The 144,179-nt window shown below is 39.0% G+C and overlaps 1 protein-coding gene across 1 annotated transcript; it reads right to left on the bottom strand.

Annotated features, from left to right (window-relative positions):
• Positions 1-30,583: 30,583 nt before the first annotated feature.
• epsilonCOP (coatomer subunit epsilon) lies at positions 30,584-126,781 on the bottom strand. Its single transcript, XM_067137973.2, has 6 exons — positions 126,626-126,781; positions 118,009-118,172; positions 98,019-98,171; positions 83,994-84,129; positions 47,094-47,318; positions 30,584-30,938 (listed from the first exon to the last, which is right to left on the bottom strand). The coding sequence occupies exons 1-6, from the start codon at positions 126,725-126,727 to the stop codon at positions 30,816-30,818; spliced, it is 903 nt and encodes a 300-aa protein (XP_066994074.2). The 5' UTR covers positions 126,728-126,781; the 3' UTR covers positions 30,584-30,815.
• Between the last annotated feature and the right edge of the window lie 17,398 nt (positions 126,782-144,179).

Here is a 144,179-nt window from a genome sequence, read left to right as displayed (position 1 = left end):
GCTTATGAGAATTATGTATTTTTATTGGCAACTTGAGTAAACGTAGGGTCCTCTGTATATATTTTACGTCATATGATTTTGCAAGAGAAGTTTAATTGAGTGATATTTCCTGCAGATAGAAATCTTCATGGACTTAATCATTTCTGAACCGAGCATGTTTGTCATGTCAGTGCAGGTCTTTTGCCTCATACCTGGCTGCTCAGTCTCATAAAACCCATGAGTTTATTATTTTATTTGAGCTTGTCAATGTAATATTTAGTATCATGATTTCGATACGTACAGTACATGGGAATGGGTTAAAGGAAGTAGTATTCTTAGCCAGAAATGTTCTATGGTCTGGTGATGCCCTCGCAAAAAGTACCGGTATGTAATTCTTGTGAGTATGTGAGTGCATGTCACGGAATACAGGTTAAGTCTTCCAAGCCGGCGCTAGTCTGTGTGACAATTACGGGAGTATTTCATTTGTAGAGATACTGTGATGGACTCGGAGGCAGTATTGAGTCTTCGAAAGGAATTAATGTATGGTGTACGACTACACTGAGGATGATATTTCTAGAGAATATATTTATGTGCTTACATATTCTTCGACTTGTGCAAAATGTCCAGGTTTCTATTGTTGGTTCTCAGCATAACCTAAGCCACCGACTAGAGCAGACGTGTTGTGTGGAGGGTCCCGGTAGAAGGAGAGGGGAGCGCAGGAGTGGAGTGCAGGAAAGAAGTGAAGTGTGTTTAGAAGATGATTGGAGCGGAGCAATACAGGGCTATCATAGGAAGATGGCAGGGAAGAAGGAAGCTAGAATTCGTGAAATTAGGAGGGTGTAAAACCGAAATGGGAAAGAAGGGAGAGATGATGCTCATAGCGGCGGTGATTATTGTAATGCTATGGATCGGGGGAGTTGAAATGAACCCCGGTCCGACTGCCAGTGGAAACATGAGTTGGGAAGACGTTGCAATGATCAAGAGGGTAGTTAGAGAGGTGGTTGAAGAAGTCTGCCCATTCGAGCAACTCAAGAATATGATACAGGAGCAAACGAGGGAGTTCGACAGAATGAAGAAATGGTTTCGGGAAAAGACAGAAGACACAACATCCCAAGTGAGGAACAATGCTGAATAAGTTGCACAACTGAGAAAAAAGATAGGACAATTAGAAGAGGAAACGCTGAAACTTAAAGCAGAATTGGAAGCCAGTACACAATATAGGAGAAGGAAATGCCTGTTTATATATTGTGTGCCTGAGGAGAAGAGAGAGGACAAAGTGCTTACAATTTTCAAAGTGGTGGGCTTAATTCAAGGGAGAATGAAAATTAATTTTAGCTAAGTTGACATAGATGATGTGGAGAGAATAGGGATAGTTAAAGGCAACAGGCCTATTAAGGTTCAACTGTTTTCCACGTTGATGGCCGATATTGTGGTTGGAAATGCGGGTAACATTCAGAGGGAGAAAATATGGATCAGGAGAGATATGGGAAGTGAAGGGATAAGGAAATATAAAATTCTCAAAAAACATATGATACGAGCTAGACATCAAGGATTGAGAGCATTCATAAGGGAACAGGAACTAATAGTGCCAAACGGCTATTGGAGTAGAATTTGGACTGTGAAAAAATTAATGGATCTAGAAGAGAAGTTGAGACAAGAGGAAGTAACGGGGAGTAGTATGGTGAATAGCTTGGAAGTAAGACAAGTTGAAGACAGCAGTGTTGGAGAAGGCGGAGAAGGTGATAAGGAAAAGTCAAAGAGTAACAGTAAGATGAATGAGGAAAGGCACGGAGAGGTGCAAAGTGAAAGCATGATCATAAGCAGAGATAAGGAAGGAGCAGTGGATAAGGGGTTAGATTAAGAAGGGCCAGAGGTACAGCTATTGAGACAGCCAAAGAAGAGGAAAGTCAGAGAAGTGAATACAGGGAAGAAATGGAGGCACAGAGTAAAAGAGAATGGGAAGAGGCAGCCCGTAAGAAGCTAGAGCAGAATATGACCAGAGATAGAAGAGCTTAAGAGATATGTGGGGAATGATAAGCAAGGACGAGGGCACCGTAACAAGAAGTAAAAACGTTAAAAAGTAAATAAGGGAATAATGGTGAAGACAGGGTGGAAGCATAAAGAGTGACAGAGGTGTTTTTCAAGTTAGTTATGTAAAAGTATGTTATTTATGGAACGCAGTGTCTCTAACTATCACAGTTGATATTTTGAAATGCATAGTGAGTGGTATAATGATATTAATAGTAAAATGTGTCATGGAATTGGTGTAATCATGGTCAAGATGTATTGAAAAATCTGTAGATAATGAGTTAGAAGAGATATTACTTGTGTAAAAATGTATGGTTTATGGAATGCAGTGTGTTTAGCCATCACAATTGCTATATTGAAATGTATTGCGAGTGTTGAAATTATATTGAGGTGGAATTAGTGTATTGAATATAATGGTAATTGATAGATACTGAAATGTATAAGGAGGCCGAATTGGAGTGTGGAGTGGAAGTTTTATTTATAGTTTAGATGGAATAAACTTAATGGTGATGGCGGTACGTTTATAGTACAATAGGTACAGTGAATTAAGGGAGTTAGTTGTAATTGGTAGGTAGTGTTTAATTATTATAGTAGTTGTAACGGAAATGTACAAGGAGGTATAACTGGAGTATTGAGTTGGAGCTTTAAGTAGAACGGTGTGTAGAAGGAAGTAGATACAATGGAGGTGAGGATATATTTAGTACTTGGTTCAAAAGTTAGAGAAGATGAAAATGAATGATTTCAGAGATACTTCGTGGTTTGTGTTGGTATGGTGAAATTATTGGTGAAAAAATATTACGTGGTAATGGTAAGAGAGAGGTTCAGAATGAGATGGAATTGATGGTAAATGGTAGAAGCGTCTGTTTTTTGCATTTGATGGTCAAGGTTGTTTTGGAGGTGTGATTAGGGTGAGAGAGAGGATGTGAAGGAGGTGTAGTAGATGGTACATGGTGGTAGATGATTGTGAACTTAATGGAGAAGTGAGTTTCGGAGGTATATTTATAGTTATGGTAAATTTAATTGTTTAGTGTGGGGGTTGATCTGAGTAATTTTGTTTCGCAGAGTATTTAGTTGAAGAGTTGGAAATGTTGGCTTGTTTCCTTATTGTGTAATTGAGTAGGGAGTTGGAGCTCTAAGTAGTTCAGTGCATGTGTCGTAAAATAGGAGGACAGCTCAGCAGATTTAGTAAGTGTTGTGAATACATTAAGGAATTTGTGCACTCAGCGGGAAACGTGATCTTGACAGGGTTCGCTAGGAATGGCAATGTATTGTTAGACTAGCTTACCCAGGCAGAGTAAATCTGGGACAAGATATATGTTACATAACATTAGCAGGTGCGTAACTTTTCCAAGTTAGCTGGTCATCACCGGCCTCCAAACAGCAGTTTGCACTGCTGGGTGGAGCGATGTCAATTATCCTTTTAGGTCATAATTTCCCATAGTCTCGTGAACTTCTTCGCGAGTCCTGGCATTCACTATTTGTCTGGTCAGCATCAGAATCATGCACGCGGTGGGCATCGCCTGGCGGTCCCATCCTGTTGCGGTCTCAGGTCTCGCCGGGCGGTGGTCACTGCGTAAGGGTACCATTATACTTATTATAGTTTATTCAGTAGAGTTATCCTACTCACGGGGCCAACGGCTCACCAGTAGTGTGTAGACCTTGGCCATCAGATGTCAATCTCTATAGGATGTCAGTTTGTATTTTGTTTTGTTGCTTAGGTTATAAGGGATTTGAACTCTGTATTGGGCTTAGGCCTGTTTGGTTCAATAAATCCTAGTTATTGATAATTATTGTTGGTTCTAAAGGAAATGTTAACGTTCTGCTTCTTGAATATGTTCGTGACTCTATGAATATTGCAGTTGAAAGTGAAGGTTCTGTCGTGTCGCTGACACGGTGCCACCCGCAATCAGTACTCAGAGAGCGAACGGTTCGATCTAAAATTGAACCGCGACCTCACAATACAGGGAGTGAGGTAGAAATAAGAATTATAGAGTCAAGAATAGGGAATACAAACCCAAAGTGTCAAGGTAAAATAATTGTACAAAGAAATAAATTTAAGACATATATTGGGAACATTAAGGCGATGCAGATTTGAAAAGCAGAAACCAACCAGACATGATGAAACACTTGAAATTACACAGGATGTTTGTAACTCCCTTATCACAATGTGTACATGATCAAAGGACAACGAGGCGAAGCTTAGAGAGCGCACGTAACCTGGAGAGTTTCCGCTCTCCAGGCTTCTGGAACAATTAAAAGATTATAAGTTCACCAAGGAAGGGATATTACTGACCAATAGGAAAACGACAAATCAGAATCACGAGGAGCTCGAAGTCATCGGGGCATGGTAATTTCGAGAACACCGAGATGACTTAAGGAGGAGCCAAAAGATTAGGAAGGCAGTTGGGTAGTGAGTTTTTGGTAGTCAGCAGGGTCGGAAACAGAAGTCGGGAGCAAGGGAAGTCCAGTAGGACAGTAAGCCGGTCAGGTCAAGAACGAGCTCGAAGTCAGAATTACTAGAAACTGGTAATAAGGATTCTTGGGCAGTGTGCCGGGAAATCATCTCTACTTGGATGATAGAGTTTTAGATAGAGAAAACACTTGAGCGGAATAGTAAAGCCGCAAGCACAAAAGGAAACCCTTCAGGTAGCAACAAGCGACCAGGGAACCGTATAAGTAATTGGGCAATGATCCGATACTCATAAACGTCTACGGCAATTAAAGACATTATTTAAGGGAAGTGGCTGTAAAAGACTTTGGCTGTTCATTTGCCGACAAGTGAAGGTCTCTGGAGGAGCCCACTTGATAGTTCTACTTTATATGGAAGTAGTTCAAGGGGAAGCATCGCTTTACAGACGAAGAGTATCCACACTATAAACTCGTGCGGGGACAAAAAGTGTGCGAGTACCGGATAGTTGGGAAGAGGTAACCACGGAGGCAGTAGATCAAGTACATCCAATAAGATCAGCACTAAGGGAGTCACACAGACAGACGCTAATAGAAATATCAGAACTGCATCTTCTTAGGAAATGGTGAAGGAAATCAGTGAAGTTAGTGAGTGTTCGAGTGCATAAGTGAACGTATTACTTGAAGAGAGAAAACATCGTGAAGACATCTTTCTTCCGGAAGATAAGTATCAACTAGTTTAACAAGAGTACTGACAAGGAACCATAGACTTCTTAGCTAGCTCCAAAGTGTAAAGGATAGGAAGTTCCCTAACATCAAGACAAAACTTACCAGTTGTATAAAGTTGTAAATAATTGTATAGTCATGTACAGTGTTTTCAACAGCATTTCAGTATAGCTGATTTGGCATTAAGCCACCTTTATCTGGTCACTGTAGAGCTTTAAGTGCATTTAGTCCCCAGCCTGCCATATTCGTAGGATACGACAGGTTGAGAAAATTTTAGACTTAATTGTTTCTTTGATCAAATTAGATTTTGGGCGGTGTTTGAACTGGTTTATTACATGTTCTATAAATATCCTATTGTAACCGCTGTGAAATGCGATATTACGTACTGGTATAGTATCTAACGCTTTGTTAAGGTCCGATTTCAACATAGGAACATTAAATGCACGGTACACTAAGCTGTTGTAGGTGGCGCGTTTACGGTTAAGGGGGTATACAGAATCTTGTTTAATTGTTGTCGCAGTGTGCGTGGGTTTCCTGTAAATTTTATACTTGAAAGAAAGCGGAAGCCTGGTGATAGTTAAATCTAAGAAATTAATGGCATTACTAACTTCATATTCTAGTGTGAATTTGATGCTCGCGTCAATACCATTAAGATATGTTAAAGTAGTAGCTGCATCAGTAAAACCTAAGAATCGATCAATCTTTCAGATAACACACAATACGCTTGCATATTACCCCTACCGCTGTCTACGCCCTCCCGACTACACTTCCTCCTCTACTGCGCCCTCCCTCCTCCAACCTAGTATACTCCGCCCCTCCCCGCTCTCTGCGGCGGCCTGCTGCCTGTAAGATCAGTCTGCTAGTTCCTCTTCAACATTACCACCACCAAATTGTCACTCGAGGTGAGTCTTTTATCTATAATATTTTTGCCCCCGTTTCTTCATTCATAACACTAATTTGCGAATTATTATTTTTCTTGTAGGTCCGTCTCGGATTGAGAACATTCCAGATCAACACCTCTAATAACAAATCTGTTCTACAAGATCTATTCCGCTGTTACGACCATATATCTTAGCACGAAGTTCGAACCCAGTGTTTTACACAATCACGCAGCTTACATTTCTTCGAGAAACTACCTTCTATCAAGAACCTTGGTTGCTTTCATATCTGCCTATTAACACTAAAATATGGCTACAATACTTACGGACATATAATTGAATCAAACCTGTTTTAATGGACTCAATTATTTCATAATATAAGGAATGCCCTGTCATTTGTAGCTATACACCATATTACTGGTGAATGATAGACATAATAAGTCATATTTTATTTATAAAGGACATAAGAGTATTTTTAATCATTCATTTTGGATTTAAGTTTGTCAAATTCAAGCCGAGTGCTTTATACAATTACGCAAATTATATTTCCCTGAGGAACTACCGTCTATCAAGAACCTTAGTTGCTTTCATATCAGCCTATTAATACTAAATTTGGCTACAATACCTACAAACTCATAATTTAATTAAGCTGTTTAATGAACACAAACAATGGCATTTGTACATACTACTAGTGATTGATAACAAGCTGCAAGATCGGAGCTCGAGGCACAATCCCTAAATTTCTTGCACAGCTATGGGATTCTCTCGGTCTCAGCCGGACACGACTTCACGACATCGCTATCGCCGCAATACGAGGTTCAGTGACCATACTCCGCAATCATCTATATAACATCTGAAGAACCGTATTGCAAATTTATTCCTGAGCCTTTTGGTGAATCTTCTACCTGGCACACTAGCAAAGTCAACAGTAACTTAGAAGACAAAATACTGTGTAGTCGACATACTTTGTCCTTGTGGCAGCCTCCGCATGGGGGAAGTTGTAATAATAATAATAATAATTAAATCAATCACTCAAATTTTAGTCTGTCAATTTATTTTTAATTAAATGATTGTTAAGATGTAAACCTGATAATGTAAATGCTCAATGACTATCATGTAACACTTGTAAATAGCATTTTTCAGCGCAGGCACTATTTCTCGCGAGAAATTTCGAGAGATCTCGAGAGCGTTGTCCCCGCATTATGTGGCGATCAGCGTTTCGTAGGCCTACAGGTAGCCGGAACTGCGCCTTCTCCATTCCGCAAATACGTGTCAACAAACGACTAGGGCGTTCATTTCTTTCATTTCTATCGAGGTCTATTTTGATGCAGTATAACATAATGACAAAGGATAGGCATTCTGGCATTGTATGCACAAACGTATAGGCTAAGAACAGAAACTGACGGCTTCTGTAGGTACACCTACCTGGATACTAGAAGCGTGCATTATTCGAACTCGAGACGAGGCAAAATGCGACTTGATGCATATGCAACCACCATTACGCATGAGTGAAATGTGTAATCTACAATGCCTGAGTTTGCCAAAATTATTTCGACAGGTAGGTGTACATCGTTATCAGACCCCACATTCAATATCATACTACTACTGCTTGTGTTTACCAATATTTTGGTGACCGAGGAAATAATTCCTTAATATATTATAGAGTATTCGCGTCATAATTAAGTACTTCGGTATATGACGGTGCAATGTGTAATTGTACGCGACAACCTGAGGACGGTGTCCGAAACGCAATTTAAGTCGTGGATGTCGGTTGGTTTAAAGAAATGCCACATAGCATAGGCCGCTGTGTTGGTTGTTCAAAAGAAGTAAAATACGTCAGCAGAAATACTTCTGGCATGATCCGGCACTTAAGAACACATAATATCCCTGAAAGTAGCGATGGGCAGTCTGAGACGGGGTCTCGTGATTTCTTGAGACTAGCGCAGGAACTATTCCTCGCAAGAAATGTCGAGAGATCTCGAGACCGTTGTCCCCGCATTGTATAGCAAGCAGCGTGTCGTAGGCTCACGGGTAGGCGGAGCTGAATGTTGTTTGTGTGGAGTGGAGGAGTAGCCAACCACAAGCGTTCTCCATTCCGTAAATGCATGTCAGCAAGCGACTAGGCCGTTCATTTCTACGGAGGTCTATTATAAAGGATACACCTACTGGAATTGTATGCAGCGGTAAGTACATGAATGAGTAGGCTAAGTACAGAAACTGGTGGCTACTGTACGTCCTCCACCGTTATCACTATATGTATCAGATCAGACATTTAATATCCATTTGAGTAGTGCTTGTATGCACCGACATAAGGGTGACGAAGGAAAGAATTCCTTACAATATTACAGAGTATTCGCTATATAATCAGACACTTCGGCATACGACTGTGCAATGTGCAATTGGTCTAATTGTACGTGATACGTTTCAGACGATGTCCGAAACGCAACGTAAGTCGTGGACATGGGATTATTTTGAAGAGACGCCAAATAGCACAGTCCGCTGTGTTGTTTGTTCCAAAGAACTGAAATACGTCAGCAGAAATACTTCTGGCATGATCCGTCACTAAAAAACACATAACATCTCATCACGGGCATCATCACAGAGAACACCTCCTGCCCGGTCTGCATCACAAGAAGCTACACTGTCAACAACTGCGAAGTATCCAGGTATGTGCACATCCTATCTACAGTTATTAACAAATTATACAGGGTTATTCAGCTAAAACGTCCACCTCAAATAACTCGTGAATCGTTTAAGATATTGACATTCTGTTTTCACATTTGTTTATTTGAACCTGCAGTACTTCTCCAGGTTGTCAATATCTACTGATCTGTGGGATTTTGTTATTTAACTGCTTATTTCTTTGACGTAGACTTGAACGTGCGGTCGTTAAGAATTCAGCGCTGTGACTATCTTGAAAATCGGAGTAATACTTCTCGAGAAAGTAGAATGTCTTCAAACTTGTTTCATTTGCTAGTTGTGGGCTTTCCCATTCGACTGAATCACGAACGACTGGTAGCGGGCGAGAAGTCGCGCTACGTATAACACATGAGCTGTTGACGTGCAGTTTGCCTTCACCTTCTTTTGATAACTAGGCATTCCCTCGACTGTGCCCGTAAATACTCTATGATAAATTGTATGCTTTAACGCCTTTCATACTGTCATAGGTAACAGGTGAATGAAAAAGGAATATGCGATGGCATCTGAGAGAAATGAAAATATACAGCCTCTTTTCCAGCCATTGACCGGGTCAGGAATGGGATGAATGAAGCCCCTATCTTGCGACGAGGATAGGATTTGTGCCGGCTACCGAAGCATGTCGCACTCCTCTGGGGCAATGATTAATGGCAGACAGATGAAATGAAAAGATATTGAAGTGTGTTGCTGGAATGAAAGATAACAGGGAAAACCGAAGTACCCGGAGTACCCTGTCCCGCCTCCACTTTGTCCAGCACAAATCACATATGGAGTGACCGGGATCTGAACCACGGAACCCAGCGGTGGGAGGCCGACGCGCTGCCGCCTAAGCGACAGAGGCTTCCGGCTTCTGAGAGAGAATATCATTATCCTGAAGTAGCATTACAAAATACAGAACTGAAGGAGCTGGCTAGCTTGAGCTGGCCATACGGTTAGGGTCGAGCAGCTGTGAGCTTGCATCCGGGAGATAGTGGGTTCGAGCCCCACTGTCGGCAGCCCTGAAGGTGGTTTCCCTTAATTAAGGTCACGGCCGCTTCCTTCCCACTCCGAGCCTTTCCTATCCCATCGTCGCCATAAGACCTATCTGTGTCGGTGCGACGTAAAACAAATTGTAAATTATTACAAAATAGTTTGTTGGTAGTGTATGTGCGAGGTCATAGCGACTCTGTTGTTATTGTGAGTCATGTAAGAGTTCCTATAGCCCAATTAAATGTTTTCAGTAAAATACTGTAATTGCATGTCAGTGGCGCCTCATAATCGTAGGTGAGCAGCTGTAGTGTTGTGCTGTACGCAGTACCAGTGGTATGCTGCAGGCAGGGGCGTTCCCACGAAGGGGACTAAATCCCTTTCCATAGGGCCAGTTGGCCGTGCGGTTAGGGGCGCGTGGTTGTGGGCCTGCATCCGGGAGATAGTGGGTTCGAGCCCCACTGTCGGCAGCCCTGAAGGTGGTTTCCCTTAATTAAGGTCACGGCCGCTTCCTTCCCACTCCGAGCCTTTCCTATCCCATCGTCGCCATAAGACCTATCTGTGTCGGTGCGACGTAAAACAAATTGTAAATTATTACAAAATAGTTTGTTGGTAGTGTATGTGCGCGGTCATAGCGACTCTGTTGTTATTGTGAGTCATGTAAGAGTTCCTATAGCCCAATTAAATGTTTTCAGTAAAATACTGTAATTGCATGTCAGTGGCGCCTCATAATCGTGTAGGTGAGCAGCTGTAGTGTTGTGCTGTACGCAGTACCGGTGGTATGCTGCAGGCAGGGGCGTTCCCACGAAGGGGACTAAATCCCTTTCCATCGGGCCAGTTGGCCGTGCGGTTAGGGGCGCGTGGCTGTGGACCTGCATCCGAGAGACAGTGGGTTCGAACCCCAACTAGACAAATGCGGGGGCTGTACCTAAATTAAGGCCACGGCCGCTTCTTCCCCACACCTTGCCCTCTCCGATCCCATCGTCGCCGTACGACCTATCTTTGTCGGTGCGACGTAAAGCAAATTGAAAAAAATCCCTTTCCAGGATCTGATTTATATCCAGTTTGTTAACTCTATAGTACTTTATAGAAAATAACTGTAATCAGTGAAAGCATGTTTCCTACATTTAGGTACACAAATATTTATGTGCTCAAGTATATGATCTGAAGCCCGTCCTGAATGTGCCCCTGGCTGCTGTATGTCATGTAGATATAGGCGTATGGAGTGGAAGACATAACAAAATATTGACCGTTTGTTGTATTTTGTTTGTTTATTCAGAGCATAACCAGCGACAGCAACAGCTCGATGCAGCATTGGTGCGGATGGTGACAAAGGATTTCCAACCCCTTTCCATCGTCAAAGATTCTGGATTCCGTAATTTGTAACACTTATAGATCCGAAGTATAACATTCCGAGTAGGAAGAAATTAAAAGGACTTGTTGAAGAAGCGTACGAACAGGTAGAGAAACATGTTCGTAATGAAGAAGCTGCCGCAGCACATGTTTCTTTGACCACCGACATATGGACATCGATGAACTGTGAATCGTACATGACCGTAACAAATCACTACATCGACAACGAATGGGCTATGCAGAGTCTATCGCTCGAAACATTTCGATTTCCCCAGAGACACGCGGCGTTGAATATTAGTGAAGCACTGGATACTGTAATTACAGAGTGGGGGATAGCTGGAAAAGTAGTATCAATTGTTACGGACAATGCTGCCAACATGACAGCTGCTATGCAATTGGTCCTTAGAGGAAGTGAGGGTGTGCAACACGGATCATGCATGGCGCACACGCTCAATGTAGCTATAAAGTAAGCTGTTGTGAGCAATGACGTGTTATCAGTCGTACGGCAAAAAGCGCGAAAAATAGTCTCATACTTTAAGTCCAGCTGCACTGTTAAGGAGAAACTAACGGACACACAAAAGCAACTTGAAAACCCTTAACACAAGCTCATTCAGGAGGCGGAAACACGTTGGAATAGTACGTTTCATATGTTCAGGAGGCTGCAGGAGCAAAAGGAGTGCATTGCAGCCTGTCTGACAGCTCTCCGTGCAGGAATTGAATGTCTGTCGCAAGAAGAATGGCATGTTCTAGATGAAGCCCTCCAACGATTACAGCCATTTGAACAAATTACCACAGAAATGTCAACGGAACAGAATATTTCGATATCGGAAGTTATATTTATCAACAGGCAACTTCGTTTGGCGCTGTCAAGTGGAGGCTGGAAAACAGAGGCAGCGCGGCAATTCGAGAGCGACTAGCGGGAATCCGTAAGTATAAAGCTAGGTGACCCTAAAAGCAATCTCCTGTTCGCCACCGCGACCATTCTCGACCCTAGTTTCAAAACGTTGCCATTTACGGACGAACATCATGCGACAAGCGCAGTGGAGTATTTGACGACACAGTGTACGGCTTTACTTACCAATACATCAAGGCATGTATCAGATACCACAACCAGTGAGCAATGCACACCATCATCATCCGACGTATTTTCAGTATGGGCATCATATGATGCCGTAGTAGCAGTAAGAAACAGAAGCCATAACGCTGCAGCCGATGCTGCTGTAGAGATGCAGCGTTACCTTGGTGAAGCCCATGTTCAGCGAACAGACAATCCTCTACAATACTGGCGCTGCAGCGAGAGCCGATATTCAACATTGTGTGTTTTAGCCAGAAAACATCTCTCCATACCGGCTACATCCGTTCCGAGTGAATGGATTTTTTCCAAGACTGGTTTTCTGATTAATAAACACAGAAATAAGTTGCATGGGAAACTCGTAGGTAAACTTATATTTTTGAATAAGAATTATGGGGCTGAGACGGTATAATCAACTTGCATTGTGATGAAGCAGCCCACATTATTGTTACTAATTAATTATTATTTCCAAAGAGCAGTTTGGTCACACAATTTATTGCAGATGTTTGGAGTATACGCAGCACAAATTCATAAGTACCGGTAGTTATCAATTAAATTAATGAGAAAAGTTATTTACATTAGGAGGTATATTTTACAGTACATGTTATTGTAGTATTCTAACACAAAGAATATTGTTGTGTGGTCTCGTGTAGCCGAGTAAAGTAATAAATAATGCTTTCGTACCCAATATTCCTCAACATAAAACTAAGTTGACCGCAATACTCTTATTCAAGTTTATTCTAATGTAGTGATTTATGTAGGAAAAATCTTGAATTATAGAGGTCGTCTTAATGCCAAATTACGTCATGACTAGAGGCCGGATATGAAGGTACAGTAGTAATGATACTCGTGATTTATTTGTGTTTTATACCAAGCGTTGTATGGTACGGCGGCATTCAGTTTAGCCTCAGTTCTTACGTCATAAGTTCTTAAACATTTATCATGGTTTACTGTATGATGAATAACGATTCATAACTTAGGCAGTTAACAAAAAGTGTCGGCACACAATGACTACTTATGATATACTATCAAGTTTAAACTCGTACTTACTGGGACGCCGCATAGATCTCAGCACAGGAGAATCGGTCTCGAGAGCAAACTCGGGCATTTTAGATTACACGTTCGACTCACGCGTAATGATGGTTGCATATGCACCAAGACACATCTTGCCCCGTCTAAGTTCGAGTAAAAGGGCCCATAGACGTGCAATATTATTGCGCAAAATGGATTGTACAATATATTGTTAGCTGCCTATAGACGTACAATATTATTGCACAAAAATCGAGTTTGTGCAATAAATAAAATCGTGTGAAGATAATATTGATAGTTGTGCAATATATTGCGCAAAGCGGTCATAGACGTACAATATGCATTGCAATATATAGTCAGTCCATGCCGGTATTTTATTTGGTGATTATATTGAGTGACACTGATCTTTGTTGCGTTTTGATCGCCGTGGGCGTAAGTGCCAAAAAGAAGCAGAAACGGAAAAGAAGCACAAGGACCAAACAGTGGTTTCTAGACAAAGAAAAGCACACTCATGAAAATTTACTCAATGAACTGAGAAAATGGGAACCAAATGATTTTCGAAACTTTCTGCGCATGAATGGTGAATTGTATGATGAACTCCTCGCTTTGCTCTTAACGTCCCACAGAGCCGGAAGGCCATGGTACACTTTTTCTCCTCCTTTTTGCCTGCCATCACGAAACCTTCTCCAACGCTTGTTGATACCAGCTGGCGGTAGGACGGGATATTGCACAACATGGCCAACACAGCACAGTATTTTGCGATTTGCGCAATATATTTCAAACTTTCTTGATTTTGTACAATATATAATATTGCACGTCTATGGGCCCCTTAATGCACGCCTCTAGTATAGTACGCGAACTTTTTCTTGATCCCTGAGCTCCATAGTGCTGAATGGCAACTTGGGATCAAGAAAAGGTTCGCGTACTATACATCCTATCTACTGGAGAGTTATTCACAAATTATGCAGTTATTCAGCTAAGATGTCACATCAAATGAGTTGTGAACGGTTTAAGATACCGACATTTTGTGTTCACTTTCGTTTATGGGTACATAGTTGAATATGCACGACTTTTCCAGGCTTTCCATAACATTTGTCGCACACGCGTTTCCATACGAGAACATTATTTCCCGCAATAACTGCTTATGATATACTATCAAGTTTACAGTCGTACTTACTGGGACGTCGCATAGATCGCAGCACAGGAGAATCGGTCTCGAGAGCAATCCTGTCGAAAGAATTGGAGCATACTCGGGCATTTTAGATTACACGTTCCACTCATGTGTAGTGGTGGTTGCATATCTAGCAAAACACATTGTTCCCCGTCTCAAATTCGAATAATGCACGCATCTAGTATCCAAGTAGGTGTATATTCTATCTACAGTTATTCACAAATTATACAGGGCTGTTCAGCTAAGATGTCCACCTCAAATAAGTCGTGAACAGTTTAAGATACTGATATTCTAGTTTCACTTTCGTTAATGGTATTAAGGGGCTCACTGTTCAACACGCAGTACTTTCCCAGACTTTTAATACAATTTATCGGCACACACGTCTCCATATGAATGGAGAACTGCTGATGATATACTATCAAGCTTACACTCGTAGTTACTGGGACGATGCACAGCTCGCAGTACAGTAGAATCGGTCTCGAGATTCTCGAGACCTGTGACGTCAGTCTCGAGAGTCTCGAGCGAGAGCGTTGCCCATCACTAGTATAAGGGTCATATGTTAATGTAATTTCGTATGTCTTTTTTGAAATTCCCTAGGATGATGATGGCAATCACTTTGCCGAAACCGGTACCATGAGAATAAATAAATGAATATGTGATGACTATACCTCGGATTTTTAGGTGGTAATAGGTTAGAATGCAAAGTAATTTGGTGTGTAGGAAGTGTCATGCAACCCGTTGTACCATAATGTAGGAAGAGTAGAATGAATTCGAGGAGTTCTATGGGCCTTACCCCTAATATCTATGCAAATCTCATAGCATAACCGTTGTACAGTGTAGGCTATACTTGTTACTTGCTTCAGTAAGTTTGCATTCTAACCTATCAGTACCTAATAATCCGGACTCTAGTGATGACTAGGGAGCGGATTTTTATGTAATTACATATTTTTTGCCAAGTTTTAACGCAAGTTACATAGTTCATTATTCCTATTGTGCATCCCCAAGTGTAAAAACTTAATCTTATTTCACATAAAAATACATATTTTCACATTTTTAAAATGTAAATACATATGTTAAGAAAATCTATAATAAGCACATAAATCGGCAATATTTGTTAATCAGTAAAATTTAAAATGCTTCTGTGTTATAAAATAAAGTTCATATTTTTATTTTACGATTACGGTATTGTTTTTGACAGTGTATTTAACATCATGCATCTGAATGTTTTGGCTATTTACAGACTTCACTCCAGAAGTTCTAAAACTTGCTGGTCACTGGGAACGTCGTTACACTTAGACAGCGATTTGATTTGCTGCACAAGATGTTTCCTTGGATGATGTCATTCCAACTCGCTTTTATGAGTCAACGAAAGGCAATCACGGAAAGATAAGGTGACGTAATACCGTTACGACATGGGAGACTGTGGAAAGAATATTTCCCCACCATTAGGTAGTGGGATTTCATCACTCCTAAGAGTAACGTTAATTGTTCGGGTCCATATATCAATCCCGTAGTCGTGTGATTTTGTATGGATTTCGAAAAAATATCTCCTTCAGTGTCCGCTGCTGTTCTTTTCATTGAAACAGTGATTCGCCGTAAATGCGTGTGTCGTTACCTGCAAAAAAAATGCCAAAAGAGAAGTCGAGTACAAGGTCATGTCTTCAACAATATATATATATATGCTATTTGTTTTACGTCGCACCGACACAGACAGGTCTTATGATGACGATGGGATAGGAAAGGCCTAGGAATGGGAAGGTAGCGGCCGTGGCCTTAATTTGCCTGGTGTGAAAATGGGAAACCACGGAAAATCATCTTCAGGGCTGCCGACAGTGAGGTTCGAACCCACTATCTCCCGCATGCAAGCTCACAGCTCAACAATATGTAGTGGAATTTAAAAGCATTTTCACTACCGATGGAAAAGTATTATTTTGCCAACCGTGTGGTAAAACAGTAAATGCAGATCAACGTTCTCAAGTAATCCAGCATTTGTCTGGAAATAAGCATACTGCGGCTGCTTCGCGTGTGCGTTCGCGACAATTACTAATAGCTGAACCAGCTACTTCAAATGCAGGCCCATCTAAATATTCCCAGTAATATTTAGATGTGTGCAGAGCATTTGTTTGCATCGACATTCCTCTTGGAAAAATAAATAATCTGGGACTTAGAAATTTCCTAACAAAGTACATTAATTTTGAGCCTCCAGACGAAGCCACATTAAGGAAAAACTATCTCCCAAAATGTTACGAAGAAACTTTACAGAGAATTCGGGCAGTATGTGATAGCGAAAAACTGTCTGTGAGCATTGACAAAACCACTGATTCAAGTGGCAGAAAAGTAGGAAATGTTGTAGTTGGTGTGTTGAAGAATGACAAAACTGCTTTTGAACATTCTTATTTGCTAGCGTGCAAAGAAATGCTTGCTGCAAACCATGTCACTGTAGCAGGGTTATTCAATGAAGCCATGCACTTACTTTGGCCAAAGGGTACAAGATAGACGTGTATTGCTTTTCCTTACTGATAGTGCAGCTTACATGAAAAAGGCAGCCGAAGCCTATCTGTGAGCTTTCCAAAAATGATGCACGTAACTTGCGTTGTTCATGCTCTACACAGGTTATGTGAAACTGTGCGGGCTCAGTATCCTCAAGTCGATCAATTAGTGTCTACTGGCAAAAAAGTCTTCGTAAAAGCACCCTCAAGAATCGATCTGTTTAAAGAGAAAAACCCGGATCATGCGCTTCCTCCTCTGCCTATTGTTACGCGTTGGGGTACCTGGCTTAGCGCTGTGGTATACTACGCAGACAATTTCAAAAGTTTTGCATCCGTTGTGAATGCACTAGATAAAAACGACGCGTCGTCAATTGAGATTTTTCAAGAGATAGTGAAAGACAGCTCTTTGAAAAATGATTTGGCGTTTATACCGGCCAATCTAAGCTTCTTGTGTAAAACTATACACATACTTGAAAAATCCACTAACCTGTTGTCCGAAAGTGTAGGAAGTGCGCGCTGTTGAAAATAAATTAGATACACTCCCGGCTTCGCAGGTACAGGGACTGTTAAAGGTCAAATATCAAAATTTGTTTAGGAAAAACAGAGGATTTCAAACAATGTGCCAAATTTCTAATGTATTAGAGGGTGCTCATGTTAGCGAAATTGATGGCGTTAGTGTTGGTGACATTCCTCTCTTTAACTATGCACGTCTGACTTCCTGTGATGTGGAGCGATCGTTTTCGCAGTATAAGGCGTTCTTTAGACATAATCGGAACGCATTTGTGATGGACAATTTGGAGATGACCTTTGTTGTTCACTACAATTATGAGACTACTTCAGCAACTAATATTCCAGCGTGTAATGGGTGACTACGAACTGGTACCATTTTTTCAAAGATGATAGGTTGCTTTTGCCATATTTAAACAAAACATTACCTTTTTTAAAAAAATTACCATTTATAATATCTACTCTGGCATATCATAATATCATTAATATACCATACTGCACGTTTCTATACACAGACACCAATCTGCCTTAAGGAGCACGTTCGGTAGCACCATATTCTAATACAAAACGCTATACTTATTTACTTCTTGAGCGCGAGTAGTTATGTGATATTTAAAGGAAAATTTTAATTTGTTATCACATATTTTAACGTTTTTCAGCACATTAAAAATAGTTTTCACATTTTTAGCACATACAAATCCGCTCCCTAGTGATGACTTAATAATCTCTCACATAATTTAGTATTGAATAGGTGGATCGTAATACAGTATCTTGGTTCATTACTTCGTGAATTTCTATGAACATAAATTCAGGATCGCGGTTTCCGGTTGAAGCAGACGTATGAATTATCTTGCTCTTTAAATTTGTCCAACAAAACAAAGCCGCTCCTCCATCCCGTTGATGATCCCAGTCGTGGCAATGAATATAGTACCCTTCCAGTGTTACCATGCTAGAAGAGATGGATTTTCAGAGCCAACTTTTGCTTACAGTGACAACATGTATTTCACTCCCTTCAAAAATATTTTACAGTTCTTCTAGATGAACTACACAACAAACTGGCTATTTATATGGGCACAACATAGAGCCCATGGAAAAGCCTCTTCATTATCTAATATTCTACTAGAAGAACACGGAGCACGGACAAAGGGGTGTAGGGTCAGTGGGGAGAGGAAGAGGTGGGCTATTATTGTCTGGGCCCATGTCATTACTGGAAGGAGAGTAAGGCACTGACATTCCTAGCTCAGGCACAAAGAGAGAGTAAATATCACGTGACTTACCTGGATTTCCTGGTACATGCGACAGTCAGCTGATTCACACAAACACACCGTCTCACTCACACACTTCAAACTAATACACATAAAAATGTTTACTGATAGTTCAGCAATGTCTTGACGATTGTTTTCATCACACCGTCTGGTAAGGGCATTCAGTTCTGCTTTGTTGAGCACGTCCTTTCTGGTGGCAGTCAAGGATTCTATGGTGAGTAGCCAAGTTCCTTTCAGCTTCCTTTTGGCTCTCCAGACTAGGTTGCATTGGTGATATCTCAAAAACTTTATAATAATAGGCTTATTACCAGCTGCCACATCAGCAGTAGACCTGCGTTGGCGACCTAGCCTGTGGCGCCGATCCACAGTGTCCATATTGAGTTCTATAGAGATTGCTAAAGCCTTCTCACACACATTCTCATCCAGGCTTTCACTCACTCCATGAAGTAGGTGGCAGTTTTGCATACTATACTGGGATATCTCGTCGATCTGTTCCTACCAAGGCAGATCCATAAAAACGTAATATTGAATTTATGCAATATAGGAGTCATGATCTATTCCAAGATACCATGATATTTCATTTCTATAAAATTAATTGCTCATTTGAGGAGTTTTACGTTCTTATAGAGGAATGATAATAGTATGAGATTAAAGTATGCCACATAGTTGTCATGAAAGAAGAAATTTAGCCATAATAATAAACTCGGAGCATAAAAATTAATACAATTTCATTACAAGTAAATTTGGAAGTTAAAAGGAATCACTGATTATTAACCCGCCAGTGGTTGCTAGGATGAAAGTAACGCGAGTGGCCGCACGTTGAGCAAAATGCTCATGATATGATATGACGTGTTTACATAATAAATACCAAACGATTTCAAGCGTAAAGGTAATAGCACATTAAATAAACATAAGAATAAATCAAAAATGGTTACAAAGAACACTAAAAATTACAAATAAAATTATAAATAAGAATAAATCTCAAATGGTTATAACCGTATCTGGCAAAAACAATTCCCCGCTTTCTAAAATAGTTTGTGAGTCTCTCGCATAGCCCTTTATACAAGGAGGATTAGTCACTATATTTGCAGCACAAGTACACGAGCGTGGATTTCTCCTGGGTGGGTGTCTGCCCCACTTTGTCACCTTATCTTTCCCTACATAAACATTGTCACTAAACATGACATTCTCATTTACCTCCAACATAGGTTGTTTGGGGCCGATGACCCTCGATGTTAGGCCCCTTAAAACAACAAGCATCATCATCATCAACGCAGGTTGTTCACCAGCTACAGATTGTTCTCCAGGTACAGTTTCATCAGCAAGTTCTTCTGTCTCGTACTGTTCAGTATCTGTGTCCACTTTCACATCTCCACGTCATGGGAGATGGGCAGCGTCATAAAGTAAGGGATTGCCTGGTGGGGTGATGTACAGTGGGGACTGCGTGTGCCCCGTGACCGATTCGGTAGCTGTGAAGGCCCAGCAGGAAACCTGAAAAGTGGCGGCTAATGGGGCTATGGTGAAGATGCTGCTGCCTTATAGTATGTGGGGTTGGTTCTCCAAAGGCTAAGGGGAGAAAACCGTGATTAAAAACTACCCGTCCTCCGGAAGAGGTTGGACGTAGGGCTGACACCCCGCTCTGTAAAAAAGGTCAAGTTGCGAAACTTCAACGAAATAAGTTGACGAAAGAGACAGAGTTGGCGTGAAAAAGGACAATGATAATCGACCATCAGTGCATGAAAGAAAGAAAAGAAATATAAAGCGTAAGTCAGATTTATATATTGGAACCTGGAATGTGAGATCTTTTTATCGCCCAGGAGCCCTGAAGGTGCTGTTGAATCAAACAACGAAGCTGAAGCAGAGTAGCATAGCTCTACAGAAGGTGGACCGGAAGTGGAATTCGAGAAAAGCGAGAAGCTAGTATATTCTATAACTGTAGCGAGGAGGAGCATGAGTTCGGCACAGGATTTGTGGTGTACCACCAGCTAAGGCACGCTGTAATTGGGTTTACACCTGTTAGTCCAAGAATGTCAGTAATCAGGATAAAGAGTAAATTCTTTAATTACTCCATAATTAATGCCCATGCACCAACAGAAGAATCTGAGGAAGGAGAGAAAGAATTGTTCTATGAACTTTTGGAAAGAACATATGATGGTTGCCCAGGACATAACATTAAAATAGCTGCTGGTGATCTAAATTCTTAGGTGGGAAGGGAACAGATATATAAGCCAACAACTGGTTCCCACAGCAAACATACTGTAAGTAATGATAATGGAACGAGACTTATATTATTTGCAGCATCTAGAAATATGGTTGTGGGCTCCTCATTGTTCCCACACAAAGACATACATAAAGGAACGTGGACATCGTCGGATGGAAAAATAGTTAACCGATTGATCATGTGTTGATAGATGCAAGGCACAAATCAGATCTCTTGGATGTGAGGAGTCTCAGATACCCAAATATAGACTCAGACCACTTCCTGGTACGTGCGCGAATTAGGGCTAGGATCTCCAGTGCATTCAGAGGAACCCGAATCAACATACCAAAATACAATATAACAGCTCTAGAATCATCTGAAGTTAAAAAGCAATACCAGAAGAGGATAGTACAGATCCTTGAAAATACTGAAGAATGCAACGACATTGAGTATCAGTGGGAAATGATTAAAAATGCAGTGCAGACGTCAGCAAACGAAACACTGGGAATTGAAACAATATATAAAAGATCTCCTTGGTTTGACACTGAGTGTGAAATAGCAACAGAAGAGAAGAACATGGCATACAGAAGGACATTACAATCAAATTGTACAAGAAGAATGAAGGAAGTCTATAAAGAAAATCTGAGGATTGAAAAGAAGATCCATCAGAGGAAAAAGAGAGAGTGGATGAAGGCAAATATCAAAGAAATGGAGCTTCTGAGAAATCAAAATGAGGTGAGGAAATTTTACAGAGAGGTAAATGCTGCACGGAAACCCTTCCGTGGCAAAACTAGCCTGATAAAGGATGGAACAGGAAAAATTGTTAGCAAGGGGAAAGAGAGATGTGAAAGATGGAGGTGACATTTTGATAGACTTCTGAATTTCAGAATAACAAGACACTCAATTGATGCGCAAAGAGAAAATGACCCTGATGAAACTATAGGTCCACCAACTTTAGAAGAGGTGATAACTGCCATGAAGAAATTGAAGAATAACAAGGCAATAGGAAGGGATTATATCCCAGCGGAACTGGTCAAGCAAGGTGGCAATGAACCGGAATGGACTTTCCTAAAAATAGCTACTTCAGTATGGGATAAGGAGAAAATGCCTCAGCAATGAGAAGAAGGAATTATATGAGTATGTCCTATATATAAGAAAGGGCATCACCTTGAGTGTGATAGTTATAGAGGAATCACGCTACTTAACTTGGGATATAAAGTATTCTCGAACATTCTATTTGACCGTCTTCTCCCAATTGTTCAGAGAGAGAGACTGGGATTCATCAGTGTGGATTTACCCCAGGAAAGTCCACTATAGATCAGATTTTCACCTTAAGGAAAATTTTAGAGAAGACAAGTGAATTTGGGATTGGCACGCATCACCTCTTCATTAATTACAAAGGAGTGCATGACAGTATAGACAAGAGAGCAATTGTACCATGCTATGACTGAACTGGGAATTAATGGAAAATTGGTAAGGCTGGTGAGAATGACAATGAAAGAGACACAAAGTAGTAAAACAACGGGAGGAATGATGTCTGAGACATTAAATATTCAAAATGGGGTACGGCAGGGAGACGCACTGGCATGTCTCCTTTTTAATGTTGCCTTGGAGAAGGTGATGAGAGATGCAAACCTCCTGAATAGGGGAACAATTTTCTATAGATCAGTGTAGATACTTGCTTATGCCGATGATATAGATATAATGGCAAGAACTCGAAAGGCAATGGAAGAAACATTCATCGCCCTTGAACAGGCCAGTAGGAAAACAGGACTAAACATCAACCAGCAGAGAACCAAATATATGGCTGCTGGGAAAGCACATAAGGAGAACATGCCACCATCAATAACCATGGGCAATTACACCTTTGAGAGAGTTGAGTAGTTTAAACATCTGGGATCGACAGTCACCTACTCAAATGATACCTCTCATGAAATTAAACGGAGATTAATAGCAGCCAACAGAGAATATCTTGCTCTAACAAGGCTTCTCTTCTCAAGGCTCTTGACCTGTACCACTAAATTAACCATCTATAAAACACTTATAAGACCTGTGCTTACATATGCCTCAGAAACTTGGCCATTAACAGCAAAAGATACTGGAATGCTAGATGCCTTTGAAAGAAAGATACTTCGAAGAATCATCGACCCAGTCTGTGAAAGAGGAACATGGATGAGGAGGTACAATCATGAATTGCAAAACATTTATAAAGACCTACCTATTAGAAGAATAGTGAAATCAGCCAGATTGAGGTGGGCCGGGCATGTAGCACGGATGAGTGATACGGAAGTATCTAAAAAGATATTAAATGGAAATCCAGGGGGACAGAGGGACGAGGTTGACAGAGAACCAGATGGATGGATGGATGGGGTTACTGAAAATCTTCAGGAAATGGACTATAAGAATTGGAAAGTTTTAGTGTTGGATCCAGATAAATGGCAGAAGATTGTTGAAGAGGCCAAGGTTTATAATGAACTGTAGAACCATAGAAGCAGAAGAAGTGTCCACTTTCACAGTCCGAGTCACTGTATTCGCCCTCGAATTGATCACTAGGAATTTCATCAAACCAAGCTAAAATATCACGACTTGAAGCCATCGTCAGGCACTAATTACACAACACATTTATACAATAAGTTTCAACTATGAAACAACAATAGCAAAACTATAACACACACAGAAATTAGCGCCAACGTGACTGGTTGTGTGTGAAGCAAAATGCACACTATTGACGCTCACTGATAATTCCTCCCTCCCTGTCTCTTCTCAACATGACAGATGTGCACTTCAGTGCATCCATCCTTCCCTCAAAACTGCTGTGCGAAGGTACATCAGGGCTCAAGTTTGAAACTACATGCTGAATAAAAGAGCAGATGATTTGCATTTTGCTCATATAGCGACCACTGGCGGGTTAAAGTTTGATTTTAACACGTGGCATATTATGGTTATATTGAGAAGTAATTGTTTGTGATTTAATATGTTTTTTTTTTTGCGTCGCACCGACACAGATAGGTCTTACGGCGACGATGGGAGAGGAAAGGGCTAGGAGTGGGAAGGAAGCGGCCGTGGCCTTAATTAAGGTACAGCCCCAGCATTTGCCTGGTGTGAAAATGGGAAACCACGGAAAACCATTTTCAGGGCTGCCGACAGTGGGGTTCGAACCTACTATCTCCCGAATACTGGATACTGGCCGCACTTAAGCGACTGCAGCCATCAAGCTCGGTTTAATATGGTATACGGTATTGTTTGACATTCTTGATTGATAACTGATTTGTATATACATCATTGATTTGAATTATTGGTAACCAATCTTACGAGTTTGTTGGGAAAATTTAAATATCTTTATGTAATAATAATAATAACAACAATAATAATCGCATGGCCTCAGCAACCATGTGCAGACATTTTCATTCGATGCCATCTGGCAATCTGCTTGTCAATTTTGATGTTCTGTTTTACTCTAGGCCTACTCTTCAGTGTCTACGGCCGAGTTATAATGAATTTTGTAGGGTAAAAAACAAATGTATCACCAGAGATCTTTTACATGCCGACATTGTACGACATGGAGTGTCAAATGGACATTTTTCCACTCTTAAAAAAATCACACAGCCTATGCTGGGTTTGAACCACTATCTGGGAATCCAGAAGCTGGCACTCTACCACTGATCCACAGAGGCAATTATATTATCAATGTAATATGTTAATTCAATTTTGATATCCATCAACATATCTCAATTTTCTTATAAATAATCTCAAATTCTTTCTAGATATTTGGAGTAGATTACACAATTCCTCAAATTAAGTTTTAACATAGCCATTTAAGAGTAGCCCTTTCCAGAAGCGACATTAGATCGTAATTCCATAATCCTTGTTTCCCTTCACTCCCCTGAAATTATCTCATACTTCAAAGACTGAGTAAAGTCATGGTGAGCGAATGTCAAAGCCACATTTGGAAGGATAACAGTCGTACAACCAAGAGACTACGATGAACTGGTGCAATAAATAAACTTTCCTATGTTTTTAAATAATTATTTAAAACATACAGCGATATCTTTAGTGTGGTAAGAGTTTTTAAATTTTATTTTATACCTTCCCAAATTTTGATTTAAAACAATATCAATTTATACACTGAACCATAAAACTGAATTGTATGACTATTTAATGATTCACAACTATGACACGTTTAAGAAATATGCTAAGATTTAACAGTGTGTCATAACTATTCCATACAGAATAAAACTACAGTAGGACCCCTATTTAACGCTTTTAGAGGGACCTGATTTTTTAAACCTTAAATGGGGGTTTACCTTAAATCCAGGTTTCAGTAGAAAGCACACCTATTCCAGTGATCTTTGCCTGTATTAACATAAACTGTAACATCATACATTATTTACACAGTGACAGCAATAAAACAGGGAGATATCTACCCTACACACTGTACTGTAGTTACAGTTTGTGCTTCATTTTGACAGATTTTTGTTGGTGAATGCCGAACCGCTTCCGTTTAAGGTCGTTCTTATAACGTTATATATGATTTTCCATAAAAGTCGGGAATGATACCAAACTCGCACAAAAACACATTAAAATCTGTATGAAACAGCAATCCGTTTGTTTAAACATTTTCGCTGATGTTTTTCAAGCAGCGGGTTATTCATTAGCACATATTTTCTAATTCCAATAATTTGAACACGAATATTCATTTTTCATTCTTTTTAATTGTAACAGAATCACTCCAAAGGCCTGTGGCAAACATTTCCATTTTCTTACTTCAAACGGCATCACCTAACCTAGGTTTACCATGCACGTATTGTGAAAACAAATTCCAAACTCTCTGTAGAATAATAATAATAATTTCGTGTGGCTATTTCTAGCCGAGTGCAGCCCTTGTAAGGCAGACCCTCCGATGAGGGTGGGCGGCATCTGCCATTTGTAGGTAACTGCGTGTTATTGTGGTGGAGGATAGTGTTATGTGTGGTGTGTGAGTTGTAGGGATGTTGGGGACAGCACGAACACCCAGCCCCCGGGCCACGGGAATTAACCAATTAAGGTTAAAATCCCCGACCCTGCCGGGAATCGAACCCGGGACCCTCTGAACCGAAGGCCAGTACGCTGACCATTCAGCCAACGAGTCGGACTCTGTAGAATAATGATAACATGTTCACTATAAATTTACACGAGTACAGCCTTTCTGAAATTTAACAAGGTGTGAAAGTATATAACCTAACCTCTGAAATTATGCACACCGCTGTATCTTGAGGAGGAGGAGAAGAAGAAGAAGAAGAAGTATCACATTATTTTATTTCAGTACACACAATTAAAATTAAGCAATCGTTTACTACAGCCTTTCATCCTGAGGAGTTGACAACTGCTGGCATTGCACTTATTGCAAAAACATATTATCCTGATGTTTGTTTACACGAGTCAGAGACTCGGACTTGTGCAAAGAGAATGACTGGAGTTGTAAGGAGACCTCAGGCTCGCTCAAAATCGACTTGCTCAAGCATAGTGAAGAATCGATACGGAAGATGACCGATTGCATTCAATATCAATGCTGGCATAGAGTCATCAGTAGGGCTTGGAGGTTTAAGAAAAGTCATATTTTTTCTTTGCCTCTATTTTCTTGCCTGATTTGATGTTGGTGCAAATCAGGTGATTATCATCACAATTAAGTGATTTTTATTTGTCATATAAATGCATGTTTTGGCTATTTTTGGTCATAAGCTCATATTTTGAGCTATTTTTGTAGAAAAGTCATATTTGTCATATTTTGGCGGTTTAACGACAGCTGTAGCTGTGCAAAATCATCTTCAACTTACCAAATGCTAACTAGTGTTCACAAAACTGCTTCTCAGTATCACATCTGCAGTTAAATACAAGTGGAATACCCTTTGAATCAAATAAAGGTCATAGACTTCACTGCACATTTTACCCCACCCGCTGTACTCGGCAACAGGGTCTCCCAGGTAGAGACAGAAATAATCCTGAGGAAACCATCCCAGCAGTGAGCTAATTACTTCTCGCAATCACTCACTTGTCTTTGTTCAGATATTAGAACCTCAACGTCCTTTCACTTATATATATAAAATTTATTTATTTCTAGTTTTCTCGTATTTCAATCCACCAATGCAGAGCGCAAACATATTTTGACTTTTACAATGTGTGATCTGATAATCTTAGCGAACGTACTACTTTAGAGATATGTATTTACAAATGTTTGATAAGTGAATCAAGGACATATAGACTGTGAATAACTCATAAACATGTATATCCAGAAAATTAATATGTAAGTAAGGATAAGAATATTTAGTTAACAAATATGTATCAAAGGGATTGCCGTTTAAATTTATAATTTATTTTTAAATGGCCATATTTAGATTAATCATTTTTGGGTCATATTTAGTAATTTTTACATCATATTTCCATACTTTTGAAGTCATATCTTGTCACCTTTGAGGTCATATTTAGTCACTATCAAGGTCATATTTGCTTGCTTATTTGGGCTATATTTTGGTCTTAAACATCCGAGCCCTAGTCATCAGTATTTGGTAGAGTGTATGAATATTGATAACGGATACAAAATAATGCGTCCGAATTTGCCCGTAATAACGGATGAATCAGTAAAAAGTAAAAGGGTTCTCATTGTAACCGAAGGATATTGCATAGATTAATAGAGGAATTTTCGAAGGTTATAACATCATTGTCATTAAAATGGGGTTTCTCTTCTGCTACAGCAGCCGGGGTTGGATGTGAATTTGAGTCCGACATCTCATTTTAGCCCTAAGTGCCCGAGCTCTAATTTCGTCTTCTGCCTTGAATCATTCTTAGCAAGCTTATGAAGTCTTCTTCATAGGTTCTTAATGTCCCATAACCAAAACGAATAGAAATAAATATTTCAGAGTTTTAACATTTCCTTAACGCTAAATGCAGGTTTTGCCCTATTGTGAATTACGTTAAATCAAATATAAAATAGCATTACTCTTATGGAATAATTTTCGGGACTGGAAATTTCTTCCGTTAAATGCAGGTTTACGTTAAATCGATGTCACGCAAAATGAGGGTTATAGTGTATACTATTTTTTTGCTTGTTCCTTGTATATACTTTTCCAAAGTTAATCTCAACTTCGATTGTTTTGGTGTTTGTGTTTAGTGCTCATAATCTATTGAATCAACATACCTCACAGATTCTAAATCCATAGAGCAAGTAAACTGATATGTAATTTTCAATAACATGTTTGCTATTTCGTGTCATTTCATTAAACACATTTAATGTATTAACCAAGGTGCACTAATTAAATATTTTTTCTTTACTTTACAAAACAAATATGAGATTCTTAAATTTCAATTGAGAAAAGACTAGATGGCCTGCAAAGCAGCATCCCCACATCAGTAATCATATGAAGCATGCTACAGGCTATAAGACAGTGAGAATCGATGAAAAGAAGTGGCGTAACTATAGGGTGGTTAGACTAGCAAACGTCCAAAGGCACAACAACCAAAGATGCCCACTCGGTATAGTAATTATCTTTACATCTCTCTTGTTACAAGCCATCCTTAGATTATATACAACAATTACATCACTGTATTAATTTCTATGAAATATGTGCCAGTTCTACAGGGTGGCGCACGAATAGTTGACACATTTGAAAAGCAAATATAAAATGCAACTTATGTGCTATGTTGTTAAAATTTCGCGCACACCTTCCCTGTTTCATGGAAATATCTGTAGAGGTGACACTGCTGCTTTGTCTCCAAATTCCTGCATTCCAGTGAGCTTTCTGCCATGACCGACCACAGCCGACTTTCCGTTCAGCAGCGCGCCAAAACAGTTATCGTTTAATGCGAATCAAAAAGTATTACGGCGACACAAAAAATATTTCGAGCTGTATTTCAGACTAGGTGGGTACCAGCAAGGAATAACACCCTTCGCTTATACAGAAACTTTGAACAACAAGGCAGTGTGCTGGGAGAAAAGCGACCACGTGCACCAGGAGTTCGGTCTCCTGAAAACATCGCTGCGCTGAGGGTCGCCATGCAGCACAGCCCACACAAGTCAACACGGGGGGCTTCATGAGAAAGTGGAATATTGCACCATTCAGTTCAAAATGTCTGTGGTACACAAGCTAACAGATCTTCACAGGCAGAAGCGTTTGCAGTACGCCTAATGGACTAAAGATAAAGATGAAGTACTGTTCAACGCTTGGTTCTCTAACGAAGCCTGTTTTCATCTCAAAGGGGCAGTTAATAAATGAAATGTGCGGTTTTGGGCTACAGAAAACCAGACTTTATTCACGGAAAAACACGTATGGGGAAAAAGTGAGTCTGTGGGTAGCTCTGTCATGTCATGGGTTAATTGCACCATTTTTCTCCAGTCACTCACTTAATGCACAGTGATACAAGGACATGCTGGAGAATGAATTCATGCCTCAAATTCTCGCTGTACCTATTCATACGCAGTGGTTTATGCAAGATGGTGCAAGACCTCACACAGCTAACGATGTTCTTGAGTTTTTGAGGGGAGTATGTGTTGATCGTGTAATGTCTCGTCACCCACAGTACAACAATTATGGCGGATTCTTCTGGCCTCCTTAAAGACCAGATTTAAATCCTTGTGATTTCTTTTTATGGGGCTATTTGATAGAAAAACTCATCGCTTTAAGACCTCAAAGCCGCATGGAAATGCGTGCTCAGTTTGTGCTGCTCTCCAGTGAAATTCATGAAGACCTGTACCGCAAAGTAGTCAGAAACATGCGTACTCGTCTCGAAGAGGTTATCCGCCAAAGTGGAGGCCACATTGAACATGTGATATCGTGAAATGTATTTCCAGGGTCCAAGCTGCCTGTGTCTAAAATTTCATTAGTGTTCTGTGAAAAATAAAGTTGATATTCTAAACTTAAATGTGTCAACTATTCGTGCGCCACCCTGTATGTTAAAACTGGATCATATTTCAGACTAACTGCAGTACCAGTCGTTGACGGGACACTCATATAGAATGTACAAAGTCATCAAACTCCCCGGCTACTTTCCGCCAATAGTCAGGCATGCTGTTTTACTCGGGACACAGGAGAAGAAGAGACAAATGGCATCACAACAATGGTCTGTGTAATGTTATTGTTGATTAGTTTTATGAGCGTTCAATATTATAGGCCTCACATTTAGTCTTCTTCTGACTCTGTGACATTCAGGCATCTGATGTCCTTCCGTTTTTCATGACTCCCTCTTATTCTTCACGTGATTGTTCCTTTACAGGTTTCTTCCCCAGATTTTTTACTATCATCCTCACAAGTTTCCTTGTGATATGGACCGATGACGACGTGGTTTTACATCTTAAGACAATCATGACAAAAACCACTGCCAGTTAACACGACTGAACAATATTTCCACGTTGGCAATGCTCAGTGTTGATATGGACTAAGCAACAAAAGCCTAAATTCATTAATTCTCTTATCATAGTCGGTACAGAAAAATGTATGATATAAATGATTGGAAACTGTATTTCTATAACTATTGTTCTGTAGTACTTTTCGATAGGACTAACGCTTTAAAAATTAAACTTTAAGCACATTCCGCTAACTTACCATTTCATCCAGCACGAATAAAATTATTTATACCTAGACTGTAGTGCTTTATTCCCTAACTTTATATACCATACGGCAGAATAAACAAGATCTCTGTTGGGTGATCTATGAATGAGCTTCACTGAATGTTTTGGTTAGACACCAAATGCAGTTAGTAAAAGTGTGGGTGCAACTGTATAACACAACTAGAATAACATACTTAAAATATTTTATTAATTTTCAGACATATTTCTCTTGGGAAAATGTAACTTGTACCATAATATTGCTTTTAATTGGACATGAAATTCCAGATAAAGAAACAGAACCTAGGACCTAGGAGGTCCTAGCAGGTAACACCTTGAGACTGAATTGAACATTAGAAGGCTGTGTCAACAAAACCTCTCAGAAGATAATCAATTGATAGATAGCACTGGCTTAATTCAGAACATTATAGTTAAATATATATTAATATTTTACACATATACACAATTTTGAAGTTCACGCTGACGGAGCATACTGTCGAACTAAACGATCAAATTCTGCTTCTTTCTGTTTGTAATCCTTGACAAACTCATGTTCTGTGTGACAATCCATCAACTGACTAAGGAAACGGTTTGAAACCTGCGGAAAAAAGAAGAAGAAATTAATATTGATTTTAAAAGCTTACAGAAATGCACGAAACTGCCATTCAGTAGAACATTTCTAAACATAAAAGTTATGAAAATTCCTTCCATAAAAGTCAAAATGAAATTCAGGTAAGATAATTTAAATTCTTGCATTTTCAGTGACAAGACAGAATGAGAATTCTTTCTAGCTGGTCAAACACAATTTATGATATGAATGAAAAGTTAAGACACAAGGAGTGAAACAGAAACATTATACACAGATTGACATGTTGAGTCCAATAATGTTGGTACCTACAGATTCCTCAAATTATATCAGGTCAAAATAAAAATCAGTTTAAAATACAACATTACTATGTACAGATGTGTTTCCAGATTATAAATTTGTAGTGGTACTGAAAAATAAAATGAGACTTATATACTAACCTTAAATCAACTTAAGATTTAAAACAGGGATGAATTTATACCACTGATCTCTATACATGGATCGCTGATGGCAGGTCTCTGCTGCAGGAGAAAGTACGCCAAGTTGAGCGCGCGGTTCGCCATGTTGGCGTACCCAACCTAGAGCTCTCCTTATGGGGAAGCAATGATAATATAGTCAATTTTAAGTCTCAATTAATGGCGCATTGGAATAATTAAAAATATAGAGACATGTTCACTCAAAGCCTAAGGACATTAGGATCACTGACACGTCATTCCGAGGTCACTAAATCTCCGAGATAGCAATAAACATGAGTGTATAATAACGGCCGACAAATATTAACTTAGATGCTGAATACATGCAATTAGCGATCGGTAACGCAATACGAGTGAAAACCAGTTTTTGGAAACATTGCTGTAAATTGTATACATATATGCCACGAAATTATGCATTCTTAAAATGATGTACCTATAAACGTAGCTCACTATACAGGCCTAGATTCGACATATCGTCATCGGTGCTTGATAATGAATTTCTGTTTCCTGTTTCCATGAAATAACGCGCATATTATCAAATTAAGGTATCACTGAAGCAAATGTACACATTTATAAAACCAGCAAATATTCAAAACTTGTCAATATATCACATTACCTGCAGCTTAATTTCCTATTACATACCTCTTTAATTAAATTCAGCTAGCAAAGCGATATTGATAGTCATCATCAGAAATATGTAACACCAGTTAAAAGAGTCCCAAATACCACGAATAGTATAACGGGATATCCCCAAACACCCACCACACTTTCCCTTCTCCCACCACTCCAGTGTCTGAAACCCATAATTATTACTGATGTAAATAAGGTCTAGAATTCCTCCAGACTTCATTTTCTAAGATTGTTATAAGGTCACGTCAATTATTTCATCGAAACTGTCAGTTTAATTATGAGAAATAAAAAAAAAAAATAAGTAAATCTTTACTTGCAGTTAACGTTCAGTAAAATTGAAAACAGTTGGCTGTACATCACTTCTAAGGTGTACAATTTGTCCATTTCTAATAATAATAATAATAATAATAATAATAATAATAATAATAATGTTATTTGTTTTACGTCCCACTAACTACTTTTTAAGGTCTTCGGAGACGTCGAGGTGCCGGAATTTAGTCCCGCAGGAGTTCTTTTACGTGCCAGTAAATCTACCGACACGGGGCTGTCGTATTTGAGCACCTTCAAATACCACCGGACTGAGCCAGGATCGAACCTGCCAAGTTGGGGTTAGAAGGCCAGCGCCTTAACCGTCTGAGCCACTCAGCCCAGCTTGTCCATTTCTATCAAAACAGTCTTCCTCTAAGTGATCCGAGCAGAAAACAGCTGTTTTAGAAGGCTCCCACTTCTCCCGCCTGATACTCCTAATCGATGATCTTAGATGTTCGGGTCTCGAGAAAGGAAACCTACAAAAATTAATTGCCATTTTTCTCCCGGAATATGTGAAATAAGATACAATAAACCTAAAACTCAAAACACTACCCTAGGAAGATTCTTATGTACAGTATAAAACTCCCCGATGAAATGATTTCTCCTTCTGCTGATCGGTTCTGTTTGTACATCCATAAGCTGAACACTGCGGTATGTTAATACCCCGTAGAATGTTTCTTCATTCATATTTCAGATAAACACATACATATTTAAATTGAATCTTGTAATCCACAAGTATACTACGAGGCAACGAACCTAAATTCATAAAATACACTACTATTTACTTTGCAATAACACAGCACAGAACACTCGTGGAACTACAATCAAGAGGCCTGGCGTCACGAAACTAAGCATAAACAAAGCAAGCGCACCCCCTCGTGGTCTATTGCACCGTACGCTCGCTGCCATCTTAGTACGCCAGTCATCTTCTATTCGGCTTACTGCTACCCAAGCTACCAGCCATCCAGGTATAGAGATCAGTGATTTATACCGATACCAAATTGAGTTAAATTAGAAAATACATTATTCTCCAAGATCAATACTAAAACATTAACAACAATACAGGAATTAAAAATAGTATTACATACAATATATCATTACAGACTGTTATGCCTTTCGGCATTCAGTCTGCAATCCTCCAAATTAACTAAGCGCCTCCGCGATCCTCTATTTGCAACTAGATCTATAGCCTCACTTAAATCCACAGTTCTTATCTTTCAAACATTAAAAACCAAATCTAACCATTGTGAAGTTCCCCCTCTGCTTATCTTACCCTCCATGGTCAAGTTCATTAGTTTCCTAGGTAATCTATCCTCAACCATTCTCTCCACCAGTTCCCACCATCTAAGAAAGTTTATATGCACAGCTCCATCTACAGAGTTCATTCCTAACTTGGCCTTTATCCCCTCCTTCCAAGTATCCTCCTGCCAATGTTCCCACCTGTTTGTACAAGCAATCATTCTTACTACTTTCATGTATTTTACCTCCAACTTCTGAATGAGACATCCTGAGTCCACTCAGCATTCACTCCCTTACAGCAAAGATGGTATGAAAACAGATCAAGGTTAAGATAATTTCATCTGAAAGCTCACCTCTTTCTTATAGAACACCACTAATTACAATTTCAAGCTCACTGCATTAACTTGGCTACATCTTAATTCTGTTTCACTTACTATACTACCCTCTTTGGATAATACACATCCTAGGTAATTGCAATGATCTACCTGTTTCAGTTTTGTATTCCCTATCTGACATCTATTCTCTTAGGTTTCTCCCCAACTGATATCACTTTATACACTGCTGTGGAAAACTTAAGGATGAAAGTAACTTCCACATCTTGTGTCACTGCCAAGTAACATAGGTCAATGAAACTTGAACCATACAGGTACAGTATGGTACGGTAGGCAACTGAAAGGAATATGCAATGAGACAAACAGAAATGGCGAGTAAGTCACTGCAACTCATGACGGTCCCCTGGACATCACGAAAGAAGAGACATCATTCTTAAAAGGATGTGTGATCACCATGGACAGCGATGCATGCTCTGCAACATGTTCCTATACTGGCCACAAGATTGGTAAGGAATTCTTGTGGTAGGGCGTTCCATTCCTCCACTAGTGCAATCGACAACTGCTGGATGATCGTTGGTGCATGTGGACGTGCTGCAATATGCCTGCCCAACATGTCCCACACATGCTCGATGGGATTTAAGTCGGGGGAACGGGCAGGCCAGTCCATTCGTCGAATATCCTCTCATTCCAAGAGCTCCTCGACCTGGGCTGTTTGATGCAGCCATGCATTGTCATCCATAAAAATGAAGTCAGCGCTGAATGCACGCCTGAAAAGATGCATATTGCGGCAGGAGTACACTGTCACAATAACGTTGACCAGCGAGTGTACCCCATGCAACATTATGCTTCCCCACACCACAACATTTGGATCACCAAAATGATCATGTTCAACAATATTCCTGAGTGCATTACATGTTCCCACTTCTCGCCAGATAAGGTACGACTAGAATCACTACTCAGACTGAATCTGCTCTCATATGAGAAGACCACGCGACCCCACTCCTCGTCGCTCCACACCTGATGCTCTTATCACCAGTGCAAATGGTGCTGCCGATGTGCGGGTGTCAATGGAACACAACTTAATGGTCGTCGGGCAAACAGACCACCCCCATGCAGTTGCTGTGCCACTGCGGAGCGTGAGATTGGGTGCCTTGCAGTTCTGTTATATGTAGCTGCAATTGCACCCGCTGTTTGGCGTCTCTTCTTGCCAGCTGCACAATGTAGTGGTCATCTCCTGCTGTAGTTGACCGCAGTCGACCCCCCTCCTCTCATCTGGGCAGCAGTGCCTGTGGTACGGAATGTTCTGCATGCGCGTGAAACAATGCTGTGAGCAATACCTGCTGTAGTTGACCATAGTCGACCCCCTCCTCTCATCTGGGCAGCAGTGCCTGTGGTACGGAATGTTCTGCATGCGCGTGAAACAATGCTGTGAACAATACCAAACTCCTGGGCTACACTCGACGACTTCGTCCTTCTTCCAGTTTCCCGATGAATCTTCCCTGTGTGAAGTCATCCAAATGTTGTCTCAGGGCCATGTTGTAATGAATAACCCCACCACAGTGCAACTGTAACAGCTCGACGATTGATTCACACCGTCTTGTCCCGTTACTTCAACTGCCTCGTTTTGTGGGGCCAGACCCATTTGGCGCTAAAGTTGTGCTGACCTCACGCCAGGTTTCTATGCACGTGTGGGAGACCTCTGGCAACATATTACCGCACTTTCATTCATTTCCACCAAGTAGTTGATACGTTATGTTGCTTTATCTATCTCGTCCTTAAGTTTTGCACAACAGTGTACTTTTGGTAATGGTAATTTTCATATCACACTCCCTCTTATAAAGAAGGTTATTTGAAGAAAATTGGAATAAATAGGAAAGTCATGCATTGTGACCTGTTTACTACTTGTGGCAGACAGGTGTAAACATCTAAGATAAAATTCTAAAAGAAATTTATCTTAGATACATAAAGTCAATACGGAACCGGTATGAAGTTTGTTACTTGTATTAGGTGTAAACATGACTGATTAAGAAAAGGTCTGCATTGATGAAACACCAAGATCTAACATAATATAGCAATAGTAATTAATGTAGCATTCTTTGTGATATGCTTGCTGTGAGATAGCCAAGTTGAGTTTTGATTAAATAGAAGTTTTGTATGGAAAATGAATAATACAGGTTAAATAAAATATGCATGTAAAATAATGTACAAAATTAATAAGCATGAATAACTCGATTTACTTAAAGCTTATTATTAAAATTATAAAATCCTTTTAATAACAACCACCTACTCAATACAATATATTACTCATTGAATTATAAAATAATCATGAGGTGTCTTAAATAAAGGAACATGTTTCGTTCGACATAGCGATTATCATCAGCCTTAATTTACAAAGATTAGGTCAGAGCCCTGAGCTGAATGATAAAAATTGTTAAAAGAGCGACAATGCCATAATAAAAAGTAAAATGATAACATTAGACTTAAAATTGTAACAATAGGTACAGATTAACAGCAAGTATTTGTAGAGGAATACTTTGAACGATGGTAGTCTATAAAGTTAAAACAAACATGAGGTTGTTAAAGTAAAAAGATATAGATATAGTGGATCTTAAAATATATGTCAATGCGTGAAGCGTGGATTAATTATTGACTATGGAGTTCTTAAATTGAGCAAAACAAAAGTTGAAATAGAGTTTATTGAATAGTACGAGTCAAACTGAGTCAGTTAAAAGGCGCATGGCGACGAAACTAAGGTTGAAATGACGTGAACTTCAGTAGTTAGGAATTCTGTAGGAGAGCCAACACAATGCCAGAAGGAAATACAAGTTGAACTAGTCCGTATTTACACGCTAGCAGTAAAATTAATCTTATACAACATAGGACACCAATGTGGACTCGTTAAAAAGTAACTATAAACTTGAAAGTAGGGAGAGTTCCAGCAAACCAGAGATGGATGGAGCAGATTATGGCACAATTGGAGTTAAAAATCTGGAATGAAAGAAAAGGGAGGAAAAATAAAGTTATGTTATAATGAAAAAAAAAAAAGAAAAGAAAAGAAAAAAAGAAGAAGAAGAAGGAGGCTTGCCCTTGGGACTAGTGTGAGGTGTTCGCTAACGTGGGCTGCGCGAATCAAACTGGCGAGTAACCTTATTGCTGCTTCTAGTGTTGTATGTATGTATACGTAGAGGCGGGCAGTGAGTCATGTGAGGAGGAGGGGTGACCGATTCCTTAGGCGGGTCGGGTATTCGTGGAGGGGGTGTCGCATGAGAGGGCAGTAGAGTAGTAGTTGTTGTATTATTAACAGTTGTATAATTAAAGATTCTCGTAAAGTTATTATTATTTATATTGAAAAGAGAGAGTAGTTCTGGAATTTTCTCGATTATTGGACTTTTAATTTCTGAAGTATCATTTAAATTTTGATGTCCGTTAAAATGCTGGTCTAGGAATACGTAAATGTTCTCAAACTCTGTCATAAGTTTACTTTTATTGACGTATTTCAAGATTTGAAGGTCTTTTTCAATTGTAGTAAAACTGTGGCCAGTCTCTTCCATATGGGTGCTCATGGCGGAATACTTTTTATGTTTCGAAGAGTTGTAGTGTTCAAGGTATCTGGTCAAAAAGCTACGTCCAGTCTCTCCGATGTAGGAGAATCCACAATGGGTGCATTTAAGCCTATAGATACCAGAGTTCGAGAATTTATTGTGATTAATGTTAACTATATTTGAATTGAAGAATATATTACGGTACGTATATTGGGTTCTATAAGCGATATTAATATCGTATTTCTTTAGAGGGTTAGTAACTTGAAATAGGCCTGGATTTTTTTCATTATAACATAACTTTATTTTTCCTCCCTTTTCTTTCATTCCAGTTTTTTAACTCCAATTGTGCCATAATCTGCTCCATCCATCTCTTGGTTTGCTGGAACTCTCCCTACTTTCAAGTTTATAGTTACTTTTTAACGAGTCCACATTGGTGTCCTACGTTGTATAAGATTAATTTTACTGCTAGCGTGTAAATACGGACTAGTTCAACCTGTATTTCCTTCTGGCATTGTGTTGGCTCTCCTACAGAATTCCTAACTACTGAAGTTCACGTCATTTCAACCTTAGTTTCGTCGCCATGCGCCTTTTAACTGACTCAGTTTGACTCGTACTAATCAAACTCTATTTCAACTTTTGTTTTGCTCAATTTAAGAACTCCATAGTCAATAATTAATCCACGCTTCACGCACTGACATATATTTTAAGATCCACTATATCTATATCTTTTTACTTTAACAACCTCATGTTTGTTTTAACTTTATAGACTACCATCGTTCAAAGTATTCCTCTACAAATACTTGCTGTTAATTTGTACCTATTGTTACAATTTTAAGTCTAATGTTATCATTTTACTTTTTATTATGGCATTGTCGCTCTTTTAACAATTTTTATAATTCAGCTCAGGGCCCTGACTTAATCTTTGTAAATTAAGGCTGATGATGTTCGCTATGTCGAACGAAACATGTTCCTTTATTGAAGACACCTCATGATTATTTTATAATTTAATGAGTAATATATTGTATTGAGTAGGTGGTTGTTATTAAAAGGATTTTATAATTTTAATATATTGTCCTCAATACGGTTCTATTATGAGATTAATTACATGTTACTTAAAGCTGTCATAAGTTTCGTTCTGGATCTGTATTGACAAACTGATCACAATCAAAGGTATTCAATAAAATTAATTTAATGTTTCTATGTTTTATTAATAATGGTACTAGTTTCGACCTCTTTTGCTTAGGTCATCTTCAGCCATGTATACCAAAATGGAAATAATATCAAGGCAAAAACAGTTACCAAATATAAAACCAAAATTTGCAAGTCTTAAATTTGTTGTTGAAGAAACATGTTCAGAAGCACATTAAGTCTTAACCCGATGAGTGCTACGCCTGCCTATACACGGGCTGACGTGGCCGGTCCAGCACAGCTACACCCATCTACAGACGGTCCACGAGAACTCAAAATAATATTGAACTTAAGTGTAGGATTGTCCATTTGAATTTAGATGAAGAACCAACATTTTTAAACAATTTAAGTTAATAACCCCACTGATACATTAAAAATTGAGGCTCCTACAAACTTTTTTACATACGAATGAAAAACTCAGCACTGAGGTACTAAATAGTCAACTGCTAACTCGGCACTTAAAAGGTTAACCAGGCTGATGTTGATCAGTTAATGCATAAAAGGGGGCTTGTGTCACAACTTATGTCCCCATATTAGAATGACTAGAATCTTAATTCATGAGAGAGAGAGAGAGAGAGAGAGAGAGTGTGTGTGTGAAAACAATACAGTTAAAAAAAAAGGGAAAGAAACACATTCAACTTACTATCTATAACTGTGCTAAAATTGTGGTGATTGTCTTTGTATTTTCTTCTTTATTCTTGGTTTGTCTTGAGGTCAGTTGATCAAACATATATATGAGAGCGCTTAAATTAAAACAAGGTGTTCCTTGGTGAATAGGTGATATACATTTATAAGTTACTGTATAAGGCTGCGGGGACATTTACAACTTGATTCTGTGGGCCTCCTGGTCCAATGAAGGGATCCGTCTGTCAGTGATTCAGTATGGAGTAAATGTCCTCAAGTGCTCAGCATCTGGTGTATAAGCGGCATGAAAGCTGACGCCAAACTGGCCAGAAGGCCCACAAATTCATACAAGGGCAGGCGAATGAGCAGGAGCATAAATTTCTTTTTGAGTAAAAGAATGGAACAAAAGAAAAAGCAGTAGATTCTACAGTTTTTAACAGAACATCTGGTAAGATTTTCTCACAGATAAAATCTTACTACAGGGCTTCATTTTTTAACACTTGACCTATGACAGAGCCTTTTCCTTCTCTACTGCCCGGCGCATGATAGCACCGGTTCTGTCCTTGAAAGCCAGTCTGGCGCCTGCGATAGTGAGTGTTCAATCAAAGGTCGAAGCCCTAGATTGTTCATTTACAAAGATGCTTTCATTACAACAGCACATCTTCGTGAATGAAACATACTTTAAATACGAATAGCTCATCAGGTGCGTGCTGAATTTGTTCAGAACTTGCTTGGTGAAGTGCCACCTTCGAGAACAGCCATTCACAATACTTACTGGCTCAGTAGAACATAAGAAATGCAAGTGCAAACAAACAGTTTTAACAGGGGAAAGCTAGATGAAATTCATGCAAATCTTTAACAATTGCCGAATAAATCTCTCCTGAAATTAGCACAACAAGTAGGGGTTTCATTTTTTCTGCGCATAAAGCAACAAATACCAATATAAATGGTCCGTCATTGGACATTATAAATTTTCCAGCTACCTCATTCCTGGTTGCCAGCATTTCGCCCCCGTTGTGCTAAGTTGGGTTCATCAGTTGGTACATAGCACACACACCAAGACACATGGTAAATTTTAAAAACCTGAGGGAACGCAAGTATGAAGAAGGGAGCACCCACAACTCACTTTCATTGATTTCAATATGTCGCACACAGCAATGTAAACCTCAACAAAGAAGTATAATATAAACTAGCATGTTTTTCAGCATTGATATAGACTGAGAATGACCTAGATATCTGTAAACAGATTACTAAATCTCTTATTCTAATGAACATGACGTCCCCACATATTTGCGGCCCAACACTTTGAATCATCTCATAAAACCGTTGAACATAGTTTTTACGTATGGAACATCTTGAGGTAGATAACCAGTAAAAATACAAGTTATTTTCAAAGTACCACATCACCTAAGGAGTCGGAATGAATCAGGTGCAGGCTACATGACGACTGACTTGAGGTCAGGGGAAAGCTTAGGCTGTGGATAGGCGAGATAGGAGTAGCCAATGAGAGAGTTTTATTTGAACGGCCACATGACCCAATGATGTACACATCGTCCACTCCTGACGTACTGACAATCTGATACAACTGATTTTAACCACATGATTTACAATCGTAAGTTCTAGAAGTAAACCTGAAAATTGTAACAGAATATATTACATTCCTTCCTCCTTAAGATCTTGACTACAACAGATCAGGCCAATGTAGTATCGTACGCATTCATTAGAAAACACAGAAAACACACCAATATATACTAAATACAATAAGTGATTATGTAACTAAATGTTTGTGTATGATTCATAAACAACCAAACAATTTGAAAAATCAAATCAAATTAACATACTATCATGCTATACAATACTATACAATACAAAAGAGTGACCTACTCTGAATTGAACCTTACAATAGGTTTCCTGTCTCGAACTGGATAGCGTCTAGTTGCGACAGGTGACGTAACAGTTAGCTGTGAGGGTTGCAGAGATCATCTGCTAGCTGCAACTGGACTATGACGGGGTGGTGATACAGGTTGTGATGGAGGAGCCGGGGAGCGAGAAGTAGGAGAACTGTGTTGGCACTCAGAGGCTGGTGTCAGCAGAGGAGTAGTCAGTGAGGGAGAGTCAACTAACTGTGACGTCCCTTGCTGTAAAGGATTAGCCCTACAGCAGTCAGTGCTAAAAATAACTGGCCTTGACTATAACCCTATTAGCTGGTCTATATGTCTTTTCCAAGTCAACGCAGACTCGAGTTGAATTAAATACGTAACTGGGCCTAGTCTATGTATAACGCTACCTTCTACCCACTTATCTCTTCCTCTGTAGTCTTTAGCTAATACCGGTTGTCCAATAGTTAATTGCCTAGTGTAACTGCCTCCTGCATTAGTTATTTGTTCGTCCTGTTTATTTGCTACAGCTTTTTGAAAATTAGGTTTGATCAAATCCAACTTAGTTCTCAAAGGGCGATTGAACATTAGCTTAGCAGGAGTTTCATTAGTACATGCTATGTACAGTGTTACGATAAGCTATTAAAAATCTACTCAAAGCTAAATTTACATCTTCATTTTCAAAAATTGCACATTTTAAACGGTTTTTTAACAGTTTTAACTACATTCTCAGCCTGCCCGTTAGAAGCAGGATGGTATGGTGCTATCAGCATTTGCCTTATCCCGTTTTGGTTCAAAAATCAAGAAAATTCTTCAGAGGAAAAGGGAGGGCCATTATCACTAACAATGAGTTCGGGAAGACCAAATCTACAGAACATAGGATGCAATTTCTCAATGACTTGCTTAGCTGAAGTTGAGTTAACTGTTTCAATTTCCAACCATTTGCTATGAGCGTCCATTACAATTAAATATAGTTTTCCTTTAAAAGGTCCTAAAAAATCTATGTGAATTCTTTGCCATACATTGGGTGGAAATTCCCATACATGAAGTGTACTTCTATTAGGACTTTCTCGCTGGGCAAGACACGCTGAACAACTGCTGGCTACAGCCTCGATGTCCTTATCAATTGAAGGCCACCATAAGTACGATCTAGCTAATGATTTCATTTTAACTACCCCAAGGTGTCCACTGTGTAATTCATTTAACAAGGACTTTCTCAAGGACCCTGGAATTACGAGTCTGTAGCCCCACATCAAAATTCCTTATTCTAAAGTTAGCTCAGCTTGCCTTTTAACAAAGTTGCTTAAAGTTGGATCTGGCGTAGTAGGCCATCCGTACAACACATAGCCTAGGATTTTATTTAACTCCTGGTCTTTTGGGGTCTCAATACGTATACTGTTAAAGTTTATGGGAACATCAGATTCCATTATGCATTGTAAATAACTACCTACATACTCTAAACTAACATCAACGTCCTCAAAATGATTGGCTGATAAAGGTAGCCTAGATAAGCCATCTGCATTGCTATGGCACTGAGATTTAACATACTGAATGTCATAGTCATAACCTGACAAAAACAATGCCATATCTGGCAACTTTTAAAAAGATAAATCCAGAAGATCCTAAAGCAGAATGGGTTTTTTTAACAACACGGGAATACGCTGCAAAGTCTTGAGACATAGCGGAAAAGGACGGCAAGGAGGGAGATTACGAACAATACTAATACAAGTAAAATATATGTCATGATCACCCTGATATTAAATACTTACACAATGTTACATCTTGATGAGGGCTCATGTGTTTTCACTTAACACTGGGAACACTTTTCCACGATCGTATAAAACAAGAAAATTAAGCGGAATAGGTCTCCCTAAAAGACTGATAATATCGTTTCTTAGTTGAACTCATTACGAACACCACTAAAATATACTAAATTCGTCACACAATTCCACAAGTGTCAAAACTACCGCCAATGTTACTCACACCCACACATGAAGCCTCTCAGCTACTACGAAGCATGACGCAGTTACTAAAGTTGTTATGTATAATTTCACAGCCTGCTACTTTTCATTGGCCTTCTGACTCCGACTTGCAGGTTCTATCTTGGCTTAGTCTGGTGGTATTTGAAGGTGTTCAAATACGTCAGCCTCATGTTGGTAGATTTACTGGCACATAAAAGAACTCCTGTGGGACTGATCAGTCAGTCAGTCAGTCACTACTGATCTGCATTTAGGGCAGTCGCCCAGGTGGCAAATTCCCTATCTGTTGTTTTCCTAGCCTTTTCTTAAATGATTGCAAAGAAATTGGAAATTTATTGAGCATCTCCCTTGGTAAGTTATTCCAATCCCTAACTCCCCTTCCTATAAACGAATATTTGCCCCAATTTGTCCTATTGAATTCCAACTTTATCTTCATATTGTGATCTTTCCTACTTTTAAAGACACCATCCAAACTTATTTGTCTACTGATGTCTTCCCACGCCATCTCTCCACTGACAGCTTGGAACATACCACTTATACCAATAACAACATTGCTGCGTGGAAATTGCCGTGCTGTAAACTTCTGGAGTCTTGGTGTGGTGTGGTAGGCCAAGGACACTGCATCCTTGTCAGTTGCTTCCAGCGATATTGCCAGCTGTTCCGCCTTCTGGAATGTGAGGTTCTCCTTCGACAGCAGTCATTTCTTGATGGATTCATCACGGATGCCACTGACTAATCTGTCCCGAAAATAATCAGGAAGTTTGTCTTCGAACTCGCAATACTTGGATAACTGTTTTAGTTGAACAATAAAATCTGACACAGTCTCGTGTTGCAATTGATCTCGCCTGCTGAATTTATATCGTTCAACTATAAATGAAGGTTTAGGATGGAGATGGTCTTGGACAATTTTAACAATGGTATCAAAGGGTTTGTCAGAAGGTTTATCAGGGGTGATTAAATCTTTCAGTAAATTGTAGATTTTAACACCGATCACTGTTAGGAATGTACTAACCGTTTTAGCATTCGGAATATCATTGCACTGTACGTAAAGTTCAAAGCATTCCACGTGGGTTGACAAAGTTTCTTCCGAACTGTCAAATGGTCCAATATTACCAGTTAAAGACATTGCGTGATATAATTGAGCTAAAGTTGCAAAGGCGGCGAAAAAACTGTTGTCTAAAGGCATGGAGCGAAAGGCACACTCGATATTACGTTGCTTCAGAAGGAGGCCCAATACAACGGACCGTACTATGTTGCGTCATTCACTGAGAGAATACACGAGAAATTTTTGTTGCCATGACGAAGCACTGGCACTCGCTGCAATGTGCAATGTGATGACTTTTACATCGTCGTCAATTTTTACGTATGGAACATCTTGAGGTAGATAACCAGTAAAAATACAAGTTATTTTCAAAGTACCACATCACCTAAGGAGTCGGAATGAATCAGGTGCAGGCTACATGACGACTGACTTGAGGTCAGGGGAAAGCTTAGGCTATGGATAGGCGAGATAGGAGTAGCCAATGAGAGAGCTTTATTTGAACGGCCACATGACCCAATGACGTACACATCGTCCTCTCCTTACGTACTGACAATCTGACACAACTGATTTTAACCACATGATTTACAATCGTAAGTTCTAGAAATAAACCTGAAAATTGTAACAGAATATATTACAATAGTGTTGGCATTTAACATTAGATATCCAACACTGACACCAGAATGTCAGCGATTCTTCATAAACTCTAAGAACTGTATTCAATTTCATCCTCAACAAATATATTTTTTGAAATATGTAGAAATCATGGGGCCAGGATAAAAGCCCTTTAACCCCAAGACTGTACCATATGTATATATCTTAACGTTAAGTATTTTTTGGAATAGTGGCATTCACTAACGTGTTTTTCAGCACTGATATAGACTGAGAATAAGCTATGTATCTGTAAACAGGTTAATGAACCTCTTATTCTAATGAACAAGGGGTCCCTGCATATTTGCGGCCCGACAATGAACTTTGAAACATCCCATAAAACCGTTGGACATAGTGTTGGCATTTAACATAGATATTCGAACTTGACACCAGAATATCAATGATTCTTGAAAAACTAAGAATAGTATCCAATTTCAACCTCAGCAAATATAATTTTTGAAATATGTAGAAATCATGGGGCCAAGGTAAAAGCCCTCTAACCCCCAAAACTGTACCATATGTATATATCTTAAAGTTAAGTATTTTTTTGAAGAGTGGCATTCATGTTTATTTTAATGGCATTCTTGTTTAATTTCAATTTTAGTCGTATTTATTCTGTACATTTGCTATTAAGCAGGTTCTTCAACAGCTGAAGATGACTATTTACAGGTCGAAACCGGTACTATTCTTTTATGTAAATAATATTGACACTATGTAAAATAAAGTATTGATTAGGTGGAGAACTCATCCTTAATACTTGTATGCTTGAACTATCAATACAGACTATGAAGCTAATAGTCACTTTTAATATCCAATACTGATGTGCTTCACAGCATATTGAAACCTTCCTCAGTGATAGATTTGGAAATGATTTTTGACATGAGATTCCCTAAAAATGGTAACACACACTTAGGGATTGGTCAATCCTCATATGGATGTCAAAAAGAAAAAATATATGCATCAAGATTTTAGTAAATACAAACCCAATATGAGACAAAACATTTCCAAATTGTTAAATTTGTACCATAGTTCAGCCAAATATTTACAGATGGCACACCTGACTCTATATTTCAAAGGTATTTAAATAGATGGAACAGATGTTAAAGGAACTAGACAAGGTCAGCAAGGAAACTGGCCTATCCATGAATCCAAGAGAAACAAAGCTGTTGACCAATACAACAGCAGAACCCATACACGTAGACAGTAAACCATTGGAGTACGTACAGGCCTACACATACCTGGGCCAGAACATATCAATCCACGACAATATGGAGAAAGAAATTGAAAGAAGAATTGGTCATGCATGGAAAAATTTCTGGTCCCTGAAATTCATTTTAAGGGACAAATCCCTAAAGCTAAGAAAGCTAAGTATGAAGACCGCAGTCCTGGAGGTGTGTACTACCAGTAATGCTTTATGGATGCCAAACCTGGTCATTAACTTCGAAGCAAAGAAAAACGCTGCAAACAGGCCAACGCAGGATGGAAAGGAAAATCCTCAACATCACACTGATAGAATGAGGAACGAGGAGATACGCAGAAGGACCGGTATAAGAGATGCACTCAACATAGCGAACAGACTGAAGTGGAAATGGGGAGGTCACATAGCAAGAATGGAGCACAAGAGGTGGACACACAGACTAACATTGTGGGATCCTAGAATTGGCAAGAGAAACGTAGGAAGGCAGAGGATCTGATGGGCTGATTCGTTCAAGAAAATGGCTGGTGCACAGTGGACAAGGAGAGCAAGAGACAGAGAAGAATGGAAGACCCTTGAAGAATTCCTCTAAGTGTATAAATGTAAATTAAAATTTTGTATGTGCTTAGATATATGAACAAGAATACGTAGCAGACAAGATGTATAGGATAAAAATGTATGTGTCACTAACAGGCAAGGAAAGTGCAGCACATGATGCTTTCACACTCTTTAGGACTGCTCACCTAACGAGTTTATCCGAGCGAAGTACTGCTTAGCAGGAGGCCATTTCCCTTAAGGGATTTCGAAGGCTAGATTTAGATTTAGATATATATCATACTATAACCAAACAAGGAAATACCTCTCCTCAAAAATAGTCATTTTGGGAATTGGGAGTTTTTCATACTGAGTGTTGCAATTGAAGATCCAAGAAACAAATAGACAAATAGGAAGGATCTGTGGACTCACAGAGAGATAAGATCAAAGATAATGGTTTTTTTTAAACTGTCACAGCAAAGAAGCCAAAACTGTCATCAAACCCTGTTATTTTGCTTAGTTATGGAAAGCAAACAATAATTAACTAGTACTAACCTCAGGAGGTTTCCCTGTGTGCTGTGAGAGAACAATCATGTTAATGAGAGTATCAGGATAATTACTATCTTTATCCATAGCCTCTTGAAGAGCCGACTCAGCTTCTTCATATTTTGCCTGACCTATAAAGCAGGTGGCTTGACCATTTAACAGTAAAGGAGTACTGCTGTATTTGTCACACATTTCTTGGAAAATATAGTAAGCATCCTGGAGTTTCTCTCCACCCTAGAACAAAAAGATAAATTTCAATTTCACTTAAAAATATAAAATAATATATGAAGGGTCAGAAGTTGAATCAAACTTGAATAAATTAACACCAGATATACAAAACGACATCAGATTTGAAGTTAAAAAGAAGCTCCCGGCTTTCGTAAGGGAAATAAACAAAAGTTCTAATCCCACTCTCATAACAGAAATAATGACACTAAAAACAAAACTAAAGAAAAATAATGTAGTTGTTACCAAAGCAGACAAAGGTGAAACCACAGTCCTCTTAAATAAAAATAACTATATTGAAAAAACAGAAGAATTCTTTTCAGACAAAACCTACACTGTCGTAAACCAGGATCCCATAAATAAGATTCAAAGGAATCTAAAAATTATCCTCAAGAATTCTACTTTTTTATTTAATGAACAAGAACACCAAAAAATGATAAATATGAATCCAAAGTTACCAACAGCTAGGGCATTGCCCAAATTACATAAACCCAACGTACCCATACGTCCTATAATAAACAGTAGAAATAGTCCCACGTATAAAACATCCAAATTTATACACTATTTCCTCAAAAGACATTACAAATTTAACAACGAATCAACAATCAAAAATTCAATAGAATTTTGTAATAAACTAGGAAAATTCAATTTACAACCACAACATAAAATGGTTTCATTCGACGTAACCAACATGTATCCAAATATACCGGTTAAAGAAACCATCAATATCATCAAACACAATCTCCTTACATACAGTAAATTAAGTAGATGTGAAATAGATGAATTCGTAAACCTACTGAAATTTGTATTAAACAATAATTACTTCACATTTAATAAAAAGATTTACCATCAAACATGCCTAGCAATGGGAGACCCCACATCGGGCATACTGGCAGACATATATATGGATCATTTGGAGCAAAACAAAATAAACACAAAAATAAATGGACTTTGCCTTTGGATCAGGTAAGTAGACGACACTTTTGTCATAATAGATAGCCAAAAAAATGATAGTGAAACAATCCTAAGTTTCTTAAATAATATTGACCCAAATATAAAATTCACGAAAGAAGATGAAACTAACAACTCAATAAACTTCCTGGATATTAATGTAACACGAATAAGAGATAGTTTCGAATTTCAAATATTTAGAAAACCATCATACGCTCCTCTAACGATAAAAAATGATTCTCTTCACCCAAAATCACATAAACCAGCGGCTTTTTACAGTTTAGTTTATAGAGCTTTCAAAATCCCCCTTTCAGAGAGTAACTTAGAAAAGGAACTCAATTTTATAAAAGATCTGGCCTCAATTAATGGATATAAAATAAATATAGTCAATCGGATCATCAATAAAGTAAAACAAAAGTTAGTAACTAATCTTACTCCCAAAAAAACTAAGCAGTCCAAATTCGCAACATTTACATTCACCAATCCAGCCATTTTTCAAATAACTAATCCTATCAAAAAACAAGATGTGAATGTAGCATTCAAAACACAAAATACAAACAGAAACATTTTTTTCAACCACAATAGTATAAATTCCAACAAGAACCCTTATCTAAGTTCTGGCATCTATAGATTAACATGTGTAGAATGTAAATGTTCATATGTTGGCCAAACTGGCTGTAACTTTCTCACAAGGTACTTAGAACACGTTAATGCTACAAAGCACAACGAACATTCTGCGATGAGTGCTCACATGAGAGAGTCAGGCCACCAATTTACAACCATTGAGAAAGACCTAAAAATTATAAAGAAGATAGAAAAAGGTAAACTAATGACAGAATTAGAAAATATTTATATCCACTTAGACCAGTATTTCAATAAGGAAAAAAATTTAAATGACGAAATTGAAATAAGAAATCCGTTACTCGAACAATTACCGAAACTCTTAGACGCTTAATCTAGAAAAAAGTAATTTTGCCAAAATTTTCATTCCCAAAACAACTAATAATCATCCAACATTAAAGAACTCAACCCCTCCCTGCGCTCCTACTAGACATTCCCCTTCCAAAACCACACCCACAAACATTTCTCCTCCTACCCCTACTCCCTCCCCTCAACCCCCACCACCTCACTCTTACAACACAAGGAGTAGACACACAACAGACAGTCACCACATAACCTCGGACAACACCAAACCGACAAACAGCAATTGGAGGGGTAAGTGAAGTTTCTAGAAGCACACTCTTAACTAGCAACACAAATTCCGATTACTTACAAGATTCCTTTTCTTGTTACAGACATTCAACAAGATAAACCAAGCAGCAGCTTTCAATACAAACGTTGATTTATGTCCTTTTCAATCATCCTTATCAAATCCATTAGTTCAACGGTCATTGACATCTATAAGAACATATCTTTTCAACAGCATTCGCCGAGGTCACATGACAACAAGCATTTAAATTTCTTGAAGACCAACATTTATCCTGTTATAAGTTCAATCATCAAATTGACGATAAATTTGAATCTTTATAGACTCTTATCCATAAGGGATAAATAACTTTTTTACCAGATCTCATTGCTAATGAAAATCCTCAAATTTAACTCCTAAGATTGATCTTCACGTCTTTCTAAGTTTTTGGACATGATATACCGTATATATTATTTATTTTATATTTTAGTACTCTCTCTTCCATAATTTTAATGTATCTTCCTATTAAGCACATGTAATTAAGCCATGTATACAAAGATTTTATATTTTATGATTTTCTAATAGAATAAGTTTTAAGTTTGTCAAAAATGTTCTAATAGTTCTTAAGTATTTATTTAAGTAAATAACAATTATTTGAGATTCAGATTTGGCTGATGATGCTCTATAAGGGAGCGAAACATGTCCCATATATAACTTTTTAACTAATGAAGTTATTTTAAATGTAACAACATTATAATGTATTGAACAGGTGGATTCATAATAAAACTTTATTATTGTATATAAGTGGTATGTTCCGAGCTGTCAGCGGAGAGATGGCGTGGAATGACATTAGTAGACGAATAAGTTTGAATGGCGTTTATAAAAGTAGGAAAGATCACAATATGAAGATAAAGTTGGAATTCAAGAGGACAAACTGGGGCAAATATTCATTTTATAGGAAGGGGAGTTAGGGATTGGAATAACTTACCAAGGGAGATGTTCAATAAATTTCCAATTTCTTTGAAATCATTTCGGAAAAGGCTAGGAAAGCAACAGATAGGGAATCTGCCACCTGGACGACTGCCCTAAATGCAGATCAGTTTTGATTGAACTGTTGACCAGTGCCTGGAGGAAATGACTCCAGTGCTGGGGAAAGACTGTCCACATCGAACAACAATTTTCCGCTGGTACAAAGAGTTCCAGGGGGGAAATTTTGGGGTTGAAGACGATCCTCGTTCTGGGCGACCGTCTGAATCAGTGACTGAGGAAAACATTGACGTTGTGAGGAAAATGTTGCAGCAAGAGAGGCGGTTGACACATCGGCAGGTAGAAGAGACCCTCCACATCCCTGCACCAGATATTCATTCAATTCTACATGACCATCTCCATGTTAGGAAGGTTTGTTCCCTTTAGGTGCCCCATTCACTTTCAGAGGAACAAAGGGCACATCGAGTGAAATGGTGCTGAAAATAGCTAAAACAGTTTGAACATGGGACTTCGCGTAACGCCAATAGCATTGTTACAGGTGACGAAACTTGAATTTATTATTACGACGTCCCAACAAAATCCCAGAACAAGGTGTGGCTGTTTGAAGATGAGGGTACTCCTGTGACTGTGCGAAAGTCAAGGTCAGTGAAGAAAAGGATGATTGCAGTATTCTTCACTAAATGGGGCATCCTGACTCGGGCTGTGCTAGAAACACAAAGGACAGTTACTGCGAAGTGGTACAGTGAGACTTGTCTGCTTCAGGTCATCCAGGCTCTCAAGCAGCTCCGTCCAAGGTCACGGATCAACACTTGGCTCTTGCATCATGACAATGCTCCAGCACAACGTGCTAATGTAACAATGGATTTTCTTGCCAGATCAGGGTTGACTGTACTTGATCACCCTCCATAGAGTCCTGATCTTGCCACCATGTGACTTCACACTCTTCCGAGAAGAGAAGATGAAGCTGAAAGGGCGGCATTTTGCATCCCACGAGGAGCTTTTGACAGCATGGGATCAAGAGTGTGAAAATGTAACCGAAGAAAAGTGGCAGAGTTGGTTCAGTAACTGGTTTCGACGTATGGAGAAGTGTATTGAGTGTGGTGGAAATTATTTTGAAAAAGACTAAAGTGTTCACTCACATTGCAAAACTTTCCTAGTGCCCTTTGTATTGAAAATGTGGAACCTAAAATATACCTCATTTTACTGTAATTCTCAGTTCAATACAGACCAATTATGAAATTCTTACCTTTTAAAGCAGTTCACTGAACACAATTTTTCAGATGAGTAAAAACATTTTCTGCAAAGATCTGATTTAATTACACTGTGAGAAACTTAATTTTAATTTTATATCATGTTACATGTTATAAAACTCTAAACAAACAATTTTTAAAAGCAAATACACTTCGCTTATATAAAGGTGTCTGATTGGCCTTGTCGTCAGTGGGCATTTTGCCTGGTACATAAACTTTAAAAAATCTGCCCAAACTTAGATTTCTTGTTTACAGTAAATCACTATGAAAGGAGATGGTTTTCACACCTCCCTCTGGAACCTTGATGTAGGACGTTTGTTTAATGAGACTCATATCACAGTCGCATTCTAAATAACTATGACCCCTGATAGTAAAGATAACTTTAACACTGTCAAATCATTTCTATTTCGTCACTTAATAATGCAGATAATGCAGTCACGGCATAATTTTTGTTCTGTACAGTACAACTATCGCAGAATGTTGCTAGGTTATAAACAATTATAGGCAGAATTAAAGTCACAAAATGGTCAATCACCGAGCATTCTTCATCAGCTCCCTTTTTCAGCTACACTTTCATTTCAGGTGTAAAGCACAGATTTTTGATCAGAGAAAACATGAATGTTAATTATACAAAATTTGTCGCTTGTAATAAATATTAATTGTAGTGATGTTGGGAAAATGTAAATTTTTTTGGGAATCCATAGTAATGGCTTCCATGTCATGAGTCTTCATAGTTTTCCTTTTGTACATTGATTTCATTTTGTAGAATTTAGTACTTTTACGTAAATGAAGCTTTTCCTCAATTAACAATTTAAGTCTCTTTCAAGGTTAATCTTTTCCTTCTTAGTTGCAATAGCAATAGATTGTTCAAAGGCAGCTTTCTTTGACTTGTTAATAATGTTATTCGCTTTACGTTCCACTAACTAATTTTTACAGTTTTCGTAGATGCCGAGGTGCCAGAATTATGTCCTGCAAGAATTCTTTTACGTGCCAGTAAATCTACCGAAACGAGACTGTTGTATTTGAGCACCTTCAAATACCACCGGACTGAGCCAGGATCAAACCTGCCAAGAGGGATCAGAAAGCCAGCGCCTCAACCATCGGAGCCATGAGTCACACGTACTACACATATCCTTAAGAGGGTAGCCAAATGATAAATTATACTCTTGATTAAATATGTCCCTTAACGAGACATAGGACATTTTGTTGTTCAGATTTAAGTCTTGGTAAAAGCCTATGATTCTCTAATTGTTTGAATTCTACAAGAAGTGAATAGAAATAAAGGCCTTTAAACAGAAAGGTACATCAAGAAAAGTGTCACTGGTTTTAACTCCCATCCTTGCCTCATCGCGTGGGCTTTCTTCTCCTATGCCTTTATACAGGCAAAACTGTAATAAGGCCTGCCAGTCGGCATTTTGTACATCATATGATTATTATTATTATTATTATTCATCTCTCGTCTAATGGAACATTTTCAAAACATTTTAACCTATGACACTTGCAATCATCATCCGTAGTATGACCATTTAACCTATCTTCTTCATCACATCCCTCATACGGCCATACCTTTTCCCTTCTCATTAAAATTTGACTCCTAAGAGAAAATGTTATTTTCTACCTTTCAATACACTGTTGAGAAACACTTTACACTATTAATAAATAATGAAACAACACTTTTTATAACACCAGAAAGTTTCATTTCCTGTTGGACCTCATCAGCTGGCTAACAAATAAATATGAAAAAATGTGGGAAAATATGATCTATAAAAGAGATGGTGTCTTGTGAAATATAAAAATGAATTAAAATGTAGCACAATGATTTTAAAAAGTCCACTTGTGAGCCTTAATGCTGAATATACACTACATTATTATAAAATATTATTACAAATTGTAACACGACCATTTAAAAATCCACTTGTGAGTCTTGATACCAAAAACACACTGTGTTGTTACATATGTAAAACCGGGCGAGATGGCCGTGCAGTTAGGAGTGCGCATCTGTGAGCTCGCATCTGGGAGACAGTGGGTTCGAACCCCACTGTCCGCAGCCCTGAAGATGGTTTTCCGTGGCTTCCCATTTTTACACCAGGCAAATGCTGGGGCTGTATCTTGATTAAAGCCACGGCTGTTTCCTTCCCATTCCCAGGCCTTTCCTGTCCCATTGTCGCCATAAGACCTATCTGTGCCGGTACAACGTAAAGCAACTAGCAAAACAAAAACAAAAATTACATATGTAAAAATGAAGTCATCTTGTTGTAACATTATTCTCATGTTCAAAGATATTGTTATGGTTTTGTTGGTGAAATGGACCAGTATGCAAGTTAATTACAGGAAGTCCTCTTGTTTCATCTGTGGTGGACTCTTATTTAACACAGGACGGAGCTTATTTGGTAAAATGTCTAACATGGAAAAATCACTTGTTAAGATTGACTCGTCCACTACCACATTCATTGGACCAAAACAGTTTTTCTGATATGCACGTTGTGACAGATCATTGTTCCCCCTTATACTATTTCTTCCTTCCTTTATTACAGAGGACTGAAATCATTTTTTCCCCAGGTGTTGGATTTGGTTGAAAAAGTCGGTATTGAGCTATTAAAAAAAAAAAAAAAAAAGAAAGAAAGAAAGAAAAGAACTTATTCGATTTTTTGACTGAAAGACTTCTTCCCCCTGACCTTTCATACATTTTCAAGAATACCTAATAGTATCTATGACAGTTCAACATGCTAACATTTGCCAAGTTTTCACTGGAGTGCCAGAATGCTATTTCATTTATTACTGCTTAATAAATTTAAAGATATTACACTGCCACATTTAAATGCTTATACATGACATTGACCTGAATAGCATTTTAAACCTGAATACTTTGGTTTAGACTCATCATCCAGACAAACATTCCATTAGTGCAGTGGTTCTCAACCTCCCTTCTTTTTTCATAGCACACTATACTTTGTAGCAAGTTCCCACAGCACACTAAAGAGCAAGTTGGCAATAACGTAGGAGACTTAATCCCGTGTGCGCACAGTTTGCCTTCAGCAGTTGATTGTTTGTACGCTTGGAATCCCCTTACTTTCTTACTAGTAATTTGCAACCTGATCCTAAATGTTTATACTTTCACCATGTTGTTTGGTAATTAACATGCAAAACACACAACTGTACTTTAGTAGTTTACATTTCCTACTATCAATTATAAGAATACTGTTATGAATTCATTTCATTTGACCATGCTGTGCAGTTTATATATACTGATTGATGGTTGTTGTTTAAAGGGGCCAAACATCTAGGTCATCGGCCCCTAATGGGACGAGATGACACGAAATGAAATGACAAATTAAAAACCCAAAATCTCCACTGACCACAATTCAAAACGTGAGGACGAAGAATGAATGGATGGATATGAAGTTAAAACGATCAGTGGAACCGACCCAAGGTGCCTCACATGCACAGAAGCTGGCGTAAAACAATAGTATTACTGACCAAGGGACTGCTTCTATAGCACGATACTGAATCGACGATGCTCGTAGTCGAAAGGAGTCCAAAATCCAAGTTATCGGCCCCTCATAATGGTACTTATCGCTAGAAAAGTAGAACCATGGTATTTGTCATGTTGCGGAACTAATCAAGAGTAGCGTAGACTCACGGTATTCCATACATTATGATACTACTCACAGGGAATGAAATTCGCACATGTATTACAGACCTACTGTGTTTCGCACATTATGGCGCCCTTGACAGGCACCGCAAACCTATGATGTTCATCACAGAAGTGCACTAACCACAGGGACTCGTACTATCCCGTGGTGTTCCACATATAGTGGGTACTAATCATAGGCAAGCCAGAATCATGGGTTTCGTCATCCCATGGTGTTGCTCATGCAGTGCTACTAATCACAGGTACTGTAAAAGCCGCCGCGCTCTTGTTTTTTACTAATCACAAACCCATGTGGTACCTAACATACTGGAAGTACACGCAAGGAAAAGCAACCCATGGTGTTCCCCACATGGTGGTACTAATCACAAGGAGTTCTAATATAATCATCCCTTGGTCGCCCCTTTTAGTTACCTCTTAGGACAGGCAGGGGTACCGTGGATGTATTCTTCGTCTGCGTCCCCCACCCACATGGGGTTGTGTGTTTGGTCCGCGAGAGGTATTTTATTTCCCTCAAGTCCGCCGGCGAGCCGGTTAGGACCCCCCTATCCGCCACCTGGGACACGCCACGTGGGAGTATCACCTCCCCCCCTGCTATGCCAGCGTAGTAGGTTTGTGGACTTTATATATATTAAGCTTTTAATTTTCTTTTATTTTGGATCAACAGCATTGTGCATCTGTCTCTTGTATTTAGTTTTTCTAGATTTACTATGTCATACTCTTATTTCAACATTTTTTTTTTTTTTAATCTTTGTTCTCCAATCCAGCATTATTATTGTAAATGGTTAAGTAGGGTAACAGAGGGCCTGTTGCACTTTGGGAAGAGTGCTTCAATCACACATTAAATCTTCAGACAGATGATTGGGCCAAGGAAATAGTAAGTGACAAAAGAATGGAGCCATTCATCATCAGTGTGAATTACGACTCTACAGATAGTGAGATGAGTAAAGACATTGACTAAGAAATCGTAGACTGCCTTGAAGCTAGAAACTGATTCTAATACATTGTAATTTAATGTAAACTTATCCTTTAAAGTACTTCTTTTTCTATATTACACAATCCAATATGTAGTATTCAAATATTTTAATTTGCAGTACAGTGGAACCTTGGATTGCAAGCATAATTCGTTCCGGCAACATGCTTGTAATTCAAAGCGCTCGTATATCAAAGCAAGTTTTCCCATAAGAAACAATTGAAACGCGGATGATTCGTCCGCAACACAAAAATATTTATTCGTATTCCATTTTTAAAACAAAATAATATATAGCGTAAAACAAATTAAAGTACACTTTTCCTTACAACAGAATCATTGTTGGTGTGAGGGAGACGAGAGATGACATGAGAAGAGTTCCTGTGTAGCACATATTTCACTAACAGAATCACTGCTATCTGTTGGCTCACTGGAATTGTTTTCTTTTCGTGCAACATTAAAGAGGAACCTGTCCAATTTCTGTTGCTTTTGTCTCTTTTTCAGGATTTAACGAAAATGTGACATTGTATTGTCATTGAACTGATTCATCGCTCGCACTGCTACAGCATTATTCGGATGGTGTTTTTCTACAAAATTTTGCACCTTTTCCCATATTTTGCACCTCCCCCGAATCTCAGTTGAACTGAGAGATTCCATTGACTTTTCCTCTTTCTCTTCCCCGGATGAGATCTCCATAACCTCCTCCTATTGTTCGCGATGCAGGTCCGTCTGTTTGTTGGTGGTCTGTTCCTGGCTATGTTCTTCCACCAGCTCTTGAATGCCCACGTCATTCACCTCCAGTCCCATAATCTTCCGTAAGGACACAATTTCATCGACAATCTGCGGCTCACTGTCACCAACAATCCCCTCAAAGTCACGTCCAAGAACACGGTCAGACCATAGCTTTCTGCAAGCGGAAGTGAGAGTTCTCTTAGTGACTCCATCCCAGGCTTTATCGATGATCTTCAGGCAGTTCGCGATGGGGAAATGATTTCTCCCAAAATATCAGAGGGCAAGGTTTGTTTCTTCGGTCACTTCGAAGCATCTCTGAAACAGTGCTTTAGTGTATAGCTTCTTGAAGTTCGAAATTACTTGCTGATCCATAGCCTGGAGTAGTATTGGGAGGAAAGAACTTAACCTTAACGAACTTGAATTCCTCCAATGGTTGCCTAGTTGTACTTCCTCTTAAAACAATAATCACCACCACCACCAGTAAGTCGTCCTCAAGGCCTGGAGGATGAGCAGGAGCATTGTCCATAACCAGCAAGACTTTGAGCGGCAGATTATTTTCTGAAAGGTATATCTTCACTACAGGACCAAAGAACTCGTTCATCCATTCAACAAAAGAAAAGGGGGAGGGAAAAACGTAGGCGCACGTGACGCTCATATTGCGGCACCTCACTCGCTTATCAAGTTACAATTTATTTAAAATGTTTGCTCATCTTACAAAACACTCGTAGATCAAGTTACTCGCATTCCGAGGTTTCACTGTATATTGTAAACCATAAACAAATATCTTAATAAAACCAATACAAATTAGTATGTAATCCGAAAGTACTTACGATGACCTGTATCCCGCGCTGGCACACGCGACCCGAATGACCTCAGTAAGTGACATTTATATGACTGCTTTCTGAGCCATTTTCTGAGAAAACTAAAAGACCCACTTTACAATGGCGAAAAATGAAAGTATCCTCCTATTCAATACATCATATATTCCGTCATTAGACGGAGTAAACAAGTTCAGACATGTTTCGGCTCGTTTGAGCCATCTTCAGTGAAAAAATTAGGGGGGTTGGAATAATTATTTACATAATATGAGTTGAAAAAATGCTAAAAAACATAATGAAAGCGTAAATGAAAAAACAAACAAAAGAGAGCCTAGACGGAAACAAAATAGCACAAATATACAATATTTACATCAATATGCAGAGCAAAACAACTTATTGCGACAAAATTCAGTGAAACAGGTGTTAATTTGAAATAATAATTGATACTAAAAACTGCGTTAACCTAAGAAACAAGGGAATGAGAAAACAAATGATGCAGATGGAAATGAATAATAGTAGCACATGGTGGGGTTGTGGACCTCATAGTTTACAAATTATTAGTTTATAAAAACGACAAAACAGTTTGAAATCGCTGTCAAAATCCTAGTGGAAACCCATCACATCAAAATGGTCAGGAGGAGAGCGGGAGCAAACATTTTGAGAGAAACCAAGCCTGAATTAACCTGCAGGCGAAAAGCCTGTGATAAGGAGAAAAAACACCTTAAATTTAAGGCTTCAGAAATAGCAGCATTCTTAATATCTTCTCAATCTAGCGGTCCCTTTCTTCATTATTGTTTCATAATAATAACTAAAAGACCCATACAAATATTCTCAGATAAAAAATGTAAGTCAGACGATTTTCTACATTTTTCCCGCAGACAAAATTTGATTGGCTCGAGAAACAAAAACGTGGCCACTCACTGAAATTTTCAAAACGAATCTTAATTTACTTATTCACGTTTACCTTCTTAATAATTATTTAATAATATTTTTATTTGCTTTACATCCCACTAACTACTTTTACAGTTTTTGGAGCCGCCGAGGTGCTGGAATGGAGTCCCGCGGACCGATTCAGAAGTCAAAACATCCAACTTAAATGAAAAAGACAAAGATGTCTCAAGTTAGATTTCACCAAACTACAAACTCAGACACAAGCACACGTGTACCATCACAACCTATCAGGTGCTCTTTTGAGCCTCAGTATTACCTGGGGTAATAATATGGTGGCATAAAGACGACCCACCCTATGTGATTAAACGAATTCACATAGACACCCTTCCTTATAACAAGGAATACCAGGACTATAATAAAAATACAAAGGACAGAGAAATGATAGAATACACAATGGAAAAGTGTGACAGTTAATAAAGAAGAAATTTCAATCAACGCAGAGGATCCCATACCCATTATGGTCAATCTACGGAACAGCAACATGACAAGCACTGATAACACACTGCTGCCAAGAGGAATTCTGCACAACTTAGGATAGTACTATCTCACAGTTTGTTTAAGAAGGTGAACAGTAACACGTTAATAGATAAACAGGGAAAACGGGCAAGGAAAACTGAGTGAGTTAAGGGGAAATCATCCAAGCTTAATGAATTTTCAAGTATATGAGCTAATCACATTCCACGCCTTACACATCTGTTAAAATTAGAAAAGACAACGTCCCATACCAGACAACAGCAAATGAAAAAACATGACAGCAGCCAGAATACACCATGAATCATTCACTGTTCTAACAAGCCTAACACAGTGAACATGTGCCTGGTGTGAAAATGGAAACCACGGGAAACCATCTTCAGGGCTGCCAACAGTGGGGTTCAAACCTACTATCTCCTGAATGCAAGCTGATAGCCACATGACCCAAACCGTGCAGCCATTTGCTCGGTAATATATAAATTCAGGTCATGTTTTGCTCAATTTAACTCCTATTCTTGTTTTTGATATCACGTCATTAATAGGTACTTGTGACAAACACAGCCTTTTAGGGGCTATTAGATTGTGTTTCCAATGCAGACATAAGAATACTACCCAATGTTGCACCAACCCATGAGCAAATGTGCAAAAGAAACCCACAATGGTTAGGATAATATGTAGTGCAAGGTGAAGTAAAAGTTATTTCAATGATGGGTCACACACTGAGAGGTGTTCTAAACAATAATGGCCCAACATCCCACACAACATGAAGAGCAAAATATTCTACACCAAAACCACATCAACACCAGTACGATTGGAAAACCACTGATGAATAATCAAATAGACTGGATGAAAGTTCTAACAATAATGGCAATACGTTTATAGTACAAACTTCTGCAACAGTTTCTGAACTGAAAATTATATTTTCAGCATAACTAAGTCTTGGAAAATATGTTTCATTTGTACAGAATGCATTTTAAAAATAATAATTAGCATGGAAAATATTGAAATTATGAATAAAAATTATATACTTTTTTACTCAATCAGACACATCCGACCACACTTGTGAATCACCACATGGATTTGGAAAGCAAAACACATATTCATTTCCATAAAAAAAAGTTCTAAAAAACATTGTTGTTGTTAGTCGTTTTCGACTCTCCGTGACCCCATAGACCAAAGTGCACCATTTCTTCCTGTCGTATATTATTTTCCGAAGTCTTTCTAAATTGAGGGCCTTCCTTGATGCCATCAATCAACCTCATCCGTTGTCGCCCTCTTCTCCTGTTACCATCAGTCTTCCCCAGCATTAAGGTCTTTGCCAGTGAATCATGTTTTCTCATAATATGACCGAAGTACTTTAGTTTTTGTCTGAGTATTTGACCTTCCAGTGAACAGCCTGGGTTGATTTCCTGTAATATGGACTTATTAGATCTCTTCGCAGTCCACGGAACTCTAAGGAGTTTTCTCCAACACCATAGTTCAAATGCGTCTATACTTCGGTGCTCAGCCTTTCTTACTGTCCAGATTTCGCTTCCGTACATTGCTACTGGGAAGACCATAGCCTTCACTATTCGAATCTTCATTCTTAAAGTTACGTCCTTACTCTTGAAAATGTTGTCAAGGTTGGCCATTGCCTTCCTCCCAAGGAGCAAGCGTCTCTTAATTTCATGGTTGCAATCGCCATCAGTAGTTATTTTGGAGCCCAAGTGAATGAAACTAGGAACAACCTTCATTGTTTCACCATTTATGTGCCAGGAGGCGATAGGTTTAGTTGCCATGATCTTTGTTTTCTTGACATTCAACCTTAGTCCCGCTTTTGCACTTTCTTCTTTCACCTTCATTAGTAGATACTTAAGTTGTTCTTCACTTTCTGCCAACAGGGTGGTGTCATCAGCATATCTAAGGTTATTTATATGTATCCCACCAATTTTAGCTCCAGTTTCTGTTTCATCTAATTTGGCATTCCCCATCACATACTCTGCAAATAAGTTGAATAAGTAAGGTGACAATATGCAGCCTTGACGTACACCTTTCTCAATCTTGACCCATTCAGTTGTTCCATATAGGGTTCTCACCGTAGCTTTCTGATCAGAGTAGAGATTTCTCATAAGGCAAATAAGATGATCTGGTACTCCCATAGTCTTGAGTACTTGCCACAATTGATTGTGGTCGACACAGTCTTCTGTTACTCATCCATAAAGTAGCCTTGGGATCGCCTTTGTGATTTTTCTACTCCTTTACCTCTATGGAGAAAATGACATTAACTCTCAAAAGATCTCTGATGACGTTCAATGTATAGTCAATAAAGCATAAGTAACAAACCTGAATTACTGAAAATGTTAAAAAGAATACTACAAACTATAAAAAAATTAAACAGACAAGTCACAAAAATAGAAATATGTGAATAAAATGGACAAAGAATCCTTCAGAACCATAAGGGATACATGATTTAAATTATCAAATATTAATCCCAGCTTCTTGAGGAATGAGCTTGTGCCCTTAAAGGAGATCCCTCTGACTCCAAAGAGAAAACCCTTCACTCTCCATGTGTATCCAATTGTATTGTAGCTCTCACTTAAGTGAGGAAGAACACATGGGCAGTAAGTAGCTTTATTTTCCTCATTCATCAGTGACGCCTAGTGTATGTTCTTCTCAAAATATACTGTGGAATCCAAAAGAAGACATTTCTTCTCCATGAAGTTGATAGCAACAATATCTGCATGCTTATTTGAACCATCTTCCGCAATACAATGGACTTCTTTGTACACCTCCCACCATGCTTTCCGTAGAGCAGTCATGATCCATGAACATACCTTGTGATATCGGTTATTTCTTTGTAACTCTCCCTTGGAACAGTGACCCAATATATGTCTGAGAGTCTCTGCTTCTTCACAACCTGGATAGCAATGTTAGTTGATATTTAATGAACATCCCTGAACTGCTCTTACTACTGATGTATTGCAGGTCATTTTAATTTCATTAGTCCACTCGGAAGATGAAAGATCTCTTCTGTTACTTATCCATAAAGTAGCCTTGGGATCGCCTTTGTGATTTTTCTACTCCTTTACCTCTATGGAGAAAATGACATCAACTCTCAAAAGATCATTTCTCAAACACCGGCCAGATGTTGAACGGGGTTCCTCATTCAAGGAAAAATCTAATTGTTGAAGAACATCTTGTTTTTCAGCTTCTATGTCTCTACAGTGGGAAAGATGTTCATCATATGTCCGAAGCAAACATTGACGGATGTTGAAATTCTGGATGCAAGCCTCCCATTCAACTTTAATTATGCCTGGTCCTCGAAGATACCGAGGAGCAAAAAGGATGTCGTTCAGACAATCATAAGGTAATCCAATTTTATCTTTTACAGTTGAATGGATAATCTTATCAATATCATTTAGAAAGCTTTTGGGAATTATGTTCAGTAGAGTGCTTTGAAGTGAAAATATAATTCTAGGCCAAAGGTACTGGTTCACGATACAGTATTCATTTTCTGATCAGGCTTAAGTAGTGTTGAAAATGACCAAGTGTTTAAGTCATCTGATAATTTTCTGATTAATTTAGAAGTGTCAAAAATAATTTCTTCACTGAAATTTACCCCTACATATTTTATAGTTGCCCCTCTTTGAATGCATTCCAATTCGCTCCCATCTGGCAACTCTGCCTTTCCTTCATTCAAAATAACTTTCTGAACAATTAACATTTTACATTTGTATGGATTCGCTCTTAATCAAATTTCAGCCAAATTTTCAGTTAGGTTCAGGGGAGACTGCACTCATTCTCATGTCCTTTCCAATTAAAGCAACATCATCAGCTAAAGCCAATGCTGACATGCTTTCTATATCCTGATACAGTTAGAATCTCAGGTTCAGCAATATTTTTTATTGTATCATCAATTGCCAGGTTAAATAAAGGTGACAAAGGGGTTCCTTGAGCTACATCAATTGCCAGGTTAAATAAAGGTGACAAAGGGGTTCCTTGAGCTAAACTGTTGAGAAGTCGTATTCTCTCTAATTTATTCAGGCTAGATTCAACAATGATATTACTGTCCTGAATGGGATCGATAATCAAGTTTTGCAGATTATTAGGCATATCAGTACAAGTAACAGGTACGGACCCTCTTAGAGGCAGCCCTGTCTAGGGAGTGGTACCCCTGCTTATGTGAGTCCCAGATCACACTGACCCAGTGTGTAACATCTGGTAAAGGGTCTCAGCTCAGGGTAATGAGTGGAGACCTCAACGGCAAAAACAGCAGAGAATATGATTCGATGTGGTGGAGCTGGCGGAGGAGGCAACCCATTCCTCTGGGGGTAGTACAGATGGAACCCACTGCCTTGTGGGATGAGGAGGGATCCTTAAAGGCTAAGGGAGTAAACCCTGAAAGAAAATCCTCAATTACGTTACGCCTAGCAAGCCAGTACAAGAGCTTATTTGCAATTGCTTTCAAAACACATAGGAGCCTCGGAACGCATTTATCAACTAAATTAAGATGCCAGCATGAGCAGGCTCATGTTAGGGATTATGGTTTATGGCCTCATGATAGACAGGGCCTTGCAAAAATGCAAAAATCCCTGAGGAGACTAACACGGATTGGGACCATCAACTTACTTAGTCTCACAGAAAAATGTGAAGAACTAGTGGACCTCATGGAAAAGAGGAAATTAATGACACTGGGGCTGAGTGAAACCAAATGGAGAGGGAAAGGAATGAAGAAATTAAGAAAACAGTATACACTGTATTGGAATGGAAATGACAAAGAGATGAGGAATGGTGTTGGTTTCATCATGAGTAAGGATCAAGAAGGAGGCGCTGACATTCAGTATGTTAGTGAGAGAATAATAAAGGTGACTGTGCATTTAGGGAAAGAAAAACTAACTTTGATACAGGTGTATGCACCTCAAACTGGGTTGTCAAGAGGATAAGAACCAGTTCTTGATGATTTGGAAAAAGTGATTAGTAAAGAAATTAATCATTATAGCAGATCTGAATGCACAGATTTGGACAGATAGAACGTAATGGGACCTCGTGGATATGGTGGAAGAAATATAGAAGGTGAACATCTCCTTGACTTCTGTATGAGGAATGGGTTGGTGGTGAAAAATAGTTGGTTCAAGAAGAGACAGAGCCATAAGATAACATGATACAGTTGGGATGAACTACAAAAGACTGTGATTGATTATGTCATCTTAGATGAAGAAAGGAGCAGAATGGTAACAGATATCAGAGTAATACCCAGCGAGCGTCGTGACAGTGACCACCCTATATTAGTAGCGGACCTGAGAAAATTCTATGTCCCAAAAGTACAGACAAGGAAAATGCCAAAAATCAAAGTATGGGAACTCCAGAAAACAGATAAGAGAACTGAGTATCAGAACCAGGTAAAAACCCTGTTATCAAGAGATGAAAGGAAAAATGGAGAGGCAGAATGGACCAGACTAAGGCACACACTGGTTAAAGAAGCAACTGAAGTTTGTGAAAAGACAAGTATGAAAACAAGGAAGAAGGAAACACCATGGTGCAGGGAAAGAAATCTCTTGTGGAAACAAAGAGATCAGGAGAAAAATAAACCAGATTTTACTAGAGATGAGGCAAAGATCAGAAACCTTGAACAATTATACCGAAACAAAAAACTAAACTTTAAAACAGTTACAGAAGAAAAGACTAAGGGATAGAATATGTTCACTCAGAAACTGGAGGAAGACAGCAGAGGCAATAAGAAACTACTTGTATATAGTGTTATCAGAGGTAAAAGGAAACCAATGAATACCATAAAGGCACTTGCAATCTGGTTAGGACAGCAAGTGACATGAGAGAAGTCCTGAAGAACCATTTCGACCACCTACTGAATAGACCAGTTCAAGAACAAAATACAGAACCGGAAATCCAAGCCTACAATGAGGAACCTCCATTCACCATGGACAAAAACCGAGACAGCCATAAAATCTATGCCTAAACGAAATCTTAAGGTGCAGATGAAGTGAATCCAGACATGATAAAGGCAGCAGGCATCCAGGGTATACAATGGCTGCACAGACTACTAAATGCTGTATGGACAGACAACAAAATACCTGCAGATTGGAGCAGCGGCGTTATAATTCCCCTGTTTAGAAAAGGCAGCAGACGGAAACCCACCAACTATAGAGGAATAACACTGCTGTCTCACGGGCTAAAAATTCTAGAGAAGATCAGAGAAAGGAGATTGAGAACCATCATTGAACCAAAGTTAGAGGAGGAGCAATATGGATTCAGAAGTAACAGAACAACAACAATGGATCTAACTTTTAGCACCTGCATGCTGATGGAAAAGTATTGGGGGAAAGACAAGAACCTGGTCATTGTATTCCTGAATATAGAAAAGGCCTATGACACTGTTATAAGTAGAGACAGGAATTTGCCTATTTGCCTATTTTATTCCTGTGTTCAGAAATGTAGGCTTTTGAGATATAAATCCGTTTAAGGGCCCTTTAAGCTAGACTTTTTGGTTTTATTGTGCCTATAAATGCCTATTGCAGAAGTTTGTGCCTATTTGGAGTATAATTCCCTATTTGATGCCTTTTGAATCTATTTTAAATAAGCAGCGTTTCCTCCAGTGCATTATATTGTAACTGATGAGCTCGACAGAATTAGAACTACGATTGCATTTTATTGTAGCATTTATAGGCCTATTAATGTACATATATTCCTAAAATGTAAATAATTTAATTACTGAACGAGGAGTTAGAACGCCAGTGGTCTCGTCAGTGGATGAAAATTAAAAATCGGTATTTTGAACCCTGATTCATTTCCTGTGAAAATAGAGATTTACAACTGAAATATTTTCTTTCTTTCTTAATCTGTTTACCCTCCAGGGCCTCCCACAAGGCCAACCCTTCGTCCACGTCGTGGGAGGTGGGCAACGGCATGAAGTAGGGGATTTCCTGTAGGGGTGATGTACAGTGGGGACTGTGTGTGCCCCATGACTGCTACGGTAGCTGTGAAGGCCCTACAGGAACCCTGAAAAGGGACGGCTAACAGGGGCTCTGGTGAAGACCTCAACGGCAGCAACGGCAGCAACGGCGGAGAAGGGGTCCTTTGGTACGGCGAAGCTGGCAGATGAGGCAACCCTTCTTCTTGGGTATAAATAAAGAAGAAACCACTGCCTTGTGGTAAAGAGGGATCTTTAAAGGCTAAGGGAGATAACCCCTACAGAAAAATCCTGCGGTCTAGCGCAGACAGGAGGCAGCCCCTCCACAGGACTTAGGGTGCTGTGGGCTACTAACTCGCACACCTGAATTAAACTTATTACAGAAACCAGACGAAATTTATACCGGCTGGATTTTATGGAGACGACTTTTGCAATGAAATACAGAACACGAATCAGATTCTGGAATGTTAAAACTATGTATGAAACTGGCAGACTGAGAGAAGTAATGGCAGAAATGAAAAGGTATAAACTGGAGGTGTCTTCATTTACTCTGGAAGAAAAGAAAATGATCAGCATTCAAGTGGAGTGGGTGTCTTACTCACAAAGAAAGCAAAAAAATAGCATAATGGAATGGACCCCTGTATCACACAGGATAATTACTGTACAAATAAGAATCAAAGTTAGACCTGTGACTATAGTACAGTGCTATGCACCAACAGAGGTAGCAGAAGAGGAAGAGAAGGAGGAGTTTTATGATAGGCTGACATCAACACTGGCAGGGATAAAGAAGAAGGACATTGTGTTGATGGGAGATCTAAATGCAAAAATTGGTAATGAAAATGAAGGAAGAGAAATCATCATGGATAGACACGAAATAGGAGAAGAAATTAATAATGGCCAGAGATTCATAGATCTATGCAGTAATTTTGGATTGGTTATAGGCAGATCATTGTTTCCACATAAGAACTGCCACAAGATCTCATGGGTGTCACCTGATCTCCGCACAGAAAACCAAATTGATCACTTGGCGATAAGTAAAAGATGGAGACATTCACTCTTAGATGTGAGGAATAAACGTGGAGCAGATGTAGGCAGCAACCATCACCTTATGATTGCTGATGTTAGATTGAAGGTGGCAGCACCAGTAAAACAGGCAGCAGTACGAATGAAACGTTTCAACTCCCGGAAATTTGGGAAACTTGAAGTACAAAATTAATTTAAGGTACATTTGAAGAACAGGTTTGAAGCCCTTGCCGAAAAACCAGGTGAAGATGTAAATCACAAATGGAACACAGTCAAGGAACTCTTTCATGAGACATGTGAAGAGATAGTGGGCTACAGTGAGCCAGGGAGGAAAGAATGGATATCGGATGACACTTGGGAATCAATCGAAAAGCGAAGAGAGTGCAAGGCACTTGTCAACTCCAGTAGAACAAGAAACCAGAAAACAGTAGCAATGGAAAAATACAGGGAGGCCAACAAGGAGGTTAAGAAGAAAGTGAGGAGAGATAAACATGTGTTTACAGATCAACTGGCAACACAAGCAGAAGAAGCAGCAAGAGTCGGCAACAGCAAAGAAGTATATGCCATTACGAGAAAGCTTTCGAGGAGGAACTTTTCAGGGTAGAAACCAGTCAGAGATGCAAACGGAGTAGCCTTGACATCTGAGATACAACAGTTGGAAAGATGGAGACATCACTTCATGGAAGTACTCAATAATCTTGGTGAGGAATCGAGAACTGAAGAAGTTGAAACCATTTTGGAGGATCCAGACATCTCGGTAGAACCACCAACACAAGAGATTGCACAAGCAGTGAAACAAATGAAGAGTGGCAAAGAACCCGGTGTAGATAACATTATCCCAGAAGCCCTAAAGGTAGATCCAGATTTAAGAGCGGAAATCATGGAGCCACTTCTAACACTAATATGGAACGAAGAACACCTCCCTGAGGAGTGGAAGAAGGGTGTTCTCATCAAGACACCGAAGAAGGGTGACCTCTCAGATTGCAATAACTGGAGGGGAATAACGTTGCTCTCATATGGGGGAAAAGTGATGTCAAGAGTCATACTGAACACAATAAGCATAATAAGTTAAGAACTTCATTTTCCTGTATTGAACTGAGATTCACAATTAGAATTAAAGAAAGTTCAACCTATTCAATACAAAGTGTGTTGTACAAGGTGTTCACAACATGTTATTTATTATTACTAGTACCGGTTTCGACGCTTAATGGCGTCATCATCAGCTAGAAATCAAAATCACTCGTCCACAACCCTTCTCAAAACACACAACCAGCACGCTGAACAAGCTTCAACACCTATGTTGAGCTGAGACGACCTCAAAATTCAACCTTATTCAACCACTCAACGTCAGGCGTACCGGCTTTAAACAAATATTTGATGGTCTTGCCAACCACACACAACACTGGACCTTGACTTATGTATCTCCATTGATAACAACAGAAGAGTGGACAATTTTACCACATCATTTTATTATTACACTAAGACTTTTATTCTCATTCATCAGACCAATTTTATTGTACAATACCTACCTACCTCATTAGACTATAACGCCTCTATGCGTTATATTATGCCATCACAGTTTACTCATTATTCATCTAGCTCTTAATGTAAAAACTGTCTATCATTTGTATTTTGCAATGCATGTATCATGTATACAATTTTATGTTATGCACCCTGCCCACTTTGTGATTTCTAGCTGACTAGCTGATGTACCCGTGCTTCGCTACGGGATTCTCAAAAAGACTGACTTGGTGGCTTTCCTAACTGAATTCAACATAGGTCATTACAAAAATGTCAGTAGGAATGTAGCGATTGAAAGCAATGTTATCATATAAAATACTCGATCAAATGAAAAACCGCACACTTTCTCACTTTCAACGAACAGTACTACGGTGCCGATCTAAGAGTCCAAAGTTCCAGAGCTGGAATAACCAGGCCGCAGACTGCCATGAACACTCCTCTGTCATTATTCCGTTAAATATGCACACTACTCATTCCAATCAGTGCCTCAGAGTAGGGATTGAATAGCTCGAATACTATGATGAACCAGTGTGTTACGTACCAGATATATCAGAAAATGTATGAACCAGAGGAATGGCAAGCTAAAGAAGAAAGTTATCTTACTCCCCAGCTACTTCCCGCCAATATACAGGCAGGCTGTTACAGTCGATACGACCAGGCGAGTTGCCCGCGTGATTAGGGGCGCACAGCTGTGAGCTTGCATCCAGGAGATAGTGGATTCGAACCCCACTGCCGGCAACCCTGAAGATGGTATTCTGTGGTTTCCCATGTTCACACCAGTCACACCAGGCTGTACCTTAAAGCCAAGGCCGCTTCCTTCACACCACTATTCATTTCCTATCCCATCGTCGCCATAAGACCTACCTGTGTCGGTGCGACGTCAAGCAAATTAAAAAAACCTCGGTGCGCTGCAGTAATCCTATCTATCGGGGATAAGAGGAAACAGAAGACAAAAAGCACATCACAACAAACAATGGTCAATGTAATGTTATTGTTGATAAAGTTTATGAGCTTTCTATATTGCAGGCCTTCACATTAGTTTTCTTTCGACTCTGTGATATTAGGGTGTTCTACAAAATTATTTAAATCGTAGACTGTAGTTCCTTATTCTCAGACTTTACATACCGATTTTCACTAAATTCTGTATACCCATTTTCTAAGTAATAATAATAATAATAACTTAAATGTTTCCACCTTTTCAATACAATATATTCACAAAATTACAAAATTATACGGTACTAGTTTCGACCCGTCTAGGGGTCATCATCAGCCGTATTGGAGCAAAGATCATTTGTGGCGAAATCCTATATTGTAGCGAATTATTTCCCATCTTTGTCTAGCGATTTTCATTAAGACACGACAACTAATAAGATAAATATTTGAGAATTAAATTTCAGGCCTTTCCCTAAACTACCATTTCACTCAGCGTGATTAAAATAATACAGACAGACAGACAGACAGACAGACAGAAACTACGGAAAAGTAAAAAATGCATTTCCTTGTAACTGTGGACATGACAGATACAGAAATATCATTCATTTCAAATTCTGAGCAATGCACAGGCAAAACACTTATTTTATATATAGATTACATTACAGGCCTTCCCCTAAACTACCATTTCACTCAGTGCGAATAACATGATTGATTTCTCGTGACTCGGCGCTGATATGGACTTAGTAACACAAATCCAAATTCATGAATATCTGATTATATGCGGTACGGTAACAATGTATAAGACATAAGTGATCGGAAATTTAATAACTTCTTACATAACTACTACTAATTTACGACATAACTAAAGTTATGTTAGTTATGTAGTATTTATCGATACGACCACTAATAACATAAATAACTTATTTGAGAATTACACTTCAGGCCTTCCCCTAAACTACCATTTCACTCAACGTGAATAAAATAATTTGTAGCCTAGATTGCAGTGGTTCATCACCCGACATTACATACCGATTTTCATTAAATTCTCTTCAACCGTTTTCTATTGATGTGTGTACATACAGACAGACAGACAGACAGACAGACAGAAACTACGGAAAAATAAAAAATGCATTTCCTTGTAACTGTGGACATGACAGATACAGAAATATCATTCATTTCAAATTCTGAGCAATGCACAGGCAAAACACTTATTTTATATATAGATTACATTACAGGCCTTCCCCTAAACTACCATTTCACTCAGTGCGAATAACATGATTGATAGCCTAGATTATAGCAACCTATTCCCCGACTTTGTATACCAATTTTCATGAAGATACGACCACTAATAAAATAAATATTTGACAATTAAATTTTAGGCCTTCTCCTAAACTACCATTTTTTTCAGCGAGTATAGCCTATATTGTAGCGAATTATTTCCCATCTTTGTCTAGCGATTTTCATTAAGACACGACAACTAATAAGATAAATATTTGAGAATTAAATTTCAGGCCTTTCCCTAAACTACCATTTCACTCAGCGTGATTAAAATAATTTATAGCCTAGTTTGTAGCGGTTCATCACCCGACTTTACATTCCGATTTTCATTAAATTCTCTTCAGCCGTTTTCTCGTGATGCGTGTACATACAGACAGACAGACAGACAGACAGAAATTACGGAAAATTAAAAAATGCATTTTCTTGTTACTGTCGACATGACCGATACAGAAATACCATTCTTTTCAAATTCTGAGCAATGTACAGACAAAACTCTTATTTTATATATATAGATCACGACGCCATTAAGCGTCGAAACCGGTACTAGTAATAATAAATAACATGTTGTGAACACCTTGTACAACACACTTTGTATTGAATAGGTTGAACCTTCTTTAATTCTAATTGAGAATAAGCATAGCCGTTGACAGGAGACTACGTCAAGAACAGGCAGGTTTCAGAGAAGGTCGGTCTACTGTGGATCAGATTAACACACTAAGGCTAATCATTGAACAATTTCCTGAGTATCAGACATCTCTGTATATACTTTTCATTGATTTTGAAAAGGCCTTTGACTCTATCAACCGGAGGAAAATGTGGAAGGCTATGGAAAAGTTCGGAATTCCACAAAAGATAGTCCGTCTTACACAGGCAATGTATGATGGATATACTTGTCAAGCAGAACATAAAGGGAAGCTGTCTGAACCTTTTGCTGTAAAATCTGGAGTAAGACAAGGATGTCTACTGTCGCCAATCTTGTTTATCATGACACTGGATTGTATGCTGAGAGAGGCAACGAATAGAAAGCGTGGCATTCAGTGGGGATTAAATAACCGATTGGAAGAACTGGATTATGCGGATGATTTCTGTCTTCTTGCAGAATGTTTTCGGGACATGGAAATCAAACTGAATGACTTAAAAATAGAAGCTAAAGAAGTAGGCTTAAAGATTAATAACAAAAAGACTAAAGAAATGCTCATAAACCATCGTAACAATTGCAACTTGACTCTAGATGGAATGGATATAGAAAGGGTAGAGGAATTTTGCTACTTAGGAAGCATGGTAAGCCAGGATGGAGGTGCTTTTAGAGATGTGGTGAGTCGTATAAATAAAGCCAAAGGAGCTTTTGCACAGTTACGACCAATATGGAGATCCCCTCACATTCGTATAAAAACAAAGCTAAGGATATTCAACTCAAATGTTAAATCTGTGTTCCTGTATGGAAGTGAGACCTGGAAAGTGACCAAAGACATTACCACAAGGTTACAGACTTTTATAAATCGGTGCTTGAGGTACATTATGAGAATATGGTGGCCAAAAGCTATCTCAAACAAAGACCTTTGGGAGGCCACAAGTCAAAGTCCCATACAGGAACAGATAATGAGATGAAAATGGAGGTGGATTGGGCACACCCTGAGAAGACCACAAGAGAGTATCACGAGGCAGGCATTGAGTTGGTATCCACAAGGCAGTCGCAGGCAAGGCAGACCGAGGATTACCTGGAAGAGAACCATAGATAAGGAGATGAAGTTAACAAGACATGGAGGGAGGTGAAAGCATTGGCAGCAGATAGAACAAGCTGGAGAAATTTCGTCGAGACCCTATGTTCCATGTGGAATTAAAGGAAATAAGTCTAGTTACCCTCCAGGGTAGGTTTTTCCCTCGGACTCAGCGAAAGATCCCACCTCCACCGTGTCAAGGGCAGTGATCTGGAGCATGAGACTTTGGTTCGGGGATACAAGTGGGGAGGAGGACTAGTACCTAGCCCAGACAGCCTCACCTTCTATGCTGAACAAGGGCCTTGTGAAGGCATGGGAAGATTGGAAGGGACAGGCAAAGAAGAGAGAAGGAAGTGGCCGCGTCCTTAAGTTAGGTACCATTCCGACATTTTCCTGGAGAAGTGGGAAACCACGGAAAATTACTTCGAGGATGGCTGAGGTGGAAATCGAACCCACCTCTACTCAGTTGACCTCCCAAGGCTGAGTGGACCCCGTTTCAGCCCTGTGCCACTTTTCAAACTTCGTGGCAGAGCCGGGAATCGAACCCGGGCCTCCGTGGGTGGTGGCTAATCATTCTAACTACTACACCACAGAAGCGGACTACAACTGAAAAGTAATTTTTTTAAATCGTGAGTAACTTTCACCAGCGCTATGTGTAGTCTCTAGTGAACTCGCGAAACATAGGTTGAAGCAGGCCCGGAACTAGGGCGGGGCAGGGGGGGCACGTGACCCGGGCGGCAGATTTCAGGGGGCGGCAAAATTTGTAAATTTAAAAAAATATAAAATATTTAATTTTTCAAAATAATAATACCACAACTAATATTGTTTAATTTTATTTAATTTTGTTGCCCAATTCATTAACTTTCTTACACTGACATTGTAAACCATGTTATTTTCTTCATTATAAGGGACGACACAAGAATTAACGCAATTCGTGGGTCTGGAGCGAGTCTTATACTGTTATGCCTACTACTGATATAAATAATTAGTAGTCTGAGCACTCGGCAGCGGGGTCGGGCTCGAAAACAGTCTGACCTTGACGCGATGCGAGAGCATCTCATCTACCTCACCCCCTTTCTCCCCATGCTCCCCTCTGCTTCCAGTAAACAGTAAACTAAACAGACACCTGCAGTCATCGTTGCCGTTATCGAAGGCTACACATGTGTTACCGTTTATCAGCGCTTTGAAAACGGAATTGTTTAGTACACTTTGGGTTGCGTTTTTATCAGTTCCCAAATTATGGATGGCAAAAAACGACTCAGTGGACCCGAGTATAGAAAACTTACCAAAGAAAAAAAATGAAGAAAGAAAGCGATGTGCTGTCACAAATCCCAAAATTAGAAGCATTTCTTAAAAAACCTAATGTTAATGAAGATGAAGGCTCGAAAGAAAAATCAGGTAAGTAAATATTAATTTTTATTTCAATAATTAAATTATAGCACATTAGGGAAGAGATGAATTAATTGTACCTTATCAGACTTTACGACAATTTTTTTAACTTCATTTTGTAATATATCATATTACAGATTGAATTTTAATCCCGGCTTTTAATATTTTAGATGACGTTGAAGCTGGAGAGGAAGGTACGCAACATGTTGAATTTTTCAAGAAACTCAGTCCTACTGGTGAAGTGAATGAAGATGAATTATTATCTCGTCCAGACCCTACAACTGGTATTCAAGAAACTTCCAAGTTTTCCTTTGATTTTAGGGATCCTGGTTCATGGCCACAGAGTTTTTCAGATTCTGAAAGGTGTTACATAACAAAAGTTAGCTTCGAAAATCTGATTGAGCCAAATTTAAGTAATAGCAGCTGAGAAGGACGTAACTTAACCAAAGACTGGTTTTATAAACTTCTCAAAAATAGAGAAAAAGTAAAGAGATCGTGGTTAGGCTATGGTGAAAGTAAGAAAGCTCTATGTTGTGTTCCCTGCAGGCTGTTTTCACACTTAGCATCAAATCAAGTGCATTCCTTAGCTAAAGAGAAAGGACTCACTAATTGGAGAAAACTCTGTGAAAATTGCCTGAATGTGAAAATTCATCCAACCACAAACTTTGCTTTTGTTCGTGGAAAGCTTTAGAATCTTGTTTAGGAAAGGGAGGTATTGATGCAGAACTCCAAAACCAGATCCATCAAGAAGAGTCTTACTGGAAGGCGGTATCGCGCTGCATTATCGACACTATTAGCTGCTTCTGTGGATCAGTGGTAGAGTGTCGGCCTCCGGATCCCAAGATAGCGGGTTCAAACCCGGCAGAGGTAGTCAGATTTTTGAAGGGCGGAAAAAAGTCCATTGGACACTCCACGCCGTACGATGTCGGCATGTAAAAGATCTCTGGTGACACATTTGGTGTTTACCCGACAAAATTCATTAAATCTCAGCCATAGACGCCCAAGAGAGTTGCGGTTTACTCGGTCTGCCATCTAGTGGGCCTAGAGTAAAACGGAACGTCGAAATTGACGAGCAGACAGCCAGATGGCGTCAAATTGAAATGTCTGCACACGGTAGCTGAGGCCATACGATGATTATTATTATTATTATTATTATTATTATTATTATTATTATTATTATTATCATCGATGCTATTCTGTTCCTAGCAAAGCAAGGGAGTCCATTCTGAGGAACTAAAGAAGACTGTGATTTCAGCGACCCATCCAGTGGAAAGTTCTTGAACACAGTAGAACTTATATCACATTACAATGTCCCTCTTCTACAACATATTGAGCGGCATAAGAAAGGGTAAATCTCGTATTTCTCACATAAAATACAAGACGAGTTCCTTGAAATGATTACCAATAACATAAGGCAAAAGATAACACAAGACATTTTGGATGCAAAATATATTTGACTGCACTCCGGATATCAGCCACAGTGAGCAAATGACTCAAGTAGTTAGTTACGTAAAAACAAATACAATGGAGGTAGAAGAAAGTTTTATTGATTTTTTCCCAGTTAGTGACAAAACAGAAATCCTAAAAAAATTACACAAAGATGGACTAAACTTAAGAGAATTGTACAGGCCAATCCTACGACAATGGGGCAAATATGGCCGGGAAGTATAAAGGAGTTCAGTCCAGACTACTTCAGGAGAACGAGCTGGCATATTTTGTCCCATGTGCTGCTCACTCCCTCAATTTAGTTGGTGCTAATGCGGACAGTGCTACTATTGAGGGTCAGAATATTTTCGGAACTTTGAACAGTATGTATTCTTCCTTTGCGGCTTCAACTTCACGATGGGAAGTTCTCCGAAAATATGTGCCACTGACAATGAAACCTGAAAGCAATACAAGATGTCTGCAAGATTAAATGCGGTCGAAGCTGTGTATAAACTTTACGGTAAAGTTGTGCAGGCTCTAGAGGATCTTAAAAACCATGATCTCTCAATACCTCAAACTAAGAGTGAGGCCAGCTCCCTTTTGAAAAATATTGGGAAACTTGAATTCATCGTTTCCACGTGTTTTTGGCAAGCTTTGTTCATAAAATATCTATCATGTCTGTACCGGGAGATACACCTCAACCCCGCACATTTAAAAGAAGTGCCTTAAGGAACTCCATCTATCGAACAACTTGTGAAACTGTTAATACATAAAGTTGGGACATTAATCAGAAGATGTCACTACTGAATAACTGAGAAATTTGTTATTTTAAAGTTTCCTAAACTGACTGGATTTCTTTGTTTTGGTGTACATCAAGAAGTTTAAACTTTTCTACCTAGATGTCTCTGCAAAAAACTGTCATGCTCCCTGGCGCAAGGTGGAAAATTAGTGATTTAAAGAAGTTTCATTTATTTTGGTACTTCAAGGTTTCCACACTTCCTTCTCATCCCGCCAGCTTTTGAATCTGGCCAATAACACATTTCCTCTATTTATTTTTGAGCCAATCATTGGCTTCTTGTAGGGTTTTGGTTTAACCAATAAAAATGAGAGGGTATGTCCGGATCTAGTCCAGAGCCTTCTCAAAAACTCCCCTCGGGTATACAAGCGGTGGCTTTTTCAAGCTACCTTATCTTACTGATCGTCGAAGATCTGAGTGTGTTTGTTAAGACAGGAGGCGGGGTGCCTCATTCTTCGGCAGGCAGAACATCAGTCCACCAGTTTTATGTCTCTGTATCTATCTCCGCAGACTTACCCGAGAGGAAGGTTCTAATTTCTAATTATGCAACCATCCATTTCCTAAAAAATTACACTACTTCATGCTAATGTAAAACTTCATAAAGTCTTTAACTGTAAATCGGGGACAGAGAGTGCATTACCCTCTCGAGTTTCCCTTCAATTTATCTTGAGGTGACTACTATTTTCTAACTGTTTCTCTTTCTGTAAAGCATTAATTAACCTTCTTTCTAGTCACCTCAGTAGCTTGGGATTAGCCTCTGCATCATCGGGCCATGAGCCCAAGTAGGGTTTTAAAAACTTTGTTTGCAAGGAGCACAAGTGTACACCTCCATACATTTTAAGTTTAGGCCAGTAATGTTAACCTGTTCTTCTTTTTCACGAAGGCCCAGTAGTATGGGTACTAGATACCCCTGTATTAACTAACTTGTAAGTGATAGACTGTGCCTAGAAAGGCCAGAGATTGTAAGGTTTTGTGTAAAGTTACTTTATGTAGGCTGTATGGATTTGGGAGCTGTCTCCTTGGTAAAATTTGGGAGAGCATATAAGTTCTTTTATTTTATATTTGTGTAATAATTAGTTGTGCCTTTGGAAGGCCTTAAATTGTAACGGTTGGAGCAAAGTGCTATGGATAATTTGAAGTTTTGGGAGATTTCTCTCCTTATCTATCTAACTAAGCGTGACTTTTGCGACGTTGTAAATTTGTAAATTGGAGCTTGCAGCTCAGAACTTGTAAATTTGGGGCTTGAAGCCCAAAACTGTTAAATTCCCTATTCTGGGCTTTTCTATTCTGGCATCAAAATTGTCATTGTACCTGATACATTGGTTTTCCTTCACTAAGTGAAGAATTTTGTTAAGTTTTGAGATCTGAAAAGAAATATACGGTAAACTTTATTTTAAAGTTTTAATTCAATTTTCGATATCGTAGATAGACCTATTCAAGCCCACACCTTCTTTCACCTCTCTGCGTTCCATGGATAACCCCGGAACAATATCAATGAGTTTTTGCAAATAAAAGGTGTAACAGTAGATTTAAGTGCCTGGAAACTTCAAGGTCTTTTAACGCTCTTGAAGTCTTGCAGAGAGTTTGCTCCATCTGAGACCATTACTGAGGGTAAATTCTTAGCAAGCATGAGTGATCTACCATCTGAGTTCTCAGAAAAAAGACAAAGATAAAAAGGAAAAAGTAATGTCTGATGAGCTGTGTGGCGATGAAGCTCCGACAAGTACTGAGAATGTGTACCAAGTAGCTATGTTAGAGGTTATTGACCAGATGATTACAGAACTCAGTGACAGGTTTAAGGCTTTGGACAACATAAACAGCAAGGTTGGATTTTTGAATGGAGTTCAAATTAAAGAAATGCAAACAAAAGATCTTAAAATGAAAGCAGAAGAATTGGCAAATATCTACACTGCTGATCTCAACACTGAAGAATTTAAATTTGAAATAGAAAGTTTCAAGCACCACACTTCATCAGTTGACGAAAATTTAAAGAAAGCCACATCAAGAGAAATGTTAAGTCTCATTTATAAAAATAAACTAGAGGAAGGCTACCCTAACATTACTACAGCACTGAAAATGTTTCTCACGTTGCCAGTTACAGTGTCATCTGGAGAACAAAGTTTTAGCAAACTCAAAATCATCAAAAATTACATGAGAAGTACAATGGGACAGGAGAGACTCTCTAATCTAACTATTATCTCAATTGAACACAAATGAGCATCCCTTACCAACTTTGACGACATCATCAGTACATTTGCAGCTAAGAAGGCTTGAAGAATTCAGTTTTGAGGTACAATACATAACAAATTTTTGCGTAGTTACAATTGAGTTACACTACAAACAAATTATTTGTATTAGTCATGTATAAGTGTATTAATATAAGTGTTGTTCAATATAAGTGTAATGTATGTATCAATATGTATAAGTGTTTTTCATAAATAAAACTTCTTAATAGTACACATATGTTGTGTAATTTCAACTGCCGCATCTAAAAAAAATAGCTTGCGGAGGTATTATATTTTAGTGGTAGGGCAAGGGGAGGGGGGATGGGGGGGGGGGGGGGTGGCAAACTGATCTTTGCGCCACCCCCCCCCCCCCCCTGAGAAATCGCCTAGTTCTGGCCCTGGGTTGAAGATCCAATGTAGTGCAGCTAGGACGATGTCACAGAGGCTAGACATACAAAATGGCACAGCCTGGACGATGTCACAGCGTGTTTTACAAGGCTGCAAAGACTATCTTTACAAGACCAGGCCAGTGAAAAGATCATTGGTCTGGATTGGTGAGGTCTGGTTAGTAACCGTTGTGCTGGAGGGAGGGGAGCAAGCAAAGGGAGTCTGGGGGGGCGTAAGGTCTAGCATTTCATATAGAGTCTTGCTAAATTGTGAATTTCAAATCATTCAGTTTTCTAATTTTCAACAAGAGTGACAGCCTTGTGGGCACACATGATGCAGGATCTATTGCAGGCAACAGAAAATAGCCTGCATGACAGCTGACCCGGCTGACCAAAGTCGGCAAATAGCAGCATATAAAATGTTCACAAATCTGAGATTTATAGTGCCTCCATTTTAATTCTTCTATATAAGTGAGAAAACAGTACTGCTAGGGGCAGCTTGGTGAGTCCTTGGCAGGCATATAGGAAGGATCTCTCCTCTACGCTACTTACGTATCGTTTCACGTCATTTTTATTAATTTTTCAGTAGGTGAACTCGACAGGAAACTGTCAGATTATAACTGAACATTTTTGAGGAAAATGAAATGAAATGGCGTATGACTTTTAGTGCCAGGAGTGTCCGAGGACATGTTCGGCTCGCCAGGTGCAGGTCTTTTGATCTGACACCCATAGGCGACCTGCGCGTCGTGATGAGGATGAAATGATGATGAAGACAACACATACACCCAGCCCCCGTGCCAGCGAAATTAACCAACGATGGTTAAAATTCCCGACCCTACCGTGAATCGAACCCAGGACCCCTGTGACCAAAGGTCAACACGCTAACCAGTCAGCCATGGAGCATTTTTTAGGACATATTTCCATGTAAATTACGAATTCTCTTGTTCGTACTTCAAAGTTCTGTACTTCTAGAAGCACAGCCTTTTTTTTATGAAACAAATGCATGTTTATACTAAGCATTATTGCCAATTAGCCCAGCTGAAGAAATTTAAGATATAAGAATGTAATTTAAGTCAATCTTATTATTTTTCAGATCAAATGTGAAAAAATACCATATAGATCAACATAGAAATACTGCGATGCATTTGACACGAGTACAGAAAGCTGTGTCAATGCAGCTTTTCTACCAGTCCACTTTGAAGAGCGACCAACAACAATTTTCTCTACACCTGTGCACTGCAATGTTGGGAGCTAATATCCCCCTGCATAAACTGCATCTTCAAACTTCAACAAGCTGCCGGGAGCAATCACCGAGCTGGAGAAGAGTTGCATGGCCTGGTGGAATCATTCAGGGTTGTGAAAGAAGTCAGGGGAAGTTTTGACTGAACCTCTGGGAAGGTAGCCGCTGTCAGCAAAAAGTTCCATAAGAGTCCTGCAGCAGAATCCGTGACGGAAAGTGACAGTAAAAGTAGCCAGGGTGCTACGAGGTGAGGTAGATGAAGCAGTTGAACTAAGACCAGATGAAGTGGCTTCATTGAAGTTTTGTCCAATCACTTCCTGTGATGTTGAGAGATCTTCCTGGAGATCTTCCGCCCAACAGAAGAACAAGGCTGTTAATGGAAAACTTTGAAAAGTTGCTTATCCTTTTTTTTTTCTTCTTCTTCTTTTATGACCACATAGGATCACTTTAGTCAGTCCGTCGTTCAGGTCTCTTTGAAGGGATTGTTCGGGCTTTGCGGTCCTCCCAGTACTTCTTCAGACGCTCCGATCTTCGTGCCCTTTCCTCAGTTGAAAATGTGCGTGTTGTTGGTTTGTTTTGTGTAAGGGTAAAGCGGAGGTTTGTATTCTTGAGTTTTGTATTCAATTTTATCTTATTTTTGGTGTCTTCTGTTGTAAGGCCTATTTCCTTCAGATCCTCTCTTACTTCTCTGATCCATTTACATCCTGTTGTGGTATTTTTTGAGACGAGATTGTGTTGTACTAGTTGTTTCAGAAGTCTCGAGTCCTGCATCCTCATGATATGTCCAAAGAATCCCAGTCTCCTCTTACGCATAGTATCTGTAATGGGTTCTAGCTCTTTGTACACGACTTTGTTAGGTATTAACCGCCACTGTCCATCTTTCTGATATTTTTTGTTGATACAGGTTCTTCCAATCCTCCTTTCAATTTTCTGAAGTCTGTCAGTCTTTGATTGTTTATTCAGGTAAAAGAGTGTTTCTGCTGCATATGTAGCTTCCGGTTTTATAACTGTGTTGTAGTGTTTTATTTTTGTATTTATTGATAGACATTTCTTTTTGTAGATATCCCATGTTAATTTTTGTGCTTTAGCTAATCTATTTGTTCTTACTTGGATTGAGATTTTTTCATTTAAGTTATGTGTTATTACTTCTCCAAGATATTTAAACTGAGTTACTATTTTGATTTTATTACCATTTATGGTGACTTCTTTTAGCTGTGTTGGTTTTTGGGGCATAATTTCTGTTTTTTCAAATGATATTTTGAGGCCAATTTTATTTGCAATGTTTTGAAGTTCTGATATCTGGGTTTTTGCTTCTTTTATGTCCACTGCTAGTAATGCTAAATCGTCAGCAAAACCCAGGCAATTTGTTTTGATTTTTCGGCCAATCTTTATTTTGGGGGGACATTTTCTAAACCATTCCCTCATTACCATTTCTAGAGCACAGTTAAATAATAGTGGTGAGAGCCCATCTCCCTGCCGTAGTCCAGTTTTAATTTCAAATGTCTCTGATGTTTCACCCCTAAACTTCTTATCCTTTTATAGTAATTGAATACGTTTTTAAATGATAAGTATTTTTTTCGTGCCTATTTTGTTGCCTATTTTACAAGTTAGTACCTATTTACATGCCTATTTTAACTGTTTTTAGTGCCTATAATTCTCATCTCTAGTTATTAAAGATAAGATCTGGGAGTGCCTGGGGAAAAGAAATGTGCCTGAAGAACTGGTAAGGAAAATTCAGGAGTTGTACAGAGACTGTACTAACTGTGTACAAATTGGGGAAAGTTGATCATCATGGTTTGAGACCAAGAGTGGAGTTCAGCAAGGAAGTGCACTGTTCCCACTACTGTCCATCACTGTTATGGACAATATAATGAAGAACGTCAAGGAAAAGTTAGGTGAACTGAATGCAGTGGCCTTTGCTGATGATATGATTTGGGGTGAAACAGAACAGGAAGTACAGACCAGACTCAACGTATGGAAATCCCAGTTCCAGGAATATACCCTCAACATGGTGATGGCAGTCAACAGAGAAGGGCATCCAGAAAGTGTAAAACTAGGAGACCACCAGCTAGTGTGTGTGTGTGTGTGTGTGTGTGTGTGTGTGTGTGTGGATAGTTTTATTTACCTTGGAAGTGTAATCTCCAGCGGTAATTTGGTCAGAAAGGAAATTACAAATAGAGTGCAAAAGGGATCAGAATTCTATCAACAAGTAAGAACACTTTCATGGGATGACATGATTCCAAAAAACCGACCAAACTGATGACGTTTAACAGCTTTTTCATACCAATATTGACCTATGGTATTGAAGTGTGCACCCTCACAAAAAGAGATTCATCAAGATTGCAAACATCGGAGATGAAATTTCTTAGATCCACCATCCAGAAGACCAAGATGAACAAGTTAAGAAATGAGGAGGTGAGGAAAGAAGCCAGAATAAAAACATCCCTATTAGACCGAATTGGCACATCCAGACTACAGTGGTATGGGCATGTGATGAGCATGGAGCCTACAAGAACAGCCAGAATAAATTTGGAAAGACAAGTGGAGGGGAAAAGACCTGCAGGAAGACCTAAAACCCAATGGATGGACATGATCAAGGTTGATCTAGTTACCAGAGGATGGACAGTGAATGATGTTCTCCATGACAAGTTGTATATTGAAAGGAAGAAGTGGAAAAGGCTCAATAAGAGTACCCAGAAAACTGGAACTGTACAATAATGATGATTAGGCATATCAATGCAAAATAAGCATATTTTAAGATGTTTATGCCCAACATTGTCATATGCTTTAGTAACATCCAACAGTGCTACATAGCAACTCCTATTAGACTTGGCATTCTTGACATATCTATTAATAAAGGAAGTGTTAATGTGGGTCCCAGGGATAAGCCCTTGTTGTTGAAAGGAGAAACTTAAAACCATGTGCAAATACCTGTTGAGTACTTTCCCTATTACCTTTCTAATTACTGAAGAAAATTGGAAGTCGGTCTCCAGTTAAACACATTTTCATGATCAATGCTTTTAAATATCACGGTTGTTCCAGCTGACTTGAAGACTGATGAACATTTCTTAAATCTCCACATAGGTTTGGCAAATAAAATTATTATTTTCACAGAGTTCAACAACCTAAGTGTCCTGACGATAACTGATAACTGAATCTACTCCCGACGCTTTGTCGACTTGTATTCTGTAAAGAGCCATTTTTAGCTCTTCCTCTCTAATCTGAATATTCTCCATTGTGCTTAATGGCTCACTGACTGGTATAGCAGTGTGCATATTGTGTTCAGAAAATATGGTTTTATAATGATCAGAAATATTCTTCACAATTTTCATTCTTTGATTATAATAGTTGTAGTGAGCTACTTCATAACCATATCGCTGCCTATTCTTCTATTGGTTTAAGTCCACTATCATAATTCACTGGGATTCACTCACATGTACTAATGGATTCTCCTCATGTGTCTTACTGTTCATTGAATTAACTACACGTATTGCTACACTAGCATCAGTCATAGCTAGAAATATTGTAAAACACCTCAGAATAGGTAAGACAGACATGACTATGAAAACAGTTCTCTACTTCTAAATAAAAAGGACTAATGTAACAACTCTGATATTTACCTCAAACACACTTGGTTATTAAGAAACCAATATAAACAAACCCAGTTATCTAAATATCACTTAATATTTTCTAATATTAATTCTGCCCTTCCCTAAAGCCATTAAAATCAGTGGAAAATACATACATTCATTACAAAAGCACAGGAAGTAATAAAAATCCAACCTAAACATGAAAAAAAATACATATAAAAACCAGGAGATACACAATTCAAGGACGTTCACTGAATCACAGTCTACTGAATTCAGAGCAATTTAACTTACCATGCTAATATTAACAAATGCTTGAGACAACTGTGTAAGAGTTGCATCGTCATCCTTTTCCTGCATCGACTTCAATTCTTTCCAAGCAAGATCTACACGATCTAATTTCAAATAACACTGCAAGCATAATGCTGAGCTGAAATAAGATAATAAAGCAGAAAGGTAAGGAAAAACTTAAGAGAAATACATCCATAAAACTGATTTTTTCCATCTATTATAAAAAGTAATTTTGTTTCAATAAAATGCATAACCTCTTGAATAGCATAAGTATTGTATTATGTAAACTGAATAGTGCATTACAGCTTTTAAACACTGGAATTGAACAAAATATCAGGTATATTTTATCACTCAAGTGCTATACTAACTCTCTCCAGATATGTAACCCTATTGTTAATTTCTTCTCCCTATTCTCTTCAATACCCAAACCCAATAAAGGGCCACTATTCTGTTCACTGCCATGCTAATTTCATTTCTGAAGTTGACCTGGGGTGGACTAGTGTACCAGTGATGGAAAAGTTTGTGTGTGCGTTGACAAAAGTTTATGAATCCACAGCCAAATTGATGCGTCGCTCTGGCTAGCTCTTTACCGAACATTTTACATATTCGAAAACACTAATTTTTACACCGGACAATATCATCCTTTCTTTTAAAACCATTCTGCAGATATATGAGTAATCCTTTTGAATGTTTGTTCTATTTAGAGTCCAAGGAAAAGAGAGAGAGAAACGGACAAACAAATGCTGTAGTAGCCGTGAAAATAATTCTTCTGAACAGGGATCTTTCCAAACCTCTCATTATGATCGTCTTGCATTCTAATTAGTGTGCATTCTGAGAATTCTAGTTGCCCAGGAACAGAAAAGCAACATTCTATTCATAACTCAGACTGTCGATGGTAAGGTCGAGGTCAGGTAGTTTGGTTAAACTTGGCAAAAAGGAGACGTATATAAAATAACTGTTGAGACAGAAATACCGTAGCATTTCAATCATTCAGCAAACAGCAGCAACAAGAGATGAGCATGTTTAGACCTTGAGACAGGAAAATAATGTAATTACAAGAAGTGTGATAGGACCTTTAATCAGAAAGCTCCCTGAAAAATTAAAATGCAGGAAAACTCAAATATACTCAATTGTGAAGAACAAAAACGAAATTTTGAGTGAGAGGATAATAGGAATCACGGAGTGAAAAGAAAGCAGGAGTCAACTTCTGCAGAAGTGAACATTGTAATATATGAGTGGTTCAAGTGTGTTCGAGCAAAGAAACTACGAGTGAGTGGGCCAATGTTACAAGGAAAAGCATGAGGAATCTCAAAGAATCTCAAAGCTGAGATTCTTTGTGGGTCACGCTGGATCACGAATATGAGGATAAAATAACTGAACCATTTAACAGAAACTATTCCCTTTTCGAAAATACTGCAGTAAAGAAAAACTGAGCTAAATTTATGCAATACAGATAAACAATTACTTCCTGAAGCTTTAATGTCAAACTTCTAATATCTCCCAGGAAAATGTAAGGTTAGAAATAATTAAGAATAATCAAAATAAAGATATATGTTTATATTTAAGGCGAATGTTCTATGCCTCTCGTAAGAGACATTTTTCCATGGAACTGACAGTGTCTGCAGAAAAGAGATTCGACTGTATTTCCTTGCTGGGGATTTAGGACCGGGTAATAAGTCAATGGAGGAAGCTAAGAAATTCAGAAATTCTTCTACGAGGGCAATGAATTGCTCTTTGCTGAGGTTATATTCAAATCTGTCATATGATTAATGCCATCGGTGCATCACATGGAAGCATCCAGCATGTTCTAAGACGATTTTGTGAACTCGATACCTACCACAGACGACCTGGATCAGGCCGTCGGAGATCTACAACTTAGCACACTGGGGCAAAACACTAGCAACCAGGAATGAGTTAGTTGGAAAATTTCTTATGTCCAATAACGGAGCAACTATATTGGTATCATAAATTTACTCATTCGGAACAACTATTTCATGTTCCCTATGGGAATAAACATCTATATAATACACCGAACTACCGCCGTCCAAACCAGAAATAGACTCGGGGCAGTAAAAAATGTCACTGTGACTGCGAAGACTGTCAGACAATGACTCCGAGAAACCAATCTGACCTCAAGAAGACCTGCAACTGGTCCACAGCTTACCCCCAGTACAGAGCAGCTCAATTACAGTTTGCACGTCAACACCGGAATTGGACTGTGGCGTGTTAGCCAATGATACTGTTCACAGATGAGACACGATTATGCTTCTGGTCACCTAATGGTACAGAGAGAGGTCACCGTTTGGGGATGGTTCCATCATGGTATGGTATCAGCTTTGAGGCCCAGACGGAAATTCTTTTCATCGATGGGGGTGTTCTGAATGCACACCGTTACATCACACAGGTGTTCAGAGCATGTAATCCTCTATGCTACCTTAGTTAGTGAAAATTTTATCCTGATGCACGATAATGCACATCCCAATGCTGCTCGCTGCCTGATGGAATATCCACTGAACTTCAAGATACGAATCCTAGTCTGGCAAGCTCACAGTCCAGACCGCAATCCCACAGATACATCCGTGGAATATGCTTGGCCGAAATGTCTGGCATCACAATTTTGACACCCTCAACAAAATGCGAGCAAAATACTACTGGAAGAGTGAGTGCTCATTCGCCAGGAAATGATCCAGGACATTTCTAGCTAGCATGCCACGAAGGATGGAGGCCGTAATCATTGCCAGGGGTGATAACATCCGATACTGCGGCAAGATAAGTGCAGTGTCATCAAGAAAACTTTCGGTGGTATGTTCATAAGTTTGCTCAATGTAATGCTATGTTAATTTAAGGGAATGGCGTTATCATATAATATAGCATCTAAGAATGTTTTGGATAAACTTTTTTTTTTTAAATCCTGAAGGACCATGGCATACCAAGCGACCACTGCTCAGCCTGAACACCTGTAGATTATGAGATGATGTGCGATCAATCAATAAATCAATTAATACTATTCTGTATTTAGGGCAGTCGCCCAGGTGGCTGATTCCCTACCTGTTGTTTTCCTAGCCTTTTCTTAAATGATTTCAAAGAAATTGGAAATTTATTGAACATCTCCCTTGGTAAGTTATTCCAATCCCTAACTCCCCTTCCTATGAATAAATATCTGCCCCAATTTGTCCTCCTGAATTCCAACTTTATCTTCATATTGTGATCTTTCCTACTTTTAAAGACGCCACTCAAACTCATTCCATGCCATCTCTCCGCTGACAGTTCGGAACATACCACTTAGTCAAGCAGCTCGTCTTCTTTCTCCCAATTCCTCCCAGCCCAAACTTTTATATATGTATTAAATGGTAAGTCATGTGGTTAAGTGTAAGAGAGGGCCACGAGCCCTAAATTCGCCACTGCTAAAGTCAAATAAATAATGAATGAAATAAATGCACTCATAGACATTCGTGTGAAACGCAAGTGAAATTTTCAAGTGAACTGTGCTTTTAGTAGGTTGCTACAAACGTTCAGTTTCTTTAGAATTATAAATAATTCTCAGAGTGCAGTTATTCCATCAGACATTCTATTTCTCGACGTGAATAGGAATAAATTGTGTTGTGATGAGTTCCAATGAACAGTGCATATCTGAATTTTGTAGAAAGACTCTACGGAAGTGATAGAAGTCAAACTTTTTTCTTTTCACTCTGTGAAAAACCACTGCAAATTTCTCAAGTGCAACTTATTTTTTTAAATTTTACGTTTTGGGTTCTAAGTCAGAACCAAGACAACGATTAAAATTCACAAAGTTCTGTGGTTTATGTGAATGGTTCCGATATTCGGGGGACAGTTAAATCTGAATACTCGCGTGACATAATCGGCGAGTGGTTAACCTGCATCAGGACCTTCAAGAATCAACGATGACCCATTGCTGCCTACAAAGAATCTTGGTTCCATGGTTTGGTTGATGCCTACAAGTGATCGTGGTTCCAGGGTTTGATTGCTGCACACAAGGGATCGTGTTTCCATGATTGGGTCACTGTCCATCAGGGAGGATCTATGGAAACAACTTCACTGTAAACAGCACAATTGCAAATGAATTCAGTTTTAAAAATTTGGAACTCATTGTAGTCAGGACCTCTCTCTGTACCCTGCTCCAGGTCTACATCCAGTGTGTCCTGTGATAAGATATCGTAAGATATCATTACTCTCCGAAATATCTAGTCGTGCCTTATTATCGAATAATTTCCTGGTATAGTAGTACCAATAGTTATATTTTATAAATAAAACACTTTATACAAAAAATTAGATTTTGCCAATTCAAACAAAATTTTACTTTCTACAAACCTATTTTACTAATACTATACTATATAAATATGTCAAAATATTACTTCTGTGTCATTTATTTTTTTGCTATTTGCTTTACGTCGCACTGACACAGATAAGTCTTATGGCAACGATGGGATAGGAAAGGCCTAGGAGTTGGAAGGAAGCGGCCGTGGCCTTAATTATGGTACAGCCCCGGCATTTGCCTGGTGTGAAAATGGGAAACCATGGAAATCCATCTTCAAGGCTGCCGACAGTGGGACTCGAACCCGCTCTCCTGATTACTGGATACTGGCCGCACTTAAGCGACCGCAGCTATCGAGCTCGGTGTGTGTGTCATTTATAATGGAAGCTAAAATATTATTCAGTATGAAATCTTGGTACTGTCAGCGAAACTTTTTGTGATACTTCGGCTCCCTAGTACTAAATTGGTAGACCTCAGTTATCTTCGAGATTCATACTGGCAACCTCTGACACAAAAAATATGAATCGATTATGCACCGCCGTGAGACATCTGGCGGTATAATTGCAACACTTTAAATACTGTTGTTATTAACACAGCAAAGTCAAATTACATGGTAAGCTTGAACATGAGTGAGGAAAATCAAAGTACATCACAGGAACAACCTAGAACTCCTACATGGAAACGGCGGCTTAGAAAATACGTATCAATCAATCATACTATTGATTCAATTCAGATTTCATTTCCATTCAGTTGGCAGTATTACCGGATCTGTTGTAGCTCCCTCCTTACTCCTCACCCCCGTAAAACAAAGCGTCACTTAAAGTTTTGCGGATAGTATAAACGTGCATGCTATTAGCACAAACTAGGAAATTGTCCGATTCCTGTTCCGAATCACTCATTTTGTCGGGCAGTGTACAATCTTTGTACCAATGGCAGGCATGCAGTGATATTCTGACGTCTTAATTCATCATCCAACCAAGTTTCATTGCAACTGACGCCTTTGATACACCATGTTCCATTTAAAACTTCAGCAACTAAAGCAGTACCTAAATATTATTTTACGGCAGAATCACATCACCACTTTGTTTACGATGTCTTGATTGATCATCCTACCAGTCGTGACAAACTGTACAGACAATACAGACAGACGCATAGCACAGATAATTTTGAGTGGTACAAGATTCTGAGGAACAGAGTTATGAATTTCATTATGGACCGTATTGATAATAGTATTGAATAGGTGGACCCTTCCTACCCTTTGATAGTGAACAGAACCAAGCAGTTAAATAGGAATTCTAAATATAAATACTTTCAGGAACTGATGAACAATAACAGCCTACAACAAAAATGGAGTAAACTGCGTACATTAGGTATAGGTAAAGCCACAGAGCAACATGTACCAAGCATATCGCTTGAGGCTTTAAATGATAATTTCGCATGGCCATGAATAGCCTCTACCTCCTTCCCTAAAAATTCACTACCCTTGTTTCAACAGCAGTCTGTGTATGAGCAGTTCTCTTTTAGAAATGTCAGCACGAAAGAAGTTAAAGCTGTGATATACTCTATTACATCTAATGCCACAGATAATGATGATATTCCTATATCAATGATTAAGGATATCTTAGGAGCTGTTCTACCAATACTAACCCATATATTTAACTACTGCCTGACAAATGGAGTGTTCCCAGATGTTTGGAAAGATGCACTAATTAGACCCATCCCGAAGAGCTCCAACTTAGAGTCTCCTTCAGTTTATCGTCCAGCGTCCATCCTACCACCCTTATTCAAGGTGCTTGAACGTCTAGTTCATACACAAGTTGCTGAATATCTTACTAAGCATTCCCTCATCAAAACCTTTCAATCCGGCTTCAGGAAAGGACATAGCACTGTGACAGCTTTACTACGAGTGACAGACGATATCAGACGTGCAATGGACCAACGGGATGTGACTATACTGACATTATTAAATCTCAGTAGTGCCTCTGATGCTGTCAACCCTCGGTTAATACTGCAGAAACTTTTAGAGTTAAATTTTAATAGTGTGTCACTTCGGTTTTTTCCTCTTACCTTGAAAATCGCCAGCAACGTGTAACAGTTGGAACTGTGAGTTCAGGATGGCAAAGCAAGACCTTCGATGTCCCTCAAGGATCGGTCCTCGGACCACTGTTATTTATCATCCAAATTAATGATATATCAAAAGCACTCAAATTCTGCAAATTGTAAGTGTACGCGGATGATGTATAGATTCACTATCATTCAAAACCAAGTGATATTGATAATGCAATTACTAAAATAAATTCCGTCCTTCAACATCTTAGTGGCTATGCAAATAAAAACAGTTTATTAATAAACCCAAATAATACTCAAATTATTATTATCAGTACCAGTAAAAACCTATATTCCCTCAAGCAACAGGATATCTCCCCAATAATTTTAAACAATAAAAGTATACCCTACTCTACTTCAGTGATTAAGGAATTATTATGACTGAAACCCTAAATTGGACTCAACATGTAATAAAGTACATAAATGCTTATATCCACTGAAACGGTTCTGTAATGTATTCTCTGTTCGACTTTAAGTAGAACTAATTCGCTCTCTGATACTATCTATATTTGACTATTGTAATACTGTGTTGACTGAAATAACCTGCGACAGTAACAAGAAACTGGACCGGAGCCTGAACAGCTGCATAAGATATATCTTTAATCTACGATATGATGCTCATATATCACCTTGATATAAGGAGCTGTTGTAGCTTCAAGTGGACTAGCGCTGCGAACTTCACATGTTATCGCTTCTGCATAAAATACCACTAATACTCCCAAATATCTGTCTTCATCTTTTTCTTACCTCTCGTCCTAACATGACCACAGTACAAGATCTGGCTGCTCTCTTGTCATACCTGTAAACCGCACTGCTGTTTGTAACCGCTCCTTCATAATCTCTGTGTCCAGGACATGGAATTCGCTACCTGCGAATACTAGAGACAATCCCTCTCATCGCAAGTTTAAAGTGGCTTGCCACGAGCATTTGCTGAGTAGATGCCGCTGACTTGCTGGATAATTGAAGGGCTCGGTGGAATATAGTCATAAGCCACCATTTTGTGTTTTTTGAGATGTTCATGCCATCGTATTCTTTAAATTTCCCTCTTTAATATCACACTAAGAGTTTCTTGTATTTATAAAAGATGGCAGCATATGCTAGGAAGTTCTTTACTTTGCCATCTAGTGACAATTTCAGAACTAACACAGTCATAAGCCACACCAAAATGGCGTTGAAATCAAGAATGAATGAAGATTTATCTCCTGTTCAGAGGACTTTTGAGAATAAAGAAGCTGAAAGTGAAGAGTCAGATCCATTTGATACAGATGGTGATGATTCTTGGCACCCATCAAGCAACAGTTTCAGCTCTAATGACAACTTGGTAAGAGTATAGACAAATTTTATCATGGATAACCTCTAGTTTGTGGCTTGTGACTGTATTTTACTCATTTTACTTACTTTACAAATAACTCGCATCTTATGAAAATGCATGAACAATAGCGTTAGATTTGATAACCATAGAATAATAATTTAGTAGAACTATTAATATTAACAATAATATTTACATAGAATATCATGTGAAAGCAATTAGCAGTTAAATATCTGTTGATGTAGCTTATAACTATTTTCATCTGAAATTGTCTGAATTTGTTACTCCTAATTTTAGAGCTTGAAGTTAGTAGAATGCCTTAGGAATCACCAATAGTATATACCCCAGATGAATGGGTGGATGTTGTGAAGTCAGCAAGTCCAAAAAACTTCATTGTGACAAAAATGAAAAGAGATGACTTCAAAACTTTAGATGATCTCAAGTCATAGCTATCAATACCCACTAAATTCACAACTAGAGATTCAGTTCACTTCAGTGAAGCTACACAATTTCAATTGCATTTCAAAGACCCTTTTCAACTAGGTAGAGGCTGCCTGGCCGAGGCGGTAAAGGCATGCTCGGTTCGCCAGAAAGGATGTGGGTTCGAATCCCCGCCAGGAAGTCGTAAAATTTAAGAAACGAGATTTCCACTTCCGGAGGTGCATATGGCCCTGAGGTTCACTCAGCCTACACCAAAAATGAGTACCAAGTTAATTCCTGGGGGCAAAGGCAGCCGGGCGTAGAGCCAATCACTCTACCCCATCACGTGGCGAGTTTAACAATGGTGGAAGCCTTTAGCTTCCACTCCTCCAAGGGCCTTCATGCCCTGTACGGAGGTGACTTTGCGTTGCTTTTCAGCTAGGTGTTAAGCATTTTTATACTACATTAGGGCCAGTTCAGTATGCAAACATTCGCACCAAGAAGAAAGGAAGATTTGTGGAACATTATCCATTTGAGCTCAGAGTAAAAAACAGAAATCAACTCCCTGTCAACCAGAAGAAATTTACTGATGTCATGTCTCTCATGGCATTCATTCCTGTAGCCAATCAACTCATCTTCATGTCCCTTACAGGATATAATGTTGAACATAATGATGTGGAAGAATTCCCTTCAGATGCACATTATTTTTCTTTAAAGTATGTGCATTCATTCTCAAATATTGTTTTTTCTTAAATTAAGTGTGTTCATTCTCAAATATTGTCTTTATAATAAAGTGTAGTATTATTAATTCTCTAATATTGTGCTATTCTTGATAAATAAAAATTTATTCGCCCTCAAGTACTTAAATTTCTTTCTGGGAAATAAAGTCATAAGCCCATGTTAGTTACCTCATTCATCAAAAATGCTCTTAAATCATATACTAGGGCAAAGTGTTGTTTCACTGTCTCCCATATGTTTTATAACACATACAGGTGTTCATTTATACAAGGAAAGTTATTACAAATGTAGTGGATGATTTACAGATTTGAGCTGAACTTTAATTTGTCATTTACTCAGAACTATGTTATTGAGGCTTATGACTATATTCCACCGAGCCCTTCAATTGTTGAGTGAATGAAGGAATGAATGAGATGAATGAATAGCTTACTATAGTTATGTCCTTTAAGTGTACTTTATTCTGTGTATTTTAAAATTAAGGATATTATTATTATTATTATTATTATTATGCGTGAATGGTCCCTTTCGGAACACACGAAGCTTTATTTATGATTTCGTTTGCGGAGGATCCAGGATGCTTTCATCTGTTGACTAAAGATCCTTTTCCTTTCTTCCGTCCACTTGGTACCTGCTCTTTTTGGTACTTCATTCTCTGGAGTAACTTATTTATTAATTATTATTATTATTATTATTTGTTTCATTTGTGTTTTTAATTATGTAAATGTATACTCTTCTAGTGTTTAAGTGTAAGAGAGAGCCTTGAGCCCTAACCTCGCCACCAATAAAGGCATTATCTATCTACCATTGCAATTGGTCTGGTCCAATCCAAACAGTTCCCTTGTTAGAGGCTACTCCTAGTTGACTGCCTGGACTGTTATAAACAGTTTCCACAGAAGTCGACATGTATACCTAATTTAAAGTTAAAAACTTCATTATTGTTCCGTATTGAATAGAGAAATAAGATGTACAATATTATAGGTTAGGATCCACCTTTCAATAATCCGTAATAAGATGGTAAAAAGTAGTTACAACCTGTTTAATGGGACCGGTTTCAACACATTTTAAGTGTCATCATCAGCCAATTTGCGAAGATCTTAAAACAACTAGCACATTGAATACAGGCAAAAAATTAACATTGTATCATAACGTAGCAATTCAGTAAATGTTCAAAACACAATCACAGTCAAGAGAGTAAACAGAACATCACTATCTTGCGCCGAAAACAAATATAGCTGAAGTTCATAAGCAGGTCAAATATTCGCTTATGTAAAGTCGTTGCTAGGCAGGTCTTGTAGGCATTTGTTTCTCCGGCCGAAGAGCAAAAGGTGACGTGAATGAAGTCCTAGGAAAACAGTGTAGGATTTAATTTCGTCAAATTTCAAAGTGGATATATAGGTTTTATAAAATAATTTAAAACGTTAAAAAAGAATAAAGCCAAATAAAAAATATATTTAAAAAAATAGGAAGAAATAATGAAAGAAATACGAGGTTCAACTCGAAACAACTTGCCGTAGTAATTGATAAAGAAATGATAAATAGAGAAAGGACTGAACATGAAAAAACAAAATTATTAAGCATGAATCCAGGCCTACCAACCGCTAAATCTCTCCCTAAAATTCATAAAACTGACGTCCCTATTCGACCAATTATTAATTACAGACCCAGCCCACTTTACAAATTAGCACAATTCATTCATAAATTTCTTAAGAATAATTACAAATTTTTATCGAATAAATCTGTAAAAAACACCATAGAACTAGTTGAGAAATTAAATAACTTCAAAATCCAACCACACCACTCTCTACACTCTTTCGATATTGTCAATATGTATCCCAGTATTAATATCAGAAAATTATTTCCTATTATTGAAAATAACTTAAATACATATAGTTGCTTAAGCAAACTTGAAATTAATGATTTTATGACCCTCTTAAAATTAGTAGTTACTAACAACTTCTTCATCTTCGACAATACAATTTATCAACAAGATGGTTTAGCTATGGGCTCTCCAGCCTCGGGGATCCTTGCAGAAATATACCTAGACTTTTTAGAACACAATTTCATTGATAACAATGACGACTTTAAACATGTATTATTTTGGGCTAGATATGTGGATGACACATTTGTTATACTGGATGATAGAGTTTTCAATGCAGCTTCTACTCTTAATAGCCTCAATAAAATTGATCCACATATTAAATTCACTCTTGAAACAGAATCAAACAAATCTATTAATTTTCTAGACATAACAATAAACAGATTACCTTCCTCATTATCATATATGATTTACAGAAAACCCACACATACAGCTAATACCATAAAACAAGACTCTTTTCACCCACAGTCACATAAACGTGCTTCATACAACAGTATGGTTAACCGCGCCTTCAAAATTCCGCTATCAAAGGATAACTTAAATAAAGAACTAAACATCATCCGCTCTATTGCCAAATTTAACGGTTATAATTCTTATTTTATTGAACAAATCATTAACAAATTTAGACACCGCCCTAACACAACACTCTTAAAAGATATTCCCAAACCAGCTGCTTACACCACATTCACATTCAATGCAAATACCTATAGTATAGCTAATGTCTTCAAAAAACATAATACTATGATTTCTTTTCGAACTAATAATAGAAACCTTGAATTATTACATAATTCCCACTCCTTAAATAGAACAAGTGTCTTTTCTAAATCAGGCGTATACCGTTTTAAGTGCCACAACTGTAATTCTTCTTACATAGGTCAAACTGGTCGCAACTTCAAAATTAGGTACTTTGAACACGTTAATGCAATAAAGCACAACAGATTTTCGGCAGTGGGACAACACATACATGACACAAAACATGCTTTCACTACAATAAACCAGGATATTGAAATTCTCAGCACTCTAAATAAAGGCCCTCTCCTAGACATCACCGAAAACTGTTTTATACACCTTGACCAGTTTTTCAATCCAAATCTTAATCTGAATGATATTTCTGAGAAACCCAATCCCCTTTTCGATTTTCTCATCTCCTTTTTAAATAACCTGAAGTCAACAAATAAGGAATCAATCTTTCACAATTTACACAATACCCTCTCATGCCACTTCCCCCTTCCGCAACACCCCCCTTGATCCTCCTCAGTTCTCCCCCTTCTCACCCAAGGGGCTCTGAACTTCGGAGCGTGGGTTGGCGACCACGGGGCCCTTAGCCGAGTCCTGGCATTGCTTCCACTTACTTATGCCAGGCTCCTCACTTTCATCTATCCTGTCCGACCTCCCTTGGTCAACTCTTGTTCCTTTCCGACCCCGACGCTTTTAGGTTTCCGAGGGCTAGGGAGTTTTTCATTTTCACGCCCTTCGTGGCCCTTGTCTTCTTTTGGCTGATATCTTCATTTTTTCGATGTATCGGATCCCTTCCATTTTTCTTTCCTTCCCACCCTCCATCCCCCAGAGGTTCTGAACTTCGGAACGTGGGTTGGCGACCACGGGGGTCCTTAGCTGAGTCCTGGCATTGCTTCCACTTACTTGTGCCAGGCTCCTCACTTTCATCTATCCTGTCCGACCTCCCTTGGTCAACTCTTGTTCCTTTCCGACCCCGACGCTTTTAGGTTTCCGAAGGGCTAGGGAGTCTTTCATTTTCACGCCCTTCGTTGGCCCTTGTCTTCTTTTGGCTGATATCTTCATTTTTCGAAGTATCGGATCCCTTCCATTTTTTCTTTCCTTCCCACCCTCCATCCCCCAGGGGCTCTGAACTTCGGAACGTAGGTTGACGACCACGGGGGCCCTTAGCTGAGTCCTGGCATTGCTTCCACTTACTTGTGCCAGGCTCCTCACTTTCATCTATCCTGTCCGACCTCCCTTGGTCAACTCTTGTTCCTTTCCGACCCCGACGCTATTAGTTTTCCGAGGGCTAGGGAGTCTTTCATTTTCACGCCCTTCGTGGCCCTTGTCTTCCTTTGGCTGATATCTTCATTTTTCGAAGTATCGGATCCCTTCCATTTTTTCTTTCCTTCCCATCCTCCATCCCCCAGGGGCTCTGAACTTCAGAGCGTGGGTTAGCGACCACGGGGCCCTTAGCTGAATCCTGGCATTGCTTCCACTTTCTTGTGCCAGGCTCCTCACTTTCATCTATCCTGTCCGACCTCCCTTGGTCAATTCTTGTTCTTTTCCGACCCCGATGCTATTAGGTTTGCGAGGGCTAGGGAGTCTTTCATTTTCACGCCCTTCGTGGCCCTTGTCTTCCTTTAACCGATATCTTCATTTTTCGAAGTGTCGGTTCTTTTTCTTTTTTTTTCTTTTTTCTTCGAATTAGTATTATATTAAGGATTGTTGCCCAATTGTATTTCCTCTAATAACAATAACCACCACCACCACCACCACCACCACCACCACCATCACCACCCTCTAATTAACGTCCCCCCCCTTCTCTATTTATCATTTCTTTATCAATTACTACGGCAAGTTGTTTCGAGTTGAACCTCGTATTTCTTTCATTATTTCTTCCTATTTTTTAAATATATTTTTTATTTGGCTTTATTCTTTTTTAACGTTTTAAATTATTTTATAAAACCTATATATCCACTTTGAAATTTGACGAAATTAAATCCTACACTGTTTTCCTAGGACTTCATTCACGTCACCTTTTGCTCTTCGGCCGGAGAAACAAATGCCTACAAGACCTGCCTAGCAACGACTTTACATAAGCGAATATTTGACCTGCTTATGAACTTCAGCTATATTTGTTTTCGGCGCAAGATAGTGATGTTCTGTTTACTCTCTTGACTGTGATTATTGTGTTTTGAACATTTACTGAATTGCTACGTTATGATACAATGTTAATTTTTTGCCTGTATTCAATGTGCTAGTTGTTTTAAGATCTTCGCAAATTGGCTGATGATGACACTTAAAATGTGTTGAAACCGGTCCCATTAAACAGGTTGTAACTACTTTTTACCATCTTATTACGGATTATTGAAAGGTGGATCCTAACCTATAATATTGTACATCTTATGTATACCTAACTGACGATGCAAATACTGTGCCATACCTGGCACAATTGCCACAGTTAGAGAAATACAATTCCTCAAATTTGGTAGAACAATAGAACATTTTTATAAATATTTGGCACATCAGACAAATTATGAAGATCTCTGTTTCTTAACAAACATTATGTAAACAATTTAAGCTTACCACTCAAGATGATCCCCCTGATTTAGAATTCGTAGTACAGCATCATAATTCTGCTCATGATAGAATATTGTTGCTGCTGTGATGAGAAAGTTCAAGTTGCTTACATCTACACTTCCTGAACATTGCTGTTCAAGTTTTGACACAATAGCTTCCCTGAAAAAGGAAGTAGTACACATATAAATTAATTCAAAAGGTGATCTGATTAAGAACTCACTATCTACTGACAGACATTAACTAGTAAGAATGTAATGAAAAGGTAAATGGTATTCAAGAAATGTCATGCTACACAAGTTTTAGGAAAGTGTTGGAAAGGAATAAACAAGTGTCAAATCAAGCCATATAGAGAGATAGGAATAAGAAAGGAACACATAATAGTACGAACAAAACGCCCGGCAGGTCAGTGTGGGAAGAGGGAACAACAGAAAGAGCAGACAAGGACAAACGTGAAAACAGAAGGACAAAGACATCTCCAAATCTTCACACTCGGCCATCTTCAAATAGATCGGCTCTCTCCACATCAATCCCAGTTCTTCTACATTCATCTCTTCTCAGCCCACAACAAGCTTACTTTTGCTTCCCAGCTTCATCAGGAAGGCAGGCATCAACATTCATGGTGGGGCTTGACAGATCTTCAGTCTTGATGTCCACCGTTCTGATGTAGCTGAGAAGCAGAAACAAGCCTGTCAAGGGAAGAGATGGATGTAGTAGAACTGGGATTCATGAGGAAAGACAGCAGTGTTTGAAGATTTGGAGATGTCCTTGTCCTTTCATTTTTACATGTTTGTCCTTGTCTCCTATTTCTGTTGCTCCCTCTTCCCACACTGATCTGCCTGCCATTTTGTCCATCCTATTAAGTGTTCCTTTCTTGTCCCTATTTCTCCATATTTTTTAAATATTTTTTATTTATTTAATCTGACCCAGGACATTCTAGGTATGCCAAATGACACAGAATAATACACAGTAATAATAAGATGAAAGATGATTAATTTTTGAACATATAAATGATTTATTCCAAAAAATATATAGGTTATAATTAACCATGTTAAATGCAGTGAGCTCCATATAATTGATTTCAAAGAATCGAGACCGAGTATTTGATTATTGAGACGACTACCTCATTGACAAGATATCTATTAGGTTCAACCTTTTCAATACTAATTAGGTACGTGTTTATGTTACAAATACCTTTTATTAAACACGGGGACCGGTTTCAACATATATAATGTCATCATCAGCCATAAAATCACAAATATTTAAGCAAAGACATAATCTGTAACTGACCATTCACACCATGTGTCATAACAGAAGAGTAAAGGCTTAATAATTAAATCTGGTGCAGTGACACATTGAAGTAAACATAAAGTCTCTTAATATTCAAAGAATAAAAGAAGGATCTTCAATATGTAGACTTTGTGCATCTGTTCAATAGAAGGCTCCGATAGGCTTCCAAAGTAAAGAGTCATTTAAAACACAAGTGCTATGCGTCAACCAGAGCATCGAGAACTTATTTGAGTCACTTGTAATTTATACCTGATAAAATTTTAATACTTATGAATATGAAATCAGTCAATGGTAAAAGACGTTAGTCTTGTGAGAAGGAGATATAAAATGTGGTAGGTCTGGAGGGGAGGAAGATGGGGGAAAATTCTTGTTAGGGGATTAGTAGGTTTAAGGTGGGTCTTGTGAACAATGTGGTGGGGGTTTGTAACGTGATAGGGTACGGTGTATCGCAGTAAATATTGACCTCCTATTCAGAAGATTAAAATACTTAAATACTTTAATTAAAAAATCAAATAGAATGTTAGTTTTTCTGAGATTTCGTTCAGATTCAAATTGGAGTTGAAGAACTGGTCTAAGTGAATGAAGCAATTTTCTGCGACGTCAAGAATAGGGCCTTTGTCCATATTCATGAGCACCTCTATATCTTGTTGTATGTTACTGAAGCTATGCTTTGAATCTTGAATGTGCTGGCCAACTGCCAAGTATCTATTATATTTTGTAGCATTAACATGTTCCATGTATCTGATTTTGAAGTTCCTCCCTGTTTGACCAATGTAAGAGGATTGACAGTTTTGACATTGGAATCTGTAGACACCTATTTTTTGATAAATGTTAGTCTTGTTAATTGAGCTGGTATTATATAAGATATCCATATTTCTATTGTTAGTTTTGTTAATTTTGGAGTTGTGTTTCTTCAGAATATTTGTAACTACGTAAATATCTTCGTTGAATGTGAAGGTTGAATATAATCAGGTTTAATTTTCTCTCTAGTTAGAGTTGAATTTAGGCGAAATTTTCGTTTGTTGATAATGCGCTCTATAAATGCATTGTCGTAACCATATTTGGCTATGAAGCAGATTGTATTCAAATCTTTATTGAGATTTACTGTATTAAGTGGTATATTGAATGCCCTGTCTACTATACTGTTGTAGGTAGCATACTTGTGTGCTTTGGGATGAAAATAATTTTTCTTGACAGTAGTGGCTGTATGTGTTAGTTTTCTATAAATTTCATATTCTATTGATAAAAGAAGCCTGTTTAATGTGAGATCCAGAAAATTTATGCTTCTGTTTGTCTCAGATTCCAGAGTGAACTTTATCTGCAGATCAATATTGTTTAAATTGCTAAGAGTGGTGGCTGCATCAGTAATTCCTTCATCAAGGAGTACACAGAATAAAGTTAATAAGTAGACCTGGGATTTTAAGGCAAATGTCTATCTTGTTCCTTACGAAATAACATGACTTTTTTTTTTAAATATGTTGACGTTTCATGATAAATCCCTTACATTAATAGAGTTTTATAGTGCCCTAAAATGCCTATTTGGACCTTTAGATCCTATTTTACTATTTTAGTGCCTAAAAATGCCTATTTTCTACATTTAAAATTCAACTTCTGTAATTTTTACAACCACACAATGGATATCCCTGGAACAAGCAGAACAGCAGAGGGTGGGTTTTTCACAGAAATGTGCTCTTCCCAGACAACTGTCACCAAAGGCATGCTGAGTGAAGGGTGGAGGGAGAGGATTATCTAGGAAGAACAAGGAGCAGGTAGTAAGAAGGGACATACTGTGTCAAGTCGCCAGTGAAAGAACATATGTTTAAGTGAATATAGTTCATCATGCCTAAAACGAAATCATCTAAGATTACAATGGCTTGTACAATTTCTAGGGAGACTTTTGATGGCAAGATTATTTTCTGCCAGTACTGCAATAAACAAGTATGTGCATATATCTTAAATTTCATATTAATCTAAAACTAAGGTTTTGATATTGGCTCCTCTAATTAATTGTAGAGACCTAGTCCAGGCGATCTGGGTTCGATTTCCAGTACCGGCAGTAATTTAGAAATCGATGTGGTCTGGAACGGTGTTGACCCAGCATTGTGAGGACATTTGAGAAGCTACAGTGGGCAGGGGTCACGAAGGCAAGGCAATACGGCTGAGGGATGTATCGTGCTGACCACACGTCACCCAATATCTGCAGGCCATGAGCTGGGCAGCAACCGTAATTGAAAGCCAACGTCCTTCGGGGACTGTAGTGTTCTTGTCCTTAATTAACTTTAGAGTAATAATGGCTTAATTTAAATAGTTCAAAATTACAAATTTTATTCAATAGCTCACCTTTTCTATCCTCATCTTGGTCTCTAATTGGCATCACTTTATTGTGTTTTAGATTTCACGTGAGAAAAAATGCCACCTTAAGCAGCATGCAGATACTGCCAGTCACAAAGCAAAAGCAGACATGAAAAGTAACATTAGACAGACTCTGCTCACACAAACTATATCTCCTACAACCCATAATGGTTTCTATACTGATGTGTGTAGAGCCCTAGTTGCAGCAAATATCCCCTGGAATGCTGTGCATAATCTGGTTTTCAGAGATTTTTTACAGAAATACACCAAGCAGCACATCGCATCAGCATCTACATTAAAGAAAAACTACTTAGATATTTGTTACAATGAGGTCATTTTGTAAGTCAGGGAGTATATTGGGGAGTATTGCATATGGTTGTGTGTGGACGAAACCACCGACTCTGTGCCCAGGTACATTGCTAACCTTATAGTAGGAAAACTGGAACCCAATCAGGCATCTACCGCTCACCTTCTTTGCTCTAAACAGCTTGAGAAAGTCAATAGTCAAAGCATTACATACTTCATCAACAGGGGGTTGCAATTGTTGTATCCTGGGAGTGTTGATGATTCTAAAGTCCTTCTCCTTGTCTCCGATGCTGCTTCCTACATGACTGCCACTGCACCTCTCCTCAAAACTTTCTATCCTTCTTTAATTCATGTTACTTGCATGGCCCATGCCTTGCATAGAGTCGCAGAAACAGTTAGGGCCGAGTTTCCTGCAGTAAATACTCTCATTTCAACAATAAAGAAAGTGTTCTGTAAGGCTCCATCAAGAATAGCCATCTTTCAAGAGAAACTCCCCTCTATTCCCCTTCCTCCACAGCCGTTGGGGTTCCTGGATGGAAGCTGCCCTGTATTATGCAGAACATCTCGAGGAAATCATGACAGTGATAGACAATTTGCCTTTAACGGACAACTATGCACGTTTGTCGTCTGTCAAAGAGCTGTTAAATGATTGTTCCAGTGTTCAGAGAGACATTGCCTATATTGAGGCAAATTTTTCATTTCCTCCAGTCACCATTACAAAAATGGAGGAAAAAGGAAACAGTCTCAAACAGCAATTTTCTGTAATTGAGAAAGCTGAGAATAACATACAAAGTGCTAGGGGCAAGGTAGGGGATAAAATAAGACAGAAGTGGTCTAGTGTACTGCAGAAGAACCCAGGTTATTCAGTGCTGAAAAGGGTACATCAGGTAATGGATGGGGAAAACGAAGACTTACCAAGTGAAATTGAATTGAAAACTGTGGGTAAATTTTCCTATGCCCCTCTAACATCTGTGAGTGTGGAGCGCTCTTTTCTGATTTCAAAATGATTTTAACAGACAAAAGACACAGCCTGAGTGTGGAAAATTGATTATTGTTATGTACTGTAAAGCAAACTACGAATGAAAGTACTGTAGGAATGTTCCTCACAAATAATAATCACATACCTCCATTCGCGTTTACACCGTTATTGGATGCCTACAATGCTGTAACTGTGTACAGTGATTTTAGTATTAAGGTTTTAGATCAGTACTGATAATGATATATAATCCATAACTTTTTTGACACACAAATTTTTATATTGTTTTTGATAAATGTCTTTTTTATTCTGTCTTAATTTTACAGTTATTTCGGTTAAGAATAGGGATACCACATTTGTTAAAGTAAAGAAAGTATCACGTTACAGTTTAAGTGTATATTGTAATATTTTAAAGTCTATTTCCTGCCCATCCACACATTTTTAAAACATATTTTAAGTGCCTATTTTCTCTTTTAAATGCCATTTTACTTGTTTTAAAAGCCTATTTCAGGTGCCTAAAGCTAATTTTTTAGAGCCTAAAATCCCAGGTCTATTAATAAGATATGGATTAAAAACTAAATTAAATTCTTATATAAGAAGAAATCTTTTCTGAATAACCAACTACACGCAGCACACCTTGAAGCAGCATGCCTCCTTTCTAAAGCTCAATGGAACATTTTCCTTGACGAGATCGATAGTAAAATGTCTGAAGAGTTAGCTCAGAAACAACTCGTATTAGACAGGAAGCTCACACACTTAAGGCCAATGCGACGAAAAACCGGAGTACAAAAAGAGAAACAAAAATTCATAACCATTTAAACAACTTGATTGTAGAATTTCATCCTCCCATTATAAATTTATCGAAAACAGTACTAACAGAACAAGACAACAAGATTCTAGAAAAAGGTCCGAAACATAATTGGCCGAACACTATCATAAACAATGCCACTACCAAATTGATTATCGAATCAGAAGCAGCTGTTAATAAAATGCTCCTGGAAATACAGGATGAGATCAGACTTGATATTAGAAGAAAACAATAAAATCCATGCGTCAAAAAGAAAACCACCACTTAACATTGGAAACCAAGATTATTCTGTAGAAAGGGAACACATAATTAACCTCAAAAAGAAAATTAAAAATATGAATCTTATTGTCACTAGAGCAGATAAAGGGAATACGACAGTAATAATGGATAAAACTGATTACATTGAAAAAACGGAGACATTTTTCGAGAATAGCTCTTTTTCAGTGATAAAAGAGATTCGACCCAAAAATTGCAACATCTCCTGAAAGCAACCCTAAAAAATACGTCATTTTTATTCACAGAACAGGAGAAGACGAAACTAATAATCATGAACCCGGGACTTCCAATAGCGAAAGCTTTACCCAAAATCCATAAAACAGGCGTCCCCATACGCCCCATCATAAATTATAGGCCAAGTCCATTTTATAAGCTAACACAATTCATCCAGAAATTTCTGAAAAAGAACTATTATTTTCTATCAAATAAATCAGTGAAAAAAACCATTTAGTTAAAAAACTTTATGACTTTGAAATGCAGCCTTTCTACTCGATGCATTCTTTCGACATAACAAATATGTATCCAGGCATCAATACCTCTTTCCTATAATCCAAAACAATCTAAATAAATATAGCAACCTCAGTAAACTGGAGGTCCAGGATTTCATGGAAATCTTGAAATAAGTGGTTAAGAATAATTTCTTCAGTTTCAATAATTGCATATACCAAGAAGATGGCTTAGCTATGGGATCACCGGCTTCAGGAATTTTAGCAGAGATATATATTGACCATTTAGAGCATACAGCAATTAACAACAGCAGTGACTTCGCAAACATAAAAGTTTGGACCAGATTTGTGGATGATACACTTGTTTTCCTTGACGAAGGAATTACTGATGCAGCCACCACTCTTGGCAATTTAAACAACTGATCCGCAGATAAAGTTCACTCTGGAATCTGAGACAAACAGAAGCATAAATTTTCTGGATCTCACATTAAACAGACTTCCTTCATCAATAGAATACAAAATTTATAGAAAACCAAAACAGACAGCCACTACTATCAAGAAAAATTATTTTCATCCCAAAGCACACAAGTATGCTACCTACAACAGTATGATAGACAGGGCATTCAATATACCACTTAATACAGTAAATCTCAATAAAGAATTGAATACAATCCGCTTCATAGCCAAATATAATGGTTACGACAATACATTTATAGAGCGCATTATCAACAAACGAAAATTTTGCCTAAATTTTCAAACTAAACCTGATTATTATTCAACCTTCACATTCAACGAAGATATTTACGTAGTTACAAATATTCTGAAGAAACACAACTCCAAAATTGCATATCGAACTAACAATAGTTATGGATATCTTATATAATACCAGCTCAATTAAGAAGACTAACATTTATCAAAAATCAGGTGTCTACATATTCCAATGTCAAAACTGTCAATCCTCTTACATTGGTCAAACGGGGAGGAACTTCAAAATCAGATACATGGAACATGTTAATGCTACAAAATATAATAGATACTCGGCAGTTGGCCAGCACATTCAAGATTCAAAGTATAGCTTCAGTAACATACAACAAGATATAGAGGTGCTCATGAATATGGACAAAGGCCCTATTCTTGACGTCGCAGAAAATTGCTTCATTCACTTAGACCAGTTCTTCAACTCCAATTTGAATCTGAACGAAATCTCAGAAAAAATTAATATTCTATTTGATTTTTTAATTAACGCATTTAAGTATTTTAATCTTCCGAATAGGAGGACAATATTTACTGCGATACACCGTACCCTATCACGTTACAAACCCCCACCACATTGTTCACAAGACCCACCTTAAAACCTACTAATCCCCTAACAAGATATTTTTCTTTCCCTATCTTCCTCCCCTCCAGACCTACCACATTTTATATCTCCTTCTCACATGACTAACGTCTTTTACCATTGACTGATTTCATATTCATAAGTATTAAAATTTTATCAGGTATAAATTACAAGTAACTCAAATAAGTTCTCGACGCTCTGGTTGACGCATAGCACGTGTGAGTGTTTTAAATGACTTTACTTTGGAAGCCTATCGGAGCCTTCTATTGAACAGATGCACAAAGTTACATATTGAAGAACCTTCTTTTATTCTTTGAATATTAAGAGGCTTTATGTTTACTTCATGTGTCACTGCGCCAGATTTAATTATTAAGCCTTTACTCTTCTGTTATGACACATGGTGCGAATGGTCAGTTACAGATTATGTCTTTGCTTATACATTTGTAATTTTATGGCTGATGATGACATTATACATGTCAAAACCAGTCCTCATGTTGAATAAAAGGTATTTGTAACATAAACACGTACCTAATTAGTATTGAAAAGGTTGAACCTAATAGATATCTTATCGTTGATCTCAGTTCAATACGGAAACATTAATGAAGTTCCTATCTTTAAATAACAACTACCTCATCTCGCAGATTTCTCAACAATTCACCTGATTTGAAGCTTGTTTGTTCCCGTTGGGATCCTATTCTCCTTTTGTGTTTGTCCTGTATTTATATTTTTCTTATTTTTCTCCGCTTTTCCTCCACTTATCTGGCTTTCATTTAATATTAATTTTCAGACATCAAGACTGAAGATCTGTCAACACGGCCTATTAAACTGCCAGTGGTCACTATATGAGAAAAGGGTCATGGTCATTGAAAATCATCTGCTCTGTTATACAGCATGTAGTTTCGAACTTGAATCCTGATGTACCTTTGCACAGCAGTTCTGAAAGAAGGATGAATGCATTGAAACGCATGTCTGTGACCTTGACAAGGGACAGGGAGGGAGGAATTATCAGCAACCGTCAACAATAAGCATTTTGCTTCACGCACGAACAGTCACGTTGGCACTAATTTATGTGTGTGTTATAGTTTCGCTATTGTTGTATGTTGTTTCATAGTTGAAACAGTTCTCTGCAAATTATTAATGTGTTGTGTAATTACTGCGTGACGACAGCTTCAAGTCATGACATTTTAGCTTGGTTAGATGGAATTCCTAGTGATCAACTCGAGGGCAAAAACAGTGACTCGGATTGTAAAAGTGAACAAAGTGAACATAATACGGATACTGAACAGTCCAAGGCAGAAGAATATGCTGATGGAACCTATCTGGAGAGCAAACTGTAGCTGGTGAACAACCTATGTTGGAGGTAAATGAGAATGTCATGTTTAGTGACAAAGTTTATATAAGGAAAGATAAGATGACAAAGTGGAGCAGACACCCACCAAGAAGAAATCCATGCTCACGTACTTGTGCTGCAAATACAGTGACTCATCCTCCTTGTGAAAAGGACATTGCAAAAGATGCACAAACTATTTTAGAAAGCTGGGAATTGTTTTTTCCAGACAGTTATAAATGAACTCGTTACATGCACAAATAAATGTATGAAGAAAATGAGGACCAGTTATTCGCATCCAAGTGATTGTACGGATACAACTGTAGAAGAATTACGTGCTCTTCTAGGATGGCTCTATATGTCAGGATTGAAAAGGTCTCAGCATGAGCAAGAGTTATGCGATGATGGAACAGTCCCAGATTTTTTCCGGGCAGCAATGACAATCAGAGGGTTCTATTTACTCCTTACAGCTCTTAGATTTGACGATTTAGATACACGTGAACAGAGAATACTGACAATTTGGCCCAAATAAGATGCCTTTTTGAAGATTTGTGGGTAAATGCAAAAGACATTACCAGATAGGGGAATACACAACGATCGACGAAATGCTGAAACCTTTTCGATGTTGTTGCAAATTTAGGCAGCATAAGCCAAGAAACCTGCCAAGTATGGCATAAAAATCTACGCATTAGTGGATTCCAGCATTTTATACTAGTAACATGGAGATCTACGCAGGTAAACAACCCAAAGGACCTTTCCAAATCGACAACAAACCAAGCAGCGTGGTGAAACGACCCGTAATACCAATTGTCAACACTGGTCGCAATATGACAATTTTACATCAGATGACCTGGCAGAAGACCTTCTGAAGAACCAGAGTCTAACTATCTATTGTAGGATCTCTAAGTAAAAATAAGCCTCAGATCCCCCCTGAGTTGTTAGATGTGAAAGAGAGACCCCCTTCCAGCAGTATGTTTGCCTATGGCAAAAAATGCCTTCTGAGATCTTAAATGCCAAAACCAAAGAGAAACGTCCTTCTTTCTACTATGCACAACACCGACACTATCAGTAAAACACTTTCAAGATTTAAATTATTGTATCCACCTTTTCAATACAAATATTGTATTTGTATAATTGTATCTTCAATACCGAACAAAATGAGATTAGTTACTTGTAACCAACACTATCGACGAAGAATCAGGCGATGCCAACAAACCTGAAGCTGTAACATTTGATGACTTGACAAAAAGGGGTGTTGATGTAGTAGATGACATGAAGGCTACATATTCAGTGACACGAATCGTAACAGATGCCCACTAACAGTATCTTTTACACGAATGAATGTAGGATCCATAAACAGCTACATCATTTTCAAACTGAATGCAAGAACTCTACTGGATCGTCATGCCTATCTAAAGAACTTAGCAATGGAACTTTTGAAACCCCATCTAGTTACAAGGGCTTCTATTCCGAATTTGTCACTAACACTTGTTCGGCAGATCAAGTGTGTTGCTGGCATAACTGAGGAGGAAAGTATGCCACTTCCCACGGAAGGAATATGCAGTGTGTGCTCAAGAAGGAAAACTCGGCAGACATAAAAAACTTGTTCCAAGTGCCGGCTGCCAATCCACAACGAACATAAAAGTTTCACGTGTGTACGATGCGCAGGACCGGCAGAGGAAAATGATAATGGAAGTTGTAAGAGAAGCATACTAAGTGATGACTCTAGCTAACCTATTACTCTCTGATAGTTTTAAGTTAACAAGTAAATAACGAGAACATGTCACAACTTACCATAGGTATAAAAACCTTATTTGTAATTTTTAATGTTCTTTATAACCATTTCAGATTTATTCTTATGTTCATTTAATGTGTTAATACATTTACGCTTGAAATCGGTTAGTATTTATTATGTAAACACGTCATTTTGCTCAACGCACGACTACTTGCGTTACTTTCGTCCTAGCGACCACTGGCAGGTTAATGGTGGTCACCCTCCTGACAAAGCTGGGAAGCAGAAATAAGCTTCTCATGGGCTGAGAAGAAATGGATGTAGAAGAACCGGGATTGATGAGAAGAAAGCCGATCTCTCTGAAGACGGCAATGTATGAATATGTAGAAATACCTTTGTCCTTTTGTGTTTTCATGTTTGTCCTTGTATCCTATGTTTTTGCTCCCTCTTCCAGCAATGACCTACCATTTTGCTCGTCTTATTATGTGTTCTTACCTCGTTCCTCTCTATATATAAAATGTTAGAAAAGCGTTTCCCTCAAACTAATAGAACATTGTTGCATTTTTATGAGTGTCTATGCTTATCTGCTACACAGCAGGCCTTCCCTAGACAGTATGGTGGACAGAAGGAACTGACTTCCTTTTATGAAGATTGAAGTACAAACAAACACTTCTTCTGAAGATCCAGAGCAAAGTTCTCTGCAAACGTAAAGAATTTCACCTTATTTTCTTGACACAGCATAAGCCCAAAAGCCTATATCATGTCCATAAGTACAGACCGTAAAAGCATCAATGGAAACACTGTACAGTCTGGACTTCTATAGAAATTATACCTAGAATAAGCAGCTGCCTGTTCACAAGTACTGGCAGCCAGACTCTACGTGCAAGTGGTCTTCTAAGAGAATGAAGATATGCATAGCTAGATATCCCAAAGCTACAGAGGAAGTTCTGAGTTCTTGGTTGAATGCAACTGCCGAGCTATTTTTGTAGGGGTAGTACAGATGGTATTGACTCCGTGGCACTTGAGGACTTTACTAATCCATCTGGAAGTGGATAGGATAAAAGGTATACAGGCTCCATTTTCCTATAGATTAGGGTAATCTTTTAGGCACCATGAAGACAGTACTGTAGCTGTTCACTTGAAGGGTTGCAAAAAGATGTTCAATCTGCTTAGGGAAGAGGTTGTTGCTCATAGCCATCACATAGGGTAAGGCAATACTTACACCTAGAATTCTTAACACTTTGTGTAATTACTAGGGCCCGGATATTTTAAAAATGCATATGCGCATATGCAAATGCATATTTTGAATGTTAGTGCATATACAGACATATTTTTCTTATGTATGATCGATTATCTAAGATTTCTGAACGAAATGAAATATCTAATGAACTCTATATGTCGTACATCCCTTGGGAACACGAGAAGCCTTCCCTGATCAGAGAAAGGGCTTTCAGTGTCATAATATAAGCAGGTAGATGGATAAAGACCCATTCCACAACAGCTACTTCTTTCTGACATTCCTTTCTCCTTACAGTAGCCTCAAAAGGTTTGTTTAAACGAGTGCATTCATCTGTTAACTTGCTGTTTGTCTATTGGAATGTTTCACCAGATTACGAGTAGACTTTAAAAATGCCTAAAGATAAGAAATCTTAGTCCCTTTTAAATAAACAGCCGATATCAGGCAACAGTGACCAAACAAAAGACGGTGATGTAGTGTACTGTCAAGTGTGCGACAAGAGTGTACAATGCAATAAAAAATTTCAAAGTGAACAGCATTCGAAAACAACTTCACATCTCAGATTAAAAGAACAGTGTAACAATACGCAACAGCTACTTTTAACCGATGTGAAAAAGTCGTGCAAAGTGTTAGCAAAAACCAACCACGCTACAGTTGCAAGATTTGTTAACGATTCCCTGCGACTTCTGTGGCCTAGTGAATCGAAGAGCGATTGTTACAAAGTGCGCCTCTTAGTCACAGATACAGCTTCGTATACATTGAATGGTGGTCAGTCTCTTTGAATATTCTTTTTTCCAAATCTCATCCATGTTACATGTTTGGTGCATGGATTGCATTGTACTGCAGAAGAAATACTACCCTCCTTCCATCTGTCAACAAAAAAATTTCAAGTGGGAAACAACTTTTCCTAAGAGCACCGTATTGTGTACAGTTGAACAACACTCATCTGTCTCAAGATCCTCTTCTGCAGGGACCTGTTCTCACAAAAAGGGGAACTTGTTTATCCGCAGTATCGTTCTACCAGGAGAACTTTAAACAAGTGAAAGATGTAGTTTAAAGTCTTGATGATAGTCATACTGCGTGTATTCATGAAGCAAAGTGCGCATTTGAATCTAAAACTGTATAAAGGTATCAGTTTCATCCATGTGCATTTTTCGTTAATTTCGAAGGCAATTAACGGCCTAGAAACTCGTGGTGCACTCCTACACGGATCCCTTCAGTTAATTCAAAACACCATCAGTTCTTTCAATGGTGTCCATGGGGACACTGGAGAAAAGTTAAAAGGAAACTCAGTGCGGTATTGGACTCAAACCCAGGAGTTAAGATGATTCAATCCAAAAGCAACGACATAAGAGGAAACAGGCAGTCACTGCCAGAAGAATGTTCCTAGCAATCAATGCCGGTGTACAAGTATTGCCCAGTTACGCCTGTCGACGTAGAACGCTCATTTTCAGCACATGAATTAATTATGTCCGACAACAGAAAGTCATTGACCTCTAAGAACACTGAAAAACTGAAAAGCTACTGCCATGCATCATTATTCAAAGAATGAAACATGTTTGTCAATTTAACACAAAGTTAAAATTAAATAATGCGTTTGGTAATTGTATTTTGCTTTATTTTTAGTGCATATTTTTGTGCATATTTTCAACATTTTTAGTACATATGAGCATGCATATTTTTGGAGTTTTTAGTGCATATGAATCCGGGCCCTAGTAATTACTTCATGAGATTTAGATAAACGACATGGACATTATAGTTAGCTTTCATGTGATGCTGTTGTTAAACTAGAGTGCCGCTAAGTGATGCTAGTCCCTATTTTGCCATTATTTTCTCCTGACATCAAAGCTTTCTTCAACCACTGACTATGAACAATGTACTTCCTTTGGAATGACACTTGCTATGAGCAGAGTCTGCAACAGACAGTTGCCTCAGCTTAACTTCCTAGAGAGAGAAATGTAAACAGTCTGCACCAGAGACAGCTGAATTCAGGTCTACCAAGAGGCTACATTTCATTCATTACATATTTGCCATATCACGACATGAAGAACTTAACATCGATTTCCAATATGTCAAAAGAATTTGTTACAATCTTCAATTTACGAGAGACATAGATGAAAATAGCGAGTTACCTATCTTTGATATTTTGGTAAAGAGAAATGACCACCATTTATCTCACTCAGTCTATAGAAAACATACACACACAGACTGATACAACCATCTATGTAAGAAGCAGTCAATTACATCTGACGGCAAGGCTGTCACCTAGATATGACCCCAGCATAATATCCTGGAAGACAACATGCTTCTATTATAATTAGATGCCAATCAGCAGAGAAAGCCTAGAGTATATCATTTCAAGAATTATACGCAAAAAACTTTCTTTAGTGTACAATTAAATCTACAGATACTGATCTCGATTTAAAATTCAATTACAATATCATCAAAATGGCCCTTACAGTGTTGTTCGGGTCATCAGTCCATAGACTGGTTTGATACAGCTCACCGTGCCTCTCTATCCTGTCCTAACCTTTTCATTATACATAACTATTACATCCTACATCCACTCTAATCTGTTAATCATATTCATACCCTGGTCTATCCCTGCCATTTTTACCACCTTTACTTCCCTCAAAAACCAACTGAACAAGTCCTGGGTGTCTTAAGATTTGTCCTATCATTCTATCTCTTCTTCTGGTCAAATTGTGCCAAATCGTCTTCCTCTCACCAATTCAGTATCTCTTCATTCGTGATTTGATCTACCCATCTCACCTTCAGCATTCTTCTGTAACACCACATTTTAAAAGCTTCTATTCTCTTACTTTCTAAGCTAATTATCGACCATGTTTCACTTCCAAACAACGCAACGCTCCAGACGAAAGTCTTCAAAAATGTCTTTCTAATTCCTATATCAACGTTCAAAGTCAGCAAATTTCTTTTCTTCTGAAAGGCATTCCTTGCTTATGCTAGTCTGCATTTTATGTTCACTTACTTTTGCCATCATTAGTTATTCTACTACCCAAGTAACAATATTCATCTTCTTCCTTTAGCACTTCATTTCCAAATCTTTCCTGTATCACCTGACTTCATTTGACTGCACTTCATTACTTTTGTTTTGGATTTATTTATTTTCATCTTGTATTTCTTCCAAAACTGTGTCCAAACCATTTAGCAATTTCTCCAGATGATCTGCAGACTGAGATAAAATAATATCATTGGCAAATATCAGAGTTTTGATTTCCTTTCCTTGGATTGTGATTTCCTTTCCAAATTCCTCTTTGATTTGAATGTTTTTTCTAGATCTGCGAATGCCATGTACGTGAGCTTGTCTTTCTTAATTTGATTCATGTGTTCTTACATTCCTTCTGCATCCAAACTGATCTTCACCCAACTCCTCTTCAACGTGTCTTTATATTCTTCTGTCAATACATGTCAAAATTTTGCAAGCATAAGATACTAAACTAATGTGTGATAGTTCTCGCAATTGTCAGCACTGGCTTTCTGGGGAAAAGGTACGACGACATAACGTCAATTCAGATGGCACTTCTCCTGTATCATACATCTTACACACTAAGGGCCGAGTGTATAAACCGTTTGATCTTAGATCAGAGACTAAACTGATCTCAGTTCATGCAAAACTCGGACATTTGTACTGTATAAACGTTAATCTGAGATTAATTCGCACTGAACTTTGGAGAAATTTCTCTGATCAAACTCTTTGATCTCAGATCAAGGAGTTGTTTTCCATTTGAGATACAAGAACAGCTGATGGTTAACAAAATATTACCTGTGCTGTTACGATTAAGTCATAAGAAAATACTGTACACTGAAGTCTAACCTCATACATAGCTAGCTATAGTTGTTGTCCGTATATGCGCAATATTACACTTCTAACTGCAGTGTAATGTAATGAACGATGTTTATACAATCGGCCCTAACATAACTTCGATAAATTGCTTACGTTATTATCTTATATCGTTCGTATTTTACAGATGTCTAATTACTCTGATTTCTTGGATATATCTTCTGAAGATGAAAATGATGAATTTCGTCGGGCTCCCCGAGTGTTCTGTGAAAGAGGAAATGCAATGGGAGAATTGAGTGATAAGGAGTTTAAACTGAGGTAACGCTTGGGAAAAGATACACAACAGCTAGAACTCAGGCTGCATGATATTCTAGTTAAACCTAGCAAGAGAAACAACCCTTTGTCTCCAGTGCACATGTTGTTACTAACTTTGAGATTCTTTGCCACGGAAAGTTTTCAGGAAGTCATTGGTGATTTGCTGCATGTAGACCCAGCAACAGTCTGCAGAGCCATTCATAGTGTACCTATCTAACCTTATTGCTGCACTGAAACACGAGTTTATCAAAATCCTTCCGAACAAACTGACGTGAGGAAAATCATGCATGATTTTTTCGATGTACAACACTTCCCTGGTGTTCTAGGCACAACTTTAATGTTTGCCACGATCAATTAGACCGATTTATATTACTGGAATTGAAGTCCGAGGCAACAATTTTCCATACATATCGCTTTTACACGGATGTTATCGCATCTGTTATGTTACACTCTATAATGTCTTTATATTTTCCCAAGACGATTTCTATTTTTTTATCTTTAGATTTGGCTTTATGTCGCACTGACACAGATAGGTCTTATGCCGATAATGGGATAGGAAGCCTAGGAGTGAGAAGGAAGCGACCATGGCCTTAATTAAGGTACAGCGCCAGCATTTGCCTGGTGTGGAAATGGGAAACTACGGAAAGCCACCTTCCGGGCTGCTGACAGTGGGGCTCCAACCCACTATCTCCCAGATGCAAGTTCACAGCTGTGCACCTCTAACCGCACGGCCAACTAGCCCAGTAAGAATTCAACTAGGGCATCCTTGTACTCCTTGGAAAAATAAGGAAAACGGTCCTTTTGCGCTTCATTTCAGTAATTTTTTTTCTTTCTTTCGCTTGGCACACAAAATACAAAGGAAAACAGATTCACACTGTTCAATGCAACTCGCGATACTCAGCTGTTTCTGCACTGTTGCCAAGCGCTCACATATGAACTGAAATCAAAACTGACCTTTGGGAAATAAGAGGGCTGAAATGTTATGAATTTCCAAGATTTCAAAATGCATTACAACCGTCATAATGAAGAACCTCAATTACAATGGTAAAATTTGTACAAAATTTACAAATTTATGTAAATGATAAAACTATAATTTTCTTTAGAGGATGGGAACACACAATCAACAGGTCAATGTAGGTGAAGACAGCAACAGAAAGGAGAGACGTGGACAGAATGAAATTAAAAGGACAAAGACAAACTCCTCATCTTCATACACTGCTGTCTTCACACAGATGGGTTCTCTCCACATCAGTCTCTGTTCTACACCTAATTCTTCTCAGCCCCAGACAGGCTTGTTTCTGCTTACCAGTTTCATCAGAATGGATTGCATCAATACTCACTGGTACCAGTAGCCATCCTGACAGACATTGCCTTACTGAGAGAAGTATGGGATTAAAAAAAGCCAGATAAATACACCGAGGAGGAAGAGGGAGGGGGGGGGGGGGGGGGGTAGGAGGAGGACCTATAGTGAATGTTGAACACAAGTGGTGAAAGAATAAGAAATAGGACATTCTTTCTTCAGAATTAAAATAAGTGTGAACATGGAAGTCTATGCCATGTTAAAAAAGGACAATCTTTCTAAAATCTAGATGTCTTGATCAGTTAGAAAAGGTGTACCTATTCAATAACTGAGGATGTGAATGAAATGTCTTTGCAAACCATCAGGAATATAGGCAATTTTTTTAAATACAAAAGTCTACCATGTCTAGTACTCTACAATGAAAGGGTTAGGCACATCAAATCAGGACCTGAATTTATTTTTTACCTATTACCTACAAGATATAATATTCCTCACACCAAATTACGCTATTTTACGTTAAAGCCATTTATTTTTTTCAGTTCCGACTCAGTCAACCTAAAACTGTTGGGTTCTTCAGTCTGTCAAACCAACTTCTGAATAAATAAATTTAAAAACTACCTGAGAAAGAAACAACTTGATTAAAAATAGAATGACATGTTTTGTTCTTGAACAAACATCCTCAGATTCTATCAAATCACATTCTAAAATATTTAGAAATGAGTAAACATTTATGTTTAAATTCTGTTTAAATCCTTAAATACTTTGCAGTTCCTCACTCCTTTCTAGTCTAGCATAGAATGCTAGGAGGTGAAATACTCTGTCGTTGGTGCAAGTCCAGCTGCCTAATCAGTTAACATTCCATTACATCATACTCTGGTTATATCAATGACACGCTGAACTGTACTTAAAGATTTTATTACTATCATTCTTACCACTCCCATTAGTATTGTTATATTACAAAATTATTCAGCTTTTCGTCACTGCCCAACATACAATGCGCTCCTATTGCCCTACAGAATGCTAAAGACCTAAAAGCCGCTTCATGGCCCTAACCCCCTTTGCTTGGTCACTGTCCAATGGTTTTGTAACTATTCTTTGTTCCTAACTAAACAGGTCAGCAGTATTGTTGACTGCTTGAGCACATACTCACATCTTCAGCGAGAAGGCCATGAGAAGTAAACAAATGACAGTCATTCTGCGTGCAGCTGAATGTAGTGACTATTGGGTAGCACGGCGTCAACTATTGATGTCACACACCGGCGACAAAGGACTGTCACAGCAGCAACATAAGGCTGACAACTTGGGAATCTTTACAAGACCATTGGTCTGGATAGGTTAGGTCCGGCTAGTGACAAAACCATTGGTCTGGATAGTTTAGGTCCGGCTAGTGACAAAGCCATCGGTCTGGATTGGTTAGGTCCAGCTTGAGACAAGGCTATGAGGTTGGGGGCAAGCAAAGAGGGAGTCTGGGGGCGTGAGCCCCTAGGTTAGATTTTGAAGTGGCCCCCAGATCTCTGGTATCCTGCGTGACAACACCACTGGTGTGAATTGGTTAGGTCCAGCTAGTGACAAAAGTCACTGCTCTGAACTAGTTAGGTCCAGCTTGTGACAAGAGTGGGCTGGGGTTAGAGTGGTTATAAGGTACTATGCACTTCGTTACTTGTTACATAGTAAACGTCTAGAATTGCATAATCACATCCGACATCAAAATGCGCGACTTTCTTCTTTTCAACAAAGGTGGCAGCCTTGTCAGCACACACGAAGTAAGGTCTACCGGGGCAACAGAAAATATTCATGCCAGCTGACCTAAGCCCACCAATAGTAACATACAAAATAGTGGCAAATCTCAGATTTAGAGTGTCACCATTTTAATTCTTCTATATAAGTAAAAACACTTCTAGGGGCGAGTTGGTGGGTCTCTGGTAAGCATAAAGGAAGGATCTCTACTCTATGCCACTTCAGGTACAGTTTCACTTCATTTTAATATTTTTTTCTCACCTATGTAAACCGTGAAGAGTTTACAAAACTGCAACCTCAAGTACTTAAGGATTTAAACAGAATTCAACATGAATGTTTAAAATTCCTAAATTTTTTCAAGTGTGATTTGATAGAATCTGAGGATGTTCTTTCAAGAACAAAATATATAATTCTATTTTTAATTTAAGTTGTTTCTTTTACAGGTATAATTCTGTTGTTATATGTTTTGTTTTTCAGATAGTTTCTAAATGTCATCATCATCATCTTTGCATTGTCCCATTTCTGTTGGATCGGCCTTCTTGCGATGTTTCCTCCACTTCAATTGATCTATACCATCTGAGTTTGGCGAGCCGCAGGTCATCTCTCACCCTATCCAGCCAGCGACCCTCCACATTCAGGTAGTTTCTAAATGTATTTTATCATAAGTTGAATTGAACAGAATGAGGTACTAACAGTTACAGATTAAATTTTACGTTTATTCACTAACTCATCAAATGTTCAAAATTCTTCAATTACCTTTTTGATGATGTAGATAAATACTCTGCCAAAATCTTCAATGGCTGCAACTCTGATGGAGATGCTCCATGGATTTCATCCAGAACAACTCTATATTTCTTCTGAGCAATGTATGCTCTATAGAGGAAAGAGTCCCTTTCGATTTGGACAGGTAAACTAGAGGGCTGAAAACAAACAGAGTTATTCTCATAGAAGTTGAGTGTGAATAACAATATCAACCACCAAAAACAGAGGTAACGGACCTATAACTAATGTGAAAATTTTTAATGCAAATGCCTGTCACATAATTATGTTACAAAGAGCCTACAACATATGTTAAAAATCAGCCTGATCAGTTTGCAGTAAAGTCAAATGTAACAATAGACCTCCATAAACATCATAAGCAAAATATTTTGTGAAAGATGATGAAAAAGCACATAAAAAATAGGCAACTTGAAACAAAACAAGTACAGATTTGGCCATGCTTATTCATACAGGTACCACATACTCCACCAAAAGAGTATCAGCTATATAATTCAAAAGGAACGAACAAAAAAATAGATGAGCAAGAAAGATGAGGATCTATATTTAATTTATACTACAAAGAGTTATCTGAAGATGTCTAACAGCACATGGTATATTTGCCAACATTTCCAAGGTTTTTGTTGTTGATTGATTGCTGCTTCCATTCTTTTTATAATTGCTATACTGTAAAGACATGTAGTCATACCAGTGTTCTCCCCAGATATTTTCGTCAGCTGGGTGCCAGAAATGAGTAGCTGGGCAGGGAATACTATGTAAAAAATTAATATAATAAAATTTCAATTTATTCCCTTCAGGGTATTCATAGGATAAAACTTCATGGTTTTTATCTGTATTGAATTGTGATCACAATAATAACTAAACTTATGTCGTAATGGTCCATACCAAGGCTGAAACTAGTTCCTAGATATATAATATAAACATTGCATAATATAATACTGAAAAGGTGGACCATTATGACATAAGTTTAGGTATTATTGTGATTCAGGGCATTAACAATAATATCAGACAGGCAAACAAGAACTGGAAAATTGAACTATTTTAGTGATATCACGAACAAGACATAATGGAGTATTTTGAACTTCTAGTGTTCTACAGCTCATTCACAATCATATAACACCAGGGCTTACCACTCAGTTGCTGTGGAGAGCAATGCAAGTGCTCGCATTTGATTCCACGCTAATTCTTTTTTTAACTTACAGTTTGTGTTACGCTGCACAGACAAAGATAGGTCTTATGGCAATGATGGGATAGGAAAAGCCTAGGAGGAGGAAGGAAGCCCCAGCATTTGCATGGTGTAAAAATGGGAAACAATGGAAAATCATCTTCAGAACTGCCAACAGTGGGGCTCGAACACACTATCTTCCGAATGCAAGCTCACAGCTGCACGCCCCTAACCCACGGCCAACTCACCTGGTCCGCGCTAATTCAGACAGTATTCTCTTATATGATCCATGGCTCGTGCACGACACTATGTGATAGTCAAGTTAAACATTTAAACTCAGATGTAACTGATGCAATTATGCTGATAATAATGATTTATCATTTAAATAAACACTTTTACAGTATTTACATTTTCATTTGGTGCACCCACTGACTCAAATATGTATTAATATTACATAACTAAAACATATCCACTGTAGGTTATGTTAGCCGGGCGGTCTGTAAAAACAGCAGGGCGGTGTGCCCATTAAAAAGGTCCTACGGAGAACACTGCATACCACATTATTCAGAATTCAGGATCCTTCTAGTCATACACAGTTGGGTGTACCAATGTTCTTCCCCAACTACAGTAGTGGTGGTAGTGATATTTGGGTCATCAATGACCACTAATCTTCATTTTGCGCAGTCGCCCAGGTGACAGATTCCATATCTGTTGTTTACCTAGTCTTCTCTGAAATAATTGCAAAGAATTTGGAAATTTATTGAAACATCTCCCTTGGAAAATTATTCCAATCCCTAACTCCCCTTCCTAAAAACAAATATCTGCCCCAATGTGTCCTCTTGAATTACACCTTTATCTTCACACTAAGATCTTTCCTACTTTTAAAGACACCACTCAAACTTATGAATTTTTATTTCTTGAGTCCACCTTTTCAATACATTGTGTTTTTTATTGATTTACATAAATATTTTCAAATTATTGTTATGTCATAGGCGGGACATGTTTCGCCTATTTTTTAGGTATCTTCAGCTGCTGTTCCTCCTACGTAAGATCAAAATAGCAAGGATGCTGGATTTTGCTTAATAATGAAATACTTAAAATTGTTAAACTGACATGAATTGTTTAAAAAAATGTTTTTGTGTGTATTATGTGTTCTGCAGAAACATCCGGCTGATGTGGATAGTTATGACTAGTGAACTGTGTTAACATATATCAAAAACATTTTTTCTGCTAGTGGCTTTACGTCGCACCGACACAGATAGGTCTTATAACGATGATGGGATAGGAAAGTCCTAGGAGTTGAAAGGAAGCGGCCGTGGCATCTGCCTGAGGTGAAAATGGGAACATCTTCAGGGCTACCGACAGTGGGATTCAAACCTACTATTTCCCAGATGCAAGCTCAATAAAAACATTTAGCTTGTACACAATTGGTCTGTCTAAAAAGGGTGAGTTTACAATTATCATACATTTGATAAGAACATAATGTTGTGCTTTAAAAACTTGTAATGACATTGGTTGGTTTAGGTTATTTAGTCCGTAATATCCAATGTGCGTGCTCTCACTGGAATCTTCATGGACCCGAGTGTCACCTTGGGAATAAATTTTGGTAACGTTTCCGTAAGATATTGTGTGATCCATTGTCTGAATGTTGCTTTATGGTGTAGTGTTTGCTACTGAATGCATGATTCGAAGCAGTGTATTGATTCATTCAAGTGTCCGAGTGAATCGATTCACAGGAATGGCGAGCTCACGGTAGACAATTCAGCTTACTCCCAGAGGACAGTGCTGAGTGGCGCACTCACGGCTCACTAGCGGGACACTGGACATTGGAGGGGAGCCGAGCTTCTGCTACAGCGAGACAGTGAATCATGGCACACCGAAAGAATCGTGCGCAAGCACAACTCAGTGAGACATAAGATACACACGAACTCCTTATTGGCACACTGGACACTGGAGGAAAGCCGAGCTTCCGCTGCAGCGAGACATACAGTGAGCCATGGCACACCGAAAGAATCGTACGCAGTCACAGACCAGTGAGACACAACAAACACACGGTTCATTATCGGTACACTGGACATTGCCAGGGAGCCGAACTTCCTCTGAAGCAATACATACAGAGCCATCGTACACTGAAAGAATCGTATACTATAATGGACTCTCGAGCTCAGCTCATTTGAAAATAATACCCACTTTCATTCACTGTCCTCTTCTTACAGGGAGGTTTAAATAATAGATGGATTTATTTGCAGTGTTAAAAAGGTAGTCAAAACATAATTCTAAAGTAGCTAGTAAGTAGCTAGGTTATTAGGTTATACTATTTATTAGTTTAATGAATCTTAGTATTATAACTTAGTTGACATTTGATAATTAATTAAACTTGACTCTATCCTGCCCTATGACTATGGGTCATGCTCATGACTAGAGACGGGAATTTGCCTACTTGCCTATTTTATTCCTGTGTTCAGAAACGTAAGCTTTTGAGATATAAATCCGTTTTAGGGTCTTTGTAGCTATATTTTGTTGGTTTTATTATGCCTATAAATGCCTATTACAGGGGTTTGTGCCTATTTGGAGTATAATTGCCTATTTGATGCCTTTTGACTGTAATCTAAAAAAGCAGATTTTCTTCCAGTGCATTATATTGTAGCTAGTGTGCTCAACAGAATTATCTTCTCTTTTTTCAATATCTGTTTACCCCCCGAACACAAATGGGAATTCTCAGAAGTCACCAGAAACAGTTCTAGGTAAATTTGCATCAGCAGAAATAAGGAACAATTTGACCTGGAAGCCTTCAACGCCTCCAACCTCCTAAGACTTATGCGAGAACCAGTCACGTCGAACTATGTTGCACAACCCATATGCCTTGTACCTCCCTTTCGATGCGAACTGTTGTATGCGTGCGCTTAATGTTCAGAACATGTTGTGATTTATTGTGAAGCGGAAGAAGAAGCAGAAGAAGTGTGTTTGCGGCAATGCCCAAAGAAAAACCGCTGAAGTCCTACTGGCTGAAGCAGTGGATCCCAGGGAATCCTAATTTCACTACGGTTGGAAGGGCAGTCTGTCAAGCTTGCTGTAAGAAGGTAAGTTCGTTTGTTCCTTTTAACTTTTTTGTGATTGAGAACTATCTTCCAAATCTTCCAAGAAAAAAAGCATTGAGTAGGGAATACAATAAGATCTTAGCAAACCCTGGACTACCACTGCATTCTGATATTCCTGACCTCAGAATCAACAGACTTCATTCAAGACTCCTCCTCTTACACTAGGAAATAATCCCACTAGATTTAACATTATTGGTTCCTGGACAAGAGAATGGCTTCAAAATACTCCAGAAAAGTGTCAGCTGTTACCTTGCATCTCTGAGACGGCCCCTGGGTTTGATCTACCTTGCAAGGTATGAACAACACTCAATCGATTGAGAACAGGGCATGGAAGATTTGGAGACTCACTCTTCAAGTGGGAGTGCAAGCCTCACCCGTATGTGACTGTGGCACACCACGGAAGGCCAGTCAACATATTAGGGAAGACTGCAGAAATAGAACTTACGGAGGAGAGTATTAGGAATTCCTAAAGGCAACCCCGAATTCCATGAGATACATAGTAATGAATACAGATATTGATGAATGTAATTATGTTTCACAGAATGTATCCAAAAAGCCATATGCTAAATAAATAAAATAAAATTCCAGTTGGCTGAGACTCAAATCCAGAATTGCATTTTTTAGCCTTACCTGTACCTGTAAAACTCTCAAGACAGTCGCCAAGGGATGCCACTTCGAACAGAAAGTACTGCATGTCGTTGAAACTACGGAGATAAATTTGTTGAGGGTTTTTTAAAACTATTTTCTTGATGTCACACTGACATAGATAGGTCTTATGACGACAATGGGATAGAAAATGGCTAGGAGTAGGAAGAAAGTGGCTGTGGACTTAATTAAGGTACAGCCCCAGCATCTGCCTGATGTGAAACTGCAAAACGATGGAATATCATATTCAGGGCTGCCGACAATGCGGTTTGAACCCACTATCTCCCGAATGCAAACTCACAGCTCCAAACCCCTAACCGCATGGCCCGCTCGCTCAGTGAGATAAAATTATGGGGATGTCCGATTATAATAACAAAAATAATAATAATAATAATAATAATAATAATAATAATAATAATAATAATAATAATAATAATGTTGGCTTTACGTCCCACTAACTACTTTTTTGCTTTTCGGAGACGCCGAGGTGCCGGAATTTAGTCCCACAGGAGTTCTTATACGTGCCAGTAAATTTACCGACATGAGCTGACGTATTTGAGCACCTTCAAATACCACCGGACTGAGCCAGGATCGAACCTGCCAAGCTGAGGTCAGAAGGCCAGCGCCTCAGCCGTCTGAGCCAATCAGCCCAGCTGTCCGATTATATGGCCTCTTTTAAGAATATAAGCAAAGTCAGACATAAAAGGTTAGACTAATAATTAATAATGTTAGTGTTTTTATGTCCCACTAATTACTTTTCTTGTGGTTTTCGGAGAAGCCAAGGTGCCAGAATTATTTCGCACAGTTCTTTCACATGCCAGTAATTCTACAGACAAGAGGCTGGCATATTTGAGCACCTTCAAAATACTACCATACTGATCCAGAATCAAACCTACCAACTTGAACTCAGAAGGCCACCACTCTACTGTCTGAGCTACTCGGCGTGGCAAGGGTTGGACTTCGTTCAGAGGTATGTATATACTAATTCAACACCACTGGGCTTGTATGATTAGATTTTTGTAAGTAATGTCCGAAACATTACTAGAGGTACAAAACAGCTCCTCAGTATGAAGTATAGTCCGCGCACCTTTTAGCGATATTTGTTTGTACGGGGTGAGGAGTAAGGAGGGAGCACTCCCGGTTCCGGTAATACTGCCAATTGAATGGAAATGAAATCTGAATTGAATCGATAATATGATCGATCGATATGAATTTTCCAAACTTTTATTATCTTACGCCAACAACTGAGTCATACACACATTATATAACATTTTTCGATGCGAATCTTGTTCCCAGTATGAATTCTATACTATGACTTTGCTGTGTAAACAACAGTACTAGCACGTAAAGTGTATGCCAGATGTCGCACAGCGATGCACAAGCGATTCATAATTTGTGTTTCAAAGGTTACCAATACGAATCTCGAAGATACCAGAGGTAGACCTATTCAACTCTAGGGTGTCCATGTATCGCTAAAAGGTGTGTGTACGGTACAGGGCGAGCAGAATAAAGCGGAACCACTCCATCCAGCGCATGGGAATTCCTGAGTGAGTGGGCCGGTAACGAAATACAGTGCCGGATGTATTCAAGACCGCGCTACGCACCACATTTCAGTCTTGGTTTAACGTTTGCAAACGTGGCACGTGTTTCGTTGGTGACATTAGTACAGTGTGTAAATTCAGTGAAATAGCTCAGGTGGCTCAAGTTGGGTATCGGTATTCTCTTCCCCAAAGAGTATTCATTTACAATCCATGCATCCGTACAGAAAGTGCGAGGGCCGTAAGAAGATTATTTCAAGAGAAGTTTCCTGATGTTCAAGTTCCAGATCGGACTTCAATTCATAGATTAGTAAATAAGTTTAAATTATGTCTTCATGATAAGAAATGTAATAAACCATGCACAGTACTCACACAAGGAACTGTAGATAACATTGGTAACACTCTGAAAAGGTCTCGTACAGAATTACTTCAACAACTTGCTCAGGAAATGGAAATTTCCTATGGTTCTGTTTGAACGGGTGTAATGTTACACAAGTTAAAGCCGTATAAAATTACTGCAGTGCAAGAACCTAAACTGGGTGGCCCTGCATTACGAATCAGATTTTGTGAATGGGTTTTGAATGTGATATATGAAGGAGAAATTGACCCTAATCTAATATTCTTGGACGAATCGTGGTTTCACCTAAGTGGATATATTAATACACAAAATAATCATGATTGGAGTACTGAAAACCCTAATCAGATTCACAGAAAGTACCCCTGCATGATGCAATAATAGGAGTGTAGTACACTATTAGCAGCGAGAAAATAATAATAGGCCCAATATATTTCGGAAACTATCAATAGTGATGCGTACATGCAAACAATTTTGCGGCAGTTTCTTGGAGAATTAACTGAGAGGGAAAGAAGTGTCACATCATTCAAGCAAGAATCTGTGATGGCACATAGAGCCCACCTCTCCTTACAGGGAATCCATGCAGTGTTTGAAGACAGAGTTATAACTAACAACATATGGCCTCCTCAGTTCCCTGATTTAACCCCCTACGATTTTTATCTCTGGGGGAAATTTAAAGAGAAAGTGTACAAAACAAATCCACACACTTTAGATGAACTTCCAAATAACATTCATCAAGAAATTGCTGCCATTTCTAAGAGGGAACTGCAGAGGGTAATGAACAATTTCCTAAGCAAGTGCCAGAAATGCTTGAACAAAGAAGGAAGGCAGTTTCAACATCTCCTACCTTGACATATGTGATTACTTTTATTTTTTGTGTTTGTTTGTTAGAAATAGCTTACGCAAGAATGTCTTTACTGCGGACTTCCTATCACATCCACCTCCCATATGCAGGCTGCACTGCCGGGCTGCGGGACTGGTTCCACTTTATGTTGCTCACCCTGTAACTTATATTGTTATGAGGTAATGTGACTATCAGCTCCCATCAGTAATTCCTAGAAGGGATCAGCAAGTCGAACTAGGGAGCCACCGGCCAGTCTACGGGTACTTCTCAACCTCTGCTTTTGTTGTCCCCACTATAACACTCATTTCTAGGCCACAACCCAAAGATACTACAACTACATCAGCAGCTATATAAAACCATGCTCACCACAAATAGAGCTGTGTTGCTGAATGTTGCGTGTCCAGTAGTTAGTAACAAGTCGTGAGTGGAGAGTTCAGTGCACGGTGCAGTCGTCTGAGCTGACTGTGTGAGTTATTGGTCTTGACTGGGGTCAAGCAAAGTGTTGAACAGTTTTGTGGTGTGATAACCAACTTGACTACATGAAACTGCTGTGTGCAGCGAAGGTAAAGACAGCCAGGCAGAGACACACAGTGAGGACAGGAGACTTTTGTAAATAGCCAGTAGGCAGTGAAGAGTCGTCATTCTTTGTCCATTCTCGATTAATGAATTCAATGAAACATTCGGTATTTTATTCGTAACAATATCAGATAGGCTTATGGGATTTACCAACTGAATAAGAGGTGGCGATTGCACTGTACAAATACCATAGTAAAAATCTTCTACATGCATAACTTAAAACTAAACTGCTAGAGTGATCGTGTTAGGCTCGACAGTCAAACGTTCAGGAATAATAACAACAAAAAAAGACTGTTGACATAACCTTGCTCCCACATCTGAATTACGTACTATAAATCAACCAAACCTCTCAAATTACAAATACATATATCTTACCTTGACTTTCTGCGCCTCATTAATGCAATGTTGATAGTTTCCTATATAGAAAGAATTTTTAACATCAAACAATTCATCAACCTCCCCTTGCTGACGTGCCATTTCGTTGGTTATGTCTGAAACTCGACAGGAACAAGTGTACGTGTTTTGTTTTTTCTTCTTCTTCTACTCCATCAAGTAGCTTGGGCTCGGTATTTAACTAACACCCAGTTTCAATACTGTATGAATGAAACACTTCCGAACACTCAGAACCACTTATTTATAGTGACTAATAAACACTTTGATTTTAGTAGTATAGAATTTCGCACAATGTGCATGGAGTAGTTAATTTTCACATAACTTTCTTAGAGAGGAGCCGCGTTGATTTCACCACAGTACGTGATATCTGTCACATGGCCGACCGCATAGTTCACACAGACACTGTATATCCGGAACGTGGAACTTCTTCATGCTGCACACTCTATGGTGAAACCCATGTACTGCAAGACGGGTAACTATATGTCGAAGCTCGTAGTTCGAGTCCATCCAGTCAGTTGACATCATTGCTTCGGTCGCATAGAAATTGCCCCATATTTCCTTCCGTTTCTCTTGCAGCTCGTGTAATAATTGTTGATAGGCCACAGTAGATGGCAGATGCAACTGCATGCGAAGTTCTTCCATGTAGTATTCCTGCCGAGCCAGAACATACACCAGGCGGGAAGGGGTGAATTTTGAAAGATTCATAGCCTTTTTCAGATACCTTGCTTTGACACTTTCTAATAGTTTCAGGTCTTTCTTCTTCAGGTGGTCCCATATACATTCCAGAGCATACGTCAAGACGGGTGTCACTTTCAGCTTAAATAGGTCCATAGCCGTTTTGAGCGAAAGGTTACTGATATTCTTCACTTCGCTCATTGCAGCCACTGCAGACGCTACCTTCTCCTTTATATGTATGGAGAAGACATCGCCATGGGTTTGGAATGTCAGACCCAGATACTTGAAATTGTTCACTATTTGCAGGTTTGACCCTTCTAATGTAATAACTTGGTTTGCAGCTAGTCTTTCTCCCTTTCTAAAGGTCATCATGACCGTTTTCGCTTTATTCATCCTTAGCCCATTCTCTTTAGACCATTTCAGTAATTTGTCGAAGGCTACTTGTAACTGCTCAATCGATTACGAAGTTAGAACCATGTCGTCCGCATACATATAGATCGCGACGTTGTTCATGCTAACTACTTGTACTACATCCAAGACAGCTATGTTGAACAGTAGGGGGCTTAGTGGGTCGCCCTGCAATATACCGTTCGTTTGTTCTAACACGCTGGATACGGATCTGTTGTCGTCGATCTGGACCACGTTGTTCGCAAGAATACTCCTTATAAGCATTGATATGTAGTTTTGAGGTCCAATTAGGGATTCTAGCTTCTCTATTATAAGCTTTCTGCTCACCAGGTCGAAGGCCTTGCAATAGTCAATAAATATGGCATGTAATTTGCCACCTTTCAGTCTCAATGAACTCTCGATATCATTTTGTAGGCATTTTATGCCGTCGATTGTTGAACGACCCTTCCGGAAACCAAGTTGTTCCTCAGGTAATCTTCTGTCCACTAAGTCTGATAGTCTTTCCGTCAATAATCTTGTCAGTATTTTAAAGCCTGCACATTCTAAAGCAATGCCCCTATATGAGTTGGGGTCACCTATGTCTCCTTTTCCCTTGTATAACACCTTTAGTAATGAGCTTCTCCACTTGTCTGGCACGTTGCACTCTAGTAGGCAGTTATTAAGCAAGTGTGTCCAGTCTTCTGTCAGTACATTTGTGCTCTCTGTTATGTGTTCGTTGAAAATCTGGTCAGGGCCGCATGCTTTTTTCTTCTTCAGCTTTTTTAATGCTGTTTCGACTTCCTTTGCAGTAAACAGTTCTACGTTTACGCTGCTCTTGTGATCTTCAACTGGTGCCGGTCGTGTTTCTTCCTTCTGTAGCACATCTTTGAAATGCGCTTCCCAGATCTCCATGGGTATAGCCCTGGGGAATTGAGGTTGTTTTGCTTTCAGGGCTTTATATGGATGTGCCTTGGCTTCTTCTATTAACTTCTTTTCTTCATCCAGCAGAAAATCTTTCCTTGTAGCTCTCAATATGGTTTTGTATTCTCTATTTTTCTTTGTATATTCCTGTAGATCAGACTGAGACTGGGATTTTCTGAATATGTGCAGCGCTTGGAGCGCTTCCTTACGGGCTCTGTAGCATAGCTTATTAAACCATGGCTTTGCACGTCTGGGGTTAACTAATGGTCGTTCGGCAGCTATTTTGATAATGCTCTCAAGATAATCCAGTATCTGATTCAGATCTCGCCCATCTGTGGAATTTATGTCTTCGCGTGCCTTTTTAAGAATCACTTGATTTAGTTTCCTGGAGTATGGATTTCTGGCTTCGGTCTTCTTCGGTGACATTCGTTCTACACAGAGTGTGATTTCTACTGGTAAATGTTTTCTGATGACCACATCATCCCTTACTCTGCCGCCTGTTATTGTGCACGTTTCCATGTTTGTAAAAAAACAAGGTCTATTGTACTGCTCCCATTGCTGTACATATACGTCATGCGGTGAGGATCATTTACAAGGGACAGCCCTTTCCCTTGTATAAAACTGAGTATACTGTCTGTTTTCTTGTTAACTCGGTCCACCCGACAGTTCAAGTCTCCTGCTAGTATAACTGTCTCACTACTGTGAATTTTAGCTAGCGTTGTGCCTATGTCGTCTACTATTTCTTCCTCTTTGCGTTCTGGTTGGAAGTATGCTCCTATAACTACACATGAGTTTGTTCTCACTGCCAATACATTGTCAGTATTATATATCGTCCTGATCGGGGCTAGTCTCGGACTCACCAAGCATGTTATGCCGCCTTTCGGTCTGCCTTTCTCTCCTTGTATAGCAAGAACATGCGCTGCATACACGTTATTTGGACACCACTCCTTTGTCAAAAATGTCTCCACTAAAATAACTATGTCGTAATCTACGAGTATGTCTTTAGGCATCATATTCATGGCATTTACTAGACCCTCAATATTCCACGACAGACATTTGACGGTTATGTTCGTCTCTTCCCCTAAATCTCGAAGGGGCACGAAAAGTACGACAGATTACATTTTCCGGCCAGAACTTGCTGTTATACCTTCTCGAGGTCTTTCAGGGGCACGCCAATTTTGAATGCTCGACTAGAAGGTCTGGAGCTCACTTTGATTTTAAAGCTGGTAAAACTGTAAACTTCTTGGCTCTTATCATGTAGGGATCGGACCTTAGTGAGTGGAAGTAATGTACTATTCAGAAAGTACTTTAGGACAATGATAACTGGTAGGAGTGAAAATCTACATCATGTAGGAATAAGGGTAATAGACTTAGGAGTAAGTACATGGACACAAGGTACTGTATATTCACGCCGAAGTGGTACATCTTGGCGTCTTGCTACTTTGACATACGAGAACGGGTCTACAATTGGGAACGGTATAGAATATAGCTCAACTACTAAAGGATAGAACGAACCTAGGATATCGCACTGTACGGTTCGTTGTGTTCGAGGTTTCGTGTTCGGTGTCTGAAGTTTCCAGAACTTACTCCTGCGTTCGAGTGCTAGCTTGCGTGTGATTGTGAAGTGGTGGCATGAGTTCTGATAGTGGAGGTACTCGGGACTTTCATCCCGCGTCAAATAGTAATGTTGAACGGGAAGAAGAGGTGAAAATGGATACAAACGTGAATGATAGTTCTACTCCTACCCCTTCGTTGCAAACTTCGACCCAATGCAATACTACCCCTCCCCTTCCTGCTCAACCTCCTAATAATAGTGCATGTAATTTATACCCATTAAACCACCCAGAACCATATCTTGTTTTTGTTTCATCCAAACAAGGTAATAACATTGGCAACCTACACCCTATGGCTGTAGGGCGTTTACTCCATGAAAGGAACTTTCCTGTTAAATCCATCCAGTATAAAGGCCGTAACAGGATTCAGATAAACACTCTCCTAATCATGCTAATGACTTTTTGCAGAATAAGTTCCTTGATACACACAAGTTGCATGCCTTTATTCCTCACTCCAATATCTTCCGCGGAGGCATTATACGCAGTGTTGAGAAAGATCTAACTGAATCCGATATTCTTACTTTACTTCAGAGTGACGTCAAAGTTCATTCTGTTCATCGCCTACGCCGTAAATCCCTCCAAGATGGTCAGGCAGTATATCTACCTACCGGCTCCGTCAAGATTGTTTTTTGCTCCAAAACGTTGCCCAAATATGTTTCAATCTATCATGTAATGTTAGAAGTCAATCCCTTTATATTTTACCCCATTATTTGTTCCAAATGCCAGCGTTATGGACACACCATACGCAATTGCCAGTCCACTAACTTTCGCTGTCGCAACTGTGGTTTGAATCATCCTACCTCAGACTGCCTTGCTAATGTCAAATTATGTGTACATTGCAATCGGGAACACGAAACGGGTTCATCAGATTGTGCTGTTCATCATAAGCAAGTGGAAATCAAAAAACTCATGTGCACTGATAACATCTCCTTCTCAGAAGCATCTGCTCGACTATTTCCACCTACTTATTCTGAGTATAATAACATTCAACAATTTCCTCCCCTACCCTCTCAACATCCTTCTCCAATACCAGACGCCCCTCGCAAACGCAAATTCACACAAGTGATTGTTAAGGATTTGCCACCTAAACCTTCTCCCGGATATGATAGAGCTGGGTATCTCCAGCTAGTGCAATCCACTACATCCTCTCGCCCCTCTCAATCTGTGAGTTATCAATACCCCATTCAATCCAGTCAGCCAACTCCCTCACCATCGAGCCCGTCAATGCCTCTGCAACCCGCACAGCATCCCCAAACAGGTACTACACTCCCACAGCGAGAAAATGTTCAACAGTGTGTTCTCAATCTTCTCGTGCAGCTTACTCAACTAATTGGAGATCACCCCAATATCTTACCAGTTATTACTCAACTTCGCGAAAGTTTACACCTTATCTTTAATAATGGTAGTACGCATCCTTCAATGGAATGCTAGGAGCCTACAAAATAAACAATACGAATTCAAAATTCTCATGCACGAAACCTCTCGTCATATAGTCGCTTTGCAAGAAACTTGGCTTTCTCATACAACTAACTTTTATTTTCCAGGATATTCTATCGAACGCCACGACGGACCAGAATTTGATGGTGTCGCACTTATGATACATACTTCGTTATCGTACACTCCATTACATCTACAATACATAATACCAAATACCTATTCCCTAGGTCTTATATATCAGAACACATATGTTATAAACTTGTATAATCCCCCTGATAACTACACCTCTTTTGCCCAGTGGTTCAAATTTTTTAATCAGTTTCCACCTGATACCCAACTGTTGTTTTTGGGAGATGTCAATATTCATCATACTCAGTGGGGAGCCCCGCTCAACACCTCCAAAGGCACACATTCCTTACATGCTGTAACTCAACATAATCTCTTGCTTCTGAACGATGGTTCCCCTACCAGGCTCACTCCTCCTGGTTCGTTGCCTAGTGCAGTCGATCTATCACTTTGCCGCAACTCTATTGCCTCTATAACCACGTGGCGGGTACTCAGTGACCCTCATACAAGTGATCACTTTCCTATCCTCATTACTTATGGCCACGGGTATATTACTAAAAACCCACTTAACGACCATTATATCGCTCCGCTACGTTCCATGAAACAGTTCAATGCTTCGTGCTTTAACTCCTACATGGTAACCCAATTGGAAACCTTCCCTGTAACAGAATTATCCTATCACTCACTGCTCAAAATAATAACACAGTATCTGGACCTATACCATCCTTTTACACCACCATCAAATTCCATGACAACTGATGCCTCTAAATGAAAGTGGTGGGACAGTGAATGTCATCAATTAATCCTTAAACGCAAGAGACTCTTCAAAATTTATCGTAAAACTCTAACCCCTTCACACTACTTTCACCTCAAACATCATATTGCTCATATCAGACATGTATTCAATCAAAAACGACGACAGGCCTGGAAAACTTTCATATCCTCTTTCCATAACCATATTTCTGCATCTCAATTATGGAATGCTATCCGTGCTCTCACCCGGGCTTCCACTCACGTCCCATCCCCTCAAATCCCGCCGACTATTCTGAATGACTTTCTAAGGTCCCTCACTCCAGATCATGCACTTCCACCTTATACTCCAGCTATCTCTGCTTCCACTCGTCAGTGTTCAGTCCTTTCTCATCCCATCACTCTCCCTGAGCTCACGTCCGTTCTTAACTCCTGCAAATCATCCACTCCCGGTCCTGATTATATCTCTTATGCTATGTTACAACAGTTGCCGACCAAAGCCCTACAAGTGCTTGTTCAGTACTTTAATTTTGTGTTACATACTACGACTCCTCCTCCCGAGTGGAACACTTTTTTCCTAGTCCCGGTTCCAAAGCCTCGACGTCCAATGACCTCCCCTCACAATATTAGGGGAATAATTTTGCCATCTTGTATACGCAAACTATTTCTTAAACTCATGCTCCAAAGGTTTCTCTGGTACTTAGAATATTATTCCCTCCTTCCCAAGTATCAGTATGCTTACTGTAAAGGTCGAAATGCTCAGGATACGATCAATATGCTTATAATAGACATCTTATTAGCTGAATCTCGAAAAGAACACACTATTGCTGTCTTCCTCGATATACGAGGTGCCTTTGATTCCGTCCCCCTGAATATGTTATGGGATGTGTTATCACAGAAAGGCATCCCAACCACTTTCAAAACTCTTCTACGTCATCTGTTAACGTCTCGCACTCTAATCATCAAACCTCCTCTCACTACGCCATCCCCTCGTCAAGCTACTGTCGGCGTCCCTCAAGGTGATATCTTCAGTGGAATACTGTTTGCTTTATATTTATCCGGCCTCGAGCAACTTGCCCTCCAATCTGCCCGAATTCTTATGTATGCCGACGACATAGTTCTCTACTTTTCCCATAAAGACGTAGATGTTGCTCGCAAATGCATAACACGGCTGCTCATTCAAGTTCAGTCCTGGTTACACACTCATGGGTTCTCTTTATCACCCGATAAATGCTATGCAGTAATCTTTACTACCAAGCGGGTTTACAACTCCGAGCCTTTACTGTTCGATACTTATGAAATTCCCATACGTTCGCACCATGAATATCTTGGCATTATCCTTGACCGTAAATTACAATTTTCCCAACATATACAACACCTACGCAACTGTACTGCCACGTATATTAACCTCCTAAAAGCCATTACATGTCGTTCGTGGGGAGCTGATCCTGCTACAGCAAAATTAGTCTACTGCTCCACCATCCGTGCTCGTTTCGACTACTGTCCACATATAATTGATCTTGCATCACCATCTGCCCTTCAATCCCTCAACACAATTCAAAATCAAGCACTACGAGTTTGTTTTGGTGCGTTGTCTACCACACCTACCAATGCCTTATTAGTTGAAACTGGTGACCCTCCTCTTCTCCTTCGACGCAGATTTCTAGCATCTAAGTATCTCCTCAAACGACTTCTAGTGCTCTCCAATAACCTTCTACCCAAAATACAATTACTCGCTCAATCATTCTCAACACCTATCACACATCCTTGCCGAGCCCCTGCCTTAATTTGGGCATTTGAGTCTGTCTCCCCTTTTAAATTTACTATTATTCGTAGTCATGTGCTACCATACTATTCTGTGGCATACGACGTGATTCAATATACTCCTACTATTATTCATTCTAAAGAATCTTCTTTTGCTATGCTCCCTTACCGGCTTTCATTTTTTTCCTCTACATTCTAAAAAAGTTCGCATTTCATCCACTAATGCCTGTCCCAATTTTTATACTGACGGATCCAAAAATTCTTGTGGTGCCGGCGCTGCTTTTTATTACGAACAGACTCAGTATGCTGAATTGTTTCACTTATCGTCCCACTTTTCTATTTTTTCGGCTGAACTCCTTGCCATACGACAAACATTACTGTACATCAAACATTCATCCATACAATCTGCTAATATATTCACTGACTCTCTCTCCGTGCTCCAAACACTAAAATCTAAAATCTAACAAGTTTACGCTGAACTTTTATGTTTATAATGTCAAACACATCCTCTTCAATTTACACCAATTAGGTGTCCAAATAACCCTCATTTGGATACCTGCACATAAGAACATACCAGGCAATGAACGAGCCGATCGCTTAGCGAAAGAGGCTTCCCTCTTATTTACAACCCCAGCTACATTTTCTGTTCAAGCCACAGATTTCATATCTCTCCTCAAATCACAACAACGACAAATATGGCAAAACACATGGACAGCATCTGCATGTCAGAAGCGCAAATTCTATCATAGTCTCCAACCCATACTACCTACTACTTTCTGGTATCAACACGCCACCTACACTCGTCGTCATATCATCAATATCATACGTCTTCGCTTTAATCATTCCCTTAAACCTCTATATAGATTTCGATTTCGCTTACAACCGCATCCCCTATGTCATTGTGGATCTGTGGATGCTGAATCAATCATCTCTTTTTTCAATGCCCATTGTACAACTCTCCTCGCCGATGCCTGTACTCCAGCTTAATACAATACAATTATCCACTCCCCTCGTCAATTGCATGTCTCCTATACAAGCCCTCTCCCACAATCATACGTATCTTAAATCAGTTCTTAGATCACTCTAATTTACAACTGTAATCCCACTTTCCCACAATACATTGACACTACTTACATATTTCATCATATTCTCATTTGCCTACCGACCTCCCTAAAGCCTCCTCTTCAACCAACACACATAGCTACCGTTTATTCTCATCTCCCCCTCCACCGATCGCGTGTACATTTTCATTGATGTTCATATCAACACACTGTCGCCCCTCTTCATCTTTTGTTTACGATTTCACTGACACTTTGCTCTCTCTACATCCCCCAAATACGTTGCTCAGATATTTCTTTCCATCTGTCCAAAGTCCTACACTCTCACATATATCCACCCCTCCGTCGTTCCACTGCCCTCTCCTGCTTATCCTTTATATGTTGGCCCGGTGTGTATGTTTTGTAGAAGTCGCTGAGACGGCCACTCTAGCGTGAAGATTAGTATACCTTGTGTCCCTGTGCTTTTCCTATATCTCCTAGTCTTGTATACGTATTGTGCCCTATAATGTTTTTAGTTCCGGTCAGGCAAATGCCGAATTCGAACCAAGAACATCATAGTGACCCATACACCCAAGAAAAGATGTATGTACGGCACATGTCTTACCTTACAGGCGTATCCACAATCCGCAGCTCAGTAGAACATGATTCAGGGTATCTGGGTATAAAAAAATATGAGGGCATAAAAGATAACTTAGGTTGATACGATATGATGCAGGGTAAGAGAAAAAAATCCTACAAAAAATATCTAACAGAAAACATCGCTGCATTCAAAGTTTTACAATCAGGGATTTATTACATAAAAATATACTATTTACAAATATAAGAGCTTCCAAATGTGATTGGGGTAAAGATAATGTTGAGCAGATGACAACCAGTTCACTGCCTTCACGAGACAGCTCTGCTGTAACAAGCATGTTACAATTGTGTAAGTAATGGAATCAAGAGAAAATGGATATCTGCTGAAATACACATCTAACAGTAATTTCCATAAACATTACTATGCCTCGTACCATCGAACCCCGGTGCAAACAAATAAAAATACATAATGTACAGTGCCCTGACCCGGTCTCGAACCCTGGTCCCATGAAGAGCAAGGCGTTGAATATTCCTATACAAACAATATAAAAAGGAACACAACCAACTTGTCCAAATGGGTCAATATCAAACGGGCCAGTGTTAAAATTAAAGTAGAACAAACAGAACAAAAATCTCTCCCTGTGTTCAAAACATCAAGGTCGTCTTCTCCCCCTTACACACTCGACAAGCTGCAGACAGCAATATAACCGAGTTTCAAGACTGTGACGTCAGGCACAATAACCCTCACCAGCAGAGCACTAGACAGGCTGCAGTCCACACAACTTATGAGCCCAGCTGACTGACTAGTAGTTGAGTTCTAAGAGACTTCGCCTTTCAAAACACCTCACATAATCTGGCTGCTAAAAGCGCTCTTTTAAATACACCTGGGCTACACGCCCTCATCTCAGTATCACCAGCAATACAACGAATCTTATTTCCGCCTCCCATGGGCTCAACCATGATAATACAAAGGCACAATTCAGTACGCTATAGTCCCATAGCCATCATAAGGCATCTCAAATGCATCCAATACACTCTCAAACTGTGCTGGGCTCTCTCATATAAATTCATACAGTCAGCTACATGCATAATGCCCACATCTCTCAAACATTCGGATTCGCTCGCCCTGTCAGTAAAGCTAGGTGAGTTACGGGGTAAATCCTGATCTCAAATATACAACCTACGTCTGCAGAGACAAATGCCTAAACGCTACACAATAAACAGTGCCTGCCTGTCAGACTAACCTACCATAAACTAAGGGAATTCGACCTGACCCATGAAGATCACATGTACACTAATCTAATACTATCGAAATGAAATATAATCACACCAACAAGGAATATACAAACTATCATCTACCCTACTGTACTGGGTTCGAGCTTGAGGCCTAGCTCTTTATTACCAAGAATTTTCCTACCATAAACTAACCTGTTGGCTGACGGCCCCCCTGTTCCTATCTAAATTTAAATGACATGCTTGAAACAGAATTGGAAAGCTCTGACCTTATATGATTGATGACATGACGGAGCGGCCCTTCCTGTGGGCCACTGAATTTACCACATCATGACAAACTGCGACACTTGCAGCAGATACTGGTGAACGACTGGAGCCATTCTATCTTGCGTGAATCCTTCTTGCAGCTCCTTAGATGGTTGGAAGATGTCCCCTTCGATGTCGCGCTGATCAAGTACGCCCACGTTCCTGGATCGATTCCCGATGTCGTGCCGGCTTTAGCTCCCGTTGTGGCCTCCTCGCAATGATGATGTAGAAGCTCGTTCTGGCTTGATGCAGGGGTTATTCCTCGCAGATTCAGTAGTACTAGTTGTATGTGCAGCTCGAAGATAAAACGTTGTTCGCGGTGCCGACTTGCAGCATGACGACTTCGTTCAAGCAGCCTTACGGTCAGAGAATGAGCCTGATGTGCCAGGCGGCCTTGCATTTATAATCAGGTTGGCGTAGCCACGCCGCTTGATCGCGTGCAGAATACGCGCGCCCGCGACTCGAAGTTTTCCCGCACAAAGCACGTCAAGTACCCTACTTAACGAATGCATTTATGATTACAGCTATATTGCATATCAAAATTAAGCATAAATTATGCAGGTTGCAATTCTTGTATCAGATCCAATGCATCCCTTTCGTAACCAACGATATTAATTTAATTCCTTCTTCCCTCCGAAGGTTAGTTTTGCCGGGATCCGGGAAGCGTCCCCAGTCTTCATTAAGAGGCTTGGCTTGGGAAATAAATCCCTTTAATGAGGTTCTGGAGATTTTCATAATGACGCTCTAGCTCTCTTCACACGAGAACGCTTCTTCTGGAATCTTTCATGAAATAAACTATAAGACAATGACTTCCTGGGTGGTCTTATGTAATCCCAATATTTAATACTAAAATCTATACTATTGGTCCATGAACAGAATGGTTCAGTATTTCCTCACTCTCAGTTGCCTAGGTGATACGTCTTTTCCTGAACTACTTCAAGTGCTTTGAACCCATTTTGTGAGTCCGCTACATGGTCTAGTTCCCTCAATCTTCAAGTACTTCGTACTCAGAAAACATTGTAAACTGCATTGGTGTACTACTTTATTGGAATTGTGTGCGCGTGTAGAACTAGTAAAAATATAATTCAGTATTGTGTCTGGATGAAACAACGAGCCCATATCAACTCCACGAACAGAACAAACAGAACAACTAAAGGATCTAGTATTGAGGATGGGATAACACAAATAGAGGGCTGTAATGTAGATATAGCTCGATGCGTAATGAAATGTACCAAGGACGTGTGATATTACGAACGACGTGTTACCCCAACACCTCCTAGATATAAAAAAGGCCTCACAACCGTTCTGGGAATATACTGCGACGTCAGCATCGGCAGGCAAGCTTGAACCTTTTCAGTAATAACACAGCAATGAGTTTGGCCATGTAACGCTGAAATTAGAAGAGTTTTTATTCGTTTAATGGTGCCAATTGCTAATACCGTTGTACATAATGTTACTGGTGTGCTGGGTACTCAAATGTAAGGAGAAATGCGGCAGTGATAAAGAAGTGCATGCATTAAGTTTCCGAAAGACGAGGTTATGCGGCAGATTTGTTTACGTGCAATTCCAAGACAAGACTACAGATTTACTAATAATTCAGTGGTGAGTAACTATTATTATACATTCTCACACAATCATAATGAGCATAGGCCTATGGCGTATTTAACTACACGCAACAGCTGGTGATATGTGGGCATATTTACTCTTCAATGATATAAGGTAATGTTAGCTCACAAACATGGAATACATTATTTCAACGGTATTATTATTATTATTATTATTATTATTATTATTATTATTATTATTATTATTATTATTATTATTATTATTATTATTATTATTATTATTATATAATTCGCTGGGGCCATCAAGGACCACGTTAAGTCTTGTTGCATTTGACACTGAACTTGGCCTTCTTTAGAGCCCAAATTTCCCTCATTCTTTGTGAGTGGGCCTGCTTACGCTCCTCTGTCCAAGGGGCACCGTGTCTTCTCTTCGGTTGCCCGTCTCGGTTTAGCCCGTTCGTCAATATTTTCTTGCGGAAGAGATCTCTGTTAAGGGCGTCTTCAACTGAGATATGTAGCATTTGCAGGTCTTCTTTGGTATTTCTAAACCAGGGAATTGTAGTTTGGGGGTTTGAATAAAAAAAGTGAAAGATTTCTTTAGTTAACTTTCTTCTGTCCATTCTTTTCAGATGACCGTAAAATCGTGCCCGTCTTTTTCTGATTGTGTCGGTGATTTTCTCTATTTTGCTGTAGACGTCCTTGTTGGATCTCTTTTGATGGATTCCATTTCTGTACTTTGATCCCAAGATTCCTCTCACAATTTTCCGTTCTCTTTTCTCGAGTTCTTCAAGGAGTCCTTTGTTGGCATTTAGAGACAGGGTTTCGGCTGCATATAGAACTACTGGCTTCAGAACTGTTTCATAATGACGTATCTTGGTGTTTTGGGAAAGGCATTTTTGTTGTAGATTGTGCGAGATATTTGGTAGGCTATTTCCAGTTTGCGTACTCGCTCCTGAAGTGCTTCTTTGTCCAGTCCATTTTTCATGATGATCTCACCCAGGTATTTGAATTTGTCTACTCGGGTGATGTCCCCGTATTTTTTATGGAGTTTTGGTGGAGCCTCTTTGATGTTCGTTTTCTCAAACGATATCTGCAAACCAGTTTGTTCGGCAATTTCCTTTAAAATTTCAACTTGAGCTCTAGCGGTTTCTATGTCGTTTGAGAGAACAGCAATATCATCGGCAAATGCTAAGCAGTGTGTTGCGATCCCCTTGGATTTTATTCCTATTCTCAATGGACTGTAGTTGGTTTCCTGTAATCTCACCCGCCAGGTTCTGATGATATTTTCAAGAACACAGTTGAAGACTATCGGGGATAGCCCATCACCTTGTCGGACTCCTGTTTTGATGTCAAAGGAATGCGAGAGACATCCGTAGAACTTCACCTTGGATTTTGTATCGGTCAGGGTGGCTCTAATTAATGCCAGCAGTTTCAAATCAACTCCAAATTCATTTAAGACGTTTAGCAGGACTTCCCGGTCAATGGAGTCGTACGCTTTCGTAAAGTCGACAAAGACAGACACATACTGCTTGGACCTTAGTGTACAATATCTGATGATCGTTTTGAGATTTTCGATCTGTTCAGCTGTTGAGCGACCTTTTCTGAACCCTCCTTGGTATTCACCTATTTGATGTTCGACTTATGCTTCCAAACGCTCCAGGATGGCAAGTGATAGAATTTTGTAAGTCACGGGTAGCAAAGATATTCCTCTGTAGTTGTTGATGTTCTTCATGCTGCCTTTTTTGTGTAATGGATGGATCAAAGCTATTTTCCAATCTTCGGGTAGGGTCTCCTTGTTCCAAATTTCTTCTATTTGCTTTTGCAAGATATCAAGTGATTCCTCTGGGGCATATTTCCATAGTTCTGCTACTACTGAGTCTTCCCCCAGCGCTTTGTTATTTTTGAGACGGGCAATATGGCGCTTGATCTAATCTCTCTCGGGTGGTCTGGAATCTGGGTACCTGAGTAAGGTTTGCGGTTTAGAGCATTTAAGTAAATTCTTGAAGTAATCTGCCAGAATGCTGCAATTTTCTACATTTGACGTCGCCAGTGTGCCGTCCTTTCGCTCAAAGCATAGAGATGGTGGTTTATAGCCAGTGAGTTTGCGTTTGAAGGCTCTGCAGTACTCTCTGCTTTCATTCTTCCTAAAGTTTTGTTCTATCTTTTCAATGAGAGATTTTTCGTATTTACGTTTCTCAGTTCTGAACACCCTAGCTGCTTGGGTACGTTGGGTTTTGTAGGTTTCCCAATCATTTTCTGATTTCGTAGAGTAGTACTGTTTCCACGCATTGAGTCTTACTTGGAGGACTGATTCGCAGGAACTATTCCACCAGGCATGCTTTTTGCTTCTCTTGATTTCTGCAACGTCTTTCGCGGCCTCAACAAGGAGACTTTTGGCGTTGTTAAAGTCACAGTCATTTGGTCTAGCCTTCTCCTGGAACTCCTCGACCCTTTGCCAAAGTTTATCATTGTCGAAGCGTGTGATCTGTTTGGTTGTCTTCCTTGTGTTTGCGGGAATTTTTTTGAATTTGATAAGAGACACATAATGATCTGAGGCCACATTGATGCATTTCTTTACCTTGACATTCATAATCTCAGGGCTGTTTCTCCTGGAGATTGCAACATGATCAATTTGGAACTCTCCGAGAGCTTGGACGGGAGAACGCCAAGTCATTTGCTTTCTGGGTAGATGGCGAAAGTGGGTCGACATGACCTGCAGGTTGTGATTTTCGCAAATGGACACCAGTCTTTTGCCGTTGGGATTGGTTCTTTTGTGAGTAGGGTAATTTCCTATAACTTTCTTGTACTTCTGTTCACGACCTAGTTTGGCATTGAAGTCACCGAAAAGAAGCTTGACATGGTGTTTGGGGATTTTGTTTAATTTTTCATCCAGTAGGTCCCAGAAATTATCAACTTCGTCTGGATCAGACTTGTTCTTATCGTTTGTAGGAGCATGTGCGTTAACTAGGGCGTAGGTTTTGTTTGCGCATTTAATTGTGAGTATAGACAATCTGTCATTCACAGGTTCGAAATTTGCAACCGATTTAAGGATCTTGGTTCTAACAGCAAACGCGGTTCCAAGCATCACAGCTCCATTGAGGATTCCTCTTTGCGCTTTGCTCTTGAAAAATCGGTAGCCTTCGGATTCAAAAATCTCTTCATCTGGGTACCTTGTTTCCTGTAGGGCCATTATGGATATCTGATTTTCAAGAAGAGCGTTGGTAAGGGTTTTCAGCTTGCCAGTTTGTGTAAGTGAATTTATGTAGAAAGTTGCTAGAAAGGTTTTAGATTTTGGCCTGAGTTTTTGACACTTCTGGGTACACCGAGACGCTCCGACTCGTCTCTTGCATGATGTCGAGTCTCCCCCAGAATCCGAACGAGACTCGTGTGCCGTCGTGTTCACGACGAGGGATTTATCCGAAGATTTACCCCCTGGGGTATGTTTCTTGAAATGTTGTGCCATCATGCTTTTTGGCTTGACTTTGCTTTGAACGGGTACCCATTCTTTTACAACTAGGGTTGTTAGCCCTAGAGGTTGCCTCAAGATGTTTTCTGGCTTCTGGTCATTTACCAGTCTTCGCCGTAACCCTGGCAAGGGACCAGTTTTTTCACGGTGGTATTTTATTTCCCTACTACCCTCTGACTCTGTTGGCGGCATAGCCAGCGAGCTTCCCAAATTCCAATGGGACGCGCCCGATGGAGGTAACCGGTAAATCCCCACACGGGTATTATTATTATTATTATTATTATTATTATTATTATTATTATTATTATTATTATTATTATTATTATTATTATTATTATTATTATTATTATTATACTCATTAAAACATACCACCTAAAAGAGCTGCTGGTGTAGACCGACTCACTCCGTAAATGCATGAATTTCGCTCACGGTGACACATTATTTTAAGGTATGCCACAGACATTCCAAAGTCGGTGATATTTATGGGAAATAACTGGTACTGATCGTCAGGAAAAACTTTTAACTACTCCTCTTCCAAGACCATGACTGCCCATCATATTTATCGTTACATTCTGGCAGGTGAAGAGAAGAACCAGGCAAAAAAGTAGAATAGAAAGAGAAGCAATAAACAGAGCCGTTGAAGATAGTACATATCCCATACCGTACACAGAATTTCAATCCACAATCGTACACAGCTGAAAAGTACAATAAACGTGTTGTTACCAGATGGTTGTTGTACTGTGATGAAGGGAACGTAAGTATATTTTCTGTACGTCGATACATCAAGGCAACCATACTACATAGCATATGTAATCATCTAATAGGACATGGCCTTTATTCTAAACGGTTTTTATTAAACTTAAAAATATTTCTAATGTATATGTAAACAAAATTACTAATACAAATGCGGTATATTCTTTAGTTACAAAACATCATAGGTCCATTACAAGGAATGAGTGTAACAATATGCTTGAAAGATTCAAGAAATAAGTTAATTCTAGTCCTAGCTCGAGAATTGAACACCGGGGATGATGTCCAGACAGTTAATTTAATAGTCGCAGTTAAAAAATTCTTAGTTCATAAAGGAGTATGTGTATGATTTTCTTGTTATTTGTTCAACCTTCTGCCTGATATCTCCTCATTTTTACAAATTTACGGCCGACCCCGTGGTGAAGGGATATACTGTAATGCCTGCCTCTTACCCGGAGGCCCCGAGTTCGATTCCCGGCCAAGTCAGGGATTGTTACCTAGATCTGAGGGCTGGCTCGAGGTCGACTCATCCTACGTGATTGCATTTGCGAGCTATCGTACGGTGAGATAGCGGCCCTGGTCTAGAAAGCTAAGAATAACGGCCGAGAGGATTCGTCCTGCCGAACACAAAACACCTCGTAATCTGCAGGCATTCGGGCTGAGCAGGGCCAAGGCCAAGCCCTTCCGGACTGTTGCGCCGTGCGATTTTTACAAATTTATGAGACATAGCAGCAATTTAATGCTGCCACATGTCAATACTTTTAAAAGAGTAGGTTCCAGTCTGAATGGTAGTCCAATATTAGGGCAGAAACTTACATACTTTTTGGAATACATACAACATAAAGCTCAAGGTTTCGAACAGAATGACAAATTGGTAACATCGATGGTAGGTGAAATTCACATTAAAATATACATGAACTTCAAGGGAGGAAACATTGTAGGCTCATGTGCAAAATACTGCCAGTGATG

The sequence above is a fragment of the Anabrus simplex genome, chromosome 1, assembly GCF_040414725.1.
Source record: "Anabrus simplex isolate iqAnaSimp1 chromosome 1, ASM4041472v1, whole genome shotgun sequence".
Taxonomy (NCBI): Eukaryota; Metazoa; Arthropoda; class Insecta; order Orthoptera; family Tettigoniidae; genus Anabrus; species Anabrus simplex.
This window is presented reverse-complemented; position numbering and strand designations above follow the sequence as displayed.

Bases quoted from the DNA above. Each gene is read 5' to 3' on its own strand.
- epsilonCOP (XM_067137973.2), bottom strand. From the start codon at position 126,727: ATGGCACGTCAGCAAGGGGAGGTTGATGAATTGTTTGATGTTAAAAAT. The intron at 84,130-98,018 runs GTAAGCTTAAAT...ATCTTATTTCAG, and splicing joins CAGGGGGATCATCTTGAGTG to CTCAGCATTATGCTTGCAGT. The intron at 47,319-83,993 runs GTAAGTTAAATT...TTTTTGTTCTAG, and splicing joins CATTTGTTAATATTAGCATG to GGTGGAGAGAAACTCCAGGA.